At 39.0% G+C, this 130,105-nt stretch overlaps 1 protein-coding gene across 1 annotated transcript; it reads right to left on the reverse strand.

Annotated features, from left to right (window-relative positions):
- Window positions 1-11,661: 11,661 nt before the first annotated feature.
- TEX15 (testis expressed 15, meiosis and synapsis associated) lies at window positions 11,662-89,586 on the reverse strand. The gene is given in 12 exon segments (XM_033848878.2): window positions 11,662-12,466; window positions 14,812-15,036; window positions 15,038-15,133; window positions 18,459-18,517; window positions 20,367-27,694; window positions 31,867-32,029; window positions 32,924-33,070; window positions 36,433-36,670; window positions 47,020-47,185; window positions 55,479-55,629; window positions 77,123-77,198; window positions 89,396-89,586. Coding segments are annotated over 9 exon segments (8,559 nt in total). The 5' UTR covers window positions 55,618-55,629; window positions 77,123-77,198; window positions 89,396-89,586; the 3' UTR covers window positions 11,662-12,466; window positions 14,812-14,813.
- Between the last annotated feature and the right edge of the window lie 40,519 nt (window positions 89,587-130,105).

Here is a 130,105-nt window from a genome sequence, read left to right on the forward strand (position 1 = left end):
AACGAAGAGTAGCCCCTGCTCGCCACAACTAGAGAAAGCCCGCGCACAGCAACGAAAACCCAACGCAGCCATAAATAAATAAATAAAAAAATTTTTTTTTTAAAAAAAGCCTATTTATCTAAAAAAAAGAAATTGATATATGGAACTCTGCATCAGAAACTCAATCAATAATGATGAGATTTAAAAAGACAGGGTCCATTTGGAAATGCTTTCTTTGAATTTAAAAACTACAAATCACTGTTAATAAAAAGATCATAGTAGGTGTTCTCACCCTACTGCTCAAGAAACATGGTTCTAAAAAAACCTTTTCAAAAGTATCAAAAAATAATTTTTTTTTTCTTTTGGCTGCACTGAGCAGCTTGTGGGATTTTAGTTCCGGACCAGAGATTGAACCCGGGCCCCGGCAGTGAGAGCAAGGAGTCCTAACCACTGGACCACCAGGGAATTATGAGATGGAATTATCTGAAGATAAAGGAATCAGTGCAGATGTGATGTTCAATATTTTGTCCTTTTTTGTGGTTGCCCTCAGGAGGCTTGGTTCAAATTCCCTAGCACAGTGGAGTTCTTTATCTTTACACATTTTATACCTGGCTATTTTTTTTAAATTAAGGTATAATTAGCATAGAACATTATATTGTTTCAGGTGTACAACATGATTTGATACTCGTATATATTGTGGAATGATCACTACAAGTCTGTTACCCAACCAAATTTGGGTCCTCTCACCCACACGCTATAAAGCCAACCTACCGACACCAGGTTGTGGTGAAGGAAGGTGTGTGCAGTGTTTACTGCAGGGCCAAGCAAGGAGTCCAGGCAGCTAGTGCTCAGCACACGTAAACTCTCTGATCGGTTTCAGGGAGGTTTTTTTTTTTTTTTTGCCATACGGGATCTTAGTTCCTGACCAGGGATTGAACCCATGCCCCTTGCAGTGGAAGCACAGAGTCCTAACCACTGGACCACCAGGGAATTCGCCAGGGAGGCATTTTTTAAAGGTCAGGTGAGGGAGGGGAGTTGCAGGGTATGTGATCAGCTCGTGCACAGTACTCTGATTGGTTGATGGTGAGGTAACAGGGTGGTGTCACAAGGGTTAACATTATCAATCAATAATCAGACTCCAGTAGGTTTGGGGCTATGTTCTCATGGTCATCAGGTAGTTAACTTCTTCTATGTGGTGGGGTTTTAGCACCTGTAAAACAACTTGGGAAATGTGCATCAGATACTGCTATCTAGGTACTTCAGAGAGGAGGTAAAGCAGAGGACAAGGGGGAGGGCTCTGTCCCAGGAAGGCCCCATAGGGTCCTGCTTGATTACAAGTCTAGTTAACATCTATCACCACATGAATCTACAAAATTTTTTTCTTGTAACGAGACTTTTAAGAACTACTCTTAGCAACTTTCAAATATGCAGTATAGTGTAAGTAACTATAGTCACTATGCTATATATCTCCAGGATTTAATTATTCTATAACTGGAAGTTTGTACCTTTTGACCCACTTCCCCCTTTTGTTCACCCAATACCTAGCTATTCTATATTGTGTGTCTGACAATGCCAACACTGCCAGTTCTTAAGTGACTAAAGATGTTTCTCTTGCTTCTGCTGACCTTACTCATAGTGGCTTGAACAGATCTGGTGGAAGTACCATTTGCCTTCCTTGGGAGGCTTTCCTCTAGAAAGCTTGCTTCTGTATCTCTGGTAGCCTTAACCCAGTGCCACTCCAGCAAGAGCTGTGGCTCAGAATGAGAGTGTCAGTTCCCCCACCTCACTGCTGTTTCAAGGTGCAGAGTCCCTACAGCAGCATGTCTATATGAATCCAGCCTCAGCCAGCTCACTCATCTGCCTGCCATCCTGTTCAGTCAGGCTCCCTGCTGGTTCACCTCAGGCCTTGGCTCTTGGCCTCGTGGCCTCAGTTTCCAGCTGTTTTGTCCTTAGCACCCAGTTCTTCTCAAACCTTCACCAGATTCTTTCCACTCTAGCCCCAAGTTTTCTCATTCTGGACTAAATTCACACTAGTTTATTTTTTTGGAAATCTATGGAGACCTCTCCTACTTTTGCAAGACCACTGAAGCCTCAGAAAAATGTGTCCTGTCCTGGGTCTGGTTCTTTTGGAGCAGAAGTTCCCTTAGACATTTATAAAACTGGAACTGAAAGACCTGTTTTTTTTTTTTAATTAATTAATTTTTGGCTGCATTGGGTCTTCATTGCTGCGCGTGGGCTTTCTCTAGTTGCAGTGAGCGGGGCCTACTCTTCGTTGTGGTGCATGGGCTTCTCACCGCGGCGGCTTCTCTTGTTTTGGCGCAGAAGCTCTAGGTGAGCAGGCTTCAGTAGTTGCAGCACACGGGCTCAGTAGTTGCAGCATGTGGGCCCTACCTAGGGCACACAGGCTTCAGTAGTTGTGGCGCAGGCTTAGTTGCTCCACAGCATGTGGGATCTTCCTGGAACAGGGCTCGAATCCACGTCCCTGCACCACCAGGGACTGCACCACCAGGGAAGCCCTGAAAGAACTGTCTTTGTTTATTTATTTTTGGCTGCATTGGGTCTTCGTTGCGGCGTGCGAAGTTTCTCTAGTTGTGGTGAGCAGGGGCTACTCTTTGTTGCTGTGCGCGGGCTTCTCATTGTGGTGGCTTCTCTTGTTGTGGAGCACAGGCTCTAGGCTCACGGGCTCAGTAGTTGTGGCTTGCGGGCTCTAGGTGCACAGGCTCAGTAGTTGTGGCTCGCGGGCTCTAGAGCGCAGGCTCAGCAGTTGTGGCGCATGGGCTTAGTTGCTCCGCAGCATGTGGGATCTTAGTTCCCTGACAAGGGAGCAAACCTGCATCCCCTGCACTGGAAGGCGGATTCTTTACCACTGGACCACCAGGGAAGTCCCTCATATGATTTTTTTTTAACAATTAGATTGAGAAATTTTTCAATTTTTTTTGACGTTTATACTGTGTATGTGAATTGTGTTCACCATTTTACTAGCTTTTTCACACCCTTATTATTTACAGGCTGCTTGATATGTTCCAAATATTTTACAGTGTGTTACATAGATTTTATATTTGTAAGAGTCTTTCCACACAGAAGTTAAAAATTTTTTTCCTAACAAAAGTATTTATTGTCAGGCAGTATTCTAAGTACTTAGATTATTGCCTCGATTATTCGCTTCACTACAACCCTATGAAGTAGGTGCCATTATTAGAGTTTCAATTAATTAACTGAGGATACTGAGGTAGAGAAAATAAGTGACTCACCCAAGTTCATTCATTTGGAGCTGGGAAATGAAGCCAGGTAGTCAGAGCCGATGGTCTCCAAGTTCTGTAATACTCTGCCACCCATCCTGTCAATAACTTTGCTTAAGGCTGTTTAAAAAGTCTCCTCTGCCCCAAGATTACATGGATATCTTATTATGTATTTTATAGACATACATAAATGACATATAGAATTTACTGTACATTTTATACTAAAATTCCCTTGCAATACAATTTATTTGGGCAACTTTTATGTTGTGGTAAAATATTTACATTTTAACCATTTTTAAGCATATGATTCAACAGCATTAGGAACATTCACAATGTTGAGCAACCCTCACCCCTACTATTTCCAGGACTTCTTCATCATCCCAAACAGCAACTTGGTAGCCATTTAAACAATAATTGCCATTTCAGTAGTTGTGGCTCGCGGGGCCTAGAGCGCAGGCGCAGTAGCTGTGGCTCGCGGGCTCTAGAGCGCAGGCACAGTAGCTGTGGCTCGCGGGCTCTAGAGCACAGGCGCAGTAGCTGTGGCACGCGGGCTTAGTTGCTTCGCGGCATGTGGGATCTTCCCGGACCAGGGAATGAACCTGTGTCCCCTGCACTGGCAGGCGGATTCTTAACCACCGTGCCACCAGGGAAGTCCCTGCTTATCGGTATTATCATCAGTCTTCTTTTCTACAGGGCAATTGGTAAATCTTTGTCCAATGTTAGAGTATAAGATTTAAATTCCACTTATATCTTTTATAAGCAACAGTGGTAGTAATAAAGAATATATCTGGTCTTTGACCTTGGTTTCTGGCACAGAGCTTCCAAAACCCTTGGAATTTCAGAGTGAGAGGAGTATCTTTGTTACACTGATGAGGTAGGTGACTCGGGATCGGGGCTGGTCACCAGAAAGACCAACCCTGTGACTTGGTCAGCCAACTTTGGGCCAGCCTGACGTCAGGGGAGGGGATAGGGCTGGAGATGGAACTCATCCATGTCATCAAGGATTTAATTACACATGCTTCTAACGAAACTCCAGTAAAAACTCTGGTCACCCCAGCTCTGTGGAGCTTCCAAGTGGTGAACACATTGACGTGGTGGTGGGGTGAGATGCCTGGATCCCACAGGAGAGGGCGTAGAACCTCTGCATATTCCTCCACTCCTAAAGAATATTTCTCAGTTTGGTTGCTCCTGACCTGTATCTTTTATAGTAAAACTGTAATTCTAAGTATAATGTCTCAGTGAATCCTGTGAGTTGTTCAAGCAAATTACTGAACCTGCAAGGGTTGTGGGAACCCCCAAATTTATAGCCTAGTTAGGGTACACCTGAGGCTTGTGGCTGGAGCCTCAAGTGGGGACAGTCTTGTGCAGGCCTTTGCACTTCTCTTGTGGGCTCTGTGCTAACTCCATGTAGTGTCAGAATTTAACTGAATTACAAGCACTCAGTGTAGAACAGTGCAACACACTAAGTTTTAAAATGTCTTTTGTAATTTAAAAAACTATTAAACAGTTTTTAACACATCCTTTGACAGCTGAACTTATGACATTTACAGTCTTGGTTACAACTATATTTAACTTATTGTCATCTTAACACTTTAAAAGATAAATTTTAAGTTGCCATAGTTACATGACAATTTTTTAAATGCATGGATATAATTTATATTCTTTCATAGTTTGCTATGGAAATTAACTCTCCACTTTCTTTTGAGCCTCAGATGCACGAGTATAATTAATCCTTTCATTTTATGGCACATTGTGAACATGTCTGTGCAAAAACTCGTTTTCCCCTCTCATCCCTGATACAGTTTCATTTCTCTTCCTTGAAACGTATCCTCTAATGTTTTTGGTATATATACTTAAATTATCCATGTAAAATACATAGTATTATGTACTTAATATTCATATATATTCTTATAGTTCTGTACATTTCATTGTTTCTAACTTCTTTCACTAAATGGTGATTATTACTGTATTTAGTATTTGTATAAATAACAGGCTATCATGTTTGAATCTAAAATGCTTAAAATATAGCGTTCTGTTCACCAAACAATATGGTTTTAAAAAACATTAGCTTTGATTATAGTAGCATCTTCTTGTCTATCATAATCACTGTCTTACTTGCTTTGCTTCTTTCTCCACAATTTTCTTTAACGTGTTCTCATCTGGTATGGGACTCATAACACACCATGCAAACCAAGGGCTACACATGAAACTTTAAATGTGGTGAAAAAGCCTTTCGGACAACCATACAGTAGTTGAGAAAGGTTCACATTGAGTATTAACTGTGATATCAAGACACCTATCCTGTTTTTGACACTCGGAGCACTTTTAAAAATGTGAGGATTTCCCTGGCGCTCCAGTGGTTAAGACTCTGCACTTCCACTGCAGGGGGCGCAAGGTTCAATCCCTGGTCAGAGAACTAAGATCCCGCATGCTGTGTGGCCAAAAAAAAAAAAAAGTCTGTGATCCTAATGTAATATTCTATGTATTTCGACCAAGACTTTTCCTATACATCACGTTGTTAAAATGTTACATCAAGCTTGGGGGACACAGGGCTTCCCTGGTGGCGCAGTGGTTGAGAGTCCGCCTGCCAATGCAGGGGACACGGATTCGTGCCCCCGTCCGGGAGGATCCCACGTGCCGCAGAGCGGCTGGGCCCGTGAGCCATGGCCGCTGAGCCTGCGTGTCCGGAGCCTGTGCTCCGCAACGGGAGGGGCCACAGCAGTGAGAGGCCCGCGGACCGCAAAAAAACAAAAAAAAAACAAAACCAAAAAAAAGCTTGGGGGACATAAATATTTTTTCCAATATTAAACTGGCTGAAAACATATCAAGGAATATATCAAAGCAGGGTCTTGAAAAGATATTTGTGCACCAATATTCACAACAGCATTATTCACAATAGCCAAAAGGAGGAAGCAACTCAAATGTCCATCAGGAATGAATGAATAAAAATGTGGTCTCTACATCCCATGGGAGGGGGGTGTGCTGTATGTCCCTCTCACTTCCCCATGATACCTACACCCACAAATGCCATATCAGTAGAATGCTTTATGTTATATTCTCGTATGTGTTTCCTCCATCTAAAGACCTTATTCTCACCTTTCCAGCATGTATAACTCAGATTTTCAAGACTCACCTTAGGGTTGTCTTACTCATAAAAAGCGTTCCTAAATCCAGTCGGATTCATTATATGATTAATTATACGGTAATCCTCTTAAGACCTGTACACCAAGCACTAGCATCTATCACACCTCACTTTATTTTCACGGTTGGTTTCTTGCATGCCTCTCTCACTCTACACAGACCTTCCAAGCGAGAAATGTCTCACTGATTTTTCAGTTCCAAACGTCCAATCATACAGCTAAGCCCAGCAACAACAGAATGTGCTCCATAAAAACTGGTTGTTCGTAACTTGGTACTGTATCTACACTGAATGGAATGGATTTTCACTTTTGACTTTATGAAAGTAAACAAACTATTGTCATTCTCACCCTCAAATCTTTCTTTGGATTTTTTTGACTCTGACTTGTATCCAAAAGAAACACTCATGATGAAATGTCATTCATTAACAGATTATTTTTACTTGCTCATTTGATGGATACCAGTAGACGGTTATAGGAAAAATTTTTTCATTATTGCAGGTTCCTGGGTCAAGAACCCAGAAAGCAGGGTAAGAAAATTAGTTTTTAGTCTGACCTAATATTTTACCCTGAAAAATTGGTGGAAGACCACAAAAGTAACCTAGCTGACTCAGCAGGTTCTATGCGTGCATTTTTCAATAGATGGCATATCTGAAACATTTTTTTTACGGTTGACCTGTAAGAAAGGCTAAGAGGGTGGGTGTATCTCTAGAAACTGTCACAGAAATTAATGGTCTTGAGATAGTTTTGAAAATAAGGAAGGAGGAATGGAAGGTAGAGAGCCTGCCTTTCACCAAAGGTTACTGGAGGATAAGCTTCAGGATAGCATTTGAAGAAAGTGGGAGCACAGTCAATTTTGAGAAAATTGTCCTTTTCATTAATATTCAGATGCAGTTGTAAAACACCCTGGTTGAGAATCAGTGGATTAGGAGTCATTAGTTACTTGATTTAGCGTAACTCCCAATAGAAAAAATACATTCACTTCTCAATATAACTAAAATAATCTTAGCCAAGGGACTAGAATTATTTGTATGCACATAGAGAAACTGTTTCTTAACCAAATGTGAAAAATCTCAAATTACTGTATTGCTCTTTGCACATTCTATATTCAAAATTTAAAAGAAGGGATTATGTATCAGGTTCACAAGTTGATGGCTGGAATTTAAGAAGCAAATAACATGTCAAAGGAGAGAGATTAAGACAAATCTTATATTCTTTTCAAACCAACAATACTGGAAATATTAACTGATGTTCATGACTTGAGGTGCAAAGTATCTTGAAGGGCCTTCTGAATGAATGCATTCATAAAATAAGGAATTAACGTTTTCCTTTATGGGGTTGATACACACACAAGCAGAATAGCATACCTTTAGCACAAATCAAATCATATGTTCAGTAATTGCTGAGTGAATACAATCTTTAATTAACCATGTTCAATTAACTAGACCAGATTTCTCAAAACATAGATTCTCACATTTAAAAAAAAGAAATGAAGGAATCCCCTGGTGGTCCAGTGGTTAGGACTCTGCGCTCTCACTGCCAAGGGCCTGGGTTTGATCCCTAGTCGGGCAACGAAAATCCCATTAGCTGCATGGTGTGACCAAAAAAAAAAAAAAAAATCTGTCATAGCTCTAAATTATTCTTACCTAACAAAGGAAAATAGACTTTAAAAATGAAAGGAATTACAAATCCTAAGATAAATGGAGTTTCCTGTGACAACAAATTAGAATGCAGTGTATTTTGAGATTTAAGGCTTCCACAGGATATTTCAAAGGAGACTTCTTACAAATACCAGAGGGATTCTTTTAACGGTTAAAAGATTCAGAAACAAGATGGTAACAGTAAAAACAGACAGCAGATCTTTCACCCCAAGAAATGAGTAAAATTTATATCCTCACAAAACGTTCCTCTCTTAATCTCTCTCTAATGAGTTCTTTTAAATCTTATTCCCACATGGCATTACTAATCAATGACCACTTAACTTCTCAGTTTCTCTTCATTAGCACTGCTAACTAAGAATTTGCAGTTACTTGGGGCTTCCCTGGTGGCGCAGTGGTTAAGAATCCGCCTGCCAATGCAGGGAACATGGGTTTGAGCCCTGGTCCGGGAGGATCTCACATGCTGTGGAGCAACTAAGCCCGCAAGCCACAACTACTCAGCCTGTGAGCCTACAGCCTGTGCTCCGGAACAAGAGAAGCAACCGCAATGAGAAGCCCGCGCTGCAACAAAGAGTGGCCCTCACTGGCTGCAACTAGAGAAAGCCTGTGCGCAGCAATGAAGACCCAACGCAGCCAAAAAAAAAAAAGAATTTGCAGTCACTGCCCCTAGAATTGTATCCATCAGATCTAGTTTAAAGAATGCTTGTCTTCTAAGAATAACTTAATCTTCTTCCTCCACAATCCTTTTTTTCAAACTGCACAGATAATTGGGAGTTTATCATGGTACTCAAGCAATGTCAACATTGTATGAATTGAAATCAAACTATGCCTGTAAAAAATTTTAATAGCTTTAAAATACCACATATACCTGAATGTAAGTTAATTTTTCTCCTAAAATTACTCCCATTAAAAAGAATATGGAGCCTTACTCTATTTTGAAGACTTAAGTCCATTACTTTAAGGAAGGTCTTTGGGGAGGAAATTAGCTCGAAATGACTTCAACCAAAAGTAATTTTGGATATGTTCACAGGTTTAAAAAGCATACATCTCGAAGAATTTAGAAGTGAGGATGATATGCTTTGGAAAACTCTGTCATAGGGCTCCAAAAAGCTCTGATGATGTCAAAGATGCATGAGAGGACACCGAATGAAACTGTTCTATGTGTTAAAAAAAAAAGAATTTAAAGTATTTTTATATAACATACAATTGAAATTTAAACATTTCATTTATCTCTCTAACAGTTTATATATTTCAGCTTACCAAAAAACTTGTTTTGAGGAATCTTCTCATTGGGGAAATGGAAGTACAGCCTTACATTTGGCTAGATTCAGAACCCAAATTTTAGAGGCACTTTTACATTATGCATATTAACAGAAGGCAGACTGATGTAACTAAAATATATGAATATGAAAGTTAGTTTGATTACCTTATCAAAGAGGCTCCCCTGAACATCTCAGCTTACGGATCATCCAGTAATTCTCTATTACTTAGTTTTGTTTTGTGTATGTCACTTCTCACGATGTGAAATAAACTACTGTACTTACATATTTATTCCTTGTCTCTCTTGACTGGAATGAGAACGGCATGAGGGCAAGAACTTTGGCTTGTCTTATGAAACTCCGGGGAGAAATGAAGCTTGTCAGAGTCAGGGGAAAGGAAGGAAGGAGATGAAGGTGGAAGCAGCTGGAGTGGATGGAGTGTCCCAGCAGTTTATTTAATCAAATTCAGTTCTTTGTGGACTCTTTTTCTTATAATGAGTATACGTATAAAGAAAAGATTATCCGTATATTTGCTCATTAGTCAAGAAACGCAAAAGGAGAAAAAAGAACCCTGAAACTAGAAGGACTAGAAGGAATTCAGCTTATTCAGATAATTCTTCAAGTTCCAAAACAATATTTACAGACAAGCAGGTATTTTTAAAAATAACGTTCACTCAAATTTCAATTTGTTCTTTTTTTTAATTTTTAGAACCAAGACACATACTTGAGGGGAAAAAACACTCCGTTTTCCCATGTTCCATTTCAAAGTACAGATTTTAAAATGTAACTAAATATTTACAAGGTTTTTTCCCCCATTATCTTTCTTTCAAGAAAATAAAACTCAGGAAATAAAAACATCACAAAGACAGTATCAACAGAATCTGCAAGTTGTTTAAAGCAAGCATCCTTAATTAGAATATTTAACTTTTGGTTTACCTAATAGAAACATTGTTAACACTAAACCCGTAATATCTTTCCATAACCAAACATAAAACAAATGGCTGAGGCAAAGTCATTCTTTGAATAACAGTTGCTATTACTGCTTTAATACCTGTTCAGGAGTTCTGGTTTTTACAGAATATTTCCAAATGAAACAACTATCTGGACCAAAAAATATGGTATTTTGATACTGCTTTAATTCTGTAGTATTTTTTCTAATTCCTGTTTTGTTCAGTTGCAGTTCTTTGCTTGACTTTCCCCTTTTAAGATCTGTTTGTTAGAGAAGAACCCTAAAGTACTCTGGACTCCATCCTATTTGGTTAATGTGATTAATGAGGCTTATCCTGGGGGATCTTAGTGTTTTTCTAAATTGAAAAATTAGCTACTCTATAATAAATGCAGCTGAATCACACTCTCTTTGGATGCCTGTACTAGATAATATAAAAAGTTTGCTAACACAAAAAGGCTGCAAAAACACTGAAGCTTTGCTACCTAGCTGTCTAGATTTAGCCAATGTAAATCTCTTATCACATTTTAGGGCCCACTAGCACTTGAGAGTCTATCCAGTTGCGAGGGATCTTTCTGACTTGGATCTTACAGAAACCAGGAATGGCTGCTGGTGGGCAGAGAGGTTGCTGAAGACCACGGTTACACACTATAGCCCTGTTGTTTAACGATGATTATTACTGACACTTTTTACTTTTTGTTTTTTTAAATTAATTTATTTATTTTTGCCGTGTTGGGTCTTCATTTCTGTGCAAGGGCTTTCTCTAGTTGCGGCAAGCAGAGGCCACTCTTCATCGTGGTGCACGGGCCTCTCACTATCGCGGCCTCTCTTGTTGTGGAGCACAGGCTCCAGACGTGCAGGCTCAGTAGTTGTGGCTCATGGGCCTAGCTGCTCCGCAGCATGTGGGATCCTCCCAGACCAGGGCTCGAACCCGTGTCCCCTGCATTGGCAGGCAGATTCTCAACCGCTGCGCCACCAGGGAAGCCTCAAACACTTTTTACTTTCGTGGAATGTTGAAAAGGAAAAAAAAATCTATGATCACAGCATTAAAAAACTTGTATTTGTGCTGCATTATTTAAATTACTGAAATACAACTAAACTAATGGCATAAGCTAAAGACATAATTCCCTATTATCTGCTATAAAATCACTAAAAGAAGCTTTTAAATTGTAAAATACAAATACAAAAGAAATAATCTTGTGGAAAGGGCCCTTATGGAAAAAGGTGTTAAAAGTGCTTTAATTTCAATATAATGATCTAAAATTGCTTCAAACATAAATATTTTAAAAAAATCTCTACTCAAGGACAAACACTGGAAATATGTAAACCTAGTTCCCTATTAAAATATATTTTGCAAGTAAAAATTAGAAAATATTGGGCTTCCCTGGTGGCACAGTGGTTGAGAGTCAGTCTGCCAATGCAGGGGACACGGGTTCGTGCCCCAGTCCGGGAAGATCCCACATGCCGCGGAGCAGCTGGGCCCGTGAGCCATGGCCGCTGGCCCTGCACGTCTAGAGCCTGTGCTCCGCAACGGGAGGGGCCCCAACAGTGAGAGGCCCGTGTACAGCAAGAAAAAAAAAAAAAAAAAGAAAATATTGAAGTTAAAGGAATTTGTCACATTAGACACAGAATGGTAAATTACATAAAGTGTCAGGAATTATAAAATTATTGGTTTAATGATTAGTCTAAGTAAAAAAAAATCCTACTTTAATCTAAGTCAAATGGCACGACACTATCATAAACAATGCATCAAAAAATATGAGACAAAAATCTTGTTTTGAAGATTTTACTACTATTGCTTACCCTTAATCATATTAAATGTTACATTTACTCTCCTTATTCCATTAGAATAATCCCAAATAAAATCTTATATAACTGTAATAGCTGTGATAGCAACTTTTCAAAAAAAATAAATTTCACAATATTGTTAATGTTTCTGAAGGCTAGGTAGGTACTGAAAAACAGCCTAGTACAGAGTCGCTACAATAACTGCATGGAAATTATTTTGGTATTTTAGATGCCAGAAATTGACTTCCTATTGCATTATATAACACACTTTTGCATCTAAACATTTTATCAAGGGCTATAAGGTTCATAATTTACCACATTTACGTTTATTTTTAAATGTTAAAATAAAAAAATATGTAAGTAAAAAGTACTTGGAAAAACTTGTTAAACCTCTTTTATTTCAGTAGACAAAAGAACTATCTTCAATGTCCTGGCTGAAAGGGTTCTTGATACCGTGAAACTGGAAGAAAAAAAAAAGCACAAAGATTTGAGATGAATTAATGAAGCAGACGGATGGTACATAATAGGATAGTGGAAAGAACCCAGTTAAGTTAGAGCCAAAGAGATCAGAGTTCAAACTGCACATCTGGTCTTTACTAGCCATGGGATCCCAAGAAACTTAACAGTATTGCATTATTTAAGGCTCTCCAAAGAGTAGTTTCCTCATCTGTAAAAGAGCAATAACATCCCTGCATCTCTCTCACGTATCTTGTGAGAATTGAACAGAATAAAGGATGTAATGTGGCCCGCACACAGGGCTCTCTCAGCCCTTCCTTTATTTCCATTATGGTGCTGAATACAAGTATCATGAGCAGAACAGTTGGAAGTGGGTCATAGGGATTTTCACATCTTCAGAAGGATGTAGTTCGTTGTAATACAACCAAAGAAATAACAATTAAAATTTTTGAGAATCAAAGCTGGATTTGATTCCAGATAGCTTTCTTAGCATCACAAACAGCTTAATTATTAAGAACACAAGAAAGCTCAAACCATGAGACCTTTATGAAACAATTTCATTCAAGATTTCCTATTTCAAAAATTAAAATGTCTTTAATTTGTAGGTTTGCCGCATCTACTATGCTTGGTGCGCTTATCATTACAGCAGCTACAGCAATATGTTAATCAAAAAGGAAAAAGCAGTCATATACCTTGCCCCTGCTTTCTCACCTCCTTTACAGTTTTTCTTCAGGCTATGATTTAGTTGAAAAATTTCCAGTCCTGTTTAAACTCATTTAGTGGGGCAGGGAGTAAAGGAAAGGATACATAGATAATTACACCACCACAAAATACTCATATGTGAGAAATGCATACAAAAATGCTGTGGAAGTAGAAGAGGCATTCTCACATGAGAGAACAGTAAGAAGTTCAATGTGGCTTGAATACAGAGTGGAAGTGGTGGGAAATGCGGCTGTCTATGCAGGGCTGTCAAGGGCCCTGTGTTCCAAGCTAAAGTATTTGAATTTTATCCCATAGGTTATAGGGCACCAGTGGCAACTCCAATGTAGAGACGCTGCTGTCAAAAGGTTTCTTAATTAGAAATAGAACTATACTAACAGCCTGCTTCTTGTCCAATTCAGACTAAGGAATTAATTAATTCAATTAATTTTTTCTACTTATTAGTTTGTAAGATAACCCAGGACTGAGAAAGAACTTTTTAAAAAATACAATTCAGCACATTTATTGAACTCTCTAAATATTTTAATGAATACAAAACCTTGTTGGTTTTAATAGGTTTTCTTCCTTCTTTTATATTGCAGTTAATACCAAGTTGAGGCAAAAAGCCAAATCAAAGCTTTAAAAATATTTTTTGGCTGAATTTCCATGTGGTATTTTTCACCTTATATATATACAGACACACACAACCTACAAAACTGATTTTCCTTGAGAAACAACTTTTCAATTTAAGGAAATTCTTTGCATTTCTCTGTTTAAGACATTAAGAGATGATTAACTTTATACACAGTACATTTTACCTCTGTTGGTAGAATATTTGGGTGCCAATGTAGTTTTTGCAGAATTATTAATAATTGTTTTAAAATTTTGCTTTAACTATGGTAAATATATATGTCAATTTAATTAAAAATTATATTCTAATCATGATATTCCATAAACAGAATTGTGTTTCAGAGAAAATATTTCAAGTCCCCGTGGCAAACTACCAAGTTGTTCTACTAACACATCTCAATTAACTCCATTCACTTATGCCACGGTACTATATTAGAATACTGTTATTAGATACTATATTATCTGATTGAAGTTCCTTTTTCCACCTATTTACTCTATTTTTTTCCTTCATTTATCAAAAAATGTATGTTCACAATAGGAAATCTAGAAAATAATGAACACTCTCCACAAACTCCAAATTTTATCCCTCACAGGGAGACAAGTTAAAATGTTAGTGTACTTTATTTCCGTGTATCTATGCATTTCTTTATTTATGTAAGTAAATTTATACAATATAGTTTTTAAAATTGTCATTAAAAACTTTTATAAACCCTTCAATGGTTGCATATTTCAATAACTATAATTTACTTAACTATTATTCCTTGAAGTTGCGTTTTATTGAAGGACATATATTTTAGTGATATCATATTTAGTGATATTACCAATTCTTTCTTTCTCCGTCTTTGACAACTAGTTTTCCACTGACAATGTAATTCAGCTCTGCCTGATTTTAAACAATTCTACACGTCTACACAGAAAAATGTGCCATCTGTCACCACTTGTTGTAAATTCCACTTACATAAATGTACAAAGATAAAAGTGAAAACTCTACAAAGCAAGTACTAAACTTGTGAAACTCACCGTTAAGTCCAAGGAACTTCTGGAAGCACCTTCAAATCAGGAGAGCAAGGGTATGCAGTGACCGGTTGATAGTAAACATACTGTGAAAAAATTGGCTGCTGAAAATTGTAAACAGGCATTTGAGTTTGAAAATGTCCACTCACTGGCACAAAGTCATTTGCTTGTCGTTCCCCAGCAAAGTAACCAAAATATGGAGAGTACAAAAGATTAGAATGCGTATTTTGAACTTGTAACTGCAGTCAACATCCCAAAAGGAGGTGGCTGTACTTCATAGGATGTTATTCCCTGGTATGTCGGGGTAATGGAACTGCCATTGCTGCTGCTGTAACGATAAACACACGAAGCAGAGTGAGGATATGAAGTTCCAAATGACTGCTCAGAAGAATTATATACTGGGGTACATGCAGACTGTGGAATTTCATTCCAATATGTGGCAGCATTCTGAGTTAAAACTTTTGAATTCTATTGTTCAGAAAAAGAGTATTCTACTGTTTGATTCACATTAAGGGTCATGTTCTCAGATGCTTCAACAGGTGTAGTACTGGAATTCAATGTATCCTTCCTATGTTTTTCTTCTGACTCAGTTTTTGCAGGTTGTGTTTTATTTGTAGAACAGGAATTTTGTTCTGGACATGTATGGGTTCTGGAGAACTGGTGCATTTCGAATTTTTAATGGATGAATTTAGTATTTCATTATCTTGAGGTTCAAAGTCAGTGTCATGCATTTCTAAATTGGCATTGATATCCCTCACAAATTAGAAAACAGGCTTTGAGAGCACTGATGCAGCAGGCAGAAGAGAAGCATCAGTTTCTGGTTTTATGTCTGAGAGACAAGATTTCTCTGCAGGATCTGAGGAATTCTTAAGAAATTTCTGAGAAGTTATCTCCTGGTCTTTTGAAAGTGTACCATCTACACGTTTTTGGTCAGAAATTGCCAAAGGAGAACAATCTTATCACTTTTTGTTTCAGCAACACTAAAATTTACATTTCTTTCCTTCATGTTATTTAAGCTTCCCTGTCTATTTTGCCCTCTAACTTTGACATACAAGTGTCTTTTAGGTTCTTTAAAGGTAAAAGTGAGCCAGGTAGTGATAGCTGAATTTCAACTTTTTTTGGAGAGACATGGTTTCTTTTCAGATTGTCAGATGAACTTGGTCCTATTTCATTTTCACTTTCGGGATGAGATCTCATAGTCCTATTAAGTGTAACACACATACAAACAACTTTAAATATACAGAGTCACAAATTTTCAGTATAAATATAGATTTGAAAATTTTATTTAGGAAAAGAATTCTTAAGATTCACATTTTCCTCTTTGTATTGGCATTATACAAGAAACATATTTCTCCAGTTTTCCTCCCTTGGTTTGAATTTAGATACTTTTCTTGCTGAAGGTGATATATGCCACATTTCAAATATATTTCCAATACATCTGAAAATACCGAGTGCTGCCAATATTGTAATAAATCATGTTATGCTTTGGACACTTCCTGATTTCAATTTTTTTGCAGTAGTTTCTAATTCATATACCTCCAACCTATTGACAATCTTCTTTACTTGCAAATGGCCATATATAGCTGGTGAAACCACTAGCTGTGACCCCTACCCCCAAAAGACTATCTTGTCACAAAGGATTGAGATATTTTGTCTGTTCAAGGTCGAGAGTAGGAAAAGCAGACTTCAAAAATTTCTTGCCAAGTGAATATCCTTGGCATTCCTATCTAAATTTAGACAGTGTCAATCAGGGTGAAGGAAGCATTCATTATTGAAGGTCTAGAGCCAGACAGTTAATGCAGGTCTCCACAGCAAGTATATTTTTTTGGTGTCTCATCAAATTCTTCAAATTACAAGTGGAAAAGAACATGTTGAAAGAAAGAAGTAACCATTCCTCCACAGTCAAGAGAAATTAACCTTTGGCCTAGAATTTGTGTATCCCACTCACGAAACTAAAAGTCCCTATTTTACTTAACCCAGCCTCCTTAAAAGGCACTTGAATGACAACCTACATCATCATCCAACCCAACAGAATACTTTGACAGTTTCCAGAAAGGACAATTTTGACTTTATCACATTTCCAATGATGTTTCAGTGATGTCTCAACCTTACAGATTGACAGCTGCCTGTGTGATCTATCCTTTTACCCATTCTCTTAGAGGATGTTCTTCCACGACCATGGCACCTTATATTAGAATTCATTTTCCTGCTAATTGAGGCACAGTTTGATTCTTTGAGCAGCAAATACTACCTGTACTTACAAAACTTAGTTTTGTAAACTAAGTAAAACAAATCATCTTAGTTACAAAACTAAGATGATTACAGAACTGGTTTATGTTATGCCTCTGATAGCCTATTCATCCTTATGCCACTACACAATTATTTAAAGAGTCATCTGTGCCAGGAAAAAGATTCTAGAAATGTAGTAAATTAAAGATCATATTTAATTTTTAAAATAATTAATTTATTTTTGGCTGTGTTGGGTCTTCGTTGCTGTGCACGGGCTTTCTCTAGTTGTGGTGAATGGGGGCTACTCTTCGTTGTGGTACGCGGGCTTCTCACTGTGGTGGCTTCTCTTGTTGCAGAGCATGGGCTCTAGGTGCACGGGATTCAGTAGTTGTGGCGCGCAGGCTTAGTAGTTGTGGCACGCGGGCTTCGTTGCCCTGCGGCATGTGGGATCTTCCCGGACCAGGGCTGGAACCTGTGTCCCCTGCATTGGCAGGTGGATTCTTAACCACTGTGCCGCCACTAGGGAAGCCCTAAAGATTATACTTAGAGAAGCAAAACCAAATAAGACAGAAATGAGAATGCTTATCTTCTTTTAGTTCATATTATTCATTTTCCTTCATAGGATGGAAAAAAAGATGGTAAAAAATGAAGCTTGTCATAAATTGAAAACCTTACAGAGTTGAATGAAACAAGAGATGGTCAACAAGTCCAGTGGTGCCACTTCACGTCAAAATGAGAAAAACATAAATAATGTAGTGGGTTTTTAATAAAAATAACTAATTCAAAAAGAATTTAAAGAACTAGCCTTTATTCTGAAATCATGTTCTTTCTATATTGTGGTGTTAATACATCCTTTCATGAAACAGTAGTATACTTATAATATATGAGTGTGTTTGACTAAGCTCCCACTTAGGAATAAAACTTGTCAATTTTTATCTTGTTAGCCAGTCTTGAAATTCGACAGGTCTATAAAATCCACAAGTTTAAAAAAAATCTAATCACTTGCCCCCATTCTATGCCCTTTTTAGTAATAAGCCAGTCGCTAAGCCCCATCAATTCATTAAATAATGTCTGTCAAATACGACTTTTACCTTCTTATTCTGTAAAGCGTCACTCTTTTCTAAGCCCTGGCTGACTTACTACTTTTAACTGTACTTAGAATCTCCTTACCCTTTAAATCACTGTGAAAACGCATTTCACAGGATATTACCTTTCAATCCTTACAGAATGAAATTCAAACTCCTTAGGCCTTACCTAAGACACTGCATAATCTGAACCTTCTTCTCCCTCCTTAGCTAACTCTTCTCCCCTAAGTTACATGTATAACCCAACAGAGGTAATAAATAAAGGTTTTAGTCTTGTTCCTTAATATGTGCTCAATTTTGTTTAGTTTTTCTTCAGACAGGGCTGATGGCAGCTCCTACCTTAGATGCTTGAACGTTGCCTTTTCTCTGTTGATTTTTGTGACATCTTTCATGTTAACCTATGTTTAAAAAATACAGAGAAAACCTACATTGTTGATGGTTTAAAGTACAATATTTATTATTTTAATTATCAGACATTTGCAATTGCTTGTTCTGTCATCATCTAAAATGTACTGTCTGAAACTATATTCATTAATGATCCTCTCCTTCAAAACTCAGTGACTCTGCTGGACTTCCCATATTTCATAAATGTTTGGAGAAACTTTTTAAAAAAGCAATCTGCAACATTCTTTTTACCCACATCTTACAACACGTCTATTTATGACTGTTTCCTATTTTATGCCCTTTTTAATCAACCAGTCACTCAGTGCCACTGTTAAGTAATGTCTGTCAAGTATGGATTTTCCTTTCCTATTCTGTAAAACAGCACCTTTTTCTAAGACCCAGATGACTTCCTACTTCTAACTATGCTCAAAATCTCTACTCTTTAAAATCACTGAAAAAACACTTTACAGGACACTACCCTTCAATACGTACAGAACGAAGTTCAAACTCTTCAGGCCTATATTTAGAACATTCTGTTATCTGAAACGATATGCTTCTCCATCTTTAGCTTACTTCTGTCCACTAAGTTAAAATGTTTGTTCCAGACTTAATTTTAAACTCATTTCTCAAATAATGCCAATCAGCATTGTGTCTTTGGTCACATTATTTTCCATAGCTTGGATACCCTCTTCATTTTTTTACCTTCATCTGATAACATTTTTTCCTTTAAGGCAAAGCTTTGATCTGTGTCCTTCTATGAAATCAATGAATAAATCTCCATTTTTTAAAAATTTTGCTTTTCTTCTCTATACTTACAACACCTTTTTAGTAATACCCCCACTTTACTCTTCATGTGGAGTACACAACTTGTGTTGTTCTTGTGTTTTGGAAGTATGTTTATAAACTGGTTGTTAATTAAGCATTTCCCCACAAACACAGTGCAATAAATGATTTGTTTCCTAGTCTCTAGAACTAGAGTTTAACTAACGAATACAATTAGAGTAAGCTGAGAAAGAACCCTACTTTTCATTTTGCGTATAGGTCTCTCTTTCTTCACTTCTGAGATGAGAAATTCTCAAAAATTTTTGAGTAGTCTCTGAGGGTGGAGTAGGGGCAATTATTAATATGGGCTCTGGAGCTAGACTGCCTTGTTTTACATGTAGGCGCTTCCACTTACTAACTCTGTGACCTTGGGAAAGTTATTTAACCTTCCTATGCCTGAGTTTCTGTACTTTTTAATAAGATAATAACAGTGCCTACATCATAAGCATTCTGTGAAGAATAGAAAAAGTTAATGTTTGTACATTCATTAGAATGCTGCCAAGTATAAATGCTATATAAAATTTGTTAAATAAAATGTACTTATGCAGGACTAACTCCTTCATAATCGTCTATTTTAAAATATCTATACTATTTCTCTGTGTGGATGATAATGGTCAAGAACACAGACTCCACTGTCAATTTTTAATATCCACAACATTAAGTATAGCCTCATTATATAGAAGCTACTCAATAGATACTTGGTCACTTGCTTAACTCACATTCATAATATGTACTTTTCCTTTAGCCGTTATTAAAATTCACACCCTTCCAAGAAGTGTTTTCTAAATAAAATAATTAATTTGTAAGTTTAAAAGTAGACATTTGCAAGGCTACCTCTCACATATACAAATCATTCACATCATTTTATAGATAATATGGATTGTTTAATCCAATAGTTCAGTTAGTAAATTCATTCTGCAAGGCAGTATTTAAAGCATCCTCAATTTTTACAATTCTGCAAACTACGTACTTGTTTACTTAAAGAGTAGCCTTGTTCTCAAAAAGAATACCTACATAGGTTTCGCTTAAAACATTTGTTACCTTTTGTTTTTTACAACTGGAAACGGTAGTATTTTCGTCTTGTTCCTGAGGGTCTTCACACTCGTCTACAGTGAAAGGTCGTTTTTTAGAGGAATTTGAAACGTTTTTCATTATGCACTGTGAAACTGAGGGCACCTTCACACAAGTACTGGACTTGTTGATATTCTTCCTAGGTTTTACATGAATATTCATTTCTTCCTTTCTCTCCAGGTGCAAAGTCTTCTTTCTGTTATGTCGCATTTGGCACAGGACAAAGGAAATGGCTAATTTAGCATTTTTAGCACATATTATCTTCATATCTTCAATAGTTTTCATGACTTTCATAACATGGGCCATTTTCCCTAAGTCCTTCCGAGGGGCAGCCATCACATTTTTGAGCAGGGTGGAAAACTGAGTGTAGTTGTATTCTAACTCTGTCACAGTGCTTCCGTAATTTATGGATGCTATACACGGCACAAAGTCAATGTATGTGGAAAGAGAATACTTAGACTTCTTTAGAAGTGTTTTTATTTCTGAAAGTTCTTCAAGTTCTCTTGAGAGCAAATGAAGAGCATAGGAGCAATTAACAGCTTCATTATATTTGTAGATAATATCCAGATCGTTCTTAAGTTCAGAAATAGCAGTCTCTATCACTTTCCAAAGACAATCTGTTGAATTATCTTTAAGAAATGAGAAAGAAGTCATTTCTTCTTGGCACTGAACCAGTTCAGGAAGAAGTGACAAATCAAACCAAAGCATACCTCGAAACCTCTGTTTGTCTAGTTTCTTTGCCATTGAGTTTTTAAGAAAGTGAACTGTTTCTGAGAGCATGACGATTTCAATATAGGTTTCAATGGCCGCAGGTTTTAAAATTACTGCCTCGTGGTTGTGGTTTTTCACCATGTCCAAAACATTTTCTTGTGTGATAAAAATATTATCTATGTTATCTTCTTGCAGCAACTGAAAGTATTTTTTTAAAATTTCTAAGTGATCGGTACATCTCAAAGTGAGTTCCTGTAGTTTTTTAAAGTCTGCAAATTCAGCTTGATCCAATATTTCACTAATACAACAGATATCTGGATATGAAAGCAAAGTACTGTTAAACCTAGAGTTTTCTATGCTAATTGTTGCTTTGTTTACTAGAGCATTTGACTTTCTGGAAGCAATCATAGTATTCTCAAGCCCAGTACTGGAAATGCGTTCACTGCTTAAACCTTTAGACAACGTATCATGTATCTTCTGCAACTTAGAAAAAGCATGTTCATTTATTTTGAGTAGTATTTCTTTGCTGTTCTTTCCTGAGTATTTTTTGCAGAAAGACTCTCTCTTTTCTTTCCAAACAAGACTTTTTGCAGCATCAAAAAAGATATGTTCCAGACCATAAAGAGATATTTTAATACTTACTGCCTCATTGCTCTTGATAAAATTAACTTTTGAGGAGATCATTTCTATAATAATCCATAGATGGTCTTGTTTTCCTGGACAGGAATCTTTTTGGGGAGAGTCCCCATATATACTGATCAGATTTAATGTACTTTTTCTCAAAGATTCTAGGTCTCCTAAACTATCTCCAAAGTTAACTCCACAGGTAAATGGAACAGAAAGAGAAAAGTCAAAGCAATCAGAACAATGTTTCATTACTGCCTCACACTCATTAATCTGTCGTTTGTATTTTAAGAACATGTAGTATGAACTGATTTCCCTTTTGGTTTCTTCAAACACTTCAACCAACTGATCACGATAGTTTTGCAACTCACAGAATGCATCATATTTTAACCTGCCTTGAAAAGCAGGATAGAAATTGGATTGTTGTTGAAACCCACGTGGTCTGCCAAGCAGCTCACTGTACAATGTCTCATCATACCAAAGCAAGCTTCGGAATGTTGGCTCACCTCCTAAGAGCCTTGTTTTGTTTTCAATGAACTGAATAGTTTCCATCATCATTTGAAGTTCTACAAAGGAGTCAAGAGCACACGGTTTTAATTTGCATCTGCAGTTATACCACAGGTTTTGTTCTACCAACAGGTCTCTTGAAATCAAGATTTGTTTAAATGAACATTCTTGTTTTCTTTCAAAAGCTTCAACAAATAAAGGGAGAATATTTTGACAAACTTTAGTTTCTTCCTGTAGAATCTGCAAAGATGATGCTTCATCTGCCCTCTTCAAAATTTGAGCTATCTTAGCTATAGGAGCCAAATTATTAGTTAAGCAATGTTCTTCTTTTAATTCATTCACGTATGATGTAGGCATCTTCGGAGGAGGAGAGACGTTGGAGGTTTCAGAGTGGGCATGTAGAAGAGGCATATGATTCATTCCTTTAATGCCTGGTTTGGAATTACAGGCTCTTCCTGAGTGCACTGCGGAGTCAGACTGAGAGTCATGACTAACTTTTCCCTCCTCTTTCTTTCTTTTGTTAAGCTCATTAGAAGCAGTGTTACTCAAAGAGACTGCCTCAGTAGCACCTTTAATGCTTAAATGAGAATCGACCAAGTTGCCTTTAACTGTTTTCTCACTTAAGTAGGAGGATTCTTCTAATGTCTTATTCTTTTGATTTTTGTACTCAGTCTTAACACTTGATCCTTCAGCCATGGTTTTGTGAAATGAATCTTTTGCTTTCTCTGCTTGTTTATCTTTCCACATTTTTCTGTCCTGAATGTCTTTCTTTGCAATACATTTTGGGGAAGAAGAACCCTTTATGTTATCTTTTAAGAGCAGAAAACTATCATGGGAAAATAGTTTCTTCATCATATTGTCCTTACTTTCTTCACTTACTGATGTGAAATCCAACTCAGAATTCTCAATAACATTTGTTCCATTCCCGTCTATGCGGAAGGAATTACTTGAAGAGCAATGTTCTGTCTTTAGCAGCTCCTTTCCAGCACATCCTTGTTGACAGTGTGGTACAATGGTAGACACTGCTGAAGAATCTACAGCAAAAATGCTCTGTTTATTCAGGTAAGATTGTGAAGATTCTCCCTCACTGTCTGTCACTAGAGTGGCTGATAACAATTGAGGAATACTGTTACACTTTTTGCTTTTTATCAGAGTTAGATTTAATGGGTCCATAAGGAAGTTTCCTGTAATAATGCCTGGTTTGGAGCTCTCATTAGGAGCTGTCCATTTTTCTATAGGAAAATTTACTTCCAGGTTTCTTGTATAACCAGATAAAATAAGGTTATTTGGTTTGTTGATATCAATATTAAAAACATGCGTCACACCTGATTCTAAGACTGAAATAACTGCATCAGTTTTCACCTTTGTGTGGGCTATACAAGTTGCATCATGATTTTTGTCCACACTAAAATTTACGTTGCTTTCTTTTATGCAAGTTAAAGATACTGAATTCCTTTTACTTATTACTTCATTAGCTTCAGAATTGTTTTCTTTTGTTGTACCCTTAATATTACCATGTGCTGAATGGTTCTTAAGCTTTTCATATTTACTAACGTTAGATAAAAACTCTGCATCGATTTGATTTTCTCTTTTAATTAGTTTCTCATCTGGGCAGTCTGGGGAAGAGAGACACCCAGTTTTTCTAGAAAAGGGCTGAAGTTCTGATGATCTGGGATTTCTCAGACTGCTAGTGCTATAAGCTGACTGACCTGTACTTTGGGACCTGGAGCAGAGGGCTAACTGTGATTCAGGATACTCTCCATCACAATATCCTCTCACGCGAATAGTGGTGGGACTTCTGGAGACATCGGACACATTTTTCTCAGAAAGGCACTTTGTGACTCTCTCTCCACTTGTTTTATAAGACTTGTGGTTTGATACATGAGTTAATGATTTATCAACTTCAAATCCCAAAGCCCTTTTCTCTCCAGGCTTGTCGTATTTTCTTTTTGACAAAAATTGCTTAGTGGAGTAATATCTTCTTTCAGACACAGAACTATAACCTTGAAGGTCACAACTTTCCCAGAAATTATCGCATATTACTGCATATGCTTTTGGTAAAGGGCCCTTTCTTTTTTCTCCCACTTTAGCTATAAGCTGCAAAGACGTGTGAACTCTTCTGTGAGCTTTTTTTAAGTGACGAACAGCTCTGTCAAGTTTTCTGGAAAGACATCTGCTTTTGCATAAAGATGCTTCACTAGTTAGAATATCCGGGACACTCCTAATGTGTTTTTCTGACCGTGAAGAGGTTTCAATTCGTCCTTGGGATAATGAAGAAAAACGTTCCAACAAGTCCTGACTGGTTAGCCTCCTCCTATTCCCACAAAGTTCGTGATGTCTTAAATCTTTATGTGGTATATTCTGGTCCCTAAAAGGTGTATGTGGCTTTCTTTGGCTAATGCTTGATTCTGTGTCCTTTTTACTTCCAGTATCATTACAATCGGTTTTTGACTTTGTAAAGGAACACCTGCTTTCGTTATTTACTGTTGTGACGTTAGAAGGTTCAGTAACCAAAGGTCCCTTGTTTTGCTTTTCAGAAAGTGAGGTTTCAGATTTACTCACTAGTCCTGATACTTGCCTTACATTACCAAATTCACCTTCCGATGGATGATGTGAATTTTCACCAGAACACTGGGAATGAATTTCAAATCGTGGAACTTCTTCCTCCTCCTCCTTTATTTCTGATTTTATGGCTTCAGTTCTATATTTGCAGGAATTATCTTTCAATGCAAGGGATTCAACAGCAGGACTGAATCCTTGCATAAATACATTAGTAATCGTAATTTCTAGATCAGGAAGTAAAATTGGGTTGAAGAGCTCTGCTTTGTTTTTTGCTGTAGAGAAGTAAAAACTACTTTCCTCGGAGTAATGCTGATCGCTATTCTCCCTCCTTGTGGTGCTTTTCAAAACTTCTGTCTTCCCATTAGTGCTTCCTAACAGACCTTCCCAACCGATGCGAGACTTCAGAGTCTCGTATGAGGCCCCGAAATCTTCATAGAGTACATTTCCATGGCTATGAGCATCCTGTTGAAATAGAAAAGCACTGTCACTCCGTTCTGATCCTACTTCAATCTCATTATCCAATTTGATGCTTTGAAGAACTGAGTTGTCACTTACCGACTGATGAAATGAGTTGTGTAATTGATTTTTATCCATATCTGTTTCACAATCAGAAACCCTATATTTTACTAACAAACCAAAATCTGGACCCTCAGAAGAACAAGTTTCTTTAAACTGGTATCTTGGGTGATCTTCGAGATTTGTGCCTAACGCCGGCACTGGCGCATCAGCTACCTGAACTACAGCATGTGAGGCTACATGCCCTGAAGAACCTGCAACCTGGGGAAATGTTGTGGAAACCAAATGCTCTACAGTCCTTCCAGTATCTTTTTCGTTTATGGCAGTTACGGTACCTTCATTTTCTAATAATGTAGATTCTGTGGACACATATTTTTTCCCCCAAGTCAAATTAAATGTAGTAGAAAATTCTTCAGAACTCAGAATTTCTATGCTATTGTAATCTTTATTCTCCCTCCTTTCATCTACAGTGGTAAAATTTTTGTTTGCATGAAAACTCTGCTTCTCATCTCCATGTATATTCCCTATGTTGTTTTCTGTAGACAAAGCAATGTCTTCCACTTCAGCCTCATTCTGGTTTTCTTTATCATTCTCTCTCTGCTCTCTGCAATCAACATTCAGGTGCACATCACTGTTCAACTGTGAATTACAGAACTGAGTGTGATCTTGACCTTTACTGTTAACTTGAGAATTTTCTTTGCAGTCTCTTTCACTGTTCGCTAAGGACACTGGATCATTTCCATTTCTCCTTTTAACACATATATTTTCTCTAGCCATGCTGCAATTTGCATTATGAGCTGTTTTAATGTCATGAGATGAAGTAACGGCCGGCAGTTGTTTGGCCTGGGGAATGTCTTTTGCTTCCTGCAAAGCATCAGTCATAACGCTAACACAGTTTTGATCTGGTTTTTCCAATTTCAGTTCCATTCGTTTTTGAGAAATGGTAAAACTTGTGTGAACGTTATCTTTGTACTCTAAAGAGTGCTGAGGATGCTTTTGTGAAAGGTTCTCCAGTCTTGGAGTAAGATGATTTTCTATTTCCAATGCTAGGTGATCTAGCTCATACTTCTCCTCTGTGGTAGATGAGAAAGATTTTGGCTTTTCTAACCCTTGAGTAATTAATATTTGATCACAATTTTCCACCAAATAATCAAGATTCTCATTCTCTTTGTTGTCTTGATGCAAAGAAATGTAACTATCTACTGGACTGATTTTTGTTTTATTAGTAAAAGAATTATCACTTTCTTTCCATACATTTTGCTTTTCTTCATGTTTGGAATTGTCTTCTGGCCCAGTGAAGTTTCTCATCTTTCCAATATCTTGAATGTTCTCATGTATGCTTTCTTTGCTTTCGAGTGGAAAAAGCGTAGGCATTTGGTGACCAGTCTGATATACAGTTTTAAAATTAGAAGACTGTGGTTCTGGAGAGATGTGACTATTATATACTTTTGTACAAGTATTCACTGATTCGTAAGAGTCACGTGGCTCACTATTTTGTTCAATTAAAATTGGAATGTTGCTTCTCTGCTGGGATCTCTGAGCTTTTTCTCCACTGTGTTCTTGGATTTCAACTTCTGAGACTACATTTGACACACACATTGGGAAGGAAAAATTATCGTGGCTCTTACACTGTTCTGCCGTGGTAATTTTACTGGGAGCTGTACAATCATAGGTCTTACAGCCCATGTTGTGAGCCTGGGTTTGTGACTCATTCAAAGAAATTTTGAAGCAAGGGGCATCCAAATAATTAGTAAGAACAGTCTGATCACCAGGCATGACTTCAGATGATGAGGCAGGATTAGTTGGCATAGATGATAGGTTTATTTCTGAATTAGCAAAATCTAAACTCTTCTCCAATGGCAAAATCTCATTTAAACCTGTAATAGTATTATGTTTTCCCATGCTTTCTTCTCTCTTCATCAGTCTTGGGTCTTTGATGAGTTTTGAAGTAATAACTGTGCTTGAGCCAATATTGTTATGAAGGGGAAAAGCAGGAGCAAAACCACTTAAAACATCTTTAAGATGTGTCAAATTTAAGAGGTCATCATTATTAACACTTTCTCTCGTATCACTGGGAATAAATGAAGGACCTGAATCATATGCATGTACTTGAGAAGTGTCTCTACATTCTGCTGAATTGTGCTCCATCTGTCCACTGTATGCTTCAAGTACAGAAATGTTTTCATTTTGCACATTTCCATAGGAGTTAGAAATATTTGAGTTGGAAGGATTTATCTCTGAATTTAGTGCACTGCATGAACAGTTTTCCTGAACAAATGGATCTATAGGTTTCCTGAAATGCTCAAAGATGACAGTAGCATCTTTTCCTTTTCCAATTCTTTTGGCCACTGTACAGTTATTCAGAGACCATGTTCTTTCTGTGGAAATAATAAGAAAATAAGGAAAAACAGGAACAAAAAGTGTTTCTTCAGGCAACTCTATTAATGCAAGTAAACTATGTCATAAGCGGTTTTAACTGGAAGTCCATCAAATAACCTAATGATGATTAAAGTATGTTCTCAGCAGAAAAAGCAAGAAGAGGAAGAGTAACCGACCGATAAAGTATAAATGACATAGCATGAAATTCTGCCCTATAGACCCATTATAAGTATTTGCTATAAAAAATTTGAATTTTGACAAATACTAAGAAATAGAAAAATTAAATAGGAATAAAACCATGTTGCTCACAGACTAGGTAATTCTTATATTAATCTCCTATATGCAGATATTTAATAATAGAATCTATACATTATTAGGTAAAATTGTCTCCCTCCACCTACTGTTACCTTGCTTCTTTTCCCTCTACCACAGGAGAACAAAACTGGAAAGGAAAGAGGAATAAGGTAAAGAAACAGGAGGGGGAAAAGATCAAAAAGGCTGCACAAAATCCTTCCCAGGAGCCAAAGCAAACCACTACCCCTGCTCCATTATGAAATAACTATTCTGGCAAATAATAAATATAAATAAAAACCTGGAAAATAGAAGCAAATTTTCTTTTTATAATTTATAGAGATTTATTCCTAAAATTTCATAAAGCACTTCAATGTAATAACAAAGGAACTTATAAAAACACATATTTAGCAGGTAAAATGTTCACAAAGCATTCATAGCTAACTAATACCATGAAAATACCATTGTTAAAACAGATTATTAATGAGAAGTTGCTCATGAACAATATACGAAGTTATAATCATATCACTGGGAATGTACCATGAAGTTCTTTTTCACAGAATGTTAAAAAATAGCTCTGTTGAAGATTTCTAAATTATATAACTATTGTGATTATCCTTTTAATTAGAGTAAGCTATAGTGGAAATATGTTTGAAAATACAGATGTGGGACTTCCCTGGTGGTGCAGTGGTTGGGAATCTGCCTGCCAATGCAAGGTACACGGGTTCGAGCCCTGGTCCGGGAAGATCCCACATGCTGCGGAGCAACTAAGCCTATGCGCCACAACTACTGAGCCTGCGCTCTAGAGCCCGAGAGCCACAACTACTGAGCCTGCGCTCTAGAGCCCGAGAGCCACAACTACTGAGCCCACGTGCCGCAACTACTGAAGCCTGCGTGCCTAGAGCCCGTACTCCGCAACAAGTGAAGCCACCGCAGTGAGAAGCCTGGGCACAGCAATGAAGAGTAGCCCCCGCTCGCCTCAACTAGAGAAAGCCCGCGTGCAGCAACGAAGACTCAAGGCAGCCAAAAATAAACAAATAAAAAATAAAATTAAAAAAGAAAAAAGAAAATATAGAGATGTAGTCCTTAAGCTGGAGTGGACAGAAAAAAAGGAAAGGTGGATCCCTATACCTGCTTATACTGAAATAAAACAAAATTCATTAAAAAATAAAGCCATAAAAATACTGGAAGAAAACATGGAGGGATAGTTTTATAATCCTGGGGATAGGAAAGTACTTTTTTTTTTTTTTTGCGGTACGCGGGTCTCTCACTGTTGTGGCCTCTCCCGCTGCGGAGCACAGGCTCCAGACACGCAGGCTCAGCGGCCATGGCTCACGGGCCCAGCTGCTCCAAGGCATGTGGGATCTTCCCGGACCGGGGCACGAACCCACGTCCCCTGCATCGGCAAGCGGACTCTCAACCACTGCGCCACCAGGGAAGCCCTAGGAAAGTACTTTTTAAGCATGGATGGAAGTCAGAAAACCAAAAATGAGAAATGCTTTCAATTACATACACATTAAATATTTTAATAGGTCAAACCCATGGTAGAACTTAGAAAAATAAACTGGTGAAAAGAATATTCTGAATGAGACAAACTTAGTACATAATTACACATATATTGGAATACATAAAGAATATACAGATATCTTCAAACGATTAATAAAAAGACTATGCAATAGATAGTTGGGCAAAGTACTTAAACAAGAAAATCACAGGTTAAGTAAAAACTGTCAACAAACACAAAAAGACGTCCAACCCCACTAAATACACAAGAAGATTCATATTAAAAAACCTTTTAGATGGCAAAGATTCTGAAGGATAAGTAATTGCCCTTTTCAAGATAAAAACACTCAACAAACTAGGAATAGAAGGGAACTTCCTCAACAGGGTAAAGGACATAAAGAAACCCCACAGCTAACATCATATTTACTGGGGAAAGATGAACACTTTCCCCCGAGGTTCAGGAACAAGCTATATACCTAAGAGCAAAGAAAACACATGTCTACACCAAAACTTGTTCAAGAACTCTCTTAGCATAATTATTCATAATTGCCAAAAGGTGGAAGTGACCCACATGGTCAACTGATGAATGGATAAACACAACGTAACGTATCCATGTAACAGAATATTTTTCCATAAAAAGGAATGAGGTACTGATACATGCTGCAACATGCAAGAAGCCTGAAAACACTGTTAAGTGAAAGTCACCAGTCATGAAAGGCTACTATTTATGACTTCACTTAATGAAATGGCCAGGCCAGGATAGGATCATATATAGAGACAGAAAGCAGATTAGTGACTGTGTAGGGGTCGTGGGGGGCTTAGGGGAAAAGGGACAGGAGAGCTTTCAATGGGTAAAGAGTCTCTTTTTTTGAGGTGATAATGATAACATATCACACTCACTAGGCTGGCAGAAACATTTTTTAAATTTAGTTTTTATTTTATACTAGAGTATAGTTGATTTACAATATTGTGTTAGTTTCAGGTGTACAGCAAAGTGATTCAGTTATACATATAAATATATCCGTTCTTTTTCAGATTCTTTTCCCACATAGGTTATCACAGAATACCGAGTAGAGCTCCCTGTGCTATACAGTAGGTCCTTGTTTATTATCTATTTTATATATAGTAGTCTGTATATGTTAATCCCAAACTCCTAACTTATCCCTCCCCCTTACCTTTCCCCTTTGGTAATCATACAGTTGTTTTTGAAGTCTGTGAGTCTGGCAGAAACATTTTTTTAAAAGTATATGGGGCTTCCCCGGTGGCACAGTGGTTAAGAATCAGCCTGTCAATGCAGGGGACACGGGTTTGAGCCCTGGTCTGGGAAGATCCCACATGCCGCGGAGCAGCTAAGACCATGCGCCACAACTACTGAGCCCGCGCTCTAGAGCCCGAGAGCCACAACTACTGAGCCCGTGTGCCACAATTACTGAAGCCTGTGTGCCTAGAGCCCATGCTCTGCAACAAGAGAAGCCACCGCAAATGAGAAGTCCGTGCATCGCAATGAAGAGTAGCCCCCGCTCACCGCAACTAGAGAAAGCCCACCTGCAGCAACAAAGACCCAATGCAACCAAAAATAATAAATAAATAAATTTATTTTTTTAAAAAAAGAAGTATATGTACTGGCAATAATGCAGAGTAATTAGGTAACCTGACACAACCACTTTTGAAAACTGTTTGACATTGTCTTTGGATTAAGTTGCACATTCCTGATGTAAATGTATACGCTATAGAAAAACTCTTGCACATATGCACTGAGATGCGTACATGAACATTTAAAACAGCAATATTTGGAATATGAAGAAAACTACAAAATGTCAAAACATCCCCAGAGGAATAGTGTATAGTCACAAAATTGAATAATATGGTGTGTGTGTGTGTGTGTGTGTGTGTGTGTATGTGTGTATACAAATATATGAGTGAAAATGAAGAAACTACAGTTATACATATCAGCGTGGAAGAATCACACAAACATAACACTGAGCAAAAGAAATAACAAAAATAGCTGCAATGGGCTTCCCTGGTGGCGCAGCGGTTGAGAGTCCGCCTGCCGATGCAGGGGACACGGGTTCGTGCCCCGGTCTGGGAAGATCCCACATGCCGCGGAGCGGCTGGGCCCATGAGCCATGGCCACTGAGCCTGCGCTTCCGGAGCCTGTGCTCTGCAATGGGAGAGGCCACAACGTGAGAGGCCCGCGTACCACAAAAAAAAAAAAAAAAAAAAAAAATAGCTGCAATGTAATTCTAGATATATAAAATCGAAAATAGGTAAAGCACAACTATTTTGCTTAGATATTCATAATGTATTAGAAAATCATATTCAGAAGTTGTAAGACCAGCACAAATGCTACTGAAGTAGAAAAATATATGTATCTTACCAGCCCTTTTAGGAAATCCTGTTGAGAGGAGTCTCAAAGATGTCATAAGGTGTCCTTTGTCTACTTTTTGACCAATAAATTTTACTGTTACTATTGCATATGGAAGACACTGCCTAGGTTTATCTACTGGCTTTGAAAGATCATCATATTCATAGAAGTATACCTAAAAGATAAAGAAGGAAGAGAACATTTTTATGCCGATTAATTTTTGCAGACTTGAATAAACTCCTATTTAAAAAAATCTAGATAACTGCATGTTGGTATTTATTAATCAGCTTCCATACGGCCCCACTCTCCCTGGCTTCTTCAACCCTAGTTTTCCTGAAGAGGAATTTTTTTCCCCACAGCATATTATTTCCTTGATAGGCTTCCAATATCAGCAGAAACAGACACAATCTGTTTTTAAATAAAAAAGTATTTTTTCATTAAAACTTCAATGTTTTGCATATGCTGGGAACCACTATATTTTATTTGGGAGGAAAAGTCAATTAGAAAAATAACAATAGCTTAATACATCTTACATGTGGGAGCATATATATATTTCTAAAATATTTATCCTCATTTAATCATATATATGATTATATATAGTATGTATTACGTAATTTAATCTTCTATAAAAGATTAAAGGTCTACTAAGTATCTCAGTAACATATGACAGAAAATTACTGTGTAGTAATTAGTCTACCATGTAATGACTAATACATAAGCCTTTTCTCCTTTTGTGAAGATCAATAACATTTCAAAGTAGTCTTGTTTGTTTTGCAAGTTAGGAATTAATCTATGAAACATCTAAATAAAAGCAGCCACTGTACTTAGAACGAAGTTAAATGTGGAAGCTTTAAATTAAGATTTAAGTTAAATCTGGAAGCTTCTTTATTAATGTTCTGAGATCACAAATATTAAAACAGCTTTTACTATCTATTTATTTAGGTCATATTATGGTGAATGAAGTAAGAGATTTCCATTTAATATTTTGGGCAGTTGTTTTAAGGCTTGTATCATACAGTGTGAGGCATGTGACTTTCAAGTTGTCAAATGAACCGAAAAGTTAACATACTGCTGAACTGTAGGCTTGTAGTTCAATGGTATCTTTCAAAGAGGGGACACTTCTTGACATATGGCAGTCAAAGTTAGGAGAAGGATCCAAAGAAACTTTGTTTTTATCCACTGAAGGCTGAATTTTCTTCACTTTTCCAAAAAGAACCTGGAAAAAAAAAGACAAAAAGAAGTTAAATAAAAATATACCAAAACACTTTAAACTCGCATACTAGGAAAGTAAAGCTAGCTTCTTTTTTAAGGAAAGAAATTCGAATGGAGAGATAATCCATGTCCCAGATGAATGGCATGACTTATTGTAATTATGTCAATTCCCCCTTAAATTAAACTCAAAGACTATAGTAGTTCCAATAAAAATTTCAGAAAATCCATTTGTAGAAATGAGTTTTAGTTTAAAAACTTCCCTGGAAGACTAAACAAGAATAACATATAAAATTTTGGAAACTATTTTTTGAAAAAAATTTGGGTCAGAAATAGAAAATCATGGAACAGGAAAGGTGACATGCACTTCCAGATATTACATACTTTTTAAAAGAACGGTACTACCACAAAAAAGGCAGAGCGGGGAAAAAAGCTGCACAAAATAAAAAGCCCAGATAAGTCCAAGCATCTATAAAAACATAATATGATATTAAAAGCATCATTTGAAATAAATGAAGCAAAACCAGATTATTCAATAAATGGTGTGGACTTGAAAAAGATTAAATTCCTCTCAACCTATAAACCAAAATAAATACTAAACAAGGTAAACATTTAAGTAATATAAACACTGTAGAAAGAAATACAAGCAAATATCTAACCTCCAAGTGAGGATTCTTTTCTAAGCATATTGCCAAAAAACCATGAACTAAAAACAAATTTCACTGTGAAATATTCCAAAACTTCTGTACACCGAAAACAAATGAGTATAAAAATTTTAAAAACCATGAACTAATTAAGTGATAAAAGGTGGGGAAAAAGTGCAATTAATATGAAAACAACCATAAATTTTATTTAAGTCAGCAATTCTATTACTTTTATTTTTTAATATGCTAATAATTCATTCAAAATTGAAAACAATACTAAATGTAATGTGGTACCCTGTACTTGGATACTGGAAGAGAAAAAAACATTAGTGGAAAAACTGGCAAAAGCTGCATAGTCTGTATTAAATAGTACTGTACCAATGTTAGCTTCTTTTCATTTTATTTTATTATTTTTTTTAAATTGAGATATAATTGACATACACACTGTTAGTTTCAGTTTCTTAGTTTTAACAGAGGTGTTATAGTTATATGAAATGTTAACATTAGGGGAAGCTGGCTAAATTGTATACAGGACCTTTCTGTACTACCTTCATAATTTTTCTGTAAATTTCAATTTATTACAAAATAAAATGTTTATTTAAAAAAGAAAACAATAAGTGATAAAACATTATACACAGAAAAGCCTAGCTCTGAACATTCACTTTAATGAATTGATAATGCTTATGAATCAACTAGAAACAAAGAAACAAAAAACCAAGAAACTAGCAAAGGATATTAATAGGCAGTTCACTAAATACTGTCAATGAATATACGCAGAATGTTAAGCTCAGCAATAACTATGAAAAAGAATAAAAAACTGAACCAACAATGAGAAACTATCACATTATGACTGGCAAATATCTTTTAAAAAATATAATACACAGAGTTAGTGATGATGTGAGATAACAGACATCCCCCACAGGCTGTGGAAAGGAATGTCAATTAGTACCACCTTTCTCAGGACAACTGGGCATTTCACATCGAAAGCTGTGAAAGTGTACACATACCTCTGACTCCTAATTTGACACATAGGAATTAATCAATTAATTCTTAGCAAATAATCACAGGTGTGTGTAAAATGTACCTACATGAATAATCAAAGTAGTATTTAAAAGTACAAAAATAAGAAAACCAAGTAATTTATATTCCAACATTAAAAAATGTGTTGCACAAATTTATGGTAGAGTTGTACAGTGGAATTCTATGTAGTCGCTCAAAAGGATACTACAGAAGAATATTTATTTAATGACATGGAAAATGTTGATTTTATAATCAATGAAAAAAGCAAGTTGCATAATATATAAAGAATGTATTTTGGGGCTTCCCTGGTGGCACAGTGGTTGAGAGTCCGCTGGCTGATGCAGGGGACACGGGTTCATGCCCCGGTCTGGGAAGATCCCACATGCCGCGGAGCGGCTGGGCCCGTGAGCCATGGCTGCTGAGCCTGTGCGTCCGGAGCCTGTGCTCCGCAATGGAAGAGGCCACAACAGTGAGAGGGCCGCGTACCTCAAAAAAAAAAAAAAAAAAAAAAAAAAAAGAATGTATTTTAATGACAATTATACAATGCATATCCATATATATGAGCAGAAGACTAAGTATTAGGTATACAAAAAAATTGTGTCATTATTAATGGGCTTTTTGGAGCTTCTTAGTATGCTCTAAATTTTCTAAAATCAGCATGTATTATTTTTTTAATATAAAAATAAAAATAAATTATGATTTATGAATTTGATAATACCTGAGGTCTAAAAATAATTAAATTATACCAAATGAACCGTTGGTTTTATGTGAATGTACATACATCCTAAATTACACAACTGAGAATCCTGCCTACTTACTGTGATTTTAGTAGTCCTGGCAAAGTTGCAATTAACAAAAAAGTATATCTTAACCAGTTTGTCTGTTGATGCTTACAATTCGACTGTAAGATTTTTTTTTCAATTTTGCGTAATTTTAGACTTTAAGAAAAGTTGCAAAACAGTTCAGAGATCCCATATATCTCTACCCTGTTTTTCCTAATGTTAACATCTTATATAAGCATGGCAAAATTATCAAAACAAAGAAAATATTGTACTACACTATTAAGTAAAATAAACAGTAAGAGTGTAGCAACTCTAGCTTAAGTCAGAATTATTAATACCAATGTCTTGAGGAAAGACACTTAGAACACTCTGGTATTAATTATAGTCTGAACAAAAGAGAGAAAGATAAGAAGGTCAATTAGGAGAGAAAAAATATACATTAGGAAAACCAATATGGTAAAGGCTGCCTTTGTTTACTTGAAGACTTTTATGCTGCACACCCACTGGAGTCAAAAATAGGGGAGGGCTTCCCTAGTGGCACAGTGGTTGAGGGTCCACCTGCCGATGCAGGGGACACGGGTTCGTGCCCGGGTCCGGGAAGATCCCACATGCCGCGGAGCGGCTGGGCCCATGAGCCATGGCCACTGAGCCTGCGCGTCCGGAGCCTGTGCTCCGCAATGGAAGAGGCCACAACAGTGAGAGGCCCGCGTACAGCAAAAAAACAAAAAAAAAAAAAAAAGGGGAAAATTTCAAATGATGATGATGATAGTAATAAATAATTAATATTTATTTTATACAATGCAACTTTAAAACATTAATAATTCATATTGAAAGTAAAATACACAAAAAAGAAAGTAAAATACATTTAGGTCAATTTAAAGCAAACTGAATATAATATTTAGTATTTGTTTTGTGCTACCAACCTTAAAAATTATAATACTTTCTACAGTAATGCTTCTACTGTGAGCAAAATTCAAGGCCACATCAACATGTCTAAATATATAAATTCCAAGAAGAGGGTTGCCTAGTATCTTCAATGTAGATGTTCTGGTACTTATTCCATTCTGATATATCTCAGCCACATCACTCTGAGGAAGTGCTAAAAAGCAGAAATGTTCTTCAAGTTCTCTGCCATGTCTTCCACTCCCACGCATCTCTGACCTAAAGCAAACAGCGTGTAATTAAATGAGAACATCAACAGAATTTTCAAGGAGAAGATGAATACTTGAGCTAGCTTGCTACAGTTATGGTAACTATCCTATGGTAACAAGTTAGGCTGAAAAATCATGTAAGGAAAGAATTCAGGAAATATTTCAATAACTACTTGTGTAGGCCAATGGAAATAAGGGCTAACATTTCCTGAATGCTAATGTCCCCAGCACTGTTAAGACTTAACCGTTTCATGCATTTTGTCATTTTGTTCTCAAATCCCCAAGAATTGAATTACTGCTATTACTATTACTTATTGTCATTGTTACACACATTTTTAAAATGAGAAATATGAGGTTCAGAGGGTTAAAACTTGCCAAAATAGTAAAGTGACAAGAGTCGGAAATATATATGCCAATTCTTGTCCATTAAGTTCTGGAGCTAAAGTTCTTATTTGTGTTACAGAGGGAAGGACATGCGTTTCTTAAATATACACAGAGAGGGACACATAGACAATACACTTATACATGGTCAATTATTAGGGCCATTCTCTATTCTCCAGGGATCTAGGTCACAACTGGGAGAAGCAAGCTAGAATTTGATTACAGGCTCCTATCTTGGCACTATGAAAATTATAAATCATTCTCAGAAAAGGTTATAATCTAAAGTACAGACACTGTTGAACTTTTACCCACATTCCACGAGAATCACTGAAACATATAAAACACCTATCCTTCTCCTCCAATTGGTGCACCAGGGAAGGGAGTTCTACATGGCCTGCTCAGGAGCAGCAGCAGCGGCAGCAACTGCCACAGCAGGTGATAAGGACAGAGAGGTTCAATCACTGTGACACAAGTGTGATTCCAAAAGATTATCAGCAATGGAGAAGCTACAGAACCGAGAAAGTAATGTGCATACCACAAAAGGAAAACTGCTCTTGAAAACCACATGCTACCTATATTTGTTATTTCCTGGAACACCACTCAAAGAATTTGTAAGTATACTATGCACATTAGTGTATTAATATTTATTTGCAAAAATAATTCACCTTTACAGTAGGCAGGCCCATGGCAACAAAACACATGGCAACAATAACAAGCAAGGCTAACCGATGAGATCATGACCATTTCTCTCAGTTCTGGAAATGTCAGCCTTAACTTTCAACTCCACCGTCATCATTTCCTGCTCTCGTTTTTAGCTTGACGTTAGACTCTATAAACCACTAAGATCTCCATGTTGATTGTTAAGGTTTAATTCTCACAGAAGAATTACAATACTTTTTTCTGTTTTCCTAATTTCTCATGTGGTTTTTCTTGAGATCTGGAAGGACTCCCACAACAAAAGCACAAAGCATGAGAGGGAGGGAGGAAATCAAAATATATTGTTGTAAGGTTCTTACAGCACATGTGAATCACATTATGTGAAGGCGTATTGTGATAAAGATGTATACAGGCATACCTTGTTTTATTGTACTTCACTGCATTGGGCTTCGCAGATATTGCATTTTTTATGAACTGAAGGTTTGTAGCAACCTTGCGTCAAGTAAGCCTATTGGCACCATTTTTCCAACAGCATTTGTTCACTTTGTGTCCCTGTGTCACATCTGGGTAATACTCGCAGTATTTCAAACTTTTTCATTATTATTATATTTGTTATGGTGATCTGTGATATTTGATGTTACTACTATGATTCACTGAAGGCTCAGATGATGGTTAGTATTTTTTAGCAATAATGCATTTTTAAATTAAGGTGTGTACATTGTTTTTTTAATGCTATTGCACACTTACACTATAATGTAAACATAACTTTATATGCACTGGGAAGCCAAAAAAATTGTGTGAATCTCTTTATTGTGGTCTGGAACTGAAGCTGTGATACCTCCAAGGTATGCCTGTAAAGTAAACCCTAGAGCAGTGGTGCCGTTGACATTCTGGACCAAATAATTCTTTGTATTACCTAGTCATCTTATTGGCTGAACATTATATCCTGTTAATGGACTGAGTAGAATGAAAAAAATACAACTTAATAAAGATCCAATCCAGGGCTCCAAAAACCTTTATAAATTCAAGTAGAAAATATTCCCTGAAGGTTTGTGTTAGTAATAATACTGTTAAAAACTTTGTACTTTTCAATGTATATTCAGAATTACACTTGAAAAAAATTTAGGACTAAATATGATTTACATAATCAAAATTACCAATTAAAAATTAGCCTTTAGAACTATTTCTAGGTCTAAAAAGGTTTGTAAAGGGTTGACTTTCAAAGTTATTCAGACACTAGGATCTATGTTAACTTGTGAAATGACAGCGGCTCTGAGTTTCAACAATTCCATTTCAGAGACGATAGGTAAAATGAATCCAAATAGTCTTTTGTCTTTTTTTTTTTTTTTTTGGCCGTGCCACCGTGCGTGCCTTACAGGATCTTAGTTCCCCGACCAGGGACTGAACCTGCACCCTCGGCAGTGAAAGCACAAAGTCCTAACCACTGGACTGCCAGGGAATTCCTGTACACAGAGTATTTTCAATAAATATACAGTTGGCTCTCTGCATCGGTTGGTTCTGCATCCATGGATTCAACCAACCATGGACTGCAAACAACTTACAATCCATGACTGGTTGAATCTGAGGATGCAGAACTCGTGGATATGGAGAACCAACTATGGGACCTGAGCAACTGCAGATTTTGGTATTTGGGGCAGGTCCTGGAACCAATCTCCCATGGGTACCAAGGGACAACTGTAAAAGACTTAGATAAAACTCATATTGATGAGAAGTTATATAAGTTAGCAAAGCACAATGAATGAGTGGTAGAGCTGTGCACTTACACCTGTCACCAACCTAAATTCCCATGTGTGCACCATGGCAAGACCCTGCTGATAACCAAGGCCCTACAGCAGCATGTAGGCCCACATCCAGCCCTGTCTTCTGTCACTGGCCTGCACCACTAGGCTCACCTGCAGCTAGCCCTTCCACAGTGATGGATACCCCTGGCCCCCATCAGGCCTCCACAGCTACATGTCCATGGCAAGATCCAGCAGTCATAGTAATGCACACCAACAGCCAGGACCACACCAAAGCTGTCAGTGCACCTGCCATCGGCACTTGCCTTGATATCTGCCCTGGCCCCCATTGCTACATGTGTGTTTATTTGATTTCTTTTTAATCATAGAATTCTAAGTATTTAATCACATTTTGAGATAATCGTTTAGTTACAGTAAATGCTTTTTGCTTCCATTTTCCTTTCTTTATTTTATTCACTGTAAGTTATCTTATTGTGCCCAAGAGAGTATAACTTTAAAATGAGTTAACATGTTACATTTTCCTTTCTAATATGAAATTTAATTATATTGCATTTAATTCACGTAAGTGTTCATCTAACAAGTGGATTCTTAGATATTTTTTGAGTTACTAAGAAACAGAACTTCTCTTTCCCTTTCCTTTTGCTCCTCTTCTTCCTTATTCCTCTTTTTTCTCAAGTAAATTCCTCAGCATCGTCTTCTGCTCGCAGATTCACAAAGCTGAGTCCACTAGAGCTGGAAGAGGCTGTAATGATCCTCCTGTCCATGAGTTCCTGACCTGGGGTTCACTTACACAGGAAAAGTCCCAGGTTGGCTATTGTGGGGAGCCCAAAAACCTTAAAATTCTGTGCAAAGTTCTGTGTTGATGTGCACTTCCCTGGGAAGAGGGGCTATAGCTTCATCAAATTCTCAGAGGGGTCCCTGACCCCAAAGGTTAAATAAGTATCACTGATGAGAAAAACAATGGCCAAGATGTCAAAATAGCTCATCCAGGATCACATAACTATGTAGTGGCAGAACCAGGAGTAGAATTTGGTCTCTGGCTTCTAGTACAAGGCTTTTTCTGCTACACTAAGAAAGCGGGCCTAGCTTCAATTTTTATGGGGTTGTTGATATACAGTTTATGTCTTCTTTTTTAAAAATTTTTCTTTCTTTTTTAAAAAATTTTTATCGGAAACCTAAATGTCCATCAATAGAGGAATGCATAAAGAAGATGTGGTACAGATACACATGGAATATCACTCAGCTGTAAAAAGGAACGAAACTGGGTCATTTGTAGAGACGTGGATGGACCTAGAGATTGTCATACAGAGTGAAGGGAGTCAGAAAGAGAAAAACAAGTATCGTATATTTGTGGAATATACGATAATGCATATATGTGGAATCTGAAAATATTGGTATAGACGACCTTATTTACAAAGCAGAAATAGAGACACAGATGTAGTGAACAAACATATGGATACCAAGGGGGAAGGAGGGGGTGGGATGAATTGGGAGATTGGGATTGACATATATACACTATTGACACTATGCATAAAATAGATAACTAATGAGGACCTACAGTATAGCACAGGGAACTCTACTCAATGCTCTGTGGTGACCTAAATGAGAAGGAAATCCAAAAAAGAGGGGATATATGTACATATATAGCTGATTCATTTTGCTGTACAGGAGAAACTAACACAACATTGTAAAGCAACTATACATGTGTTTATAACCAGCCCTGTCACAACTCAGGCACCTGCAACTGGCCCGCACAGCCGAGTGTGTGCATACAAACCAGCTTGGGCCACTACTGCTGCTTACTCTGGTCCTCTCCCTAGTTTATGGACCTGGAGGTGCTGCTGAGAACCCCAACAGCCATTGTAACCTCTGCAGACCCCTGGCAGTGCTTGCCAAAGACCACACAAATTGTCGATGTTGTGGATCCCAATGGCCTGATCTACTGAGTTACACCACAATCCCCAAGACATGTAGCCACCACATGCCCCTCCACTTGGCACCTCCAGCACTAACCCAGGGTCACAGCACTCTCCGGCATGTCCCCACCCCAGGTGGAAGTCTTTTCTTAGCAAAGTCAGTCCATAAAGTCTCTTCTTTAAATGTGCAGACACCTATGCAAGGCTAAAGGACCATGAAGAATCAGGGAAACGTGACTCCACCAAAGAAATACAGTAAACCTCCAGTAAATGGCCCCCCAAAACTGGAGATACAGGATTTGCTACATACAGTTATGTAGGTCATAAGTCTGACATGGGTCTCATGGGGCTAAAATCAAGGTGTCATATAGACTGAGTTTCTTTCTTAGGCTCTAGGGGAGGATCTCTTTCCTTGTTGGCAGAATTCAATCACCTGCAGTTGGAGGACTGAGATCCCACTTCCTTGCTGGCTGTTAGCCAAAAGCGATCCCCAAATTCCAGACAATACCTGCGTTCATAACACCTTTCCTGCATCCTTAAAGCCAGCAAAGGCAAGCTGAATCCCTCTCATACTTTTCTTTCTTCCTTCAGTCTCTCACTCTTCTGTCTTCCTCTTAAGTTTTTATGATTAAGAGCTCACATCATTAAATTGGGCCCACCCAGATTACCCAAAATAATCACCCAAACTCAAGGTCTGTGACCTCAATCACATTTGCAAAGTCCTTTTTGGTAGGTTAAAGGTTGTGGGGATCAGAGTGTGGGCATCTTTGGGGGAGCATTATGCTGGCTACCACAGGAAGAATCTGACCTTATTTAGTCCCTCAACAATATTAGGAACTCAAGTTTCTTTTCCTTGACTCTCTACACTGATGTCCATAGCTTTATCTTTATCTCTGCCTGGCTCCTCTTGTGGTCATAAGAGAGCTGCCAGCAGCAACTAGGCCTACCTGCTCCCTTGCCCACAGACACCAATAGAGACAGTGACTTCACCTTCCCAGGATTTCTAAGAAAGCCTCATACCGTGTTATACTGAACCATATTGACTATGCTTGTACATCAGTAAACCAACAAAGGCAAGGGGAATGGGACAAAGAATAGTTTAGACTAATTACATGAGACAATCTAGAACTATTAGGGAGGCTGCAGTCTACTCGTTCGGTTATCCTTTAGTCACACCCTTCTTCCAACACTTACACTTTCAAAAATGCTCATGCTCACACTGAGCAGGTCAATCCACCTCACAAAACGGGAACAATCCAGTCTCATCGAGTTACTGCATCTAACTTCAGATCAATGATGTGAGTAATACGCCTTCCCTTAAAGTGGGTCTGGAGGTAGACTCATATAGTCAACATCCATTTAGGCAGCATATGGTTACAAGGTTAAGTTACCTACACGAAAAATAAACCGGTGAAGAAAACGTAGGGTAACCACAATTAAATTTAGAGAAGTGAAGAATGACACAATGGTCAGTGTTAACTGGCCCTTAGCACAAAGTATATCCTTCTAGAAAGAAATAGCTAGGATTCTTGGCCCTCAAAATTCCAAAGGCTAGGAACCATAGCATAATCTTGTTTAGACAATGGTTGTCATTAGGAATTTCAGTCTCCTGGCAACAAGCCTCTGAGACCCTCCCATTTCCCAAGGCCCTGAATTTAGAATGGTCATTACCCACTGCATTACAATTTGAAACTATCCATTTCTTTCCCCAGACTGCATTTAAAATATATCTTTATTGCATTAAGTTGAGTAGTTCCATTTACCAGGTAGAAAATGCTTAAAAGGACGTATCTGGGAAAGGCTGAAGGCAACAGATTTGTGCCTCATACTTACTTCAGATTTGCCTCATACTTATCTCTTGTTAAATCTCCTTTCTTTCAAACCCATATTCACACTAACTTTGGAAAAGATGAATGCTTTACTTCAAGCTAATCTTGCAAAGCTGATCTGTAAAACTAGGCCATAAGTACAAAGGATTTTTTTTTTAACCAAATCTGAATTTTAAAGGCCTCTTGGATCTAAGCAGGAAATGGGTAGGGCACTTCAACATCCTGAATTTTTTTTGTACAAGTTCCCCCCAAACCACAGCCTCATAAAATATATGGTCTGTGCCCCCACATATCATCCACTTCCCATTTAGGAACAGTGAGACATCCTTATTGCCCTCTTTCCAAGTTAAATCCATATCTTAGAATCTTCCACTAGCAAGTGGAAGTACCAAGTTCAACACCAGTACCAAGTTCAATACCAGTTTAAATGCTATTGACTTCAAGTATGGAAAACCATTCAAACTGGCTTAAAATTGAGTTAACTTCTTCTTTTTTTTTATACATTTATTTATTTACTTATTTTTGGCTGCGTTGGGTCTTCGTCGCTGCGTGCGGGCTTTCTCTAGTTGTGGAGAGCGGGGGCTACTCTTCGTTGCGGTGCACGGGCTTCTCATTGCAGTGCCTCCTCTTGTGGAGCACGGGCTCTAGGCTCATGGGCTTCAGCAGCTGTGGCACGCAGGCTCAGCAGCTGCGGCACACGGGCTTAGTTGCTCCGCGGCATGTGGGATCTTCCCAGACCAGGGCTTGAACCCATGTCCCCTGCATTGGCAGGCAGATTCTTAACCACTGCGCCACCAGGGAAGTCCCAAGTTAACTTCTTACAACAAGAAATTCAGAAATCAGGCAGTCTTTATCAGTTGACCTATTCCACAGCTCCAGATGTTTTCAAGGATTCAGGTTTTTTCCATCTCTCTGTTTTGCTGTCATCACCTCAGAGGGTCATCCAACTGGTGTCGTCATTATTCCAAGAGTGCGGCCATCAACAGGTTGAGCAACATGCTTCCTTGTTCACAGCAGATTGGCTTCTCTTTTCCAGAGACGCCCCCCCCCCCCCACCGCCCACAAGCCAATCTGTCCTCAGTGTGTCACTGGCCCAAACTGATTTAGTTCTGCACCCTCTCCCCAAACCAATCATTGATAAAAGTAGATGAAATTAAGCATGGACGGCTCAGTCCACTCACCTGGGGTAGAACGTAAACTGAGATGCCAAGTACAAATTTAACCACAGTGTCAAGATAGGTACTGACAATTTTTAAAATGATACCCTTTCACATAAATTTGAAATGTTTAAAGGTAAGTTATCTTAAAACAAAAAAGGGTCAAACTGATACAAATAGCACAATATACTTAAGAAGAAGTGAATTCAGTTCTCTTTTACCCATTAAGACCAGCTCAAGTTCTTAACTCTTCAGAACATCTCTCAAGACTCTTACGAAGAATACTCAATCCCTCATCTATGCACCTACCTCTTACTATAACGTTATTTTATATTTAGCTGTATGTCTTCTCCACTGGAATGTAAACTCTTTACGGCTGAGGAGAAAACATTCATTTTTCTCTGAGGGTATCAAATACAACATCTGACACAGTAGGCACTCAAATGCTCAATGAATGACTTAATACACAGATGTTTAGATGATTAACGTGTTTTTGCTGATTTCACACTTAAGAAGTGGTAGATGCAATGTGGATAAAAAGTGGAGACAGGGGAGTTCCCTGGTGGCCTAGTGGTTAGGATTCTGGGCTCTCACTGTGTGGCCTGGGTTCAGCCCCTGGCTGGGGAAATGAGATCCCGCAAGCTGTGCAGCACGGCCAACACAACAACAACAACAACGACAAAGAAGTGGAGATTGGTATCTTTCTGGAGCTACTTGCTTTTGCTGAGATCACAGATTTATAAACTCCTCTAAGGGGAACAATAAAAAGAAAAGCTAGAGGCAGTCAATGTTATTAATACTTTCTCTTTTCATCTCTCCATCCTATTTTTCTCTTCTGCTAACCAATTCTGATCTTTCCTTTTATTTTTTTTTACCTGTGCCTAAGGCTACTTAAGGGTACTTTCCACCTTCATTGATTTAAAACAATGAAATAAAAATGTAACTTAATTTAACAGTTAAGTGCTCACTGTGTTGCCAGACTCGGTTCCATACTATGGACACAAAAAACAAATGAGATAAAACTCATAATGTAGTAAGGGAATCAGACAAAACCAACATAGTGTGGTAAGTCGTGTAAAACGAATATAAAGTACTATGGGAGATAAATGAGTTTGTCTAATTGGGCAAATACCTAAGAAACCAATAAATCCTATACACATTAGTCATTCAGAATGTTCTATCAAGTCTTGTATTGTTGGGTAGTTGTTCTAACTTTTCTGTAATGTTAACAGGGAGAAATAAATGGTTGAAAATTAAGTGTCAGGGGGCATTATGAAAAAGGACACAATTTAAAAATGCCTAATATAACCAAAATCAAGGAACAATGCAGGAATTCATTTTTGATCAAACTACTATTTCAATCTGGAAGGGGCAGTGTATAGCCAGTCCATTCTACTTTTGCTCAAAACTGTGATTTTTAGATGAAAAAATATGCCATCAACTATTTCTGTCATTCTCACCAATTCTCCCCAACAGACAACAAGTGGGGTAGCATGTCTGAGTCAAGAGGAATTGATTCTAAAACAAAAAAAAGAGACCAAAAACATTCCAAAATGAGTTCTAAGTGTGGGTCCATCAAACTATAGTTATGTTCTAAGTTAAAAATGCAAAATGGTGAAGGAGGCAAGTTCAGAAAATGAAAATGCTAAAACTGTGTTCACACAAGATCTAAACGTATTAAATACAAAATGTTTACAATGAGAACTCTGCATGTGCTCTTATTTTTTCTTACTAAGATAACATAATGGGGCTTCCCTGGTGGCGCAGTGGTTAAGTATCTGCCTCCCAATGCAGGGGACATGGGTTCGAGCCCTGGTCCAGGAAGATCTCACATGCCACGGAGCAACTAAGCCCGTGTGCCACAACTACTGAGCCTGCGCTCTAGAGCCCGCGAGCCACAACTACTGAGCCTGCACTCTAGAGCCCGTGAGCAATAACTACTGAGCCTGCGTGCCACAACTACTGAAGCTCACGTGCCTAGAGCCTGTGCTCCACAACAAGAGAAGCCACCGCAATGAGGAGCCCATGCACCACAACGAAGAGTAGCCCCTGCTCGCCACAACTAGAGAAAGCCCGCGCGCAGCAACGAAGACCCAATGCAGCCAAAAATAATTCATAAATAAATAAATTAATTAATTAACTAACATAATGGAATGTGCCTTCCCAAAAACCAGAAGGGGTACTTTTTAAAAGTGTCAGAAATTGTGGCTCTAGTGGAGTAGTTGGAAATAGCCAGATACAACTCTGCCAAATTAAAACATCAACTCAGTCTCTGAAGGACTGAGTCAAGAAAAAAAATTCCATTCTAAATATTTTAAGTGCTATTTTATATTATGCAGGAGGCACAAGGATCTACAAAATGGCTCCTTAATAAATGTGCTGATGTATGCTTCTGAAAAACTTACAAAGATTAAAAAAGAAGGGAGTGTCTGAAGTCTGGTTACATTAATGTGCAGGACTTACTAACCAAATCTCACACTTAGCTTTTTACTATTACAGAAGGCTATGAGATGGCAACAAAATAAGGAATAAAACACCTCTGTACTTATTTTCTCAGTAATACTTATCAAATCTCAAATGGCAGAAATAACAGATTCGTATAAAACCTCACAGCAAAAACAAACAAAATCTCAAACTTCCTTAGGTCACAGTAACTTACCTCTTAGAAGTAAAATTTTTTTCCAGCTCTTCATTATGAATCAGTTTTGTATCTCCAAACTGCCATGAAGACTGTAGATCACAGCTTACATCAAGGCGGCACTGATTAAGAGTATCGTGTATGAAATTATACTCTCTAGTATTGGTGCAACAAGGTGACAAGTAAACTAAAAATAAAGAAAAGGGCAAGTGGTTATTTGTGTTTAAAATGACATCGTTGGGACTTCCTGGTGGCGCAGTGGTTAAGAATCTGCCTGCCAATGCAGGCAACACCGGTTCAAGCCCTGGTCCTGGAAGATCCCACATGCCACGGAGCTACTGAGCCGGTGCGCCACAACTACTGCAGCCTGCGTGCCTAGAGCCTGTGCTCCGCAACAAAGAGAAGCCACCGCAATGAGAAGCCCACTCGCCGCAACTAGAGAAAGCCCGTGCACAGCAACGAAGACCCAACACAGCCAAATAAATAAATAATAAAATGACATAATTGTACATCTGCACAATCACAACTGTGTATCAATATAAGACACAAAATAAAAAAATATTTGGAATTTTCTTTAACCATCTGGAGGCATTTATATTTAAGATTCTATAACAGTAATACAGACTTCCTATACCTTGTATAAATGAAAATATGAAACTTGTTTTTCTCCACTACCTATAGGGAGTTCTTAAAAGTTGACGCAGATATACTAGATAGTACTAAAATTCAGGTGACTTGTTTTCAACTTAAGATGTACAGACTCTATAACATACAGTGCTACACAAACCTGGTAGCTACTGTTAGTGCATGAATATTTCTTGAATTTCCCCCAAATAAGGCAACCTATATACTAGTAAACTGGTTATTTCGACTTGCAAAAATACCAGAACATCACTGTACACTCTTGGCTGACGTGGTGGCATGACCAAGAGGCACTCTTTGAGAAGACAATAAGCAGTGTTTTAAGCATTGCTATATTAAGTAGATGCATAAAAGAATAAAACCCTCAAGGAAGAGGACTTGGAGGAAACTGGGGAATCCAGTTGATTCTTGTTATTTGGCGAAGGTATAGTCTATTAAAGTTGCTGCCAAGAGTGAATTAGTGAATACTGAACTATTAATCTTAGGAGAAATACAGGGTTAGGTTCCTGTCAGCCTCTGGTCACATTTTTGACAACTGGAATGCCATCTGCAGTAAGTTTGTTTGCCAACATCCCGGTAAAACAAGCCAGTCTCATCAGGGATGGAAACTTGCCACATAACCTTTTCTTGTATAACACTTAGCAGGTGTCTTTAAAATTCTCCCCCAGCCTCCTGTTCTGCAGAACCTGCCTACCTGCATCCCTTATCACCTTTTGAAATGTGTGAGTCAGCCAGCACTAGCCAAGAGGGACCTAAGATTTTCCTGCCCCTGGGGACCATGACTGAAAGTCTCTTTGGCTTTTTGCCTCACAACAATGCTGCCCACAAGCTATTTATTTATTTATTTATTTATTTATTTGTGTGTTGGGTCTTCCTTTCTGTGCGAGGGCTTTCTCTAGTTGCGGCGAGCGGGGGCCAATCTTCATCGCGGTGTGCGGGCCTCTCACTGTCGCGGCCTGTCTTGTTGCGGAGCACAGGCTCCAGACGCGCAGGCTCAGTAGTTGTGGCTCACGGGCCTAGGTGCTCCGCAGAATGTGGGATCTTCCCCGACCAGGGCTCGAACCCGTGTCCCCTGCATTGGCAGGCAGATTCTCAACCACTGCGCCACCAGGGAAGCCCGTCACAAGCTTTTTATTGGTGGTCATCTCATGAATCTATAAATGTAGATTCCATCCTTTCCACAGGAAAGGAACCACAAATGTTCCTTTAACACTTTCTGGAGAGGCTTGATGTACAAACTGGCAAATTTCCTCTTCCTTTTCCTGAAGGTTCCATACTGTTGGTCAACAGCACTATAACTTACCTTACAGTGTAGCTTTTGTGACACATATTTTCTCTGTAAGGCACATCATAGACTCCTTGAGCTTAGGAACACTAGACAGCATTTCAGCATGATATGGTGGAGACCATTTTAAACGTAGACATCACCGACAAAAATGCAAACAACACAGCACTAAGTAGATGACTAAATGGACACTTATTTATAATGAGAGCTGGAACAAGATGCAGAGCTCCGTCTCATCTGGCCTCATCTAGGAACGTGTGCATCAAGTGACTCAAATTTTTCACCACTCGCACGTGTCTGCAAATGACTGTGAAAGCACTGCTGCTGAGTACTGATGCTGGGGGTTACAAGCAAATTTTCGCAAGTAGGAGAATTTGCAAATATGGAATCTGTGAATAATGAGGAACAACGATATATATAATTTAAACCAATTTCCATGTATATGAATCTAATTAACATAAACAATAGTCCTTTGTATTTAACAATCAACAGAGTAAGTTATAATGGCAAAACTAATACAAAATATTACAATCCTCTGTTTATCAAAAAAACCTCATTCTTCATCCCCTTCCCATCTTAAATTCTATTATTAAATTAAAATAAAATTAATCCAAGTAAAACTAATTTTCGCTTTAATATTTGTAACAATTTAATTGTTACAAAGTTTGATCATTTCATAAGATATGAGATATGATTTTGTGCATGTATGCCTGTGTTTAACTTCTTATTTTGAAGTGAATATAGATCACACAACATTCTTATAGAGGCCCTGTATACCCCTAACCCAAACTCCCCGGTGGAAACATTTCATGTAATTATAATAAAATATCAAAACCAGAAAAATGACACTGGTATAATCCACAGTCCTCATTAACATTGTACCAGTTTTATGTGCAGTTATGTGTGTGTGGGTAGTTCCATGCAATTTTATCACGTGTAGATTCATGTAACAACCACTATAATCAAGATACACAACTTTTCCACCTCTCATGCTACTCCTTTACATACAGTCATACTGGTACCCCACACCTCTTCTCTTCCTCTCAATCCTGGAAACTACCAATCTGTTCTCCATCTCTGTACCCTTTATCATTTCAAGAATGTTTTGTAAATGGAATTTTGTACTTCAACCTGTGGAGACCGGCTTTTTTCATTCAGCATATTCCCTCTGAGATTCAACCAAGCTGTTGTTGTTCCAGTAACTCATTTTTTAAAACTGATGATAAGTATCCCATGGTATGGATGCATCATACTTTAACCACTCACTCACTGGAAATCAGGGTGATTACCAATTTCTGGCTATTACAAATAAAGGTGCTATAAACATTTTTGTTTGGACTTAAGTTTTCATTTCTCTGGGATAAATGTCCAAAAGTGCAATTGCTGGGTCATATGGTAGTTGCATGTTTAGTCTTTTAAGAAACCATCAAACTGTTTTTCAAAAAGGGGCTGAGCTATCTTATCTGACCATCGGTTGCATGACTGATTTGGCTTCCCCATATTCTTCCTAGCTTTTGGCATTACTATTCTTATTTTAGCCGTTTTAACAAGCATGAAGTGACACCTCGCTGTGGTTCTGATTAGCACTTCCTCAATGGCTATGATGAGCATCTCTTTGTGTGCTTATCTGCCATCCACACCTCTTTAGTGAAATGGCTGTTCGTGTCTTTGCCTGTTTTCTGCTTGGTTGTAACACTCTCTTTTCCCTTACTACTGAGTTTTGAAGGTGCTTTATATGTTCTAGATGAGAGTCCTTGGTTAGATTTATGATATGTAAATACTTCCCCCCACTCGTAGCTTGTCTTTTCACCTTCCTAACAGAGTCTTTCACAGAACAAAAGTTTTAAATTTTGATGGAGTCCAGTTTACCACATTTTTTTTTGGATTGTGCTTCTGGCATCATGCTAAGGACTCTTCATCTAACCCTAGATCCTGGAGATGTTTTCTTCTAAAAGTCTTACAGTTTCCCGGGATTCATTTTGAATTAATTTTTGTGTGAAGTTAGGGTGAAATTCTTTTTTTTTTTTTTTGCCTATGGATAGCTTTCAATTGCTCCATGACATCTGATGAAAAGACTACCTTTCCTCCACTCAATATACCCTTGTTAAAAACCAACTGAAAGGAAACCAATTGAGCATATTTGTGTAGGTCTATTTCTGGAATCTCCATTCTGTCCCACTAAGTGTCTATCTTTGTGTCTATCTTTGTCAATGCCACAGTGTCTTGATTATTGTAGTTACACAGTAAGCCTTAGTATTGGCTACAGTAATTCTAAACACTTCTATTTCAAAACTGTTTTCGCTATTCTAGTTTCTTTGTCTTCTCATGTAAATTTTAAAAATTTATTTATTTATTTTTGGTTGCGTTGGGTTTTCGTTGCTGCGCGTGGGCTTTCTCTAGTTGCAGTGAGAGGGGGCTACTCTTCCTTATGGTGCACGGGCTTCTCATTGCAGTTGCTTCTCTTGTTGCAGAGCATGGGCTCTAGGCGCGCAGGCTTCTGTAGCTGTGGCTCGTGGGTTCAGTAGTTGTGGCTCATGGGTTCTAGAGCGCAGGCTCAGTAGTTGTGGCACAGGGGCTTAGTTGCTCCGCAGCATGTGGGAATCTTCCCAGACCAGGGCTCGAACCTGTGTCCCTGCATTGGCAGGAGGATTCTTAACCACTGGGCCACCAGGGAAGTCCCTTCTCATGTAAATTTGAGAACAAGCTTATTTATTTACAAAAGGTCTTGCTGGGATTTTGATAGAAACTGCAATAAATCTACAGATAAATTTGTGGAGGACTGACATCTTCATTATGTTGAGTCTTCTAATCAATAAGCACAGTAGGGCTTCCCTGGTGGCGCAGTGGTTGAGAGTCCGCCTGCCGATGCAGGGGACACGGGTTCGTGTCCCAGTCCGGGAAGATCCCACATGCCGCGGAGCGGTTGGGCCCGTTGAGCCATGGCCGCTGAGCCTGTGTGTCCGGAGCCTGTGCTCTGCAACGGGAGAGGCCACAACAGTGAGAGGCCTGCGTACCGCAAAAAAAATAAATAAATAAAATAAGCACAGTATACCTCTCCAATAACTTAGAATTTCTTTGATCTCTTTCATCAGCACTTTGTGGTTTAAAGCATAAAAATCCTGTATATATTTTATTAGTTTTATACATAAGTATTTCATGTTTTGAGCTATTAGAAATGGTATTATCATTTTGATTTTCATGGGTTCTTTGCTAGTATATAGAAATTCAATTTATTTTTGTATTTTGATTTTGTATTCAGTGACCCTGCTTAACTTGTTAGTTCCAGGGTTTTCTTCTTTTTCTTTTTTGTAGGTCCCTTGGGATTTTCTATGTAGACCATTGTGTAACCTTCAAATAGGAACAGTCTTATTTCTTCCTTTCTAATTTCTATGCTCTGTGCTTTTTATTCCATTTCCCTGACCTTTTGTGCTGGTTAGAATTTCCAGTACTATGTTGATAGTAAGAGTGGTAAAAGAGAACATTCTTGCCTTCTTTCCCTACAGAGAAAACATTCAGTTGTTCATCATTAAGCATGATGTTAGCTATGGGTATTTTTTACATACTTTTTATCAAGCTGAGGAAGTTCTCTATTCCTAGTTGGCTGAGTCTTTATCAGGAGTGATTTTTTTGTCAAATGCTTTTTCTGCAAAAATTGATATGATCATGTGATTACTATTATTTATCCTGTGAATACAGACTGACTTTCAAATACCAAACCAGGCTTGCATCCCTTGAATAAAACTCTCTTAGTTATAGTATAGAATTGATTTTATACCTTGCTAAATACAATTTCCTTATATTTTGTATAGGATTTCTGTGTCAAGGCTCATGATGCATATAGGTCTGTAGTTTTCTTTTTTTTTTTTTGGTATTACATTTATTTAGCTTTGGTACCAGGGTAATATTGTCCTGATAAAATTATTCTCTCCTCTGCTATTTTGTGGAAGAAATTGTAAAGAATTTGTATTAGCTCTTTTCTTTAATGTTAAGCAGAATTCTCCAGAGAAACCATCTGGGCCTGGAGATTTCTTTTGCAACAGTTCCTGTGGGTTACTTGAACATTTTTAAAACAGCATTTTGATTTATCGTGTTTTTATAAAAAACTTTTAATTCTGAGATAACTGCAGATTCATATGAAGTTGTGATGTATAATAGAGAGAGATCCTATATCCTATTCACCCAGTTCCCTTCAATGGTAACATCTCACTTTATAATTGCCTTAAATACCTCCTCTACATATACCAAGAATCACATTGAAGAATGTCATACTTTTTGTTCCAACTGTCAAACATAATTAAAAAACTCAAGAGGAGGACTGTCTATTGTATTTCCCTATATTTTTACTCTCCGTCGTTCTTCCGTCATTACAAATGTTCCCACCTTCTTTCTTTTGTCATTTTCTATTTTGAGAACTTTGTTTAGCCATTCTAAACTAAGATCTACCAATAAAAAATTCTTAGTTTTACTTCATCTGAGAATGTCTACTTCAGTTCTATTCCTGAAGAATATTTTTTCTGGGGACAGTTCTTTTCTTTCTGCACTTAAAAAATGTTGTGCCACTTCCTCTGGGCTCCATGGTTTCTAATGAGCAATCTCCTGTCATTCAATTTTTTCCCCTATAAGTAACATTTAGTTGCTTTCAAGATTTTTTCTGTTCTTAGTTTTCAGAAGTTTGATTATGATGTGCCTTGTCAGAGACTTCTCTGGGTTTATCGTGTTTAGGGTTTATTCAACCTTTTGATTGTACAGGTCTATGTCTTTTGCCAAGTTTGGGGAATTTTCAGCCAGTATTTATTCAAATACTCTTTCAGCTCTATGCTCTCTTCTACTTTTGGGGCTCTGAGGACAAAGACATTAGGTCTTCTATTATTATTCCACAGGTTCCTGAGGCTCGGTTAATTTGATGTGTTCTCTGTTGTTTAGGCTGGGTAATTTCTGTTATTATATCTTCAAATCCACTGCTTCTTTCCAAAGTCTTCTTGATTCTTCTCTGGAACCCATCCAATCAGTTTTTTTATTTTAATTATTGTATTTTTTTCAGTTCCAAAACTTCTACTTAATTCTTTATTACATTTTCCATTTCTTTGTTGAGATTTTCCATTTTTTCATTTGTTTCAAGAGTGTTTGTAATTGCCTGTTGAAACATCATTACGATGGCTGTTTTAAAAGCCTTGTCAGATAATTCCAACATCTGTTTTATCGTGATGTTGGCATCTGTTGATTCATCTTTTCTCATTTGAGTTGGGATTTTACTGGTTGTTGGTATGATGAGTGATTTTTTTTAAATATCTTGGTCATTTGGGGTATTGTTAAGAGACTCTAGATCATATTCAATCTTGTGGTTTAACAAGCCTCTACTAAAACTAAGCCAGCAAGGGACTGTGCCAGTAGGGAAAGGCTGGGGGTGGGGAAGACTCTGACTCTTTACCACCAGGACATCCTGGCTCTCTACAAGGTCTCCACGGACACCCTTGTTGGGCGGGGGGAGGGCTGTCTTGTTACCATGAGAAAGGGGTGCAGGTCCATGCTCCTGACTCAGCCTCCACTGACACTGTGGGAGGGGGACAGATGCTTTATTACTGGTGTGTGTGACAGAGTCTAGGCTCCCCACTTGGCCTTCACTGACTCTACTCCCACTGAGAAGGGGCAACTCATCACCACAAGGCAAGAGTAGAAACCCACTGACACTGAAGGGGCACAGGATAGCAGAGAAAGGAACATATGAAGTTCCAAGAAGGGGAGAGGCACAGGTGGAAGGGGAGAGGCACAGGTGGAAGTCTAGGCCCTCCACTTAGCCTCTGCTGACAAAGGTGTAGGGCCTATTTCTTTTTATTCCCCCTAGTGTTTTGCAGGAATAGCATGTTCACTGTCAAACAGGTTTCTGTCATTCTAGGATACCCCATTCCCAGTCCCTGGCAAGACAGAACACTTTTCTTAGGACTTTTTGTGTCTGTAAAAGTTGGCATTCCTGGGTTGTGGTCACCCAATCTGAGATGTGGAGGAAACAAACAGAAAATCCAGAGAACTTAATGCTACAACACTCCGTAACTCCCAGGGTCCCACACTGATCCAACTTCTTCTCTCCACCATTCAAAGTCTTCTTATGTTTGTTTTATGTATGACGTCCAGTGTTTTTAGGTGTACTTAGTGGGAGGGATAGGAGACATGTGTCTATTTTATTTTGTGTGGAAACAAAAGTACATGTGTATTTAAGGAATTAAAAGCCTGACTTAACCTAATTTTATGTAGAGTCAAAATAGAAGACGAGGGCTTCCCTGGTGGCGCAGTGGTTGAGAGTCTGCCTGCCGATGCAGGGGACACGGGTTCGTGCCCCAGTCTGGGAAGTTCCCACATGCCGCGGAGCAGCTGGGCCCGTGAGCCATGGCCACTGAGCCTGTGCATCCGGAGCCTGTGCTCCGCAACGGGAGAGGCCACAACAGTGAGAGGCCCGCGTAACACACACACACACACAAAAAGAAGACGAGCATAAACTAAGAATCAGAGAAATGTAGTAACAGTTATGAAATAATCCCATCTTCCATAGAAATATTACCTTTCTCAGCTGTCCTCCTGATCTTGGGAATGGTGAATTTTTTCAAGGGATTGACATCTATACCAGTAACAAATAAAGGTTCAGTAGTTGAGTTCATTTTCCATGGCATCTTGTATTTAGCAGTCTTTTTCATTTCCATTTTGCTGGTGGCCTAAAATCAACCCAAAGTTATTAAACAAAAGGTCAATAAATACATAAGAGGCAATGGCAGTAAAACTATTTAAAAGTTATTACATGAAATCGAATAAAGATATATTTTTGGTCACACTCACAACAGATTTCAATCTCAATTTGGCAGGTTACCCAAAAGAGAAAATGAATTAACAATTTTGGGTTTTATACAATATAAAATATTTATTTTGTAGTTTCTAATATACATTTTCCTTGCAATTTAAAGCCTGTGTGTTTCCGAAAAGCTTAATAACATCCAAACAACAATTTCTGTTAACATTTGGTTAAGCTCTTGCCAAGTATCTATTTTTTAAAGTGTTTTTCCTATACACTTCTGTGAATTGAATGATATTCTCTAAATTAGAATCTTTGGCTTTGGGAGAAACTTATGAAAGTTTTAAACCAACTATTGCATGGCTATCCCTACAACTGATAGCCTAAAACAGTCACTATCACTCACTGGCTATTGCTCCACAGTATTACTACCAATGGTTTAAGACATCATATATTGTTATACTACTAGTAACATATTCCTTTTCCTTCCTCCTCCTTTCAACCCTTTTCCCCAAACATACACACACATTGATTAACCTTTCCAGTAGAACTCATACTGGATATCAAAGGAAAGCTATGGTGCCCACACACAGAGAAATATATGCAAAGATATATTTTTCATACCATTTCATAATATGTTTCCTGGGCCTCCTGATACCTATCAACTGCTTAGTTCAAGCATTAGATCACAATCCAAATTAAGAGGTGCCAAAGTTCTACATAAGGGTCACAAAGGAAAAGATTCTAGTGAAGGTTCACAAAGGATTATTCCCCACAATCCCCACTCCTTCACCCTTTATGAAAGGTGATCTTGCAATCAAACATGGATCAGAACAGGGAACCAACCAAGACCTCTAGAAAGAGAAGAAAATCAGCCTTTCTCTCATCCAGTCATGTGGACAGACACTAGTGGTGTAGCCTACTAACAAGAATACCCTTAACATATACTAGCTCCAGAGATATTTGTCAAGACTGCCATGTTCATGTGGAAGTTTAATAAGGTGGAAAAGGGAGAAAAATTTACTTAGAATAACTTTTATTACAAAAAACTCTTCAATTCATCATGTTCTATACCTATTGCACGCAAAGGTATACAGCCATCAGTTAAATATACTTTATACTTGAAGAGTCTCGTGCTGTGACAATCAGTATTTTCTTTAACTACAGTAAGATGGGTGATATTTCAGCTATATGGTTCCTTAAAAAATGTTTCTCTAGTAGAATTTACTAATAAAGACTTCTGAAATTGACTCATTTTGTTCCTCAGTGCAATACTTAGCCACAAAGTAGCTATGTTAAAAATCGTCTGATGAAAGATGAATATTCAGGGAACAATGTATTCAACGTCCTTCATTAAGTAAGTTGTACCCAGCAAGTTTTCAAGTATAATCTTTCAGGTAGGAATAATACCCCTTTTACTTCAATCCAAACAAATCAGCCACATTAAAGTGGTAACAAATTTATATATTTCTTCACGCTTATAGATCACAGTCCCAGAACCACTTATTTATGTTATTTATTTTTATATATATGTGCAAAAATATATGTTATATATTGCAAAATATATACAATAGTCCTATAACCATTATCTATGTATTTATATATATTATTTATTTTTCTATGTATAAAAATGAAATCATAAAGTTTGAATCCAGGGAGTTCATTCTGTGGCTGTGCTATGGGGTCCTGGATTATTCTAGGTGACAGTAAAGAGAAAAATCAATACTAAAAGCTTCAAGAATAGTTAATACACAGGACACTGAACTTAGTAGGTCCTTAACAGATACCAAAACGGATGAATGAACTAAAGATCAAACAAAGAAACCAAAAACAGAAAGCTTCCCCAACAACTAAAACATCTATTCATATAGGTCCTAAGAGCACGTATATTATGAACAACTATAAGTCAATACATTTAAAGATTACACAAAATAATAAATTCCAGGAAAAAATTTACTAAAGTTGATTCAAGAAGAAATTAAAATAATGCATCATCCTATTACTACTAAAAGGAAGTTAAATTAGTAGTTACAAATTGATTCTAAAAATGAAAACGATATTACTATATCATAAATAAGCCAAGTACATCCCAGAAATGCAAGAGAGATTTAATAACAGGAAATGGGTATACTTCATTTACTACATAAACCTATTAAAGGAGAAAAAATCAAGTGACTATCACAACAGATGAAGAGAAAGCACCTAATCAAATTCTAAATTCACTTATAATTTAAAAAATAGTCTTAGTAAAGGAAACATTCATAACTTGATGACAGGTATCTGCCGAAAATTTATAGCAAACTGGTAAATGTCTGATGCACTACCTTTTAAATTTAGAATAAAACAAGGATACCACTATCTCTGCTTCCTTTTAACAGTGTCCTGGAGGTACTCATAAGGGCAGAAGACAAGAAGTAAAAGGTATAAAGGAACTAAAAAACTAAAGGGGAAAGGAAAAGGGCTTGGGAATTTCTGGGAGTGACAGAATGAGTCTAAGCTTGTAAGAGAAAGCTTAGACCCAAATAACAGATGAAGAATGAATTTTAGGTAAAAGATCATAATGATTCAAATTTTGGTTCTACTATTAATTAACTATGCTGTTAGGCAAAATATCTAACTTCTCTGAGACTAACAGTATCCATACCTCACATGATTGCAGAAGCCGGTAAAAAACAACTGCACACTATGAACTGTTAGTGATATCCTGAAGCCTATAATGTGGACCCAACTTACAGAGTTTGTCCAGAAGCAGTATTGTAAAGATAACTAGGTTAGAAGTCAAGTGATATTGGTTCTAATTCTCGATCTGCAATTAACCAATTAACCTCAGTTAATCAACATGTCACTAACTTCCTTTGCAGTGCATTACTCTGCTTGCATTATGAATGCTAATACATTCTTCAGAGGCAAGTTAGCAGCAAAGGAATAAATCCCTTTTATGTCAAATAGCCAGTCTAAAGACTTAAACCTCTTAAAGTTTATCTTAAAAGAATATTTGTACTGAGTTTCCTAAAACTATCATTAAAAATTAAGGACCTGAATGCTTGAGACCACTGGTTATGGATTAGAGATTACTAAATAAACCTGCAAAATCTTTTACCCGCTTACTATCAAAAAATCTTGGGCTTCCCTGGTGGCGCAGTGGTTGAGAGTCCGCCTGCCGATGCAGGGGACACGGGTTTGCGCCCCAGTCCAGGAAGATCCCACATGCCGTGGAGCGGCTAGGCATGTGAGCCATGGCTGCTGAGCCTGCGCGTCCAGAGCCTGTGCTCCGCAACGGGAGAGGCCACAACAGTGAGAGGCCCGCGTACCGCAAAAAAACAAACAAACAAACAAAAAAAACCAAACTTTACAGAACTTGGTGTTTCAATTGAACAACTTAGAGAGCCCTAGAGTTTCTTTAATAAGACTCAACTGCTATCAGTTATGAAAAGGTTTCCTAGTATAACGCAACTCAAGATGACTGTAGCTACATGAAGCATGAGAAAGTTTCTTTTTCAGTTCCCGTTCAAACTTCCACATTCATCAGTTTGTTGTTAACTTACCTTTAACATCTCTAAAAGTTTGCTAATCTCTTTTTAACAAAAACAATGACTCAGTTTCAGGATTTTCTGGCAAATGACACTGTTCTGTTTTATTTTTACAATTACCTTTGATTTGTTTCAAATAATACAGATTTTCTACTTATTTTCCATCCCAAAATATACTTAAGTTAAAAATAAGTCTATTATAAAATATTAAAGACACTATTCTAACAGTGATATGCAGATATGGCAAAGATCATCCCTCTTCCAGTAATCTCAGGAAAGAGTTCCTGATGAATAAATAAATGACGAATAAATAATGTTCTTGAAACCTGAGTCACAAACACATAAATTCTAAGTTCTTCAGCAGAATTCTAAATGGTTAAGAGTAAGAATTACTTCTGATAAAAGGTTAAATCAGGGCTTCCCTGGTGGCGCAGTGGTTGAGAGTCCGCCTGCCGATGCAGGGGACACGGGTTCGTGCCCCGGTCTGGGAAGATCCCACATGCCGCGGAGCGGCTAGGCCCGTGAGCCATGGCCGCTGAGCCTGCGCATCCGGAGCCTGTGCTCCGCAACGGAAAAGGCCACAACAGTGAGAGGCCCGCGTACCGCAAAAAACAAAAAAAAGGTTAAATCATATCATACATATGATAAACTACATACACATTTAATGAGATTAAGTCAAGAATCCCCCAGTTAATAAAAATAGAACTACCATATGACCCAGCAATCCCACTACTGGGCATATACCCTGAGAAAACCATAATTCAAAAAGAGTCATGTACCACAATGTTCATTGTAGCACTATTTACAATAGTCAGGACATGGAAGCAACCTAAGTGTCCATTGACAGATGAATGAAGAAGATGTGGCACATATATACAATGGAATATTACTCAGCCATAAAAAGAAACGAAATTGAGCTATTTGTAGTGAGGTGGATGGAGCTACAGTCTGTCATACAGAGTGAACTTAAGTCAGAAAGAGAAAAACAAATACTGTATGCAAACATATATATATGGAATCTAAAAAAAAAAAAAGGTTCTTATGAACCTAGGGGCAGGACAGGAATAAAGACACAGACGTAGAGAATGGACTTGAGGACACAGGGAGGGGGAAGGGTAAGCTGGGATGAAATGAGAGAGTAACACTGACATATATACTCTACCAAATATAAAATAGCTAGTGGGAAGCAGCTGCACAGCACAGGGAGATCAGCTCAGTACTTTGTGACGACCTAGAGGGGTGGGATGGTGTGGGTGTGCGGGAGGCGCAAGAGGAAGGGGATATGGGGATATACATATGAATATAGCTGATTCACTTTGTTATACAGCAGAAACTAACACAACATTGTAAAGCAATTATACTCCAATAAAGATGTTAAAAAAAGAAGGCAAAATTAAAAAAAAAAGAATCCCCCAATTAAGACAATATGATGTCAAAATGAAATATATTTTAGTCCAACTTTTCACTTCATAGATCAGGGGTTGGCAAACTATAGCCTATGGGTCAAATCCAGCCCATTACTAGTTTTTGTAGGGCCCACAGCTAAATGACTTTAAAAAAAAAAAAGGAATAATATTTCATGTCACTTGAAAAATTATATGAAATTCAAATTTAAGTGTCTGTAGTAAGTTTCACTAGACTATAGCCACACTCATTCATTTACCTATCTGTCTATGGCTGCTTTCCTATTAGAATAGCATAGCTGAGTAAATATGACAGAGACCCTACAGTGCACAAAGACTGAAATATTTACCATCTAGCCTTTTACAGAAGTTTGCCAACCCCTGTTATAAATGAAATAACTAAGTATCAAAGAATTGGAACAATAAAAACTAGGTCTTTTTTTAAAATGTCTTAAGTTAATCTTTTTTTAAAAAAAAAATTTATTTATTTATTTTTGGCTGTGTTGGGTCTTCATTTCTGTGCGAGGGCTTTCTCTAGTTGCGGCAAGCGGGGGCCACTCTTCATCGCGGTACGCGGGTCTCTCACTATCGCGGCCTCTCTTGTTGCGGAGCACAGGCTCCAGATGCGCAGGCTCAGTAGTTGTGGCTCACGGGCCTAGTTGCTCCGCGGCATGTGGGATCTTCCCAGACCAGGGCTCGAACCCGTGTCCCCTGCATTGGCAGGCAGATTCTCAACCACTGCACCACCAGGGAAGCCCAAACTAGGTCTTATGATTTCCACTTTGCAGCTTTTTCTTCTATACTCCCATTGTCTCAATTATCTCTCCACCATATTCTGAATTTCATTCCTACCCACTTTGCTTCTCTGTATCCAGCCCTACAGCATTTAAACATACTCACCCGATGAAGTAAAAAGCGAAACACACAAAACTTGCCAGGGTCAGACAGATTTGCCCTTATCTATATCACCTCCTACTTCCTCCTCAATCTATTGTGATTTCCACCTTCATTACTCTACCTAAACAGCAATCTTTGTTACCAATGATTTCCACGTGAGTCTCTCATCCAGATAGTACATTTCTGGCTCATAACTTACTTGGCCTCTCTATCTTTGAAACTTGTGACCGATCTCTTCCTGAAACACTACGCTGACTTGAAATACTGCCCTGACTTCTGTGACGTCATAATCCTGATTTTACAGCTGCTTCTCAGGTGGTGTTCTCTTAGTCTCTTAGCAACCCATCTGTTTTAACCTGACCTTTATTATTGTTTTAATTAATTTTCATTTTTATAAGATAAATTTAAAAATATCCTCTTAAATTTTCTTTTAGTATTTTTTCTAACTAATCTTTGTAAATAAAAATAAAACTTTGTGTTTTTAATTTGCATTTCTTTCATTATTAGCGAGACTGAGTCATCCTGTTTTTCTGTGAATCACTTGTTCCAATCCTTTTCTCGCTTTTTTTGTTAAAATGGTCTTCAGTTAATGATTTATAAGGACTCTATATACACAAAAATTAGTTTTTGCCTGTCATAAGTGTTGCAACATTTCTGTCTTTTAATTTTGTTGATGCAATTTTCCTCCCATAGCAAAACTTTAATTTTTGTGTTGTCTACTTTCTGAATATTTTAGTATACTGGATTTTTATACTATCACCAGGAGTATATATACCCTCACTAACACGTGATACTTGCAAACTTTAATTTTTGTCAATCTGATGCAAATATCTCACTGTGGTTAGTTTGCACTTCTCTGGTTTTTTATGAGACTGATCTTCTACTGGGTGTATTTATTGGTCATTTGTGTTTTCACCATTGTGAAATGCCTGATTAAGTTTTTTCCCACTTAAAAAAAAATTTCCTTCCTTTTATTTATTTATTTAGGCTAAGTCAGGTCTTAGTTGCTGGCACGTGGGATCTTTTGTTGCAGCGCGTGGGCTTCTCTCTAGCTGTGGCATGTGGGCTCCAGAGCACATGGTCTCAGCAGTTGCATTGCACAGGCTCTCTAGCTGTGGCACGCGGGCTCCACAGCACATGGGCTCTGTAGTTGTGGCATGTAGGCTCAGTAGCTGCGGTGCATGGGCTTAGTTGCTCCGCACCCGCTGCATGTGGAATCTTAGTTCCCTGACCAGGAATCACACATGACTCCTCTGCGTTGGAAGGTAGATTCTTAACCACTGGACCACCAGGGGAGTCCCCCACTTTTCTATAAAGCTGTTTATTCTATTTAATGTATCTGTAAGGAATCTTTGAGATACTAACTCTTCACCAATTATACTTGTTGCAAATAATTTCCCCTATGTTTTTTAAACTTGCCTTTTCACTTTTTGAAGAGAAAAAGTTAATTTTTTAATGTAGTCGAAATTTTCCTTTATATTTGGTGCTTTCTTTTTCACTTTCGATCAACTTTGAGAAATAATTATCAAAAGTAGCCAAGATGGTGGAGTAAAAAGACCGTGAGTTCACCTCCTCTCATGAGCACACCAAAATCACAACTATCTGCAGAACAACCATCAATAAAAAAAAGACTGGAACCTACCAGAAAAGATCTTCTACAGCTGAAGACATAAAGAAGGAACCACATCAAGACCACTAACATCAGGGACTTCCCCAGTGTTCCCGTGATTAAGAATCTGCGCTTCCACTGCAGGGGGCGCAGGTTTGGCCACACAGTGTGGCCAGAAACAAAACAAAGACCACTAACATCATACTCAACGGTGAAAAGCTGAAAGCACTCCCTCTAAGATCAGGAACAAGACAAGGATGCCCACTCTTGCCACTTTTATTCAGCACAGTTTCGGAAGTCCTAGCCACAGCAACTGGAGGAAAAGGAAATAAAAGGAATCCAAATCGGAAAGGAAGAAGTAAAACTGTCACTGTTTGCAAATGACATGCTACTATACATAGAAAACCCTAAAGGCACCACCAGAAAACTACTAGAGCTCATCAATGAATTCGGTAAAGTTTCAGGATACAAAATTAATATACAGAAATCTGCTGTAATTCTATACACTATGAATGAAATATCAGAAAGAGAAATTAAGGAAACAATTCCATTTACCACTACATCAAAAAGAATAAAACACCTAGGAATAAACCTACCTAAGGAGGCAAAGGATCTGTACTCCAAAAACTATAAGATGCTGATGAAGGAAACTGTAAGACCACACAAACAGATGGAAAGATATACCACGTTTTTGGATTAGATGACTCAATGTTGTTAAAATGACCATACTACCCAAGGCAATCTACAGATTCAACACAATCCCTATCAAATTAACAATGGCATTTTTCACAGAACTGGAACAAAAAAAATTTTAATTTGTATGGAAACACAAAAGACCCCGAATAGCCAAAACAATCTTGAGAAGGAAGAATGAAGCTGGAGGACTGCTCCCCAACTTCAGGCTCTATGACAAGGCTACAGTAATCAAAACAGTATGGTACTGTCACAAAAATAGACACAGAAATCAATGGAACAGTATAGAAAGCCCAGAAATAAACCCATGCACCTGTGGTCAATTAATCTACCATAAAGGAGGCAAGAATATACAATGGAGAAAAGATGGTCTCTTCAATAAGTGGTGCTGGAAAAACTAAACAGCTACACTTAAAAGAATGAATTAAAACATTTTCTACCACCATTTACAAAAATAAACTCAAAATGGATTAAAGACCTAAATTTAAGACCAGATACTATAAAACTCCTAGAGGAAAACATAGGCAAGACACTCTTTGACATAAAATCACAGCAATATTTTTATGGATCCATCTCCTAGAGTAATGGAAACAAAAATAAACAAATGGGAACTAATTAATCTTAAAAACTTTCGCACAGCAGAGGAAACCATAAACAAAAAGAAAAGACAACCTACTGAATGGAAGAAAATATTTGCAAATGATGTGACCGACAAGGGATTAATTTCCAAAATATACAAACAATTCACACAGCTCATTATCAAAAAACAAACAACCCAATCAAAAAATGGGCAGGAGGGAGATGCAAGAGGGAAGAGATATGGGAACATATGTATATGTATAACTGATTCACTTTGTTATAAAGCAGAAACTAACACAGCATTGTAAAGCAATTATACCCCAATAAAGATGTTAAAAAAAAAAAATGGGCAGAAGACCTTAACAGACATTTCTCCAAAGAAGGCACACAGATGACTAATAGGCTCATGAAAAGATGCTCAACATTGTAATTATTAGAGAAATGCAAATCAAAACCATAATTAGGTATCACATCACACTGGTCAGAATGGCCATCATCAAAAAGTCTACAAACAATAAGTGCTGGAGAGGGTGTGGAGAAAAGGGAACAGTCCTACACTGCTGGTGGGAATGAAATTGGTGGTCATTATGGAGAACAGTATGGAAGCTCCTTAAAAAACTAAAAATAGGGTTACCATATGATCCAGCAATCCCATCACTGGGCATATATCTGGAGAAAACTCTAACTCGCATGTACATGTACCCCAATGTTCATAGCAGCACTATTTACAATAGCCAAGACATGGAAGCAACCTAAACGTACACTGACAGATGAATGGATAAAGAAGATGTGGTATAAATATATACCATAATGGAATACTACTCATAAAAAAAGTCATAAAAAAGAATGAAGTAAATGCCATTTGCAGCAACATGGATGGACCTAGAGATTATCATATTAAGTGAAGTCAGAGAGAGAAAGACAAATATCATATAATATCATTTATATGTGGAATCTTAAAAAATGATACAAATGAACTTATTTACAAAACAGAAATAGACTCACAGGTGTAGAAAACAAACTTATGGTTACCAAAGGGGAAAAGGGGGGTAAGGATAAATTTGGAATCTGGGATTAACAGACACAGACTACTATATATAAAATAAACAACAAGGCCCTACTGTATATAGCACAGGGAACTACATTCAGTATCTTTTAATAACCTATAATGGAAAAGAATCTGAAAAAGAACAGATATATATGTGTAACTGAATCACTTTGCTGCACATCTGAAATACTGTTAATCAACTATACGTCAATAAAAAAATAAAAATTAAAAAAAAGAAATAATTATCCCTAAGGTCATTAAGATAATCTCCTATAGTCTCTTCTAAAAGTTTTATAGTTTTGCCTTTAAGTCTTTAATCTGATTGAAATTCATTTTTGTCTAAGGTAAGAAAGTAGGGCTCAGTTTTTCTTATGACTATCAAACTGTACTAGCATTGATTAGAACAATTTTTCCTTTCCCTATTTATCTATAATGCCATCTCTGAGAAAAATCAACTTTCTATATACACAGGAATTCTATGGTCTCTGTTCTGTTCTACTCTGTTCTGTTCTACTGGTTGGTGTATCCTGCACCAACACCATACCATAATAAATCTTGATATATGTCAGGGCATGGCCAAAAGAAAAAAAAACAAATCTTGTTCTTCTGAAGCATTTTTGCTCTTAAAAACACATTTTAAAATGAGCTTGTCTAATAAGGAATCTTGTTTAGGTTTTAATTAGAATTTCATTGAACCTACCGATGATCAATTTTACAATATTGCTTCTGTTTTTATGTTTTGGTTTTTTGGCCCCGAGGCATGGGGGACCTTAGCTCCCCAACCAGGGATTGAACCCGCACCCACTGCACTGGAAGGTGGATTCTTTACCACTGGACCACTAGGGAAGTCCCCGATGATCAATTTTAGGAGGAATGACATTGTTATACTAGTCTTCCTATCTGTGAACATGATATCTCTCCACTTATTCATCACTAATATCTTTCAACAAAGTTTTACAATTTTTTCCATGAGGGTTTTACACGTTTTAAAGAATTTATTCCAAGATACTTTATAATTTTTAAATTACTACACTGTATACCATGTCATGTATTTTTCAGATTTACATTTTATTCACTGCTAATATGTTTTAAATGGTGTTGATGATAAATAGCAAAGGATAACATTTATCTATAACACTTACTAGCTACCAGTTATCTAAGTGCTTTAGATATTGACTGATCCATTTAATCCTCATTATATCCCTATGAGATACCCTTATTTTTAAATTAGAAAAACAAGTACAGGGAAGTTAAATAATGTGCCCCAGGACACAAAGCTAGAAAGTGTTGAATCTGGAATTCAAAGCCAGGCAGTTTGGCATCAGATTGAATGCATTCAACAATGAGGCAAACCGACTTTCAGTGAAACTGATTCCTGCATATGAACTATCCACCTTGTTAAGTGTCTACTAATTCTAATAATTTCTCTCCATTAACAACTATATCCTCTATGAATAATGAAGGACAATATAATAATGACTTACAGTTGTATTTCTTCCTTTCCATTTCTTATACCATTTAGTTCTTGTGCTTGCCTTATCTTGCTGGCTAGGAATTCTAACATATGTCAAATATGTGATAATGGCAGGCATCATTGTTTTTTTCCCTTGATTTAAAATTTTTTAAGGGAATGTTTTAAATCTTCTGCAATTGAGTGATAAATGTTTTTTGGTAGACATGCTTACAGCATGTTACAACAGGTTAAATTTTCCTGGGTATAAAATTCTAGGCTGCCTGCTATTTTCTCTCAATACTCTGAAAACGTTATCCCACTACTTACTGTCCTTCACTGCTCTTGTCAATGAAATTGCCTGTCATTCACTTATGGGCAATCTTTTTATCTGGCAGCTTTTAAATTCTTCTCTTTGGTGTTTTGCATTTTCATAATGATGTTTTAGTCTAACTCTTTTTTTTTTTTGCGATACGCGGGCCTCTCACTGCCGCGGTCTCTCCCGTTGCGGAGCACAGGCTCCAAACGCGCAGGTTCAGCAGCCATGGCTCACGGGCCCAGCCGCTCCGCGGCGTGTGGGATCTTCCCGGACCCGGGCACGAACCTGTGTCCCCTGCATCGGCAGGCGGACTCTCAACCCACTGCACCACCAGGGAAGCCCTAGTCTAACTATTTGATGGACTTTTTGTATCCAAGGTTTCATATCTTTGACAGTTATATGAAATCCTCAGCAACTTTATCTTTGACTATTGCTGTGGCATTGTTCTATTTCCTCAGAACAGGACTTTTAGTTAACTATGTTCAAACTTCTACCTTTATTCTTCATATATCTTAACTCCTAATTCATATCGTTCATGTTTTTTCCTTAGGCTGCATTCTCAGTAAGTTGATTTAAAATAAATGAAGTTGGTTTAATACACACCCACAGGAAACAAAGGTAGAGATAATATGGTATCTGAATTTGCTTAAAACATATATAGTTTGTAACTGCTGAAGCTTAAAAACAGGCACATGGCAGTATTTTATTCTCAGGTATGTTTGCATTTTCCATAATAAAAATAGAAATATAAGAGTGCTTGGTTAAATGTGCATAAATTATCCAAAAGAAATAGTTGCCTGTGGAGAAAGGAACATTAGATGATTTAGAAATGGGGAGGAGGGAGATTTATCAGTTTCTGTCTTTATTACCTTTTCATTTTTATCTTTGTAAATGTATATCCTCTTAAAAATTGAAAAGACTTCCTTCACTATTAGTGAAAACTCCCTTCACTCCCTCCCCATAGCAACAAAAAATATAACATACCTAAGAATAAACTTAAAAATGGACTGGGCTGGGGCTTCCCTGGTGGCGCAGTGGTTGAGCGTCCGCCTGCCGATGCAGGGGACCCGGGTTCGTGCCCCGGTCCGGGAAGATCCCACATGCCGCAGAGCGGCTGGGCCCGTGAGCCATGGCCGCTGAGCCTGTGCGTCCGGAGCCTCTGCTCCACAGCGGGAGAGGCCACGCCAGCGAGAGGCCCGCGTACCGCAAAAAAAAAAAAAAAAAAAAAAATGGACGGGGCTGACATGAAGACTTGTAAAAAAAAAAAAAAAACCACACACACACACAAAACTCTGAGGGTTATAAAAGTTTTGCTTAAAAGCATAATATGCACTTTATCTTTGAGCAGAAGTATGTATTATATTGAATATGCAAAAATCTTCCCCTATTAAGCCTTTAAAGTTGATTCAATCTCGAGGTTGACAAAAATAATATTAAAGGTCATATGGAAGAAAAAAACAGAATGAAATTCTGAGAAATAATTAGAGGAGGAAAACTGGCACTATTAAATATTAAAATTTATTTAATAGTTACAGCAATTATAATTAGCTAGGTACACTACCACTCAAATCCAGATTCTATTAATAAGAAAGAAGGGATCATGAATAATAGGCAACTTGAAACTGTGCAACTGACTCAATAATAAACAATGGAACACCGTGGTCACGAAAAAGACCAGAAAACCCCATGCTTTTTAAGATGCTATTATTGGTATTCCAAATCAGTAGGAAATCTATGGTACTGATTAAGTTAGGGTGGAAACAGCAGATTCTAACCAAAATCTCTAAGAACCACTGCCCTAGAGATGCTCTTGCACATGCATTCCTAAAGGCAAGTAATCTTCCAAGCAGCACTGTCACTGAACAACTAACTGAAATGTCTATCACCAACCAGCAGATAAATAAGCTGTAGTATATATACCAGGAAATACAACACATGAATGAAAATGAGTGAACCCCAACCATATGAAACAGAATGCCAAATCAAGTTGCAAAAGATTAAAATATGATTCCATTTATATAAACTTTAAAAAAACATGCAAAACTGAATAATTTGTAAGAGTGGAAATATGACAGCAGGCAAAGCATTAGCTCAGGTGTGTTAACAAACTTGTAGAGTCTCAATAGAAAATTTTCAATCCTACACAGGTGAACAACTGAGGCTAGAAAAACGTACATACAGAAGGGTTTAGACAAACTTGTGCTTAACAGATCTATAGTAATATCCTTCCTCCTCGTCACCATTCATTCATGGTGATCCATTATGTAGGCATGATTGATGACTGATAAAACTACTGTATTATTTTTATTCCAGGAAACATTTTTTCAAATTCCCATGCTTTTCAATCATTTATTAAAGTCAATATGAATTGGAATGTAGTATTTTTATCTTCCCCACCAAAAGATCACTATTAGGTTAACAGTCGATATTATATCAAGTGGCAATCTATAACAGAAAAAATATGACAGAAACAGAAAAAATATGAGTTACACAACTGAGTGGTAGCTGAATGCTGCCAAAAGAAAAATCTAACCACTAAAAATGTACTATTTTTCAATAATCCCAATTCCCTTTACCATTCCATACTGTACCTATTATACTTTATACATTTCTTCAAGTATTATACTAGTCTTCACCCTGACCAGCCCATTACTGACAGCAAACAGAGGCCTAAATGTTCCAGGAGGAACTGCGTACAACCAGAATTATGTTAGTATATTAAAAACTTACCTTTTAATGATTTAAGTGAGTTTTACATTTTCAGATTTTTACATCAATCTTAATTCTTAAGTTTGTTAAAGAAGTAATCATAACTCTAAAAATAGTTATAATTACTCTGTGTTCATCCTAATCGGAACCATTTCAATGTTCTAAAATTCACTGATCTTGTGACATGTAGAGAAGGTAAGATCAAATCTCTAATACGACCACTGATATCATATACTGAATTATATAATAATCTTATCAATAGACAAAGGATACTTACTTTGATCAAATACTGTTGTCTTTGATAGTTTTAGCTACAATCACCACTGAATATGAAATTGGTATAAAAAGAGACATGGATTGTGCAACCAGAAACCAACTGGTCTTACTGGTAGGACTAAAGTTTCACAAGTCCAATAACATCAGGAAAAAGAGGGCTGGGGTGAAAAGAGACAACATACTAAAGTTATGGAATCCTTAGCTCTTTTGCTCTTCCTGGCTCACAGAATGTCAGTACTACAGAGAATACCCTCTGCAGGTATGGAAGGGCTAAAATACATATATATTTAACATGTACCCTTTTGTAGAAAGCCACCATAAGATGTGCTTTGGGGAAAAAAAAAAAAGAGAATGAATCTAAAATGAAGATGACATGGGATAAAAAAAAAATGAAAGGTTCCAAACAGGGTAGTAATCTTAGGATGGATGAGAGTGGCACATAACTTCTAGGAAGCCATCAGTCTAGACTAAAGCAGAAAAATGGAGGCTCTAAGAGACAATTCTCCTGGTCAAAAAGAAAAAGGAATTTATATGTCTTAGCCAATAAAAACAAGACTGACAAGTTATGGGTACATTTGCAGAAAAAAATTATTAGACTTATAGAAAAGCAGGCTAAAAAAAGCAATGATTATCCTATGGAGAACAGACAGCCACAGTTGTAGTAAACAATATCTGTATCATAACAATGTGAGCATTGACTTCTAACAAAAAATTTTATGTTGGAAGAATGGGGGAAGGTAGCGGAGTGGTGGTGGCTGGATGGAAGAGCTTTGTTCTCATTGACCATAAAGACAAAAATCAGTGGATAATTTCTATAATTGATAAATCAAGAAATACTATTGAAACCATATTATCTCTAAGTGTGGAGGGGAATACCCAGGAGAGTAACTGTAAGAGTTGAAGGTGGCTGCCCCTAGGAAGTAAAACTAGGAACAGAAGAGAGTGGGACAATGGACAACTGTTTTCCAGTATACATCTCTAGTACTATGACTTTTTAAATAATTCCATGTATTAGTTTGATTAAAAGAAAAAGTTAAAAAGTAAGTTTTTATATGTCATATTTCCATAAAAAATAATACAAATGAATATATATACAAAACAGAAACAGACTCACAGATACAGAAAAAAACTTGTGGTTACCAAAGGGGAGAGGGAAAGGGGGAGGGAAGGAGAAGGGAAAAATTAGGGGTATGGAATTAACAGATACAAACTACTATATATAAAATAGATAAGCAACAAGGATATACTGTATAGCACAGGGAATTATACCCATTAACTTGTCATAACCTATAATGGAATATAATCTGCAAAAACATTGAATCACTATGCTGTACACCTGTGTACTATTGCTGTACACAATACTGTAGATCAACAATACTTCAATTAAAAAAAATAAAGATATAAGGCTATGCTATTACATGTGGCAGCAACTTTGATAGGAATCAGAATATCTAGGAAGAACGTGTAACATCTTTCAGAAAGAGGCAGAGTATTCACTTTGATGGAAAAATATGAACTTTGGTATCAGATGCTGAAGAATTCTCACAGATCCAGGTAACATCCCAAGGAGTATGGGGGAGAGCTTGCTTTTGTTGTGGGAGTGGTTGTTATTGTTATGTAAATGTTCCAAGTCCTTTTCCAACTCTTAATGCTATTTGGCTATTTGTATCATTTAGTTTTTGTAACACACTTGACATTTTTATAAGCGATGTTTGTCTCTTGTTGGAATTGTCTAGTTCATTGAATGCTAAATAGAAAGTAGTGATATTTCATATATGAAAGAAAATTAAGGCTAAAAGAATAGCAACTATAATAGAAAAAGAAAAGAAAAGAAAAATGTTCAGAGGTAAGTGCTTTTATTCAAGTAACAAAATCTTGAAGATACAGGGATTAGATGATAAAAGTATCAACAAAGTTTAAAAAAATCCTTTCTCACTAGAAATGTGCCTGGAAAGGAATGGTTCTTGGCATCCCTACCTGTCCACAATAAGAACTATGCACAGTAACTGCTTTTTAATGTAAACATGAAACTTCAAACTCAGTTTGGGTTGTCACACAACTCTTCACTAAAAAGAATGCATGAGGAGACAGTCTGAGACACTTTAATCAGGAAGAAGAACTGGCTTGTTTCTACTGGAAGGAAATACCATGCGTCACAAAGTAAATTGAGCAAGGAAAAAAAACCGTGGCAGATGATTTAACAAAAGTTAAACAATAATTATGGCTTGGGTTATTGGTAATTTCCTTTTTACTTTCTACTTTTATATTTTCTAATATATTAAGTTCAGAGGGTTAGAGTGAAGACTGTTCTAACATCCTATATTACATAGAAGGATAAATATACTGATTAACTTTAGACCTAAGTTACATATGTATGTTTTAATTTCTAGGCAAATAAGATGGAGGAATAATTGGTTTGGTGAAGAGTCTCACTCATTGATTTGTAAACAATGACATCTAGTTTTTCAATAACTGCTACCTCTCCCAATCTGCTGAGTAGCATGTTCTCTTACAGAGTTCATAACTTTTTTTTAGCAGTGAAATCACAGAGTCCTAACCACTGGACCACCAGGGAATTCCCCAGAGTTCATAACTTTTAACTCACTCTTTATTATTAAGTCTCATTTAATTAAGAGAAAGGAAGCAAACTTATAATAGAGAAAAAGAACAAAAGATAAAAATTATTTTTTTGTAAAAGCCAAAAAAACCTTTTAAATACTTCTGCTAAGACTGATCAAGAGGGAAAAAGACATATTTAAGACAATTCCTTTATGAATCCTAATTTTTTTTTTGCAGTTAGAAAAAAAAAATATTTAAAAATGCATGCAAGGGGCTTCCCTGATGGCACAGTGGTTAAGAATCTGCCTGCCAATGCAGGGGACACAGGTTCGAGCCCTGGGCCGGAAAGATCCCACGTGCCGTGGAGCAACTAAGCCCGTGTGTCACAACTACTGAGCCTGTGCTCTAGAGCCCACGAGCCACAACTACTGAGCCCAGGTGCCACAACCACTGAAGCCCACGTGCCTAGAGCCCATGCTCCACAAGACAGCATGATGAGAAGCCCATGCATCGCAACAAAGGGTAGACCCCGCTCGCCTCAACTAAAGAAAACCCGTGCAGCAATGAAGACCCACTGCAGCCAAAAAAAAAAAAAAAAATTGCATGCAGAGGCTTCCCTGGTGGCGCAGTGGTTGGGAGTCCGTGGGTTCAAGCCCTGGTATGGGAGGATTCCACGTGCCGCAGAGCAACTGGGCCCATGCGCCGCAACTGCCGAGCCTAGGCTCTAGGGCCCTTGAGCCACAACTACTGGGCCCATGTGCCACAACTGCTGAGCCCACGTGCCTGGGGTCTGTGCTCCGTGACAGGAGAGGCCACCACAATGAGAAGCCACCGCAATGAGAAGCCACCGCAATGAGAAGCCACCGCAACAGGGCATGGCCCCTGCTTGCTGCAACTAGAAAGCCCGTGTGCAGCAACAGAGACCCAAAATGCAGCCAATCAATCAATCAATCAATAAAATAATATGGCCATTAAAAAAATGCATGCAGAAAAGTAACTGCCTGAGAATAGCCAATATCCTTAACTGTTATTAAAATTTATTATAATGTTACTATAATCAAAATGATGAAGTATTGGCTCAGGACATATATAGACAGCAGGACCAGAACAGAGTCCAGAAATAAATCGAAGTATCTGTGAAAAATTAATACATAATAAAGGTGTCAAATTGTTAGGAAAGAGATGGCTTATTTATTAAATGGTGGCAACATAAATGGTTATTTTTTAAGGAAACAAGACTAGATCCCTAATTGAGAACATAATATAAAAAAAGTCAAGTTGGATACAGAAGAATTAATCATGATACTCTCTAGCACTGCTAGGCATTTCAGGGGAAAGGAAATGTAGAATGTTAGGAAAATTATTAATGAAATGGAATGAGTGACCATGGGCAAATCCAGCTTCAATAATGATACAAAGTATGCCAAGAGGCTGATAAAAAATACAACCGTGAAAGGGGTAGAGATTATAGTGAAGATAAAAAAGCAGCAGGGGAGAGATGAAATGGGAGGCATGGAAGAAAGAGATGGTAGTCAAAAAGGTTAAGAGAACGTCTGCAGTCCCATAAGAGTGGCAGTTTCTGGTAATGCGTTTCCAAGCAGAAATGAAGCACTACACTGAGGAGGCCAAGAGCAAAAAGATCCAGGCGCATGGAAAGGAATTGGATGATGACAGAAAACTGGAAGGAGAAATCCCTTCTGAGGTCACAATAAACACATAGAACACTAAGAGGGAAAACATGAATACTGGAGGATTTTTAGAAGATCTCCCACTGGTCAAGCTGAACTGACCATTAGAGAGTAAAGGATTATGATCTGTATGATGAGAAGCAAAAAGGCTCAGATGAAAAAAAAGTATAGCTTAATGACTCAAAGGTTAACACCTAACTTCATACAAACAGATTTTCAATAAATGTCTCTTGAATTGAGGTGGGGGGAGTTAGAGAGGTAAAGTCAAACAATATACTGTTTGTCATGGGCTGGGAAACTTGAAACCAAATTTTGTTGAAGGGGCAGAGAATGCCCCTAAGCTGCTATCAGTAAAAAACCCTCTATTAAATAATTGCCTTCTTTCACTTAAAGAATGTTATGGACCTTTATTTGTCCATTAATTTGGGCAGGAGCACCTGGCTGAGCATCAGACCATTTGTTCTTATTGATTTCAGATTCAACATCCATGAAACCATTATTGTGTGTCACATATCGCATTAGATATAGAGATTATTCAAAAGGTTTAATGTCAACGCTTTGTGAACATACACATTTAAAGAAAGCTCGACTTCATTGTAGTAACTTAGAAAGTTCTATTCTTAGTTCTCTCAAGTTCTTTAACTAGAGGTTTAGCTATAGGTGACTTGGAGCTCTGGAGGAGAGAGGGACATCTGGAATGCCTAAATGCAGAACAATGATAATCATAAAGTTGTTGTGTTCTTTTTAAACTGCCCCTCAGTCTTATACACAGAAGGTGGAAGTTATTAAATAAAAAATGTTTCTGGATCACCTCCACCCTCTTCACATAAAGTTAATAGAAAACTAGAAATAAAATAGCAAAGGAGGTTCAAGAATAGTTTTATTTTGCTTCTAATTTTATTAAACATGGCCATTAGGTCTATCTTATCATTTCTTTGCCACTCATCATGTTTACTTTGCCATTGCCAAATCTCAGAATCTTTTAGAAAGAGCACCATGTGGAGATTATCAAATCCTTTTGGAGAAGATGAGTCATCTGTTGAGTCCTAGTTCCCTGGAGGGCATTATTCTAAATCAAGACAAGGGCTTTTAACAGCTACACAGTAATTCTAGTAGGTACCTGGACTCACTAAAGAAAAAAAACAAGGAAGATTTAAAAAAAAAACAAAAGAAAGAAAAGACAAAGCAACAACCCCCAAGAGAACAGCTCTGCTCTTCTCATACTTGTTTTACTTAGGTTTAAAAGATTTTAGACAAGCAGAACTGTGTGCTTCTGAAATCAGTGCCCGAATCAACCACTTCCCCAGAAAGACACGCTGTATCAAAAGAAAATACCTTACGTTAGAATGCACTACATCTTTAAACTCCTAGAAATTTATAGTAAAACGTTACTAACTTGAACTATTCGGGGAGAATAAAATCTTACTGCCTTGGGGTGATCTATTCGGGGAGAATAAAATCTTACTGCCTTGGGGTGATATTATGGAATGTTACCAAGTAAAAATCCAAGAGAAGCTCTCAGATTTGTTCTGAAGACTTTACTAAGATTGAAAAAGCAATTTTTCCCCAAATGCAAAAAAGTCTAGAACTAATCACAGTGACCAGTTAAAATATAAGGGAAAAAAATCTAAATTGTCAGCCCCAGTTACAAGTAGCTGAGGGTAACCTGGCTAGAGAGCTCACCCTCTTGTGACTTAATCCAACTTCTCACTTTCCTTCTAAATTTTATGGAACTGGTTTGAAAAAGAATTTTTTCACCAGTATTTATGACACAGTATACAAGATATCAGCAGACATGGGTTTCCTGTCCTGATTCTACCACTCACTAAATGTCTGCTCCTAAGCTTTACTCTTCTCATCTGTGTTTCAGTAAGGCTTAAGGCTATATTGTAAACTGTACTACCTCCCCTTCTCTCTACCACTTTCAGGCTCTATTTATTTACATTTTCTCTGTAGTTCCATGTATATGCAAGAAATTGTATACTGTATGCAAGCTGATGCCATTAAAGTTTGATAGCTTCATAAGTTAAACAGCCCTGATCCCTCCACTAACTTTCAAGTGACTAAGAAAAAGTATTTGCCTAGAGTACTTCCGTCTATGACTATGGCACTTGTGTTCTATTAAATGTCAACAGTTGGTTCACTTTCTATCCTCTGAGATGTTTTGTTTTTAGAATCAACTAAATATCATTTAAAACCCATCTGATTAGTATGTGGGTGACCAAATGTGGCAATACCACTTTTGATTAAAAATACATAAAAATGAAAAAATCTGGATACCAAATAACTGTTTCTCATTCTGCGTATGTACTGGTTCAAAAGACAATTCCAAACTTTGATTACCACAGATGTTCTAAGCAATATTTGCATACTGGCCTGACTTGCCAACTGATTCAAAAATTCAATACTTATGCTAAATTAAGGTCAGTTTTGTATGGGCCAGTCTTCTCCACCGGACTATATTACCCATTTTTCTATCTCCAGCACCAACTATAGTTCCTTATAAAGTTAGTGAAAAAATACACAGATTCTTCAGGTATTTTTTTATTGCCAATTATTTATGGCAATCATAAAGTGGAAGAGCTTACCCCAGGTGGGTTAAAAAAAAGTAAATACTATAAGTAATAGCAGTAGTGAAGCCATTACTTGAAATACTTACCACTCTTCAATGGAATGTACCATCATATGGTTATGATCAGGACTCAGTCCATACATGAAAAATGACAAAGGAATGTCTACAAAAAAACAAAAAGGCAGAAATATGTACAGTCAGAAGCTCCTTCCAGAATCACCTCTTCATCCACTTTTTTCTTCCTGATTTCTGCTGGCCTTTCACTCCTGTTTCATTTGGGGGGAAGGAGGGGTTGATTTTCTGCATGTCTCAGTGCCTTCTCTCTTACACCCTTGCATTCTCTTCTCCTCTCTCATTCCTCTTTTCTCACTTAAGTCTTTCTCTTTCCCTTCAGTACATTCTCATCTGCTATTCAGAATCAGCTCACCACTAGCCACCTAGTAGGGAAAACGACACTGTGACACAGCACATAAGCAGGCTCTTGGATTTCATATACAGCACAAAACACTAAACAACATTGCTAGTTTTATACCAAAATCTTAGTTAACAGTCATTGTAAACAGTTGTGATACATGCCATGCTCTGTGTACTTTATATACAGTATCTCATTTAATTTTCATTGATTGTAGTATTATTCCCATTTTCCTGATGAGAAAACAGAGACTCAGAAAGTTTAAAACACTTGCCTAAGGTTACCCAACTGTGAAGTTGGTTTTCAAGTCCAGGCATGATGTCTGGATTCTAAACCACTATGCTATCCCAACCAGTTCTTAAGCTTCTTTCTAGAGGCATTTAAACCTTAACTCTGATTATATGCACCGTTATGATTAGTCCAAATCTTGGTACCTTGTTATAATTAGCTTCACGTTTATATGTTGATTTCAGGATAATACTACTTATGCCCTCATTTCAGGATATTACTGAATTATTACTTATGCTTTGACTTCAGGATAATACTATTGATTACATGGTAATATCTATATGTTACTAAGCCATACATTAAAATGCTACACATTTTTTAAGATAATGTACTTTTTATTAGTGAAAACATCCAGCAAAATTTTGGACTGACCTCAAATTCTAGATTTTTTCTTTTCTCCAAGTTAAACATTCAAGAATACAAAAAGGTATTTAAAATAGACATTTAGATCCATTTTTGAAAATACCATTACTACACATTTTAAAACTCAGTGTATAAACAAAAGAAAATCTTATCCTTTACTAATTTGCCTATGTTTTACTCAAGTGCTTCAATGAAGTGTCACTGCCCAAGAGACCCAATAAATAAAAGGATACAATATAAAAAAAACAGTCGGGGGTAGGCGTAGTCATGTAGTATCAATGTAATAAGGATGAGAGACTGGCGTATAAAAATGAAATGCCAAATAATTTAGGAAGTAGAAATTCTGAGCAATTTGATAGTGATGGTTCATCCTATAATGTGAGCTGGCAGTCACATAAGAATATCAAAACTGGGACTTCCCTGGTGGCACAGTGGTTAAGAATCTACCTGCCAATGCAGGCGACACGGGTTCGAGCCCTGGTCTGGGAAGATCTCACATGCCGCGGAGCAACTAAGCCCGTGTGTCACAACTACTGAGCCTGTGTGCCACAACTACTGAAGCCCGTGTGCCTAGAGCCCATGCTCGACAAGAGAAGCCACTGCAATGAGAAGCCTGCGCACCACAACCAAAGAGTAGCCCCTGCTCGCCACAATTAGAGAAAGCCCGCGCACAGCAACGAAGACCCAACGCAGCCAAAAATAAATAAATTCATTTTTAAAAAAATATCAAAAATGGTATGAAATATTTAGTAATACTTATATGGATAATATGTATATTTGGAAGTTAATGATTAGTGGCATCTGTATATCTACTATAATTACAGTAAGTTAAAATATAATTTTTAAGTCAATACATCAGTAAGAATCTGAAGCAAACTTGTAAATTAATTTGACTGGCATGTCTAAAAAACAAGTATGTATAAGAATATAAACATTTCCAATTTTCTTTTAATTTGATCATGAAAGTTGCTCAAGGAAGGATGTTAACATAAAGACACCTGCAGAGCTGATCCAGGCTTTCTGGAATAGCAAAACAGTGGCGAACAAAACCCCTGGAATAGGGGAAAAAAACTGGTATGGGGACAGTGAAATTACTGAGCAACACCAACCACAGGTTGTAACAAAGAAGGTACTGATCTGGAAAGCCTTTCCACAAATTCACGGGAGATACTCTATTAAGAGAAAAACTAGATGCGTCTTCAAGACTTTTTTCCTCTACTAGAACCTATCTAGTATAGAAACTCTGACTTGAATCTGCAGAGGATGTATGCATTTGATCTGTGTGGGTATGGCTGAAACATTCAATTAAAGTTTTTATTAAACTTAAGAATTCTGGGGAATTCCCTGGCATACAGTGGTTAGGACTCTGCACTCTCACTGCCAAGGGCCTGGGTTCAATCCCTGGTTGGGGAGCTAAGATCCCACATACAAGCTGCACGGGGGCTTCCCTGGTGGCGCAGTGGTTGAGAGTCCACCTGCCGATGCAGGGGACACGGGTTCATGCCCCGGTCCGGGAAGATCCCACATGCCGCAGAGCAGCTGGGCCTGTTAGCCATGGCCGCTGAGCCTGCACGTCCGGAGCCTATGCTCTGCAACGGGAGAGGCCCCAACAGTGAAAGGCTCGCGTACCGCAAAAAAAAAAAAAAAGCTGCATGGCGTGGCCAAAAAACCCAAAAACCAAACAAACCAAAAAACCCAACAACAATAAACTTAAGAATTCTGTATTCGTTGATCTATTTCAGATTTTCTTCTTTAGAACAATTTAGCAAGAAAAAATGGCTTACAAAAGAGTTAGGGGAAAAAAGCGTGAGTTCCATTTCATTTTAATCTGTTTCAGGAGATGCTAAGAACATGTTGTGTAAGAATTCAAGTGACAAGGAATCAAGTCTAGAAAACTGTTTAGTTGTGAGAAAAAAATCCGAAAGCAATGTCAACTTTCCCATTCTTTAGGAAGTTGTATTAGAGAACAGAAAATAGAGGAACAAACATCAACTCCAGAAGATAAACAAGCAACACATGTTTGCGTATAAAATTACTTTGGAAAACTAGGTAAGCTTGTTATGAATTTGTCAAATCAACACTTATTAAGTGGAGCACAGGGTGCCGGGTGGTAAGCCAAGGTTCAACAACAGATCACAAGAGGAAATGAAATAAAGAAGTTTATTATTCACAGGTCCTAACGGAAGTACTTGACACACCTCAAGAAACCACATGGGGAGGTCAAGGCAGAGTGCAGACAGAAAGAAGCAGGACCTGAAGCACACACCTTTATCAGGGTAGGTGTGTGAAGTGCTCTGGGGTTCCTGGGCTAAGCCTGCATTGATCAATTCAAACCAAAAGAGCAGGGTTTTGGTAAGCCACATGGGCACAAAAGGGGAAGGCAATGGGGACAGGTGACTGTCGGGGCAGTTCTATCAGAAACCTGCATGTGCTTGTGACTCTGAGGGCTACTATTTAGGGCATGCACTTGCATGAGGGGGCTAGTGTCAGTTTAAGGTCACCTCAGGCTGCTTGGCCAAACCAAATGAATGTCGAGGCAGCAATACCATGCAGTAGCTTAGCTAAACTCTTGACAAATCGTGAGATGAAAAGCAGAGAAACGAAGTGATCAGTGTGGCAAGATTTGGGTAAAGAATCTATTCCACTCAATTAAATTCAATTATTTAAGCAGGTGAGTTTTAAATCAGTTTTTAAAGAAGTCTGAAAAAAAAGTCTCATGTTGAGAAAGAAGACCTAAACAGAGACCTCTGGAAAAAAATATTCAGTAAGTTTGCTATCCAAGTATATATACTTTTACAGATTACAGATCATTGGTGTGCAAGCACCAGGAACTAACATTCACATTCATGAAATTACCTGTATTTCTGGTCTTCGTGAGCCAAGGGCAGTGGTTCTCAAATTACAGTCCGTAGACCAGCAGCATCAGTATCCCCTGGAAACTTACAGGCAATGAAAATCTTCTGGCCAGATCCTAGACATACTGAATCAGAAACTCTGGGAGTTGGGACCAGCAATCGTGATTGGACAAGTTCTCCAGGTGATTCTGATGTAAGCTAAGTTTGAGAACTACTGGTAGATAATGCTGAGGAAAGCATCCAATCAGCTACGTTAACAACTGTTCCTTTCTTTCACTTTTTCTTTTTAGTATTAGCAATCTCTTTCAACCAGTATCACTATTAGGAGAAAGAAATGCTCTTAACTGGGAACCTCACTTTCAGACTTAATGCTCCTGCAGAGAAAGAATCCAAAAGAAATTTTAAAAGAATGTGGTTTTGCTTTCTGGGAAGGGAAGGGAGACAGTTATTCATTTAACAAGTATATAACAAGCAGCTACCTTGTTCCAGGCACTCAGCAGGATGAAAAGACAAGGAAATAGAAAAGAACTCTGAAAGCCACCAACAATTTTATTTTGGGTACCATTCAATGCAATACTAATAACACAAACTGCCTATTCTTGGAGTACACATAGGCAGTAATACCCACATGAGTAATTGGTATTTATATTGAAGCAATGGACTAACAAAGCAAAAAAACCACGTTATCCCTGATGATCTAGGATTAGTGGTTCTCCAGCTTTTAACATGTATCAGAATCACCTGGTCGGCTTATTAAAACACAGATTCCTAGGTCCCATCTCCAGAGTTTCCAATTCATTATGTCTGAGCTGAGGCCCCCAAATTTCTATTTCTAATAAATTCCCAGGTGATGCTGATGGTCCAGGAACCACATTTTGAGAACCCCCAATCTAGATGGTCAGGCACAATAAAATTTGGGCACTCCACAAAGGGAACGTCTAAGGATTACCAGCACATTTCTCAAGACTTACTCATTTATATTTATTGCTGGGATTTAGTCTGTCGCCCTCAGGGCAAATAGAACAGGCAAGAGAGAGATTACTTTTTAAACTATGTGTCATTTAACAATTTTATCAAGATAACCCACGATCAGTTGTCTATGTTGGATCAATGAAACTCCAATATGAGGGATTTCCTAAACTAGAAGCAAAAACTAGTCCTCAAACATTTCCATGATTTTGTTCTGACTCAGAAATCCGAATCTTGTTTTAATATTCTGTCCCATGTGGATGGACTTCTCTAAAAATTTGGCGCAGGCTCTCCCTCTGGGCCCAAGGAAAAGCCTGTATCTACCTAATTATACATAGTCAAGTGACAGTAAAGCTAAAAGTAATTTACATGCTTTACAGACTATCCCAAGAGCCTAGGCTATGGGAAAGAGTACTTCTAGTCCAGCTGCTTTTCAACAGGGGGATAATTAAGGTTAAGGGGCCCCCAAGGCTTCAGGGTCCCCTGGTTCCTTTCCCTTTAGGGTCTAGAAGTTTTGAGAAAAATAGGTCAGGTTCCACAAAGAGGTCAAGGTCATTGTGGCTACAAAGGTGAGAAAACAGATCAACTCTTCACTAACTCGATCCTCCAGTCTTTAGTCCTTCCTTCAATCTTCTCAAATGCCCAAATTCTGACTGGACTGACCTAAACAGAATCACTCAACCATGGAGTAAATTAGCAAATGATAACTTGCAACCTATTCCATAACAAGGAAGATAACCTGGATTACGTAAATGGATTATCTACCCTTATCCTCCATATCAACCTTGTTTTATAATATTTATAGACAAACACAAAGAGAAAGTAACTGCTACTGCTAAGAATGCCTTCCTCTAAATTACTGAAACTCACTGTATTGTAAACACAGTGAAAAGCAAATGACAACAGCAAGAAAGTTGCCACCTTGCCTGCTTAAAGTCACTTCTTGTCCTCCCTATGCAGATATAAACAGAGAGATGAGTGCTTGGCCAAAATCCTGGAAATTAGAGGTGTTGCTGGAAGGATGTAAAATATGGAAGTTAATTGTGTTACCAGGCTGTGAAAGATGAAGACTAGATCAATCAATCAATATAACCCCAAGCTGAGTGCATTCTCTACTCAGCAGGTGGAAATAACATGCAAAAGGAATTAGGGAATTGTTGTAAAAGCAAGGGGATAAGATTAGCAGCTAATCTACTATGGCTGTGAGACTTTTTAAAAGACATTAGGGAAATACAAAAGGACTAATCAAATGATTAATGATAATGACATACAACTTTCAAGGGGATTAAAAACATAATACCCTTGGAAGAGAAAGAATAAGAGCACCCTATTTAATCCTTGTAGAAAGCTTATCAGTTACCTTCTCTATCAGCAAAGTAATCTCTAAAATTGGTCAGATCTACACCAAGGGGGGAAAGTGGCGGGATGAATCGGGAGATTGGGATTGACACTGACATATATGTATGTGTATGTATAATATGTATGTATATGTATGTATAATATGTATGAAATAGATGTATAATATGTATGTATATGTATATATAATATGTGTAAAATAAATAACTAATAAAAACCTGCTGTATAAATAAATAAAATAAAATTCAAAAAATTAAATTAAATTAAATCGGTCAGATCTAAAATCCACACAATTCATTTTTATTTATGTAGGAAAAATAACTGTATCGGTAACATATGAGGCATTGCTAGATAAATGTCTAACTAGGACTGAATCAGCTTTTCCTCCTGCACTGGATTGTTTTCTAGTTAAAAACCAAGAGTATTTGTCAGATTGCCCTCTAAGATCAATGAACTGTTCACTGAATCATTCTTGGTATTCAAGATGTTCTCATCAAAAATATTCAAAATATTAAGCTCATTAAAATTAAAAATATTAAGCTCATTAAAAATATTAGGCTATCTTTCTGTATAGGTCCAAAAAATTCAACAGTAGTTTAATTTTCTACACATCTTGGTATGGAAAATATAGCTACCAATCATTATTCACCTAATATGTCCACTGAACCTAAAAGTAAATGTATGGCTGAGGCCAGAAAAATAAGGTACAAAAATTTTTTTAAACATAATTAATATTGAACTATGTATATTTGTAACGGAGTCATGCCCAGAAAACAATAATATGCAATTATAATTCCTAAATAAATTTATCTAATTATACATCCTTCTCATGAAGAGGCAGAATGTTCATTTAAAAATTAGTCATTTTTCCCCATATTTAAATTTGAGAAGGTAACAACTGTCAATTATCCAATCTTCTTTTGTATTGGCAACAGACTAATAAATGTGCATATTTACTAACATTAGAATAGATCTTTATATATAAAGAACAAACTAGTGGTTACCAGTGGGGAGAGGCAAGAGGGGAGGGGCGATACAGGGGTAGGGGATTAAACTGTTAGGTATAAGATAAGCTGCAAGGATATACTGTACAACATAGGGAATATAACCGATATTTTATAATAATTGTAACTGGAGTATAATCTTTAAAAATTGTGAATCACTATATTGTACACCTGTAACTTACACAGTCATACATCAATTATACTTCAATAAAAAAGAATAGATCATAATATGTCTATTTATAACATCTCATTCATTTTAAGACTCTACCTAACTCTAGTAACAAACAGGCTTCTCAAAATTCTGTAGAAGCCGTTTAATCATGCAATGTCTAAAATACTAAAATACACCTGGTGGGTATAACACCAAGTAGATAGACTGGAAACTTAAAAAGACTTCAAAGAAACCTGTAGGCAAACCTTGAATATTATCGAGTTCTCAGAAAAAAAGGAACTAGAATACGAGTCACAGCACCTTAGACAGAGAATGAACTTGGTTCAGTTTTCTTGACTTCGTTGATGCTATTCTTTTACTAGACTTTCAATGCCACTTTTGGATAGTGTATAAATATCAAGGTGACCAAGACAGAATAATGTACCATTAGCTTTTCTTCAGACTCAGCAAATTTAGCATAAGTGGCTCAGATAGATTGTTTTTAGAGGAAAATTATTTAACTTATGCCATAGATCAGAAATAAATATTTTTAGGGCAGTCTGGTAAAGCCAGATCACCTGGTCAAATCCTGTTCTGCCTCTTACTATCTGTGCAACTTTGGACCACTTACCTAATCTCTGTGCCCCAGTTTCTTCATATATAAAAATAGGAAAACTAATAAATATCAACTCAGTTAATTCAGTTAATTGACACTCTCCTGTTGTACTGGTTAACTAAATTAATATACACAACATGTAGAAAAATGTCTGCTTTATAAAAGTGCTATGTTAAGTGTTGGCTATTATCGGTGCATGTTTAATCACATAAGGAGGTGTAATTTTTTAATCTTTAGAGTTTAATACTAATCATCTAACATTCCTCCATTCTTTTTCAACTAGATACACTATTTATTGACCTGTAAAGCCCTATTCTCTTTCCAGCCTTAAGAGAGAACAAGCATATATAAAGCGCTTGTATTTGTATGGGCTAAATACCTCAGATGGGTAGGCAAACAGTAACTTTGGAGAAACTAAAATAGTAGGTTTAGTTGATTGGAATGGGCTTGAAAGACACCTGCAAACATAACATTTGGGTCTTCTAGAGACAGAGAGAAGATGGCTTTGTGGAGCTTTTAAAACTTGGTCTTTTGCGGTTCATTGAAGTTGCTTCCTATTCCTTGGCTAAATATGATGTCACACAAACACACCTCAGAGAATGTAAAGGATGTATAAACCTTAAGTAAGATTATCACTCCAAGCTCAAAGGGCTTACAGACTTCCCCGACCACCACTACAATATGCAATTCTACTCGCAAAGAATCTGACTTTATAAAAGCTTTGTCCTTTTTGGATTTGTTCAATTATACTAATGGCACAAAATTGAGGTTATGTTTTCATCTATATTAAGAAGTATTTGTTCATATCTCCCTTTACAAATGACAATTTATTTTTTGCTCATGGTTTCTGTTGAGATCAAGCATTAAAATGCTTATGTGAGCTTTAAAGATCTCTCTAAACAAGGCTTTACTTGTAAGTCACAGAGTACAGGACACTGCCCTATCAAAAAAGAGGTCACTACAAGATGCAATAAATGTGGATCAATGGAAAAAGCAAAGGATTGTCAGTCAAAAACCTAGGCTTGAGGCCTTAGCTCTGCTACAAACTAGCTATTTCAGTTTATAAAACTGCAAATGGATTCTTCTAAAAACAACCTCTCTCATGGTTGCTAAATTTGTTTTGGGGGGAGGGAGTCTCATACCCTTTAGAAAGTCTGAAAAAGCCATGTGTCTTTTCCTCAACAAAAATTAACACAATTTACTCATTTTTTGCAAAGAATTAGGGGCTTCAAGTAATCACTGAAGTCCATTTATCCCAAGTTAAGAATTTCTAAATGAGAGAATTATAATGGTCCCTGATTTAATATAAAAAATGCCATTTAGTCATTTTCATCCCCCCGGCCCCGCCCACACTTTGCAGTCTTGCTGCTCAACCTGTAAATATACCAGTGCTAACAAGCTTATGCTTAGAAAAGTGTAAAGGAAATGTTGTTTTAGCTTCATTGGCAAAAGGAAAGTATTTCCCCATCTTGAGGCGTGTGTGCTCCCATAGGAGATTTTAGATTTCCATTCTGACAAGCTAGATACTCAAATCAGTGATTTTCTCTATTGCATTATTGCCCTCAAAATCCTCAAGTTGAATTACAGTAAACCTCTCAGAGAAACTTAAAAATCGAAATATTTTTTGTATATCTAGGGTCTAATAAGCACTACCAAAGCTATCCAAAAAGGAAAATTAGGTTCTGATAAGGATTTAATCGTCCACATATAGTCACAGCCGCACTGCTGAAAGCCAAAGCTGTAGTTGCAGCTTTGCCAGAGTCTCAGCTGTTGTAATTAAAGGCAGACCCTCAGGAGCAGCTATCATTAGTTTTGAAGAGCAGTAATTACAAAGGCTTTGCATTCTGTGGATTATACATTCCAAGCATACAGAGTTGCTACCAGACTTCAGGGACTATCTTAACAGGCAAACTTGCTCATTAAAGCAATCATCAAATTTATTCTATACATGTGTTTAAAATTTTCTAAACTTTGCTTAGCTTGTTGTGCAACTTTACCTCACCTCATAAAATAGAGATACTTCTAAAAAAGTTAAGTTCTGACAATCTAACTCTACTACTGAACTAACTTTAGAAAACAAAGCATTACAGTGCTTCTCTGGTGGCACAGCGGTTAAGAATCCGCCTGCCAATGCAGAAGACACGGGTTCGATCCCTGGTCTGCGAAGATCCCACATGCCATGGAGCAACAAAGCCCGTGCGCCACAACTACTGAAACCTGCGCACCTAGAGCCCGTGCTCCACAAGAGAAGCCACCGCAGTGAGAAGCCCGCGCACCGCAACGAACAGTAGCCCCCGCTCTCCGCAACTAGAGAAAGCCCACGTGCAGCAACGAAGACCCAACACAGCCAAAAATAAATAAAATATATTTAAATAAATAAATTCCATAAAAAACCAAAGCATTACAAAGTAAAAACCAACTACCCTAGAATATCACTTATAAACATATCAGATCAATAAATAGAACACTGGTGCTCTGGAAATATTTGTTGAACCAAAAGAAGTTACTTTTTGATAAATAAGGATAAGTAACAAAATATGAACTGAAAAAACGGTAAGATTTAGAGGAAAACCAATTCCAACTGTGCAACACAATCACGGTTTTTGATCTGACAGAAAACCATGCAGGCACTTCAAACCCCCAAATCATCCTTCGTGAAAGCACAGATGTTTTTAAATAAATGAGAAAAGAAATAGGAACACAGCAAAAGCAAACCAAAGTAATACGTTTACCAAAACTCCTAATTGCCAGTTTTCTAAAATTAATCTTCAAGTACTGTGAAAATGGTGACTGTTTCCCCTAAATTAAAAATTTTGCAACCCAGGTACAGTATATCCTTCAGCATAATAAAACATAACTTTATAATTTACAAGTGCCCCTGTACACTAGTTGGTGTACTGAGAGAAAAAGTGATCCTCAGGTAACTTGCTCTTGAGTAAAAGTACAATAATATTTCATTAATAAAAGTACGATAATTATACTTTACTGCTTCTGTAATTTTTATAAATAATTGACATATATTGAGCTATAACTGACGTAACATATCACTTTCAGGTGTACAACATTATGATTCCATACGTATATACTGTGAAATAGTAAAAACATTTTTAACATATTAAACTATAAAAATAAAAAACGGCTGAAAAATACACTAAAGGTGAAATGATCACTAGCCACTAGAGTTAAAATTCCAGAAAACGTAAATAAAAGTTATGCTATTTTTCCTATTGTTCAACAGCTGACCTCTACGGATAATTCCCATTTTTCCCTAGTCATATGAATTCTTCAATACATTTTTAAAAAGAAAATGTGCATGGGTATTCAAGACACTTAGCCATTCTTTCCAAATTCTGACATCTTTATGATTGGGTAAGGTTGGGATTTTTAAGTATCTGAGCAAAAAAGTAGAGTTGTTTTTGTTTTAATTAGAAGCTTTTAAAACAGTGAGCAATGACACAGTATTGAAAATGTCTCTACACACTGATTTCACTCCTCCGATCCCCCTTGGGCCTCAAATCTTAAAACGTACCCTCCTTTCCAATCAACAATGTCTTTTGAATGAAGTCTAAAACCTGTTTAGAGTACCTCATAAATAAAATTAACCATTTTCTAAATGTGAACTCAAGGACACTTAAAGCCTGTACTATTTCTAGTCCCTCTACACAAACACGCTTAACACACTGTCAAAGACGGAATTCAAACACTTAAATTATAAGTTTGTGCCACGTCGACTTTGTCCTTTGAAACAGTCCCATATTCATCTGTCAGCCCCAAAAGCAAATAATGAACTCACAGAGTTGGGACGCTTCACGATGCACGTGGAATCCCCAATTTTTAAAAGTGGAAGGGTACTGTGGTATCTTTTAAAGCCTTACAGTTACCAGTAACCTCAGCCTTTCCGTTTTCTGTAACATTACTAAACGGTTTTTTCCACACGGCCACCACGGCGGCCGGGTACCCCCAAACCAAGCATTCCAAATAAGTGGAGTAAATTCAACCCCAAGCATGGAAAGGATGGAAACGGCCTTAAAAGATCTGAGTAGGGCTGGGTTTAGTAAGTGGCTCATACTAAGCTACCTGGCAGCCAGGAGACGTTTTGTGCACGCACACTACCGTGGGATCCACAAGTTTCAGGACGTTCAAAGAGCTGAACCCAGGAGTCAAGAGCTAACGAGGCGAAGCAGCCTCGCAAACCCTCCATTCAGCCCTTACAACGGCCAAAGCGCCCCGAACACGCGACGGCCGCATCCCCGGGCGCGTTAGGTCCGCCCGCACGTCGGGGCTGCTCACCCCTCGCCGGAGCCCCAACGCCCCCCGCGCCCCGCTCCCGAGCCGCCCTCGCCTACCCAAGCGCCCCCACGACCACCCGCTCCTGCAGCGAGACAGCGGGAGGCCAGCGCCGGCGGGCATCAGCGTGAGCGCGGGCTCTGCTAGCTGGCGACGCAGCGCGTGGACGGCCGGGGAGGCCCGGGCGGCTCAGCGCCTCGCGGCGCCGCGAAACCAGCCGTCACCCGGTCGGCCTTCCCAGTCTCCGCGCTCCCGGGGCCGCGTGTCGCGCGTAAGCCCGACATTGCGGCCCCCGGGTGGGCGGTCCCCGGCGAAGCCGCGCCCAGCAGGAGCCCCCCACCCCCACCCCCCGACCCCGAGAAGCCGCGCCCGAGTGTCCGCAGCCCGGAACTAAATGAGTAGAACTTTGGCCACATCAGGCTGCGCGCGGAGGCACCGAGGATTCCAAGCGCCCCCTTCCGCCTTTGGGCTACTGGGAACCGAGGATCCAGGGGGCGGGGGCGAGGCCACGGCCAAGCTGTGGGGCTTTCCCCTCCCGCTGCCTCAGCGTCCCTAGCTGCTAACCCAGGCGTCGGGCTACTTCAGTGGCTCTTGGAACCCAGCAGAGGGGCGCGAGCGTGCGAACTAGCTCATCCGAGAGAAGATAACATTTCACTTTCAGTGTCGGGGCGTCCACGCCCCTCAGAGGCCGCACCTTTGGGTGCAAATCCTGCACTTCACGATCATTAACATTCTCCCTTCAATTCAACCTGAAACCTTGCTAGCTTCTAAATCGCCTCACCGCATCCGCCACATTCCCCACAAACCTTGAGCATCCTTCTTTGCCCAGACAGTTCCTCAGAATCTACATTTTCAAGACGAAACCGAACTTCTTTCTCCGGCACCTGAGGAAACTTCAGGAACGAAGGGGCGTTCCTCAGGCACGTGTGCGCACGCGGTGGCGTCTGTTCGCGCAAGAGGTTACGTCTGCGCCTGCGCAGTGGGCGGAGCCAGAGACCCTGTAGAGGGAAACCAGAGGGGGAGCGGGGAGGGGAGGGGGTAGTGGGAGGCGGAAGGACTCCGCACACTGGTTGGTGTCCCAACGTGAAATGAGTGTTTAGCGAGTACTGTATTTGCATATAGGAGGCCTTAGATAAACGTTTCTGGGATGACTAAATGAACGGTCTATACTTGCTACTGATATCCTTTCGACTCTGATGAAGGCCTGGGTTCTCCTCCATAAAACTGAATAGAGGGCCTTCCCTGGTGGCGCCGTGGTTGAGAGTCCGCCTGCCGATGCAGGGGACACGGGGTCGTTCCCCGGTCTGGGAGGATCCCACGTGCAGCGGAGCGGCTAGGCCCGGAAGCCATGGCCGCTGAGCTTGCGCGTCCGGAGCCTGTGCTCCGCAACGGGAGAGGCCACAGCGGTGAGAGGCCCGCGTAACGCAAAAAAAAAAAAAAAAAAAAAAAAAAAAAAAACTGAATAGAGTGGGCGTTGCTTAAGTAAGCTTCCAGGCATCCGCAATACTTAAATGAAGGGGCCATTCCGGTACATTTTTTGATGACTTTGTAATTCACAAAGTTTTCAAAGAACTATATATGTTCTACAGCTAAAAGCCAACTGCCTTAGCTGGAAGGCTTGAGCTTGGAGGTAGCAAACACTTCACACCAAGTTTGGGGGAGCTAAAATGACAAGATTTTAAAGACTCCTTGCATTAATTATAGCATGGCCTATTACAGCCAGATTCAAGGGCTGTGTAGATCATAGAATCCAGCTACTCCAGTCCAGTCACTTACATTTAATTTCACAGTCGCAGGCCTGAAGCGTCCTTCGCTATTCATGGGTGAAGACTTTGAAACAGGGAACCCAAATGATGCACCATCCCATTTCCCAGTAATCACTTATCATAAGGCACATTTTAAGTGTGTTTTACAACTTGAATGTAGCGTATCGTAGATAATTTTTTAAAATTCAGTCTACAGCAGGGTTTTTGTTTGTATGTTTGTTTTAACTTGAAAGAGGAGCTTCAGGAATATGTGAACACACAAAAGCTATATGAAAATGGAAATGATTAAGTCCAATTTAGTGGGAAAAGATTCTGTAACTTCATCAGATTCCCAGATATGTGACTTCCCCTAAAATGGTAAGAACAGCTTTATGTTTATGTGCCTGGAAAATGCTATTTCTAAAAATTATTTTAAGCTCCGGTTTTATTCCATGTGAAATAAAATTTTATTATTCCTCTTAATCTATTTTGTCAATAAACAAAAGTTCAAAATTAATCTGTTTCCCATTTTCTCGTTCATTGACCCTATCCCTCCTCTTAAACTTAAGAATTAGGGTATTCAGCAACTGTACTCCTAGGACTTTACACCCAAGGGACATGTATAAGAATTTCATACCAACACTATTCATAATTAGCCATATTAGCCATAATAGCCATACATTCATAATAGTACTGGAAACAACCCAAATATCCATCAACAAAAATTGTGGTATATTCATCTACTGGTATACTTAAAAGCAATGAAAACAGAATCAACTACACTTATATGCAGCAACATAGATGAATTTCACGTTGAGGGAAAGAAGTTAGAAAAGAATATATACTGTGAATTTCCATTTATATACTGTTCAAAATGGGTAAAACTAAACTCACATTTAGGGATGCATACTTACATACTTAAAATATCAGAAAAGCAAAAAAGTGATTTCCATTGAAGTCAGTGTGTTGCAGAGCTATAGGTGACTATTTTCTTCATTATGCATTTCTCTAACCTCAAAATTTCATACAATGAACATATGTAATCAGTAGGGGAAAAATAGATACTATTTTTAATAGTGAATAGAAAGGACAAAGATAGAGTGCTACAATGAAACTGAAAAAAGAATTATCTTGTGAACACTATATAACTATATCAAACCTATGACTTTAGTTTCTAGTCCCTCAATTCCCATCTTTGTTTCCTTTTTGAAATCTAAAGAATTTCAAGTTCTGAAGAAAAAATAATCTACCATTTATTTTTTATTACCTAAAAATTAATTTTTGTTTTATTCCCTATCATTTTCTTAGATTTATTTATTTTCTGTTGTCTTCTTGGTTTGGTTAGTTTATTTTCATCTTATTTTTCATATTAAGAAAATGTTTTTAAGACTGTGAGTCTGGGGACTTCCCTGGTGGCGCAGTGGTTAAGAATCCACCTGCTAATGCAAGGAACATGGGTTCGAGCCCTGATCTGGGAAGATCCCACATGCCACGGAACAACTAAGCCCTTGCACCATAAGTACTGAGCCTGTGCTCTAGAGCCCGTGAGCCACAACTACTGAGCCCATGTGCCACAACTACTGAAGCCCACGCACCTATAGCCCGTGCCCCACAATAAGAGAAGCCACCACAATGAGGCGCCCGCGCACCGCAACAAAGAGTAGCCCCAGATCGCTGCAACTAGAGAAAGCCTGCGCGCAGCAATGAAGACCCAACGCAGCCAAAAATAAATAAATATATTTAAGAAAAAAAAAAAAGACTGAGTCAGCCTCTGAGGTCATACATTGGCTTCATCCTATGAATTTTTATGTATAGTATTTTCATTATTGTTATTTTCTAAATAATTTGCGTTTACATTTTTAATTTTATGTCAAGAGTTATTTTGGAAGCCTTTTAAATTTCCAAGTGATTTAGAAGTTGTTTTTTCTGTTCTTATTTCCCAGTTTAATAACAACACAGTCAGAAAATATGATCTGTGCAACTTTGGGGAATTTATTGGGGTTTTTTATGTAGCCTAAAATGTGTTAATATTCATAAAGTTCCTATTGCTGTGTTCTGTAGTGTACAAAGTTTAGCATACACATACCTTACAAATCATTATTTAGAACATTCAATTCTTTTTTTCCAACTTATTGTTTTTGCCTTTTGATTTTTCCAAGAAATCAGAGAAATGTGCACTCAGAGAAATGTGCTTCTATCAATTTCTCCTTGAATTTATGGCCACTTCATATTATTTAGTACATAAAGCTTTATGAAGATTATATTTTCATGTATATTGGATCTTTTCTCAAAATAAGATGAATCTCTTTATCACATTAAATGTTTCTTTCTTCCTTAAATTCTGCTTTAATTGGTATTATTATTGCTATTCCTTTTTACTGTTAACATTTGCATCTTATTTCTTTTACTTTTCTGTGTTATTTGGTTTACCTATTTTTAATAAACAGTGTGTAATTAAATTTTATTCCTTGTTAATTTCTTTTTAAAAAGGGATGCAAAACCTTTGTAGGTATAACTGACATTAGTCATCTTTTTTTAATGCTATTTTTCATGCATTTTTGTTGGGTTTTTTGTTTGTTTTATATCTTTTGATACATGGATTACATTTTCTTTTGTTCTCCTCTAGTGTTTTGGCAGGTACAGATACTTTTGTTAACTAAATAATAATAGAACTTGTTCGTTCTAATTGTCACAAATGAAAACTCTGCCATTTCTTCCACTTGGCAACTAATTCAATTTCTATTTCTACCTGCTTCCTTTTTGCCACAGTCTATTGGTTTATAATCTCATCCTATGTTTAAATTTTTAGCATTATAAAAATTATTTAATACTTGGGAAAGTTTGTCACACAACTAATACATAGGAAAAATGCTGAGTACCTTAAATTTATAAGTGCAAGTCAAAGAATAAGTTCGATTATCTAAGTTTATAAATAGGACTAAATGTTTAACAAACGCCCTTTAGAGTAATTTTTATAATTTACTACATTTATAAATCAAATAATAAGATTTGTAAGGCTATTCTTAAGATTTTTTAAGTGTTCCAACACTAAGCTTAAGAGTTAAGCTTAAGGGCTTCCCTGGTGGCGCAGTGGTTGAGAGTCCGCCTACCGATGCAGGGGACACGGGTTCGTGCCCCGGTCCGGGAAGATCCCACATGCCGCGCGGAGCGGCTAGGCCCGTGAGCCACGGCCGCTGAGCCTGCGCGTCTGGAGCCTGTGCTCTGCAACGGGAGGGGCCACAACAGTGAGAGGCCCGCGTACCGCAAAAAAAAAAAAAAAAAGCTGTAGGGTTAGCAATAAGAGCAGGATTTTACCAAGGTAATGGTGAACTTTAAGTGGAATCTACACCCCAGGCATGCAAAATAGCATGTTTTAGAGTTGGCAAGGACTTCAGAGATTCTGGAAACTGAGGTCACAGATGTTAAGTAAGTTGCCCAAAGTCACACAGCTATTACTTTATTAAATATTTGTAAGTAAATAATATTGTTTTCTTCCTATTAAGAAATCACTTATTCCCCACACGTTGTACTCCATGTGAAATGAGATTGAAGAGGAATGGGTTATTGAAAGAATCAGTGTCTTTCTAGAGAGAAAGACAGTGCCACTTTCCGAATAGATTTCATGGTTAGTTTGTTTGTGCAACTGGGTTTTAACCCAAAACATCTTTGCATCAAGAATATTGGTTTGTTCTTTCCTCTCACTCTTTCTTTCCCCAACACTGAGACAAGATAAAACTAACTTATGATGCTTTCAAATGGTTGGATCAAGTTGATTTTCTGTTGAATATTTTCTAGTCCTTAAGAATTTCAGTAAATATTTTTGGACAGACACTATGCTTTGTATATGTTACCAGACACTGTGCCCTTTACGTATATTCTCAGGTAATCTTCACAACAATCCTGAAAAATGCTGTTAATTTCATTTTACAGTTGGAGAATCTGAGGCTCAGATGAAAGAATTTCCTAAGCACATACAGCTAATAAGCGATAGAGCAAGAATTCAAATCTAAGATCTTTGGCTCTTAAAACCCACCTCCTTTCCACTGTACCACACTGAGTGGAAATTTGAAAAGAGCAAGTAATTTTCTTACCAAATTCCAAAAGTAGAGGCAGTTTATTTGTCAAAGTTTTAAGTACCTAACAATGAACCTTCATAAGTTCAGGTCTTTGACATTTTGTAAGCTAATTACTGTAGTTTCAGGGCAGTACTGGGCACTTGAAAAAGCTACTCAACAAATGCTGTGAACTTTAATCCAAAGAAATGATATTTTCTCTTGAATGATTAATTATTAATTTCCCAGCAAGAAAGCTACCATGTAAAAGTTTCCAGCATCTTCTCCATATAGTAAATGACCTAGAAAGAATCACTTGAGTAGTTCTGTATTTGCAAGACAAATATGCACCCCGTTCCCTAGGGGAAGAGTGTAGTGGTAAATTTTCCATGACTTAAAAATGGCTGCATCTCCCAATACCCTCTTGTGTGAAAATCTTGACTTTGGGGAGAAAACGTGCACATTTAATCTAGAACCAGTGAGCTTCCTGAGAGCAAGGAGTGGGAGGCCTTGACTAACTTTAGAGTCAATATAAAACTTCTCTGATGAACTGAGATAGTCCCCACCAGGATATGCTGGAAGGATAACTCCCTGAAGGACCCCCAAGGATGAGCACCGTATAAAGGAAGAGAGAGTGTGGTGACAGTGGCCAGCATCTATTCTCAGCCTGGCCTGAGTGTGGAAGCTCTTCCAGACAGTATGGGATTACCCCAGAGTTACAATGGGGCTGTGTAACCTTAGGAGCACAAGCTTGGAACAGAAAACTGGAGAAAAAGACTTCTCCACGAAGCTAGATGATCAGTGGCTCTATCACGAACATAAGCAAGGGTGCAGAGGTAATGCAGGAAGTGCTGTTTCAGTGGTACAGTGGAGTGACAGGAGTGGCATTGGCAGTGACAGACGCATCGGCTGCAGAAAAGGACAGTCCACTAGTAGGCGATCACTCAGGTTTTTCTCTACATAGCCTTCCCAAAGCAAAAGTGGCCCCTCTGTACTTACTAAATCCCTGGAGTCCTCGGACAAATCATGGTGGGGAGGTGGTCAGATTTAGCAAACAATAAACAAATAAAAATACAGGATGCCCAGTTAAATTTGAATTTCAGATAAACAAGAAGTAGTTTTTCAGTATAAGTATGTGATATTTACCTGAAATTCAAATTTAACTGGGTGTCTTGTATTTTTTGTCTGTCAACCCCACTTCCAAGGTAAAAGTTACAGAATTTTTGGACAATTATGTCAGATTAGGCTTTAAACAGGGGTCATACCAGTTAATAAGCCAAAGTAGACTATAAACAATATTTTGTCTGTAATCTAATAACGTCTGTGCCTACCGCTATTATAGCACTTAACCCTGTACTGCAATCACTGATTTTCTTACGAGTCTCCCCCAATTTTCTGTGAGCTATTTGAGGGAAGGCACTGTGTTTTCCCCATGTCTGCGTCCCTGAAGCTCAACATAAAACCCAAGATAGTCATATTTGTTAAATGCTAAATGAATACTTGAGAAATTAATTCCAGTTTCAATGAACTTGGGCAAATTATCATTCTCTCCAGTAGAGGGCAGCTGTGCACACAGTACTGTACAGAGCAATCTGTCCGTAAGGGCAAACCAGCGTTCATAACTTGAAAAATTGTATACCCCTGGCTCTGTAATTACAGCAGTGCTGGCCAATCCCCCACTCCCACCCTAACCCATGCCTGGGTCAATACACGCAGGATCCAATCAGTCTGTGGGAAAGGCTCACACATCCTACACAATTCTTAATGTTCCATTGAAAAGCTCAATCAAAATCTCCTCATTTGGGCTTCCCTGGTAGCGCAGTGGTTGAGAGTCCGCCTACCAATGCAGGGGACATGGGTTCGTGCCCCGGTCCGGGAAGATCCCACATGCTGCGGAGTGGCTAGGCCCGTGAGCCATGGCCGCTGAGCCTGCGCGTCCAGAGCCTGTGCTCCGCAATGGGAGAGGCTACAGCAGTGAGAGGCCCCATGTACTGAAAAAAAAAACAATCTCCTCTTTAGAAATGCAGAACTCTCCATTTGGAAAAAAAAAAAAAAAATCCAGGGACTACCCTGGTGGCGCAGTGGTTAAGAATCCGCCTGCCAATGCAAGGAACACAGGTTCAATCCCTGATCAGGGAAGATCCCACATGCCACGGAGCAACTAAGCCCGTGCGCTACAACTACTGAGCTCTAGAGCCCGTGAGCCACAACTACTGAGCCCGTGTGCCACAACTACTGAAGCCCGTGCACCTGGAGCCTGTGTTCTGCAACAAGAGAAGCCACCGCAATGAGAAGCCCACGCACCGCAATGAAAAGTAGTCCCCGCTCCCTGCAACTAGAGAAAGACCGCGTGCAGCAACGAAGACCCAAAGCAGCCAAAAATAAATAAATAAATTTATTTATTTAAAAAACCTTGTGCATGAATGTTTACAGCAGCATTATGCAAAATAGCTAAAAAGTAAAAATCCAAATATCCATTAACTGATAAATGCATAAACAGAATGAGGTATATCCATACAATGGAATATTATTCAGGCATTAAAAAAAGGGAAGTTCTGATACCTGCTACAACATGGATGAACCTGCAAAACATCATACTAAGTGAAAGAAGCCGTGTATATGAAAGGTCCAGACTAGGCAAATCCATAGAGACCAAAAGCAGATTAGTGGTTGCCAGGGGCTGAAGGGAGAGGGGAGATGGTGAGTGAGTGTTAATGGATATGGGTTTCTTCTGGGGGTGATGAAAAATATTCTGGAATTAGGTATTGGTGTACAGCATAGTGATTATACTAAAAGCCACCAAACTGTACAGTTAAAACGGTGAGTTTTATGATATGTGAACTGTATCAGTTTAAAAAATAGGCCAAAAAAGTTAAATTTCTTATTCTGAGACATCTTTTCACCTACAAAATCATGACAAAGTGATACAAAAGATTAAAGTTTTAGCACAAGCTTCTTTTTATATTTATTTAGAAATGTGTATTTCTTTTTCCATAGGGTTGTTTTTCACTTTTTGGAAAGAGACCTACTTGTATTGGCACTCTTAGTTGAATAACTTTTTTTTTTTGCAGTACGCGGGCCTCTCACTGTTGTGGCCTCCCCCGTTGCGGAGCACAGGCTCCGGACGCGCAGGCTCAGCGACCATGGCTCACGGGCCCAGCTGCTCCGTGGCATGTGGGATCTTCCCGGACCGGGACATGAACCTGTGTCCCCTGCATTGGCAGGCGGACTCTCAACCACTGTGCCACCAGGGAAGCCCAGTTGAATAACTTTTGATACCCAGGGTTCTCGGCATTTACTTGGCATCAATAAATATTTTATTTTATTGATTGATTCTCCAATCCCTAGTCTAACCCATAAGTTATTGAAAAATGTATCAGACCATATACCTAAGAAGGAAGAGAAAAGACATAAATCTAAGTCTAAGGAGAAGGTGACACATGAACTCCAAGATGGATCCTTCTCTGTTTGGCTCCCCAGCAGGCATCCACTAGCTGTGCTCTCAGACAAATTCTCCAAGTGAAAGGTAGAACTTGGAGGTAGATCTCACACCAAAACTCTTCAGAGAACAAGTCCCTAGCAAAATGCCATGAGTGTGTTTTCCCAGGAGTTATTTCTGTTCTTCTTCTGAACAGCAGTTCCGTCTGCCCAGGTCCAGTTTCTCTCAGTTTGGATTCTAGCCTTCAACCCAGAATAACACATTCAGATTTTATTTCCAACCACTTCTTATGAAACGGGTACAAATTGGTTTGCCTCATCCTTTTGTCTCCTTGGAATTTCTTTTGCTGACAGTAATAATGACTGCTATGAAATACTACATAGGAGATCAAAATCTGTAATCCCATACCACAGAGAAGATCATTGTTAAGACTTTGATCTAGATAGGGCCATACTCATCCCTACATCTATATTAGTGGTTCTCAATCCGAGGCGATTGTGACCTCCAGGGGACATCTGGCAATGTCTGCAGACATTTTTGGTTGTCACTGCTGGGTTGGGAGAGAAGTGACATTGATAATGGCATTTGATGTGTTGGGGCCATAGGTGGTGTTAAACATCCTATAATGCACACGACAGCCCTCTACAGCAAAGAATTATCCAGCCCCAAATGTCAACATGGCTGATGTTGGGAAACCCTGATTTACATGATCACACTTTATGTTCAGTTTTATAGTCATACTTAATAACGTATCATGGACACTTTCTCATGTCAAAACTTAGAGTTTTACCATATCTCTTTGTATTCCTAATTCAATAATAAATTTTTAAATGAGAAAGGAATTTTGAATTTTATCCAAATGTTCCCATCTATTGAGAGAAACATAAGTTCTTTTCCTTTAATATATTAATAGTGTATACTATGAATTCGTTCTCTAATGTCAAGTAATTCCTATAATTCTCAAGTAAGCCTTTGTGATAAAAAATTTTAATCTCCAAGAACTCTTTCCTTTCTCAACTGCCTTTAAAAAAATTTTTATGGCATTTTGTATCTTTTGCAGATTCTTTGTGCCTTTAAATCTCTCTGAGGACAATAATTAGAAGTTTTTAGATGGTCTCTTCTATTCACGAAATATCTCTTTCTTCTAGAATGGGTTGCTCTGCTTTGTTTATCTTAAAGCTTTTCTCAGGCTCTTGTCTTGCTTTGACTATCTGGGGACTCTAACTTGTTCATGCATATTTTTCAATGACAGACTTGGTTGTGCAGCATTCAAGCTGGCCCAGGTACCCCAGGGTACCTCCACAGTCCTAAAGGTCTGTTCCACCATAGCTCTTCCCCCGAATAGGATAGCGGGCAGGAATGTGCTGACAGACAGCATTCCTTTTGGAGTGAGTGCAGATTGCACAGGTGGGAAAAGCCCAGCTAAGCTCAAGCCCCTTACTTGCTGCAGTAAGAAAGACCTAATGTGGTATCAGAGTGCTAGCGTGTGTTTCACCCCCTGCCCTTGCTCTGCTTCCTTTGCTCTTTGTGTCTGCTGTGGGGTTGCAAAGCTGCCCTGGGTTCTACTCAACTTCTCTCTTGGACTCCAGTGATCTCGCTGGCAGTCTTCCCCTTTTATTTAGATTTTTTTTTTCTCATCATATCTAACTTGGATGCAAATGTCTCCACTAGGTATTCTATCTACAAACAGTACAATTAATTATCCTATTCCATGACGCACTCCCCAACTCCAACTCAGTATGAACTTGGAGTTCCTGCTAGAAATCACTGGGGAGAGTGGTGCTCAGCTGTGTATCAGACCTTGATTTTGGACAGCAGGTTTCTTATTTACAGTTTCTTCATCGGGCAAAGAACTTCCTTTTATGTATTTTCTATCCCCTCAGTGAGATTTTGGCAGGTATGAGAGATAAACACATTCGCTTAGGACACCGTCTTGAACAAGTTAATATACAAGTTTTAAATTTCAAAACATATATTCAAAATCAACTTTCCAAAATAAAATCTGCACCAGTTTACACTTCTATCAACAGTAAACAAGAGTGTCAACTTCCCCATTCCCATGCAACCTCCAGGCTAAATCTCGACTTTAAATTCTTATCTTCATAGATTCAAAATATTTTCTTTTTCTTTTGATTTGTATTTCTTTGTCAGCGAATTTAATATCTTTTCATCTTTGTAATAACTTCTTAGTTTCTGTTTCTGTGAATTTTCAGTTTGATCCCCATTTATTGTTCTATTGAAGTGTTTGTTGATTTTTTTTTTTTTTTTTTTTTTTTTGCAGTACGCGGGCCTCTCACTGTTGGGGCCTCTCCCGTTGCGGAGCACAGGCTCCGGATGCACAGGCTCAGTGGCCATGGCTCACGGGCCCAGCCGCTCCGCGGCATGTGGGATCTTCGCGGACCGGGGCACGAACCCGTGTCCCCTGAATCGGCAGGCGGACTCTCAACCACGGCGCCACCAGGGAAGCCCATGTATTATTGATTTGAAAAATATTTGTACATACTGAGTGTATTAATTATATCTCTGCCATGTTACATGTATTTTTCCCAGTTTGTCACTTGTATTTTGTTTTTATGGATGGTCTATTTTTCTCTAGAAGTTTAAAAATAATTTAAAAAATAAGTTTGATAATCAAACCTGTCAATATTTTCCTTTGTGGTTTCTAATTTTAGTGTAATACTTAGAACATTCCTTTATTCTACTTTCTTTTATTTTCTGTTTCTTGAGATAAATTCATAATTGATCAATATTTCTTATTTATTCATATAAATATTTATAGCATTGAATTTTTCTCTGAAAAAGGTTTTAGCTATATCCCAAAAGTTTTGATAAGTAATGTGACATTGTTGCTATATTTTAACTAATCTGTAATTTCAGGGGTTCCTTTTTTTCGCTTTTATTGTATAACTTCAGTTTTAATTTCTCCTTTACCTAAGAGTTATTTAGAGGTGTCATTTAATATTTTCAGGCAATTTCTTTTTTAAAAGTTATCTTTTAGTATGGTACTGGCACAAAAACAGAAATATAGATCAATGGAACAGGATAGAAAGCCCAGAGACAAACCCATGCACATATGGTCACCTTATCTTTGACAAAGGTGACAAGAATATACAATGGAGAAAAGACAGCCTCTTCAATAAGTGGAGCTGGGAAAACTGGACAGATACATGGAAAAGAATGAAATTAGAACACTTCCTAACACCATACACAAAAATAAACTCAAAATGGATTAAAGACCTAAATGTAAGGCCAGACACTATAAAACTCTTAGAGGAAAACATAGGCAGAACACTCTTTGACATAAATCACAGCAAGATTTTTTTTGACCCACCTCCTAGAGTAATGGAAATAAAAACAAAAATAAATAAATGGGACCTAATGAAACTTAAGAGTTTTTGCACAGCAAACCATAAACAAGACGAAAAGACAACCCTCAGAATGGGAGAAAATATTTGCAAATGAAGCAACTAACAAAGGATTAATCTCCAAAATATACAAGTAGCTCATGCAGCTCAACATCAAAAAATCAAACAACCCAATCCAAAAATGGGTGGAAGACCTAAATAGATGTTTCTCCAAAGAAGACATACAGATGGCCAACAAACACATGAAAAGATGCTCAACATCACTAATCATTAGAGAAATGCAAATCAAAACCACAATGAGGTATCACCTCACACTGGTCAGAATGGCCATCATCAAAAAATCTACAAAAAAAAAAAAAAATCTACAAACAATAAATGCTAGAGAGGGTGTGGAGAAAAGGGAACCCTCTTGCACTGTTGGTAGGAATGTAAATTGATACAGTCTCTGTGGAGAATGGTATGGAGGTTACTTAAAAAACTAAAAATAGAACTACCATATGACCCAGCAATCCTACTATTGGCCATATACCCTGAGAAAACCATAATTCAAAAAGAATCATGTACCACAATGTTCATAGCAGCACCATTTACAATAGCCAGGACATGGAAGCAACCTAAATGTCCATTGACAGATGAATGGATAAAGAAGATGTGGTACATGTATACAATGGAGTATTACTCAGCCATAAAAAGAATGACATTGAGTTATTTGTAATGAGGTGGATGGACCTAGTGTCTGTCATACAGAGTGAAGTAAGTCAGAAAGAGAAAAACAAATACCGTATGCTAACGCAGATGTATGGAATCTAAAAAAATGGTACAGATAAACCTAGTGGCAGGGCAGGAATAAAGACACAGATGTAGAGAATGGACTTGAGGACACAGAGCGGGAAGGAGAAGCTGGAACGAAGTGAGAGAGCAGCACTGACATATATACACTACCACATGTGAAATGGATGGCTTAGTGGGAAGCTGCTGCATCACACAGGGAGATCAGCTCGATTCTTTGTGATGACCTAGAGGGGTGGGATAGGGAGGATGGAGGGACACTCAAGAGGGAGGGGATATGGGGATATATGCATACTGACAGCTGATTCCCTTTGGTGTACAACAGAAACTAACACAACATTATAAAGCAATTATTCTCCAATAAATATATATATATATATATAAAATAAAAGTTATCTTTTTATTGATAGCTTCTATTTTTTATTTTGTTCAGAGATTTCTACTTTGTAGAATTTATTATTTATTGATAATATGATCCCTTAATCTCTATGCAATTTTATTTATTCTGAAAAACTCATCTCTAACCATCCTCATGAGATCACTCACACTAATCATCACCTCTATTCATGGAGCAGGTCTTTCCCAGTCTCACGCAATCTGCTGTAATTTGATTCTCACTGGCTTCTCTCTCTTCAGAATGACTCTTCCTTTATACTTTCTTTCCATTTCTATAAACATGTGTGAAATTATCTGAGGTATGTAGATAATGGCCTTTTGGAGCATTGGAAGAGTCTTAGTATGGATCCAGACCACAGCCAGGCGGAAGCTTATGCAGACCTTGAACTAGACCTGCAAGGTAATATAGACCCTCCAACAACAGAGGCAGCAATGTCTGCTGGGAGATTGGGAAGAAGTCCAGTTCAAATGGGCAGCACAAAATGTTTAAGAGATCTAGAAAATCCAACAAAATTGATCTCAGATTAGTCCAAAAGCAGGGTAGCAAAAGCTTTAAGAGGCTTGTAGAACAAATAAAGGTGAATTCTGCAGGTAATGGAAATCAGAGATAGGCAGCCAGAGAGATCAACCATGGAATCAACAATTGAGAAGAATTCTGGTCTCCAATCCCCAAAAGATTGCTGACCTGGAAAGGTGACAAAGAATTAGAGCACAGAACATGGTAGAAGAATGCTAGGCACTGCAATTCAGGTAAAGTATCAGAGGTGTGAAACAGTAAATGTGATGACATCAAGTCCGGTGTTTTGGGGTTAATGCCTTCTTCCAAAGATTAGAATTGGCCCTAGTGATGAGGTATCTCTTGGTTTAGGGTAGCGAGTTGGTGTCAGGAGGGAGTGATATCAGGCATAATTTGACATAGCATATGTAAAACTTAGTTATCCCACTGAAAATATCCCTCTGTAAATGGAGCTAAACAATGGAATTTTTTTTGGCCACCCTGTGTGGCTTGCAGGATCTTAGTTCCCTGACCAGGGATCGAACCCAGAACCCCTGCAGTGGAAGTGCAGAGTCCTAACCACTGGACCAGCAGGGAATTCCTGAACATTATCTTTTTTTTCCAGTTTTATCGAGATATACTTGACATACAGCACTATATAAGTTTAAGATGTACAGCATAATGACTGTACATATGTTGTGAAATGATTACCTCAATAAGTTTAATTAACATCCATCATCTCATATAGATACCAAAAAAAAAAAAAGAAAGAAAAAAAGTGTATTTTTCCTTGTGGTGAGAACTCTCAGGATTTACTCCCTTAACCACTTTCAAATATACAGCAGTGTTAACTATAGTCATCATATTGTACATTACATTCCCAGTACTTATTTATCTTGTAAATAGCAGCTTGTACCTTTTGACCACCTTCATCCAATTCCCCCACCCAAACTCCCACCCCACCTCTGGCAACCACCAATCTCATCTCTTTTTCTATGAGTTTTTTTCCTTTTTTTAAAGATTCCACATATAAATGAGATCATACAGTATGTGTCTTTCTCTGCCTGCCATTTCACTGAGCATAATGCCCTCAAGGTCTATTCATGTTGCAAATGGCAGGGTTTCCTTCTTTTTTATGGCTGAATAATATCTGGAACGTTATCTTTATTAAAAATAATTAAATGTTCAATTCGCACATTGAAATAAATTGATAGTAGAACTGATAACTATTTTTCAGCTTTATTGAGGTCTAATTCCTGTATTAAAAACTGTGCATATTTAATGTGTACAATTAGATGGGTTTGGACATATGCATACACCTGTGATAACACTGCCACAATGAAGGTAGTAAACTTATATCCATCACTCCAAAAGTTTCTTTGTGTCCCTTTGTTTATTTGTTTTTTGTGGAAAGAACACTTAGCATGAGATCTATCTTCTTTTTTAAAAAATTTAATTTAATTTAATTTTTAAAATTTATTTATTTTGGTTGTGCTGGGTCCTAGTTGTGGCAGGCAGGCTCCTTAGTTGGGGTTCGCCAGCTCCTTTAGTTGCAGCATGTGTGCTCCTTGGTTGTGGCTGGTGGGCTCCTTAGTTGCGGCTTGCAGGCTCCTTAGTTGTGGTATATGTGCTCCTTAGTTGTGGCTCACGGACTCCTTAGTTGTGGCATTAGAACTCTTAGTTGCAGCATGCATGTGGGATCTAGTTCCCTGACCAGGGATGGAACCTGTGTCCCCTGCATTGGCAGGCGGATTCTTAACCATTGCACCACCAGGGAAGTTCCCATTTAACAAATTCTTAAGTGCACAATATCATACTGTTAATCTTAGGCACTATGTTGTACAGAGCATCTCTAGAGCTTATTCATCTTATATAACTGTGACTTTCTACCCATTGAATAACACCTCCCCATTTCCCCTTCTACCCGTGGCTGAAAACCACCATTCAATTTTCAGCTTCTCTAAGCTTGACTATTTTATGTACCTCATGTAACAGGAATCATAAAAGTATTGTCCTTCTATTACTGACTTATTTCACTTAGTGTGATGTCTTCCAGGTCCATCCATGTTTTTGCAAATGGTGGGATTTTCTTCTTTTTTCAAGGCTGAATAATACCCTATTGTATGTATATACCATATGTTCTTTATCCATTCATCTGTTGGTGGACATTTGGGTTGTTTCCATATCTTGGCTATCATGATTAGTGTTACAGTGAACATGGGTGTGCAGATATCTCTTTGAAATACTGATCTCTCTTCTTTTGGGTATATACCCAGAAATGAGATTGCTGGATCATATGTTAGTTCTAATGATAACTTTATCTTACTATTGTACTGAAGTGTAGACTAAATATTAATATAGTTCTCACTTGACTGAGTAAAGACTTGAATGTTTCTATGGACACGTTAAAAAAAATGTAAATGAAAACCCCAGATCCTAACACACTGTAAGCCCTCAATAAATATTTTTGAATTCATGAATGAATAAATGACTTCGTACAATATGTAAGAGGGAAAAAAGGGAGAAAAACCAAAGACCCATTAGTAAGGTCATAGAAAAGCATAATACATTCATATTTTGTAATATTGTATGATCATGAAAAAATAATCAGATAGAACTTTTTGTACTCACAATGAAGCATGTTTATGATTTTTTTAACCCAGAAATAAAGAGAATATGGCTCTCCATGTATCCATTATCCAGATTCAACAATTATCAACATTCCGCAGTTCTCATTTCATCTATCTTCCTCTTTTGTTCATGATATATTTGATAAGTGAAACACACATAGTATCATCCAATTTTTGTTTAAAAAGTAACACACTGAGAGAGAGAGAGAGAACGTGTGTGGGTGCCTGCAGTAAGGGATCTGGGAAAAAACGTATCAGACTGTTAAGTGACTATCCCTAGTGTGTGGGAATGAGGTAGTTAAGAGTAAGATAGGAAGATAAGATTTTGATTTTTTACTTTATACTCCTGTGTTCTTGGTTTGTTGTTCTAACAACATCATGTACTACTTTTGCAACTATTGATAAAATATTTAATGAAAAAAAGGAAAGCATTTTATATAAAGAGCTTAACAAAATAACCAACATTATTGTTTTTATTAACTTCAGTGCTCAAAGAAGAAATTTAATTTAGCATTTAGGTATGGCCTTTGTAATACTTTCCGTTTCCTACCACATCAGATACAAACAATCCATTACACCAGTTTTAGTACATATGCTGTCAATGTGACCACATGTAGACAGCTCGTACTATTGCTGGAAAAGAAAACTAAGCTATCCAGGGACTTCCCTGGTGGTCCAGTGGTAAAGAATCCGCCTTCCAATGCAGGGGATGAGGGTTCGACTCCTGGTTAGGGAACTAAGATCCCACATGCCACGGGGCAACTAAGCTGGCTCGCCATAACTACCGAGCCAGCACGTCACAACTAGAGAGAAGCCCACGCGCCGCAACAAAGGTCCCCGTATGCCACAACAAAGATCCGACGCAGGGCTTCCCTGGTGGCGCAGTGGTTGAGAGTCCGCCTGCCGATGCAGGGGACACGGGCTCGTGCCCAGGTCCGGGAAGATCCCACATGCCTCGGAGCAGCTGGGCCCGTGAGCCATGGCCGCTGAGCCTGCGCGTCCGGAGCCTGTGCTCCGCAACGGGAGGGGCCACAACAGTGAGAGGCCCGCGTACCGCAAAAAAAAAAAAAAAGATCCGACGCAGCCAAAACAAAACAAAACAAACCTAAGCTATCCAGCGACAGCAAAGCCCTGAACAAAATGGTGTGTACAGCTGGGAGTTGTTAATAACTGATCTGATCAGTGCAGAGTGGCTTGTCACAGAGATGACGAGCAGGAAACCCTCTGGATCGCATTCATATAGAATAGGAGGTGAATTCAGGTATTGTGTGGTCCCTGGAGGCTGACAAGCCCATTACTCACAGTACACATTGTGTCATGATGGCAGACCTGTTACCGTGACAAACACTAATTCTTTGTTGTCTCTTCTCTGTGAATACATGAGACAACGTTCAAGAAAAGGAGGGAGTTTAGTGCATAATATTGAAAAAATGCTGAGGAAGTGCCTGTTACGGACTGAATTGTGCTCGCCTCCCCACAATTCATATGAAGCCCTAAAGTCCAATGTGACTGTATTTGGAGATCAGGCCTTTAAGGAGGTAATAAAGGTTAAATGAAGTAATAAGGGTGGGGCCTTAATCTGGTAGGACTGGTGTCCTTGTAAGAAGAGGAAGAGACACTGCAGATCTTTCTCTCTCTTTGCACTCACAGAGGAAAGGCCATGGGGACACAGTGAGAAGGCAGCTGTCTACAAGTCAGGAAGAGAGACCTCAGCATAAACTGATCTTGCCAGCACCTTGATCTTGGACTTCTAGTCCCCAGAACTGTGAAAAAATAAATTTCTATTGTTTACGCCACCCAGTGTGTGGTGTTCTGTTTTGGCAGCCCTAGGAGACAAATACAATGTTCTAGCAACTTTCTTTAAGACTCTCTTTTTATTAAAGTGAGATCCCCTGTTGCCTTTTTTCAAGGAATTCTATTCAACCTTCCAGTCTCATCTCTATCTTTTGTTCTCAATCTTGTTCTCTTTCAATTGCTTCTTATCATTTTCGTATTGCTAAGCTTTTATTAAAGTATAGTCTTTTGCTCTTTAGATAAGAAACTGAGAAACATGTAGTACAATGTAATTTCATTCTTTGAAAAAAACTATTTAAGACAAATATAGCTTAAAACTACTGTTTAGAACCAAATTGCCAAATACCTTAGTTTCCATGCACATTTTTATTATCTTCTTTATACTCTCTATATTAACTTTATTCAGCTGAATCTATTTAGAAAACGGTGACCCTCGCTATCAGCCTATCAAGATTACCATTTCTATTCAAGAGTTGTTAAATATACTTAACAGCTCTTTTTATTTTTTTGTAAACACTAGGAGTAAAGAATTCTGTCTTAAATATCGTTGTTTCCATTCCTAGCATGATCCCCGATAGAGATCAGCAGATATTTTTAAAGTTGATTTTTTTTTTTTTTTTTTTTTTGCGGTACGCGGGCCTCTCACTGTTGTGGCCTCTCCCCTTGCGGAGCACAGGCTCCGGACGCGCAGGCTCAGCGGCCATGGCTCACGGGCCTAGCCCGTGAGATCTTCCCGGACCGGGGCACGAACCCGTGTCCCCTGCATCGGCAGGCAGACTCTCAACCACTGAGCCACCAGGGAAGCCCTAAAGTTGATTTTAATTGTGTACACATTAATCCTCAAAATTCTCGTAAGTTGGTAATAAATCCAAGTTAGAAAAAAGATCCAAGGGAATGCAACTGTTAGTGATACATAAAATATACTAAATGTTAGGCAATTAGTTCTCAATCATAACTTGCTGCAAGACCTTTGGTAAGGCACTTAGACACTGAGTTTGTTTTCTTGTCTGTAAAGAGCAGGCATCCACTACTATTTGTGCTTTTCCCTTTTCAGAGAAAAGGTTGAGGAACACTGGAAAAGATGATCTTTTTTTTTAAGATATTAAGTTTATTTATTTATATTATTTTATTGTATTTTTGGCTGTGTTGGGTCTTTGCTGCTGAGTGCAGGCTTTCTCTAGTTGTGGTGAACGGGGGCTACTCTTCGTTGCGGTGCATGGGCTTCTCACTGTGGTGGCTTCTCTTGTTGTGGAGCACGGGCTCTAGGTGCACAGACTCAGTAGTTGTGGCTCACAGGCTCTATAGTGCAGGCTCAGAAGTTGTGACGCACGGGCTTTGTTGCTCCACGACATGTGGGATCTTCCCAGACCAGGGCTCGAACCCGTGCCCTCTGCACTGGCAGGCAGATTCTTAACCACTGCGCCACCAGGGAAGGCCCAAGATGATCTTCAAGATTCCTTCCAGTTCTAATATTCTTTCAGTCACATGTCATAATTCACAGTCCGAGCTGCATGGCATGCTGGGACATTCCGACAAGCGGGATCAGGGAATCTGGGCCAGAAAGTGACAGTGTTGTGAGAAACCCCAGGAGCAGGAGCTCCCCCTGGGGAAAAGTTGTGCCATCAAATCAGCAAGTCCAGGGACTTCCCTGGTGGCGCAGTGGTTGAGAGTCTGCCTGCTGATGCAGGGGACACGGGTTCGTGCCCTGGTCCGGGAGGATCCCACATGCCGCGGAGCGGCTAGGCCCGTGAGCCATGGCCGCTGAGCCTGCGCGTCCGGAGCCCGTGCTCCACAAGGGGAGAGGCCACAACAGTGAGAGGCCCGCGTACCGCAAAAAAAAAAAAAAATCAGCAAGTCCATGGAGATGCAGCAAACTCCAGGTGACTCTAGGTCAACAGCACTCTCTAAGAGGGGAAACTTGACTCAGAAAAATGCGCACAGCAGTGTGTGCAGGATTTTTGGACAGCAATGATTCTCAGCATCAGGTGGGCTTCCAGGATCATAAGTCAGGGAGGACTCAGAGTCCAGTTATTGCAAAAGGAATAGCACGAATCCTGGAGGGAAGTGGGAGGAATAAACTTGGTGAAGGGAACCTGGGTTATGGTCTACCAAGCTGGGATTCAGGGCCAAGCTTTGTTCCCAGTGGGGAAGCTGCATGGGGCCACAGAACCCTAGTGGACAAACCAGACAGGCTGGCTATATCTGGAAGTGGTGAGTGTGTGTGAGTGTATCTGTTTGCTGGGGGTGAGGATTAGAGGCAGGCTGCTGCCCAGTGCTCACATGGTCATCCAGAAATCTCTGCACCTTTGGTGTATCAATTATTTCCATACCCCCTCTCACTATCGGGGAAAGCTTCTCACTTCGTGCCAGACTGGGTTTTCACGTGTTTGAAAACTGGGTAGGGGGAGCCAGCAAAGAGCAGGACGTGAGCAAGCAGTGACTGACATTTGGCAAGTGGAGGAGGGAGCCGACTTCTCTGGGGCCGTCAGAGGCTGGAGGTTTCCTGTTGGTCTCAACCTATCCATAGTGATGCTATGGTCTAGACATGCCTGGGGGCACTCACATGGGCCCGAGGCGAGCGCCCGCAGACATTTCCCCTTTCAGAGTTAATATTGTGGCTGGACCAACCCTTGTGGTTCTTATGCTGATTGCAAGACACTCAGAGGTTACCAGGGAGAGGTTAGGGGAGAGGGAATGGGAGTCAGGGCTGAATGGGTATAGAGTTTCTGTTCAAGAAGATGAAAAAATTCTGAAAATGGATAGTGGTGATGGTTGTACAACACTGAATATTCTTAATGCCACGGAATTATACACTTAAAATGGTAGATTCTATGTTTTGTATACTTTACTGCGGTCAGCAATAACCATCAGGGAATTTTAGAAAAAAACAAGGTTTATTGGGACTTCCCTCGTGGTCCAGCTGTTAAGACTGTGAGATTCCACTGCAGTGGGCATGGGTTCCATCCTTGGTTGGGGAACTAAGATCCTGCATGCCACGCGGCGTGGCCGAAAAATTAAAAAACAAAACAAAACAAACAAAAACACTCCCCCAAAACCCAAGGTTTATTACTCACAAGTCCTGGAGGGCACATGGCACACCTGGAGCCACACAGCAAGGTCTCTGGTAAAGAGAGAGAGTGTGAACATGGGCCTGGAATTCTGCTTTCTTTGGGGGTTGAGGCTGGGGTACCTAGGATTTCACGCGTTCACTCTTTATTGTTGAATTTAAAGCAGGAATTAAAAATGGCAAGGGAAGAACAAGCAGCCAAATAGGGTCAGTGATCTGAGTCAACCAGAGAGCTTGGAAACAAAGGAACTTCAGGGGTGGGGTGGCCTGGCTCTTTAGTCATGTAGCTGGCAATGTGTTTATTCGAGAAGACAGTCTTTGAAGTGGATGCCTCAGCAATCAAAAGCTTCATGTCAGGCACTGGTATGACAATCAAAAAGGCCAACTGTCAGGTGCTCACACTACACTGAGCTAGGACCACGTGGCAGAGCCATGTGAGGCAGACTTAGCCCACCACAGAAAAGAAGGTTGTCAGTTAGAGTTGTCCAAAACTGAATTCTCTATCGCTTAAAAGTGTTAGTTGGGCTTCCCTGGTGGCGCAGTGGTTGAGAGTCCACCTGCCGATGCAGCGGACACGGGTTCGTGCCCCGGTCTGGGAAGATCCCACGTGCCGCAGAGCAGCTGGGCCCGTGAGCCATGGCCTCTGAGCCTGTGCGTCCGGCGCCTGTGCTCCGCAACGGGAGAGGCCACAACAGTGAGAGGACGTACCGAAAAAAAAAAAAGAAAAGAAAAAAGTGTTAGTTGAATTAGAGTTGTCTGAAGATCTGTAAGGGATACTATGGAGGGAATTCTTACCTAAGCCCTTAGCAGGCCAGTCAGCTCTGCCTCCAAAGTCTATCTGCAGTCTGACCACTTTCCCCTACCCTTTCCCCCGTCCAGCCACCATCATCTCCCGCCTTGACCACTGCAGACGCTTCCTCACTGGGCTCCCTTTCTCAGGAAAGGTCTAAGCAGTCTTTGAAAGGCTCACCTGATTAGATCAGGCTCACCTCAGATAATCATCTTTTATATTAATTCAAAGTCAACTGATTAGGGACCTTAATTACAGCTGCACAATTTCTTCACCTTTGCCATAGAATGCCACTTGATTATGGAATGATGGAGTGAAGCCCATCATAATCCCAGGTCCTGCACACACTCAAGGGAGGGGATCGTACAAGGGTGGGATCATTGGCAGCCATCTTAGAGTTCTGCCTACCACAGGTGTATTACCAGCCTCAGCATAACCCCACGGGGAGCTCTGCAGTGTAAATTACACCAAGCTAAATCAGCCTTGGTGTGAGAAAGCCAATGCTGTTGGGCCCTACAGTGCCTTCATCTTGGTCATCTTTGTTCAGGTACTAGGTGGCTGGTGATACAAGTCTGAAATTCTGGGCAAGTCCTTAGTTGTTTAACGCCTCTTCTGCAGTGACTCTACTCTGGTGGGCGTTCATGGGGATACAAAGATCCTCTCACTTTAGCCTACTCCTGTAAGCCTGCAGGCTGTCATGTCCCCAGTCTTAATCCTTCCAGACCTCTGACCAACCAACTGAATTATTCGCCAGAGCCTATGAGGAATGGTGAACTACGGGGTGAATGATGGAAGAGGCCCACTCCTGTGCAAGCAAGAAGGGTCTGTAGAGAATTTACAAACAAATGCTTAAAAGACACTTCACTTGGTATTATCACTGGGCAGTGGCAATTCTAACAATGTTGGTATTAAACTATTTCTCCACACCAGGTGTTCTATTCCCACTACCCCCCCACCCCACCTTGGTATAACCTAATAGTATCTGCCCAACAGTCCACAATACCATGACTCCAGTCATTTCTCTCTTCACACACGTAGATGACCAGGTGCACTGCTTGAAACTCAGCCCATCAGGAGGGCTTCCCCTCACCAGTGTCTTTCAAGCATACTACCACATGGGGTTGTAGTGCATCTCATTCTATTTGTGGTTCCCTCTGATGAGTTGACCCATCCAACCTTGCCAAACATTACAGTAATTAAGTTCACCTTGTTGCTGGTGGTTAAGGTCTGCCACCTGGCCTCTACTGTTCTGGACTCCTACCACCCCACTGTTATTAAAGAGAACAGTTCCATAACAGCCTCTGGAACAGTCAACCCTGGGCAATGGAGGACCCCGCAACTGTATGTCTCAAGAGTGCTCTGTTCTCCTCATTACTACATCCCGCATTGTGCAAGGGAAAGGAACATCCTCCGTGCCTTCACAAGGAACAACGTGGGTCCTTGAGTCTTAAATAATTGATTCATTCATCTCTGATCCTTTAACTACTGTCCTTAACACTCTGCCAAAGCATTTCTAACATCTCTGCTTCTTTTAATGTGGGCCATTTCCCCCACAGATTCTAAAAGCCATCCCAACAGCACATTAGGACTGGCTTCACTGCCAGGAAATGAATTCCTGAGTCACAGGATATGGACCTCAGATTAACAAACTCTCCCTTATCCAGATTAGTGTGCTGTCCCCCACTCAGGTCCAGCACCGTCCTGATCCACTCCCAGACATGTTAGCCAGGACTTGAAGCTTCTTCAGTGAATATTCTCTCTCTCTGTGTGTGTCAGGACCAGCTCTTTCTTAATCAGGCCACAGTGAGATTTGTCTCTCATTATTGGTCTAGTGGCCAGGAGGGAAGGAGGCTGCTGAACTTGAGGAGGATGGCAAATATTGTCTTGAGGAGCACAGGGCATCTGCCACACTTGAGGCTTTAAGTGGTCTTCAGGCAAGGGGTGGGCTGCTAGTCTCTAGCCAGGAGCCCAGAGATCACTTCTGCAGACTCAGAGGGTTCGAGTTTCTCAAGTGCATCTACCCCAGTGTCACCATTCCAAGTCTCAGGTTTATACTCTTTCCTGAATAAGGCCCTGACTCTGATCTAGGAGACTTGATGAGGCTGAAAATACAGCCTGATCTAGGAGACTTGATGAGGCTGAAAATACAGCCTTCTCTGAAGTTCTGCTACTCTTCAAATTAGGTCCTGGCCTGGTCTTTAGCATGCTATGTCCTCTGGTTTTGGAATGTGAAAGTCTCTTTTTTAGTGCTTTCTGTGCTAAGGAGGCCTTCTGACTGTCACATCTGAGCCTATTTTATCTTCAATGTCTGGAAACAGTCAACCAATTGCACAGTCCTTACACAATTGTAAGGACTGTGCAATTTCCTTCTTAACTTCTCAGACACCAGAGAAGTCACACAAGCCACTGGCTCTCCTCCCACTGTGTCGTATCAGTTTCACCGCAGATGAGTCTTAGTGATTGCAGTTCTACAGTGTGACAGGGACTATCGACACTGCACTACCCCAGTGAGGAAGTTCTGGTTGCCGTCTGACTGGCAAGTGACCCAACTTAGAACCCATACTTAGAGTCAGCTTCCTAGGACCCCCTTCAGAACCAACTATCTTAGGCTCAATTCCCCCAAAGCAGACACTGAGACAAGGATTTGTAATCAAGTCATTTAGTAAAGAGGTGCTTCCAGGAGAATTCTGTAAGGAAATGTGGAAGCAGGATGAAAGGGGAAGAAGTGAAGCAAGTGTGCACTTTGGGGCAAAGTCTCAGCTTCAGCCTGTCCCTTTGGGACCTGGAGTATAAACTACCCTTAAAGTCAGAGTCCCTCAAGACAAGGGAGGCGGGCTTTCATACACCACGTGGGGCAGTCACAGGCTAAGGCCTCTCCAGGGAGAGATGAACTCCCGGGCCCATCTACTTCCCTGCAAGTGTGGGTCGACTGGCCCCACAAGGTCAACTACACTGATCAAAGAAGCATCATGGTACATCTGTCAGCTATTCCAAGAGACTTCCCTGATTACCTGGGTAGTTGGACCTCTGGGTGAGGGAGGAGAGCAAACCACAGGCACATGAACAACAGGGCCAAACCAGTAGGTTTTCTGCGCTGTGTCTATTGAATTTGGGCGATGAGAATTCTATTTCGTGTGTTTGTGTGTGTGTGTGTGTGTGTGTGTGTGTGTGCGTGTGCGCTTTTTGACTCCTCAGTACTGGCAGGCTTCTTCTGGGCACATGCTTGTATTCCCCATTACTTAATTGCCATCAGGATTAATGTGTCCACATTCTAATATTAGCATCATAAAGGAAGGGTGTAGCTATTTCTGTCCTTTGCTTCACAGTGGATGAACGTCTACCTTGCCTACTTACAGAAACACAAAGCAAATAGAACAGTGGATATAGACCTGAGGATTAATGAGCACCCATCAGTTTAAGGCCTGATTTACAGGCACCTTAGATGGCTGCACATATAACCATAGCTTAAAAAAACTGTTCAACGCTTAAGAATCATCCAGAATGAGAACTTTCAGGAACAGAGCAAGGTTAACTAAATGATATTTATCTACTCAAACATCCTGCACACCTGTTACTTGCCAAGCGTTTTGTCAGGGGAGAGGCACACAGTGATGAATAAGGCACAGTCCTTCTCCTTGAGCTTGCAAATGAGTGGAGGAAGCACACCGATATATAGTTACATAATACGAACACATATACGTACGATCTATAGTTGTGCTGGATGCAAAAATAGAGGTAGATACAGGTTAAAAAGAGGGGTAGAATAAAGTTGCTAGAGGATATCTTGCTTCAGCCTCAGGAATACTTGATAAAACTGTGATGAAAAATTGCAGACAAAGAAGCCTACAGAGTCACTGAGTTTTCCACAACTGGAGATGCGGTGGGAGTATTATGTTGCATCTGCTTCTGACTCCTTCCCAAGCCTTGAGTATGATGCAAAGAAGATGACTTAACTATAGTGCCTGAAAAATGATTGTTAACTCTTGAAGGAGCTATCATCATCATCCCCAACAAATACTTGTTTGCTCCTAACACAAGAGATGCTGGGGGTGGGGTGAAGGATAGACAGGTTAAAGGCCACCTTTACAAAGACTTTCCTGCTCTCTCTGGCTAAATATTTACCTGAACATTTTACCTCTTCTTTGGCACTTATCACCTTATATATTACCATTAGCTCTGTCTCTCTAACTAAGGCTCTGATTTTTGGATGTAGAGCCTACGTCTCACTTATCCTTGGCTCTTTAATAGTGCCTAGTGCTATAGCTTATATGTGAGTGGCTTTTACTAAATGTTGGTGGATAAATGAATGAATGAGTGAATGCAATGCGAAGACCTCGCAGTGAAGATGGGGAGATAAATTACATACACATGAAAAAGTAATTATAATATTATAGGTCTAGATCATCAGTAGTATAGAATAATAAGGAAATGCTTTGCAGCTATACCATCAAGGATGGGTAGAATTGAAAAAAAATGACGGTAGACATTCCGGAATAATTAATAAGTGAATGAATGAAGTGAGCACCTACTAATGCAAGGCATTGTGTCAGGGCCTGAAGATACAAGAGTGAGTGAGACTGATACAGCCCTGCCCCACATGAGAAGTAGATACAAAACAAAGAAATACACAAATAACTATACAATGAAAATTGTTGTAACACCACAAAAGAATGCAATGAGGCTGTGTATTAGGGGGACCTAATTTGGGGGACCTATATTAGGGTGACATTTACGCAGAGACCTGCAGAGTGAGTTGAAATTATCTGGGTGTATTAGTTTCCTAGAGCCACCTTGCCAAATAACCACAAACCTGGTGGCTTAAAACAACAGAACTTTATGCTCTTACATTGCTGGAGGCCAGAAGTCCAAAATCAAGGTGTTGGCTGGGACATGCTCCTTCTGAAGGCTCAAAGGGAGAATACTTATTTGCCTCTTCCAGCTTCTGGTGGCTCCTGGAGTTCCTCGGCTTTTGGCTGCATCATTCAAATCTTTGTCTCCATCTTCACATGGCCTTCTCCCCTCTGGGTGTCCTCTATCTGTGTATCTCAAGTTTTTCTCTCCTTTCCCTTATAAGAACATCAGTCACTGGATTTAGGGCCCTCCCTAGGTCCAGGATGATTTTATCTCGAGATCCTTAATTACATCTGCAAAGATATTTCCAAACGTGCTCACATTCACAGGTACTGGTTTGGACACATCTTTTGGGGGACACAATTCAATCTATGCACTACATTAGATGAATGGATATCCTGGAGGAAAGGAAGGAGGAAGAGCCTTCCATAGACAGAAAACAGCATGTCAAAGACCCTGCTATAGAAAGTAACACAATACTTTTATTCAAGCAATAGAAAGGAGGACTTTTTTTTTTTTTTTTTTTTTGCGGTACGCGGGCCTCTCACTGCTGTGGCCTCTCCATTGCGGAGCACAGGCTCCAGACACGCAGGCTCAGCGGCCATGGCTCACGGGCCCAGCCACTCCGCAGCATGTGGGATCTTCCCGGACCGGGGCACGAACCCGTGTCCCCTGCATCGGCAGGTAGACTCTCAACCACTGAGCCACCAGGGAAGCCCCATGCCTGTTATTTTAAACAGTATATACATATATGCTCTTAACACACTAGGAATAGAGGGCAACTTCCTCAACTTTGTAAAGAACATCTACAAAAAACAGCAGCTGGACTTCCCTGGTGGCACAGTAGATAAAGAATCCACCTGCCAATGCAGGGGACACGGGTTTGATCCCTGGTCCGGGAAGATCCCACACGCCGTGGAGCAACTGAGCCCATGTGCTGCAAATAAGGAGCCCGTGTGCTGTGACTAAGGAGCCCCGCCTGCCACAACCAAGACCCGGTGCAACCAAATTAATTAATTAATTTAAAAAAAAACCAGCAGCTAACGTCATACTTAATAGTGAGTGTCACGGGCTGACTTGTGTTCCCCTCCCTCCATTCATATGTTGAAGTCCTAACCCCTAGTACCTCAGAATGTGACTATATTTTGGGACTGGGTCTTTAAAGGGTAATTAAATTAAAATGATTTCATTAAGGTGGGCCCTAATCTAATATGATTGGTATCGTCATAAGAAATGGAAATTAGGACACAGAGAGGTACAGAGGGAAGACCACGTGAAGACATAGGGAGAAAACAGGCATCCACAAGCCACGGAGAGAGACCTCAGAAGAAACCAACCCTCTGACATTTTTGATCTCAGACTTCTAGCCTCCAGAATTGTGAGACAATAAATTTCTGTTTAAGCCACCCGGTCTGTGGTATTCTACTACAGCAACCCTAGCAAACTAATACAGTGAGAAACTAGATGCCTTCCTAATAAGATCAGGAATAAGGCAAGGTGTCCCCTACCATCACTGCTATTCAACATTGTACTGAAAAAACAACAACAAACATCGCAATGGAACTCCTAGCAATGCAATAAATAAGACAAGAAAAGGAAATATGTATATGGAATGGGAAGGAAGAAGTACAACTGTCTTTGTTCATAGGTGGCATGCTTGTCTATGTAGAAAATCCCAAAGAATCAACCAAAAAATTCTGGGAACTAATAAGCAATTATAGCAAGGTTGTAGAATACAAGGTTAATGTACAAAAGTCAATTGCTTTCTTATATGTCAATAATGAACAATTAAAAATTGAAATTTAAAACAGAATCATTTACATGAGCCTCCCCAAAATTAAACACTTAGGAATAAATCTAACAAAATATGTATAAGAGATATATGAGGAAAACTACAAAGCTCTGATGAAAGAAATCAAAAAAGCTCTCAATAGGTGGAGAAAATATTCCATGTACATGGATAAGAAAAGTGTCGCAATATTGTCAAGATGTTTGTTCTTCCTAACTTGATCTATGGCTTTGATGCAATATTAATCAAAACCCCAGCAAGTTATTTTGTGGATTTATGTGTATACTTTTGTGTATGCATAGAATATATTCAGAAAGATTCATTAGAAACTGCTGACAATGTTTGCCTCTGCGGTTGAGGAGCAGGGAACGTGGGGGGAGGTTTGCTTTTACATTTTTTGTATCTCTTTTTTTTTTTGCGATTCGCGGGCCTCTCACTGTTGTGGCCTCTCCCGTTTCGGAGCACAGGCTCTGGACACGCAGGCTCAGCGGCCATGGCTCACGGGCCCAGCCACTTTGCAGTGTGTGGGATCTTCCCGGACCGGGGCACGAACCCGTGTCCCCTGCATCAGCAGGCAGACTCTCAACCACTGCGCCACCAGGGAAGCCCTTGTATCTTTTGAATTTTGTACCATGTCCATGCTACGCAGATGAAAAAAAATTCAAGCTAGAAAAGAATTTGTACAAGGTCACACAGGTAGTAATGGATAAAAAGGGACTAAGGTGGAACTGTAAGGTGGAAAAGAGAAGGGGTTTCTCTTTGTGCAGGTTGATGGTGACAGAGAAAGATGGAAAGAGGCTTATCGTAGGATTAGGAGTGGGCTAGGCAGAGTGCCAAGCTAAGGAGTGTGGACATCATCCTGCAGATCATGGAGAGTTGCCCAAGTTTTATGCAGAGGATAATCTGATCAAAGGAATATTAGGGACTTTACTGCTCTCCTCTCTGACCACTGCCCAGAATCCACCTAGTCAGGCTTCAGAGGAGTGAATTAAGAGAAAGAGGAATTCTGTAAGAATTGAAAAATTAAGACATAGAAGGATCCTCTCTTAATAGAAGCAGACAGCTTATTTAAATAAGACTCAAAGGGCTGCAGGAGTGATGGGAACACGTGGGAGCACAGGAGGCCATATAGGAATAACCTGATAAGTAGCTAAGGAGACAGCATACGCATAACCAGTGAGCAATTAGGAGACAGCAAGCAGTTCTGGGAAAAAGTATTAGGAGTGACTCTAACATTCCTAGCTACCCTTCACAACGACTGCTTTTTCTCTTGGACAAAAAAAATTGAGTAAGCTGTGTTCAGATTAGAATGACTTCTATTACGAGAGAATAGAGGATCTAAAAGTCATTGCATCTGTACATGGAAGCCTAGCTGTAATGCGATCATTTGCATTTATATAGAAACATTAGTCTAAGGCAGAAACATGCTTCCCAGCATTAACTTATTAATCCTCACAACATCCTTGTGAAGGAGCCGGTGATTATCTCCATTTCACAAATAAGAAAAACTGAGCTGCAGAGAGGGTAAGTGATTTGGATGAGAAAAGGTTGGGTCTATATAGGGAATTAATACTTGTATTAATACAAGTCTCTTGAAAATGAGTTATAAATGAGTGATTGGTTCAACACAGCTTAGTGTTCAGGTTTCTCAAAAGTTTTTAATAAATGGATATCTTGCTTTGGCTTTATAACCAGCAGAATCTGATTATTATTCAGTCTTTATTCGCTCTGATGAATAACAGAATTTGTCTCTTGGGATTCAAAGCCACATTTATCCCTGACTAATAACTTTAGAACCCAGAAGTCATAGACTCTGTGAACGGAATTGCAAGGTCAGGGAAGTAATAAGAGAAAGTCACTTGCCTTAATAGGTTATTAGCACTTAGTTCTAGTTTTTGAACGACAAGCCCCCCACCCCCCCCAAAAAAAAACCAAGATAAAGACTTGGGTGCAAGTAGTTTACCCAGAGGACATCCCGAGAAGCTTGTTGAAGGTAAGGTGAAATAAGACAGGGAAGAGGGGAAAGTTAATAAACGTTCCTGATTGAGCAGCTTACCGCTGTGGGAACGGCTCTCTCTATTCCATGGGGACCTGCGGTGAGACTGTGTACAACACACCTCAGAACTGTCTCATCCAGGAGCAAGGAAGTTGGGGTTTTTATCCACTAACTCCTGCACCCCTTTAGTTGAGCATTTTTCCTGCAGCACTTTGTGCCCGGGCTGAATAGCTCCTGGAGCCAGAAAGCACTGAGGCAGAGAAATGCTAGGAAGCTGCAGGTGAAGTGCCTGACATTACCGGTTTCATTGCTGACGTATCCGTTGCAAAGACACCCACCCTGAATAAACACATTGCCAGCTGGATGACACAGCTACTAGCAAAACGACTAGGTAAGAAATCAGGCTGCCCCTACCCTCGAAAGTCCCTTTTAGAAAGCCCTGGGTAACTTAGATAACTAACTACTGGAGTGTCCCGGCTTTTCTTTTCCAAAGCCCTAATTCCCGATCTTATATGTTTGAAATTAGCCACTCGAGAGTGAAACCAGGGACTTCCCCAGTGGTCCAGCGGTTAAGACTCCGCGCTTCCAAGTCAGGGGGCACTGGTTCAATCCCTGGTGGAGGAACTAAGATCCCACATACTGCACAGTGCAGCCAAAAAAAAAAAAAAAAAACGAAAAGTGAAACCAGGAAGCCCTTAGGAACCCCACCCTGGACCCAGTTCTGTGCTTGCTCCCTCTCTCTTACTGCAATTATAATAAGAACCAAAAGGGGGTGGCCCAGGCACAACGTTGGCTCCGGGGAAACGTCTGGGGGCGGCCACCAGTATAATAGTAGGGGCCCAGATGACAACACTACACAAGCCTTCAACAAGTAAGGGATGTCACACCTGAAACTGCTGGTGACCTCAAGGCAGGTAAGAGGAAAAGATTAAAGCTCTGACCGCATCTGCTGCACTACTCAACGATTCAACATTTACTGACCTACTATGTGCCACTTTGCTAGCTGTAGGAATACAACATAACTAAAACGTGGCATTTCTCTGAAACAAATTCTGATCATGACACTCCTTAGATGCTCTGTAGTAGTTCAGATCTACTTCAAACTGCTACTATATTATGAGAGATGCAGAGAAAGTTGTAAGCTTGAGATGGGAAAACATTGAATAGCCTTAATATATTCTATTCAATTTGGGTTGACTGAGGGAGTGATTCCCCAGGCTGCTTCTCCAATCTTATCCCAATAGTTAAGCTATAAGGCTTTGGTTTCATGTGGGAACATGGCAGAATCCTCTTGCTTTATGAACCCACTTTCACCACATTTCAATTACTTCTTCCTTAATGGGGACAATATCTATTTGGCTTCAGTTTTTGCATCTCTCCTAGATTGAATCACAAACATACCAATTTGTCCCTTTTTAATTTCTTTGCCTGTTTTTTTCTCTTTTCGCTCTAATCCTCCCTTTTATTTATTTATTTTTTTTTTAAAGAGGGTATTATTTTTATTTTTGTGTGTGTGTGTGGTACGCGGGCCTCTCACTGCTGTGGTCCCTCCCGCCGCGGAGCACAGGCTCCGGACGCGCAGGCTCAGCAGCCACGGCTCACGGGCCCAGCCGCTCCGCAGCATGTGGGATCCTCCCAGACCGGGGCACAAACCCGTGTCCCCTGCATCCGCAGGCAGACCCCCAACCACTGAGCCACCAGGGAAGCCCTAATCCTCCCTTTTAAAAAATCTTTCCGATGACAGTGAGCTCACTTTGAGCTTTCCTTCTCTAACCCAGTGCCCTCATAATGCCTGCTCCTCCCTGACAATTTCTGGTCTCCATTTAAATTGAATGATATTATTATATAATATTGAAATTGCATGCTCTTTTCTGATTTCCAAGATAAAGCTAGGTGAACTTTTCCCTGGGTTAATAGATTGTGAATGAGAAAAGACAAGCTCTGTCTCTCTGCCTCACAAACATATCCTAATAGTATTTATGGATTTTAAGCATGGCTCTGCCGACTGAAAAAAAATGCACAATGTGAGAGTTATGAGTTAAGTTGGTTTTTTTGTTTTTTTGGTTTTTTTTTGCGGTACACGGGCCTCTCACTGCTGTGGCCTCTCCCGTTGCGGAGCGCAGGTTCAGCGGCCATGGCTCATGGGCCCAGCCGCTCTGCGGCATGTGGGATCTTCCCGGACCGGGGCACGAACCCGTGTCCCCTGCATCGGCAGGCGGACTCTCAACCACTGCGCCACCAGGGAAGCCCCATGAGTTAAGTTTTATTTGAGACAAAATTAGGACTATAGCCCGGGAGAAAGCATTTCGGATAGTTCTGAGAAACTGCTCCAAGGAGGTAGGTGGGAAGGCCAGTATATATGTGATTTTGGTGAAGGGGGATTACACGTAATCAAGCACATACTTTTTGCAGAAGTTTTCTGCTAGTCTCCTGAAGATTACTGCTAGACACGAGAAGGGACACCATGAGGGATTTTAGTGCTTTTCTAGATACGAGGAGATGCAAGAATTGGGCTCATTAAAATCATCTCCTGAAAATATCTAACTCTCTGAAGACCTGTTCTGCCAGTTTTTCCCAGAGCGCAGAGGGCCTCATTCCTGCTCTCCACGCTGAACTCCTTTCAGGGGGTGTTGAAAGTCAGCAGTTGCAGCAGCTCATGGTTTAATCCTTGCAGAGGTAGTTGGCAAGTGCCAATTTGTAGGTGGCAGCTCTCAGGAATAAACCTTCCCCTTCCTGACCATTGTCTGGCCCAATGGAATAATGACGACAAGACCCTCAGTTTAACGTAAAGGTAAAGGTAATATGTTTTCTAGACACAATGTTATTTCTGCTTAGGACTTAAATCTCATTGAGTGTATTTCCAGATAGTCTCGTGAAGAAGTGAGATAAAGTAGTTTGGTGTGGTGGGGAGAATTCAAGTTATATTTCTGTTAACTATGTGGTTAGCATCTATGCTTACTGTCATGCAACTCTTTCCTTGGCCATTTGTGTGCGTCCTGGTCATTGTCAGATATTAAAAATGCATGTGTGTACACACATGCGCACAAGTGCTCAGTAATAATCCAAGAACAAGGTCAAATGAGCCTTGAGTGTTAGCTGTGGTGAACTATCAGCACCACATTGAGGAACTCCAAAAGCTGGGAGTTACTGCTCCTGCTGCTTGATTTGTCTTGTTTTGGGCTGCTGTAACAAAATACTGTAGGCTTGGTGGGTTAAACAACAGACATTTATTTCTCACAGCTCTGGAGGCTGAGATGTCCAAGATTAAGGTCCCAGCTGATTCGGTTCCGGTCCCTGGTGAGATCCCTCTTCCTGGTTTGCAGATGGCCACCTTCTTGCTGAATCCTCATATGGCAGAGAGAGATCACCTCTCTCATGTCTCTTATCATGGCATGAATGCCATTCATGACCTAATTACCTCCTAAAGGCCTCACTTCTAAATACCATTGCAATGGAGATTAGACATTCAACATGTGAATTTGGGGGGGGGGGGCACGTTCAGTCCGTAGCACTAATGTTAGTATTGTAGAAAAGTACCTGTATTTCCAATACAAGAAAAACTTTATTAAGTAACGAAACTAGACTAAAACTCAAAATCAGAGACACTAGTGGATGTATAAACACTACTGCATTCGCACTGGCAAATCAAACCACTCCAGGTCCTTGATACTATGATTTGCAGTGTCCTTACTCTTCTGAGCCTTTAAAAATAATTTTGAAAGCATTTTAAAACTTGGATAAAAAGAAAAACAACTTGGAGCAAAGAGAGTACAAGGCACTGAAGTGAATTGTTGATGGGAAATACACATTAGAATGTATTCAGGTGACCTCGTGTGTGTGTGTGTGTGTGTGTGTGTGTGTGTGTGTAGCCCATCTTTCACTGCCCACCCCTCAATTATGCCTATTTCCTTTTCTCTCCCCATTGCCCCTCTTCTCTTTGTTGAACGACTTTCCCTCCCACATGTGCTCTTTTCTCTTTCTTCCTTTCCTTTGCCTCCATCCTGCGCTCAATATCACAAGCAGTAACAGATAACATTTAAACAAGTCCCCAAAGCCTCTTAGAAATCCAGAATGAATTCATTCAGGTCAAGAACCTCCTTAATTTCCCAAAGGAACTCAAGATTTGCCCTGTTCTCATGGCTGGCTGCATGGGAGTTCAGAAGTGTTCTGTTACACGTGCATGAAATTTCCTTGTAGATAGTGGATTATTGTGATTTCTGATACTTCAAGCCCTCATGCATCCTTCACTGAAAGATTCAGGAGAAATGATAATAGTTCCAGCAATGAATTCCTATTAAAGCTGAGTATAATGTAAGTATAATTTTTTTCAAGTCCTAACTAAGGACAGTGGAAGGAACTAGTGATCAAAGGCAATTAGGAGTAATTCACAATGATTAAAACACCTACCCTGCTTGTTACTATACATATGATTCTTTTGTGATGTTAAGGTTACTGAATTAAATCGAGATTTGGTTAATATGTTGCAGATGTTGGGGAATCAGACAGCCTTGTAAATAGAGTGAAGCTTTTCTCTGAAGGGATCAATTATTTCTGGTGTCATTTATCCAGTTGGACTTAAATTAGAACTTAGAATGTGTAGCAGGGAACATGTGTCCCATTTGAGGTCTTGTTCTTTTCGGAGATAGATTTTAAAGGGGGCTTTCAGGGAGGTGAGTGTCTGGGTGTGGGATCCTGAGTCAGAGATGCAAAGATGGCATCTGTAGTAAATTTGACAATCATCTCTTTCCCATCCACAGTGCTGTTTTCAAGATATTGTTCCACCCACCACCCCTGGAAAACACCATCCCCCAGCACAGCTGTAGGACAGGTTGTGGATATCCAATACTAGATAACATCAATTAGACTTTTGCTTTTGAGAAGTCGGAATTGTGACAATGAGAGTTTGAGTCACTTAGATGCTCATGGGTATTTGAACTGAAAGGTCATGGACAGTCAGGGCTGAAGCTGAATTTAGGGAAGCTCCATGTTCAAACCAAAATTATAGGGAGCTGAGAGTTTGTCTTCAGAAGGAAGCAGGAGACTAGCAGAGCAATGTAGCCAAAAAGAGACTAGAGATCATGCAGCATCCCTGATTACTTAGGGGAAGTAATGCTGGCTGTAGTTTAGTCCTTTTCATTGCTGAACAGTATTCCATTCAATGTACTACACCATCCCATAGTAAAGCACAACTCACTTATCCATTAATGAATTCTCTAGTAAGAAAACTCATTATACACCCAGTAGATTTACCAGGTTGTTCAGGTAGAAAGATTCATAGCGCAAAGGGATTCTTCACTTTCAGAAGGATTTTCCCCAGAGATCCTTTAACTAGAAATGACCCTAGCAGCACTTAAAATGCAGATCTATTTACCGAAAATCAATTTACATTTTTTAATGTAAAGATTTAAATTTACATATTAAATTCCAGAAGACCCTTGGTAAAATTCCTTGTTCTAGTCCTAAAGCTTATTGATACTTGTTATACATTGAATGGTTTTCCCTCCTCTTTGGGGAAAAAATAGAAATACAAAACTGTGACTAACTAGTTTTCTCAAGCAAGTCTCACCAAGATCCGTGTGCACGTTTCTTGGGAAAATAATTTGTATTTTCATCACAAACAGAACATGTAAAATTTGCAAAGTTCCTACATGAAATCACTAATATTTGTACTGATATTAATATAAAGTATACCATATTAATATTATACTAATATTTGAACTAATATAGATACTAACGTTAGTACTAAATTACGGAGAGGGACCCACGTACTGAATCCTTCTTAACTGAGATAAGGGAACTACAATTAGATGTCATCATTGCCCATCTTTTCTGCAGCAGAAGTTTTAAAAAGGGTCACAGGGGCTTCCCTGGTGGCGCAGTGGTTGAGAGTCCGCCTGCCGATGCAGGGGACATGGGTTCGTGCCCCGGGAGGATCCCACATGCCGCAGAGCGGCTAGGCCCGTGAGCCATGGCCGCTGAGCCTGCGCGTCCGGAGCCTGTGCTCCGCAACGGGAGAGGTCACAACAGTGAGAAGCCCGCGTACCGCAAAAAAATAAAAATAAAAATAAATTTTTTTTTAAATTGCTTTATCTTCATAGAAAAAGTGAATTGTATTGGAAATCATCCTTTCAAGGTAAAAATGGACAGAAATTCAAGCTTGAAGAAGTATTTTGGGTATTTTTTTTCTTCAGTGACTGAATTTTGTTAGTTCTAACACCTTTCTACTATTTTGTGATGAGTGAGAAAGCCTCAAATATAAATGCTAAGCATTGGCACTGACCTTTTTCTACAGCTACCTAATCAGCAGACTTTGTCCAGAACAAGCAGGAATTGCCCCGAAAGACAAGAGCCATCCCTTGCTGTTTAAGTGACTACTCCTATTGGCAGTAATTTCCATAAAGAGAACACAATGGCTGGAAGAAAAGGAAAGTTCTTTTCCATTGTCTATTCCTCTATAACGCCAAAAATAATCTGCTGAAAGGCAGTAGGGAAAAAAAAATCTTACAGAAAACTTGTGCTTTGTCTGTACTAGGTCAAATGATTTTTTTTTAATGAACTGATTGCAAAGAATGGTTGTTTTTGCATTGGGTGGAAACAACTTAAGCTTTTAAGATTTACCAACTAGCAGACTCTGCTAGCCCAGTAATGATGGTGGTGGTGGTGGTGATAGAAGATATTATTTATTGAATGTTTACAACATGCCCGGCATTATTCTGCCCACGATCTAATCCTCAATAACCTAATGTCTTTGTTGTACGATGAGGAAATGTCTAAGATCACACAGCTAACATGAAACCTAGCTGGAATACGAGCTCACGTTAATGAGTTTGAAAATACATGTGTAAAATATATCATAGAAGGGCTCATCTTTGTGAAAATTTACTTTGCAAATGCCTACAAAAATAATGTAACTTGATATTAAAACCTAATAATAACAGACCCCAAATGCCTTGGATTTAAATAACCCTTTTTTTCTTGAATAGTCATCTTTAGAAAACAGATTTATCAACACTATTTTATACCACTTAGTCATCTCATTTTGAAGAGATTGCAGAAGATGATTTTTATGTCTGAAAGTTCCTAAAAATTGAAAGTGGTATTCATCCATTTATGTAATCTTTCACAGCGTGTGTAACATACTTTTGGATGATAATGGTGGGGAAGGTCCGGGGATGGGGTATGAGAAGAAAATAAATAAGTTTGGAATAAGAGTAAGAAATAATATGTCTTGTATAAATCTAGGCAAGTCAACCCATTGCTGAGGGGTTCAACATATGTATACTTGGAGTAATATAGTAGCATAGATTCCTGGTTTATCTGACAAAGATACATTAAAACAAAAGAGATAATATACAAGAAGCATTTAGAATGCCGAGTATAAAATGACCATGGTGCTGTATTTCGCATGTATGACATATAAAACTGCATTCTATTTTTAAATATATATCCTCTTTTTTTTATATGTCGGGCTTCACCTTTCTGACAATTGGTACTCTTCTTCTTTCATATCTTACATATTACCCAAACCCTGTAGGCTCTATCTTCAGAACATGCTTATTGCCCTTCCATTTCTCACTATCTCCACTGCTCCCCTGGTTCAAGCCACTGACACCTCTTGCCTGGGTTACTGCAAAACCTCCTAACGGGTTTCTCTGCTTCCCCCTTGTCCTCTTGTGGTCTTTTGGATCCTATTAAAATGCATGTCATATTGTGACACTGACATGCTTAAAACCCTCTGGTAGCTTCTCACTTCACTCAGAGTACAAGTCCTTATGATGGTCTACACATCACTACAGGGTCCATCCCCTTTCCCCATCAACTCTCCCGTCTCATCTCTTATTCTCTCTTGTTAACTCTGTTCCAGCCACGCTTACTTCCCTGCTGTTCCCTGAACATGCCAGGAACAATCCTGCCTCATGGCCTTTGCACTTGCTGTTTCCTCTGCCGGAAATGCTGTTCCCTCAGTATCCATACTGCTCATTTCCTCACTTCCTTCAGGTATTTGTGTAAATTCAGCACATCAGGCTCTTCCCTAAGGGCCATGACCTTTTTCTTGGCTGCACCGCACAGCTTTTTTGGATTTTAGTTCCCCGACCAGGGATTGTAACCTTGGCAGTGAGAGCACGGAGTCCTAACCACTGGACCACCGGGAACTCTCCCTCCCCTGCACTCCTTATTCTTCACATTCTGCTTGATTTTTTTCCTCCATTAATTCCTAGCACTTTTCATCATCTGACAAATTCTTGTTTGCTGATTGTGTCTCTGCTCTCGAATGTAAGCTTCTGAGGTAAGAACTTTTGTTCAGTTCACTGCTGTATCCCCCAGGACATAATAAACACTCAGTAAATAATTGTTAAAAAAAATGAATGAGTGAGTTCGTCCTCATGGTATTTCAGGATTGAAAATAAGATGGAAAGGATCTTCCCCTTTAAAAAATTGTCTTGAAAGCAGATTTCTGTAATACAAGTTACGTTTGCACATTACATAAACTTTTACATGATTTAGGAAAAGTGGTTCTAAGTTTCCAACAGTTTCCATTTTGAGTTGGTGATAACCAGTGATAAAATAATACGAGAGAGATGCATTAAAAGTTTGAGGCACATCTATGTAAGCTCTATGAAAGCAGAGATTTTTCCTGTTGTATTCATCACAGCTTTCCTAGAACTTTGAACAGTGCCTAACATAGTAGGTGCTCAATAAGTGTTTATTGAACACATTTTGTATGTTCCCTTTATGCAAGCAAATAGCAACCTAACTCTTTTCTTTTGCTAATGACCCTAGGCTGCTTTCCAAACAGTGAGTTTTAGTAGGTACATCTACTAAAGTATTTGTTGAGCACCTTCTATGTGCAAAGTATGGCTTGATGCAGTTATCGGGCTTTTTGCAGAGCCCCGTGAGGGGCAATGGGCCTAAACTAGGCTACTGGCCATGAGGGTATGTGGAAGGGGCAGAATTTAACTTCATTATGGCAGGAGCATGGCCCGGATTCGACAACTGATTGAATGTGAGGGGCAAGAGGAAGGAGGATTGACTTTTCTTGACCTTGTTGCTGTTCATCCCACCCTTCAAATAGCTATATGGAAAATGGCCCTGAACTCCTCCAACCTGAGGCCCTGTGGAAGACCTGCATGCTATGCACGGCGTGAAAAAGCTTACAAACAAGACTCAGATAAGGACTTGAGACTCCAGGGACAGAAAAGTTTATGACGTGATTTTTATGTTAGGAGGTCTGTACTTTGCTTGAAGATAATTCAGCATAGACTGAGTGTTATTATGTGTTTGGTACTTACATTAAGCTACAACCTAGTTGCAGCTAGCATTCTGATCAGAGATTACCAGGGATGGCTGTCCTACACGGCTGGTGTTTCTGTGATTATGTGTATCTTGATCCACTCACGGTTACTCTACTACTTAGCAGAGTGAATGTCATTTTAAAAGGCCAAAAATGTCATTTTACTGAGGTGTTAACTAGCATGAAGAAAAGTAGAAATGGGTAATTTCAAGATCTATTGATTGGTGAAATATTTTAGAGACATTCCCCACACTTGCATATATAGGATACAAGAATCA

The sequence above is a fragment of the Tursiops truncatus genome, chromosome 21, assembly GCF_011762595.2.
Source record: "Tursiops truncatus isolate mTurTru1 chromosome 21, mTurTru1.mat.Y, whole genome shotgun sequence".
Lineage (NCBI taxonomy): Eukaryota > Metazoa > Chordata > Mammalia > Artiodactyla > Delphinidae > Tursiops > Tursiops truncatus.